At 44.2% G+C, this 141159-nt stretch overlaps 4 protein-coding genes and 5 long non-coding RNA genes across 13 annotated transcripts; 7 read left to right on the forward strand and 2 right to left on the reverse strand.

The window, feature by feature from the left end:
• Positions 1-2731: 2731 nt before the first annotated feature.
• SERPINE2 (serpin family E member 2) lies at positions 2732-20117 on the forward strand. 5 transcript variants are annotated; one of them, XM_035334628.1, is made up of 11 exons: positions 2732-2736; positions 8818-8824; positions 9719-9994; positions 11180-11299; positions 12460-12687; positions 13703-13897; positions 16379-16577; positions 16721-16821; positions 17832-17918; positions 18481-18564; positions 19433-20117. In XM_035334628.1, exons 3-11 carry the CDS (start codon positions 9739-9741, stop codon positions 19468-19470), a joined length of 1308 nt encoding a protein of 435 aa, XP_035190519.1. In that variant the 5' UTR covers positions 2732-2736; positions 8818-8824; positions 9719-9738; the 3' UTR covers positions 19471-20117. The 5 variants fall into 5 exon arrangements, with proteins under 5 accessions (XP_035190519.1, XP_035190520.1, XP_035190521.1 ...); XM_035334629.1 differs by lacking the exons at positions 2732-2736; positions 8818-8824 and adding an exon at positions 6836-6841; XM_035334630.1 differs by lacking the exons at positions 2732-2736; positions 8818-8824; positions 11180-11299 and adding an exon at positions 10697-10717.
• A 7326-nt stretch (positions 20118-27443) lies between these two features.
• On the forward strand, positions 27444-53820 carry WDFY1 (WD repeat and FYVE domain containing 1). Its single transcript, XM_035334295.1, has 12 exons — positions 27444-27633; positions 35072-35139; positions 36143-36216; positions 37407-37461; positions 38860-39010; positions 41523-41635; positions 44028-44154; positions 45671-45776; positions 48137-48238; positions 48944-49074; positions 50078-50186; positions 50893-53820. Exons 1-12 carry the CDS (start codon positions 27497-27499, stop codon positions 50950-50952), a joined length of 1233 nt encoding a protein of 410 aa, XP_035190186.1. The 5' UTR covers positions 27444-27496; the 3' UTR covers positions 50953-53820.
• Positions 29201-29638, reverse strand: LOC118171309. Its single transcript, XR_004753150.1, has 2 exons — positions 29503-29638; positions 29201-29393 (listed from the first exon to the last, which is right to left on the reverse strand). It is a non-coding gene; the product is annotated as an uncharacterized LOC118171309 (long non-coding RNA).
• An 818-nt stretch (positions 53821-54638) lies between the features above and the next one.
• On the forward strand, positions 54639-58592 carry LOC118171310. The gene is made up of 2 exons (XR_004753152.1): positions 54639-56701; positions 57993-58592. It is a non-coding gene; the product is annotated as an uncharacterized LOC118171310 (long non-coding RNA).
• Positions 58593-61667: 3075 nt separating this feature from the next.
• Positions 61668-79077, forward strand: AP1S3 (adaptor related protein complex 1 subunit sigma 3). Its single transcript, XM_035334296.1, has 5 exons — positions 61668-61766; positions 75143-75321; positions 76476-76584; positions 77529-77666; positions 78595-79077. The coding sequence occupies exons 1-5, from the start codon at positions 61764-61766 to the stop codon at positions 78628-78630; spliced, it is 465 nt and encodes a 154-aa protein (XP_035190187.1). The 5' UTR covers positions 61668-61763; the 3' UTR covers positions 78631-79077.
• Positions 62366-68765, forward strand: LOC118171308. The gene is made up of 2 exons (XR_004753149.1): positions 62366-62805; positions 62854-68765. It is a non-coding gene; the product is annotated as an uncharacterized LOC118171308 (long non-coding RNA).
• A 25870-nt stretch (positions 79078-104947) lies between the features above and the next one.
• On the forward strand, positions 104948-107268 carry LOC118171470. The gene is made up of 3 exons (XR_004753216.1): positions 104948-105221; positions 106193-106290; positions 106383-107268. It is a non-coding gene; the product is annotated as an uncharacterized LOC118171470 (long non-coding RNA).
• Positions 107269-112443: 5175 nt separating this feature from the next.
• On the reverse strand, positions 112444-117088 carry LOC118171471. The gene is made up of 3 exons (XR_004753217.1): positions 116926-117088; positions 116229-116232; positions 112444-112454 (listed from the first exon to the last, which is right to left on the reverse strand). It is a non-coding gene; the product is annotated as an uncharacterized LOC118171471 (long non-coding RNA).
• Positions 114269-120266, forward strand: SCG2 (secretogranin II). The gene is made up of 2 exons (XM_035334617.1): positions 114269-114396; positions 117900-120266. Exon 2 carries the CDS (start codon positions 117914-117916, stop codon positions 119795-119797), a length of 1884 nt encoding a protein of 627 aa, XP_035190508.1. The 5' UTR covers positions 114269-114396; positions 117900-117913; the 3' UTR covers positions 119798-120266.
• The last annotated feature ends 20893 nt before the right edge of the window (positions 120267-141159 follow it).

Raw genomic sequence — 141159 nt, forward strand, 5'->3', positions numbered from 1 at the left:
CCCAGCAAGTTCTGAACTGAAGACCCCAGCGCAAGGCTGTGCGTGTGCTGTGGCTGCAGCATGCAGGTACAAGCTGTCTGTTTGGGAGATACCTGCCAGTGGCACTGTCAGCTGGAGCTGTGAGTTATACAGGAGTCTCCAGAAGCGTTACTGGGATTTGTTGGTACATCTTAATGTCTTAGGTAGGCTGATGCGCAGATAATAAGAACTTACATTCATCAGCTATGTAGCTTTGACCAAGCTTTTTCTCTTTTTTCTCTTAAATGCTTTTCTTATTTAACAGCTTGAACTTTTAACACCTATTCCTGCAGAATGGCACGTTGTGCTGTTTATTGATGGTTCTCACTGGTCCTGAAACAGTTGTGTCATCTGATATGACCTGCAAGCTTCAGCTGGCCAAAGGTGGTGTTTTTGTATTTTTTTTATCTGTTTTTTAATAGGAGGCAGTTTTTTTTTTTATTGGCTCTGACATGTTAAAGGTACAAAACCAAGAGCAGAACTAACTTCTGCTTTATATCTTCCATTCAGTTTTCTTAAGGATGTGAAGTGAGGAGCTATCTAAGACTTCATATGTACAAGTTGGTGGCTTTGTCTTTTAGCTACATGTCTCTGTCTTGCAATAGACCTTCATGCTGGAGAAGTAGTTTGCATAGCTTTCTCTGCAGTGAAGCAAGCTCGAGGCCTCCAGCTGCTCTGGCAGCTCAGCTTAAGAGGCTGCTTGTCCTAGCTAATTGCCTACTTCCTCTGCTGAGGTTTGTCATCTGCGTTACAGAAATAGCGATGGGCTGCGTGGAGGCTTCACAGCTAGCACAGCTCACAGCCCAGCCTACAAACTCCGATCTGAACTGAATCAGATGGTTTAATATACTAGGTCATGATCTCTTCTTGCAAGACTCTGGTACATAGTTCATATTCAGTTCTTTTTTTTCCTATGGAAATTCAGGTCTTGCCTTTCCAGAAACCTGTGGTAAACCAGTGGGATTAATCAGGAATGAGGTCAGATTAATGAAAAGAGCATGTTTTCTCAAGCATAAGTCTTCTGAATAGCTTTTAATTCTCTTATTAACTGGTTAATGTCAGTCTTCTGGCAGATGACTGCGGAGGGCACAGCTGGGGCTCCCAGCACAGTGGCTCATTCCTGCCTCCTTACTCGATGTGACTCCTGCATCCCTACAGCACCGGTGGCTTCTGGCATTTGTAGCTGGCTGGTTCTCCTTCTAAAGCTGGGGGGGCAGAAAGATGATTATAAGTAAACCTATGTGCTGCAAAAAAATGCAAATATCCCTAATGTAACTAAGACTATGATAACTTTAAGCTAGCTTTGAAATGTCTGAGAAATGGCAAATAGAAACTAGTATCTGATGTTTCCGTGAGCTTAAGTCTGAGTCAGTGAAGCTGGCCTAGATTTAAGAAGATTTTAAGAGCTGGCTTTAATCTTGAATTTTAAGAGCTTTTATGCTTGGTTAAATGACATCTTTAGCATTATACTTATCTAATATTTCAGTTTGGAACAGGGTATCTAAATTAACTTGCAAATAGGAAGTTCTTGATCGTGACCATTGTACAATGTGATTAATAACTGAAAGGCTAGGCTCCTGTCACTCCCGTGTTACGACAACGAGCACTCTAAATGGTTAGAACAGTATTCCTGATCTCTCCAAGTATTTTGTTGGAAGTCTCAGGGCAGTATTCCCTAGACACAAATGCCTCACGTTTGAGGTCTTGGATATCGGCCTGCATAAGTACAAGATCTTTTAAAAGCTCTCATGATGAATAATGAACACTGGAGTTGTTCCAATTTACTTTTATGGTGAAATAAGTCTATCAAATACAAATGTGTAAGTTCATAAAACTGCTAAGAGTTACTGCCATTCTTCTACCTCTTGTAGGAGGAAAAATAATAGGTAGAAACCTGAATATTAATAACCATCTGTGGTGTGTGTTTTTTTTTTTTCTTTATTTTAAAGACCACTTGGAAGATTGAAAGCCTGTCTTTTTACCGTTTGGGCATCTCTGTTGTGCACATGCTTCAGCTAGATGTCACGTGGCTGATAGATCCTGCCATATCTATTAATTTTTAATTTATTTTCTTAATAAGTTGTGTTGTGAAGCTAGACTGAACTGTAGGTTGTAGAATGATAGATAGGAACTGGGCTTGGTAGCATGCTTTTTTAATTGGAAAAATATTTCTTCTGTAAACTAAACCTAAAACATGTCGAATCTGAAGGCAACTTCTTGTTTATTCTGGTATATAACAACTCTCGAGCCATGTCAAAGCTCTAATGAAGTTTTAGTGCGGCCGAGCACTTGTCACTGGCCAGCAGAAGAAAATTCTCCTTGGGGGAGAAGGAACAACTTTCCTTTTGCTCTGCAAATGGCGTGGAGGTGTGAGAGTCCTGATGTCAGAGGAGCCCTGTAGCAAGTGGAAATGAGTAAGGGTACTTGTCTCCCTTTCATGCTCTTTGAGGAAGAAAAGGAGGTCAAATACTCTAGCAGAGGCAGGGGTTAACATAAGGGTGGTGGTGAGGAAACAGAGTTGGTAAGACACCAGCCATTCTTAGTCCCACACCTTGAGGAGTTATTTCATAAATCTGTCCTTATATAGCCCATTATCAAAGAGTTAATATCCTGTACCTTATTAATGGGAACTTACAGTCCTGTAGGCTTGACTTTGCTTCTTAATGAGCCTCTGCTTGCAGAGCAAGTGTTATTAATGCAGTGAAAGTGGGAGCTGTGGTTCCACAAAGCTTTGTCTTCCACAGAAGCTCAAATGGGAACCTGGGTTTTGAACTTGTTGCTAAGTTTTAGGCAAATACTTAATTACTGAGCTGTCAGTGCCTCTAGAGGGATAAATCCAGAGCAGTAAGGTATAGTCGCACCGCCTTGTTGTGGAACAGTAGTGTGGTGCATCTTTTTTGGAAGACGGGTTCTGCAGCATTAGTCATGATGGGCTGGCTGTCCCATGCTGTTTCTTCATTATGGCAAAATAACTGGTAAAATAACCATGCAGCATAAAGAACTGAAGATCAGCAAAACAACTTATTTAATAAAGGGATGCCAGTAAATTAAAAACATAATTCTCCTTAATCCTACTGATACCGTAAGACTTGACGATGGACCATAGAGGTTGTGGAGATCCTACTTTAAGCACAGGAGTAAGTAACACATGGAAACCCTTAAGGGCTCCCGAGTCTCCCATAATGAGAGTGCAGGTGAAGCCTGACACCGGTGGTAGCACTGCAAGTTCCCCGAAGCACCTCTGCAAGCCGCCTGCCGTGTGGCACGAGCAAACTGTTTGCCTCGTGAAGAGGAGCGTAAGTTGGCTCTTTCAACTGTGCATGGGATGGAAGTAAAGGCAAACGCTACATAAATGCCTGTTTATGCTCCCAAGGTCGTGCAGTGTAGCTGCAGGCTGGTTCCAGCCGAATGGTGAAATCTAAAGCTGTCTCTTCAGTTGTGCCACGTGCAATGCGGGCTTTGTAAACCTCTGTGATGTAAATGCGGTCAGAAAATGAGCCTGGCGTATGGACTGCTGGAGACATTCTCCATGAGGCTGCAGAGAGCCTGAAGTAAAGCTTGTCTGTCTGTCCCTCGGGCTGAACTGAGACTCCCAACAAGTGGTGGTCAGGGCTCTTCGTAAAGAGCTGTTAAAATCTTTCTGCGCACGTGGGAACTCTGCTTGGACAAAGAGGTGGTTCCTATCTGGGGCCAGCCAGTTGTACAAGTTGGAGCTCCACTGGGAAATTCCCCCTTGGCAGGGGAGGCTGGTTGGATAAAGCTGGGAGGGAGCCATTCCAGATGGAGACAGTCCATCTTGAAACAAACACAAGCAGATGAATGAGCTGGGAGAACTAGAAATCGCAAAGAAAGGATTAAGCTTGGAAGAAGAGAGCCTCAGATCCAGTCCTGTGCTCCGTGCCTTTGTGCGAAGCTGACTGCGGTGCTGGAAGTCAGACCAGCATCTTAACGTGCAAAATGTCTTCTGAAATAAAAATCCTTCCAGCTTATCTCAGTGTACAAACCATGTTTATCATGGTTTTGACGTTAATTTACTCCTCTTCAGAACAATGCAAGTACTGAACTGTTTAAAAATGTTTAAAACTTAATCATCCTTTCTGTATGACGCTCTGCATGTATTAAACCTTTCAGGTGTTGAGTAACAGAAATCGGTTTTGTTGTGGTACTCCTCCCTGTGACCTGACATGCTGCTACACTGTGTTTTCATATAGCAGGTAGCACTGGAAAGAGTTCAGACAAAAGGAGAGAGCTAGTATTGAGGAATATCAGAAAACCTGGAGAAAGTCAACATTTCAGAGCTCTGGCTTGTCTTGTCTGGTGTGCTCTGTGGAAGACACACCACCACTCCTGAACCTGGACTTGCCCACATTCAGGGCGTGGATCCTGCTGCTCTGAGTCCAAAAGCACGTTGAGAAGTAGCTGAAGGCTTTGGAATATAAGAGGCTTAGGCAGAGGAGGAGTTGCAAACCTCCGTGAGGGGGAGAGGAAAAGCTCAGCAGCAGGCTTGAGTTTCTTAACATGTTGCCAAGAGTGCATCTTCTGAAAAAACAAGATCCAGCATGTGACCCTCCCACTGCAACCAGAGAGGTCTCATTGCTTTAGAGAAACAATTGCTGTGTGCTCAGCCAGCTCTTTAAAAGGCTGTTAACAAGTTTGGTTAAGTATTTATTCAGTCCTGCTGTAGAGAGTTGGTTAAATGCCTCAAGTGAAGCACTTTCTTTGAGCTTACATGTCAGTTGAAATAAGACTTTTTAAATTAGTAGCACAGATGGCACTGACAAGGAGACATCATCATCGCAGACTGAGATGCCCCCAAATATTTGGCCCAGGCAAAATTTCTCTGGGCACCCAGGGCCTGCTCTGAGCTATTTGGGACTTAATAAGTGAGACCTGCAGTGTTGCAAGACTCTGCTTTTCAGGTTTACTTTACCTTCAGCTGTTCTTGCTGCTGAAGTCCAGTGTCTAAACTTCCTTATGCCTGATAAGTCTTTAAAGAAACTGCAGAATCCATCTTGCAGCTGGAAAAGGGATCCTTGTGGGTTTTACCTTATTGCTGCTGAAGAGATGGTTCAAAATAAATGCTCTGAGATATCTCGCAGGATTCTAACATACTGTTGTACCTGGTGCGCTAGGTACAGATATGTAGAAATCTAAGGAAGTTCATTATTTCTTACTTAATTCAGGCTCTTTGGGGCAGGTCTTCTCCAGCTCAGGACTTGAGCTAAAAAATTCCAGATTTAAAACTTATTTTTCCCCCTCTAACCTTGAACCAAGCTAACTTCTGCTGTTCTTATTGGGAAAGAGTGCAACAGCCCAGTCTGGCTCTGAAGGTGAGGTCCTTCATAACCCGATTCCTTTCCTGCGGGACAGTCTCCGTGCTCAGTAGCCTTTCACGCCTGGGGCTGACGACAGCTCCTCCCCGCTCCATCAGATGTTTTCCTATACTCAGATCAAACAGCCAGTCTTGATGTGCCTCCGCTTTTGTACCAAGCGTTCTGCAGGTGCAGGCTGGAAGCACGGTGTCCTCTTTGACGCAAATGCTTCCATAATAACGTCAGCCAAAAACGTGAGCTATCTCTTACGTGGGTGACCTGAATAGGTGAGCATAGTGAGAGCTGAGTGCGCTGCCCAGTTTGTGTGAGGGTTACCGTGTGTGACACCGGCTGGAGGCTGAGGTCATTCGGAGATGGGTAGCCTGGAGACATTTCATCTGTCATGAAATAATGCAAAGCTGCCAGTGCAGGTGAGACGCGTCGTGGTGTTCCTCGTCCTTCCTGAGAGCTGTCTGCCTGACTGGAGCATTGGGCTAAAACGACGCAGCATCTGCCACCAGGCGTAGCGGTCAGATACAGGCAGCGATTCCCAGTTCAGCACGGTGAGTAGGGATCGGGATGGTGCTGCTTGGTAAGGCAGAGGGAGTGATGGAGTTCTTGCTGAGCTTGCCACAGACTAAGGATCTCTCGTACAGCTCAGTGCATGACATAGTCATCTGCTTTGTTTGGAAACCTTAGCATCAGGGTTAAGAACTGGCTCTGCATGAGGAACGAAACTTTATTCTCTAGGCTACATTTCGTTGGGTCAATGTCAGTATTTCTGTGCTCTTCCTTTGGAAGTGTAACCAGTGGGATGCTTTTCCTCTAAGTGCTCCATCTAAAAACTGGGTGGACTGCCTTGGAGAGGGATTTTTCTTGTAGTCCAGCATCTTTCAGCAGCTCGCATTCATGTCAATGAATGTCTGTACACTTTACTCCTAGCCTGTTAGTTTAGTTAAAAAAATAAAATACGCATTTATAAGGGTCACAGACAAAGAAATGACTACCGTATATTTCCGTTTGTCTTTCTGAAGCCTTAGGTTCAAATTTAACTATTGCTAAGTTTTTAGCTTCAGTTATGAAAGCTTGTTGAAAGCTTGTTGGTATTCTGTGTAGCAGGTCAACTGTTTCCCATCCTACACATCCTACATCCTTTTTAGATTATTTTTTCCTCCTTGCACTGTGATTAAGCTGTTTCTTTCAGGATATGCAAATGCACTTCTTGTTACTGAACTGCATAAAAGTTGCATATACTGAAATCCATGCTAGGAGCATTAATATATGAGTGCTGCTTCTGCTCAAAGATGAAATGAGCTCCTCAGCTAGCTCTTCAGGTGACACAGTGGGCATGGCAGGGCCAAGCTCAGTAACTATCTCTGAAAAGTGGTTTTACTTTTTTGCTGTGCTCAGAATACTGCAGACCCTGTTTTCATTTATTTAGTAGGTATCTGCTAGAGATTGTGCTCTGAAATCGAGACCAGCCCTTCCTAACGGCGTAGCAGGAGGGAGAGGTTGGGCACGTGTGGTGGTTTCTGGGGAAACCAGGCGCAGGAGGCCATCGTTTGTTCACTTGGAAAAATGAAAATAAAAATCCTGCAGCAGTGGCCTTGGGAGCAGGGTCATGTTACTCTGACAAAGCTCCCCACGTGTCGTGGGGAAATGCACGGCTGCTGGGAGCTGTCACCAGAGAAGTAAAAAAATAAATGTGGGACTCGATACATTGTGGTAGCTTAAAGGGAACAGAAAAATATCTGGCTTCAATTAGGCTTGTGCAGATGGAGAACATAAGTGACAATAAATCTAAATCATAGCTTTCTTAGTGTCATAGGCGTGTCACCCTTGTCTTTGCCCTGGTAATACGCTCTGGGCAATGTGAGGTGTCACAGGCAGGTATGCTCCACTGGGCCAGCTCCCTCCTGGTTCCCCCACTGGATCAGGTGGGGCTGCTGCTATCAAAGGCAAGCTCAAAAGCTCGGGTCGTGGGCTCTGAGGCACTGCTGGGGCTCCATCGCTGTGTGGGACAGGCAGCATTGCACCAGCATTAACTGCTTGATCGTGAGTACGTCTACTAAGAAGCGCTAGTACTCTGGTCTTGTTTGCTTTTGCCAAGTCCTACATAAAGGTAAAAGTCTGGCTAATACTGGAATCAAGATTTTTTTTGTAATGACCACTTGGGCTTTCTGATAGGTTTTGGTGGCTTGTTGGCCATCTCTTTTCTATCTTCTCTGAGTGACAAGCTCAGAGACGATGCTTCCCGCGAGGCAGCTCTGCCTGTGTGCAGCTGCTGCCTGGGAGAGGGTGGCAGCCTGCTCTCTAAGAACGAAACTGGAGATTTCACGTGGTTTGTATATATTCATGTCCAAGATCTCTCTTAAGATTTTTTTTTTTAAAATGCTTTTAAAGTACAAAGTCATTTTCCTGGTCAAGTTGTCAGTCCTGCCCATGCTGGGTTCCTACAGCAGCCAGCAGTGAGACCCATGCAGGTGGCTTTGGTGGGTGCAGGCTGCCCCTGGGCTTTCTTCCTGCACGTCTGATCGGCTGCTCAGGTCCAGTTTAGTTTTTGGAGTAGGATTGTGTGTCACCAGTTGGTGCTGGTATGGGGCTCCTTTGGAAGGAACTATTCTTCAGGGACTCTAAAAGTGCTCGGGGGACAGAAGAGGATTAGAAGACTGCTAGGGAAGGCCATTTAGTAGCAGGCAGGCTGATAACCTTTATAGGACAGGCTTTTAATTTCTGACATAACCTGGATTGGTCTGACAGGTGCCCTGCTAACGATGATACATCCCATTTATCAGCAGCTGGGCTGGGGGAGAGATGATGTGTCTCTGCTCCTTTGTGGTCAGCATTTGGTTCTTCTGTGCTGCAACAGCAAGCTGGAGGAGGCTCGTTGCGCCTCCTGAAATGGCAAAGAAAGTGGAAATGCTGCGTTTGTTGCTTTCAAGTCTTAGCACAGTCAAAGTACATGCTATTAAAAGATGATTAAATGAATCTATAGAAACACCAGCTGGCTTTCTGGTAACCAAGTGCTCCAGCGTGGTCTGAACTCGCAGCGTAGGTAGCTGTGCGATGGCAGAGCTCCTCGGTGCCTCGTGCCCTTTCTTGAGAGTGGGAGGCAGGCTGCTGAAACGGTGTCAGCTGAGATGCTCTCTGCTGAATAACGAGTCTCCATTGGCCTCCAGCTCCGGGATGGTTTAAGCCAGAAGAGTAAGTGCGTACTGATGATCAGAAGGCTCAAGTGGAGGAGAGGCCTATTTTTAGGTTTTGCATGTGGTATGCAAATGACTCTTTAATCAGCTGTATGCTTTCTGCAGCCTGTTTAGCCCTCTGTGAGCTGGGTTGCTCGTTGACTCATCGGTGTGTCTGGAAGACTAACACCAAGGTGCTCAGCTGAGGAACCGGCTCCCTTCTTGGTCTGAAAATGGAAGCCCACACTTGAATGGTGAAACCTTAAAGTCTTTGAAATGTAGCTGAACTTGTGAAGGATGAGCGGGGGGGTGCTGATTCCATGGAAAAGGTTATTGCATGGCTATTCCTTTAAGTACTTGTTTGCCCTAACAAAAAGGGATTGAATACGCGTCCACGAGGAGGAAATAGAGCCTAGTAGGTAAATATTACACAGTGTTCAGGATTTGGGCTTGGTTCTCTAATCAGATGCTGAGAGGTCCTGAACAAATTGTTGCTGCTGCTTGTGCCCCAGTTTCTATGGTGTCGTGGGGGTAACAGTGCTGACTTCTGGTAAACCTTGGGATCTGCAGGTGAAGAATGGCCCCACTTTGAACACAAACTTCCTTCTGCCCCCATGAGCTGCTTGATTTTCTTATGCAGATAAGTAAAGGCTAAAATCCAAACTGAACCTTGCGTTTTACAATCTGCATCTTCCTCCTGTTACCCATCATGACAAATGCTAATTGTGTAGCTAACTTTTGTTATTCTCGGCAGGTGTAAATTCCCACAACAGAAGGCCTGTTTGCATATGTACACGTGTGGCTTCTGTTAACTGCAGAAAATGATCTATGAAATGTTCTAGTGCATTGCGTCTTGATGGGCGAGGACCATACCACACTGCTCAGCACTGACTTATCCTCAAGCTCAGTTTATCTGCAACGTAAAACTGACAGAGCTTGGGAGGGGGGCGGCAGTGGGTGTCTCCCAGCCTGGTGGGTTTTGTCCTGCTGCATAGTCACTGATAGTGAGCTATTTGTGGTTGTCTCTGCTTCTGGAAGACCTAGAGCTGAAGTACTGCTGGCGCTAAAACGCAGGTGTGAGCCCTGCTGTGAGAGGGCTGAGTAGTGCATGGAGCCCATGCAAGGTAAATAAAAAGCTGAAATGATGAAAAAGGATGTACCCATGAAAGCTGACTTAACTTTTCCCCTCTTGTTTTCTTACAGGTTGTTTCAAACCAGGAATCATGAACTGGCACCTCCCACTTCTCTTTCTTCTTGGGACTTTAACATCTGTGTGTTCCCAGTTCAGCTTCTATCCTCTGGAGGAACTTAGCTCTGATGTTGGAATCCAGGTCTTCAATCAGATAGTGAAAGCTAAGCCTCAGGACAATGTAGTAGTTTCTCCTCATGGGATTGCATCTGTTCTGGGGGTGTTGCAGCTGGGCGCCGATGGCAAGACTAAGAAGCAGCTTACAACTATGATGAGATACAGTGTAAATGGTCAGTGATTCCTAAGGTTCTTTGGGTGTGGTTTGTGTTGTGGTGTTTTTTGCGTGTCAGAATCATGCTGTTTGGAGATAGTTTTCAAAGTCTGGGAAATTGCATCATAAATGAACTGTGTTGCTGAAGCAAGAAATGGACATGTTTGAAGTTAATTGGCAGCTCAAGTATGGACATCTACATGTACTTGAACTGGCTTATTAGCAGCTTTGTTAATGATTTCATGGCCCTGGCCAGAACTGCCCTCATCCTTGCAAAGGGGTCTCCCAGAACTCTGTGAATGGAGGTCCAGTGCCAGCCCTGTGCAGGAAGGCTGCACTACCCTATTTAGGCTGTACTAAACAACCCTGACTTCTGAGACAACAGGGCAATAGATGACTTCTCATTGTCATGCTAAAACCAATGCAAATTCTAACCATACCATTGATACTTTGACTTTATTCTTCAGCTTTGTTCACTCGTGGTTCTGCTGTCAGGATCCCTAAGTCTGTAGTTCTCATAATGCCTTCTTGAAACAGATGTTTCTGCATGCCTGTTCCTGACACTGCATGCATGTGTGTTTGTATTCCTCTGCCAATCTCTGCCCCTCTAGGGGGTGTAGGCTGAAGGTTCTTGCTGCTTTACTTTGCATGCTGAGTATTTTTGTGAGTATTTGCCAGCAAGACTTAACATCTTAGTGCCGGCATTCTGCCTTCCTTCCAGGCATAGGAAGTACTCCAAAAGGTAAGTGCATTTTAAAATCTTGAGCAGTATTGTTGTATAACATGTCTTGTCTTCATTTGCTTTGCTGTTTTGGTTTAAAGTACAGCAAATTGATTTGTCAGCTTAAGATCTAAATGTTGTAGAGTTCAAATCATGGGATAACCAACTTAAGGAACATTTGAATGCTCAAATTATAAGTACTCACACAAATTTTGAAGCATTATATGAACTAGTTTTATTTGGCTTGCACACTTCCTAATTCTCTCTGAGACAGAGGTTCTCAAACTTCTCCGAAGGTAGCCGGTACCTTGCTACAGATACTTGTTATGGGATGCTACCTGTCTCTTTGCACAGACTTCCTCTGCTCTTGTTCAAGATTGCCTTACAGTCTTACAGTCCTTTGGCAGATATGGCAACTGCTTTGGAAAGGTAATAGTTGGAAAGTATTTAATTTATATTTAGCTGTCTTTTAATGCAATTTAGCAGCTGGAAGCAAGGAGGAGAGCCAGCATCATGAGACCAGCCAGCTCTCCCCGGACCACCACCAAGTGCTCCGTGGACCGCCAGTGGTCCACAGAATACAGTTTGAGAACCTCTGTTATGGTATGTTCTCCAAAAGAATTTGCCCATAATATTGGAGAGTGAACATGTACAACTTCATACAAACGGTATTGCTAAAGCATTCATGATATAAACAGCAAAGCCATCTGAGGCTTTTTCTTACATGCAGCTAAGAGAATAACCCAACTAATTTATTCCCTTCATAGCTCTTCTCTTAAGTTTGTCTACACAGGGAAGTAGTCTGGAACTGTTCCTACCTCAGTTGTATTAGGAAACACAAGGAGCCCTTGAACTGCTGTAAAAACAGCCACCCAAGGATCCTATCCGATATAAAGGTTGATTATTTTGTTTCTTGACTGGCAATAGCTTCCCTGTGTAGACAAGTGCTTACTCATAAGCTATAACATCAGGGAGAACTGGGTATGATGAACATGACAGTTCTTCCGTGCTGCCATATGCATCCTCTCACATGCAGTGATGGAGCTAACAAGCACTCGGTATGAGCTGCTTTAAGATCCTAAAGGTCTTGACTGTAAACACTGGAACCTACGCCGCTTTTCTTTTTTCTCCTTTAAATGCAAGCTCATGTATTGAGGGATTAATGCTTGCTTGTAGCAAATGTAGTTTCCTTAAAGACTATGCCCTGGCCTAAGGCTTGACTTGTATCTTGTATAGAAATCCCTTATTCTCTAGTAAATGGAAGGGGAGGATGGTGAGAAAATAACTTCAGCTTTTTGCTCTGAGGTTTAAGACTACCTGCATAATTCTGTAATCATGTTGGCTCTGAGTGATCAGGCTGAGTTGTCAACTTCTGTCACTGTCACATAGCTGACAGGTTATATGGGTTTATACGCCGTGACTTACATTTTAGAATAGTCTCTTCTGTGGAAGAGTGGTTAGTAATTCCACACTAAGACTTGAATCCCAATATTTATCCTCAACATTGTCAATAGGATTTTGCGCAGACCACTAGGTGGGGAGCTGAAATCACAGTGAAAATAATGTATTTGCTGTAAAACAGTGGTCTTTTTCCAGATAAGACATCACATATATGTATTCTGGAAGCCCCCTCAGAATGTCTGCTTTGGTCTTTTTCTACACCAGCACTTAGTCTGAGCTTTCATGTCGTTAATAGTTGTATGTAAGGTAACTGTTTGTTTGTCATTTTATTCTAAATTAAACTTGCTGTTCTTTCCGACTAGGAGTTGGTAAAGCGTTAAAGAAGATAAACAGGCTCATAGTCTCAAAAAAGAATAAAGACATTGTTACAATTGCTAATGCAGTATTTGCAAAGAGTGGCTTTAAAATGGAAGTGCCTTTTGTTACAAGGAACAAAGAAGTGTTTCAGTGCAGTGTCAAGAGCGTGGACTTCGAGGACCCAAATGCAGCGTGTGATTCCATCAACCAGTGGGTGAAAAATGAAACAAGGGGTGAGTATTAGCGAGCGTTTTCTGTGCACGGCCTCTGAGACGTCTCAGTTGTGGTTGGAAATACTCAAGAAAGATAAGGGACAGTGAAAAAACCTCTGCCTTGCAGTTGAGTGCTGTCCTTAAGCTGTCATGTATAATGCTTTGAGCCTGAGGGCTAGTCATCTGCAGTCCCACTACTCTAGCAGATGTCTGCCTAGTGGCCTGTGTGCACATGAGTCCATCTGTCTGTGCCTTCAGGGAGCTTCTACTGCCTTCATTCAACCTGCAAGAAATTCAAGCAGTGTTCCCCTGGAGCTAGGTGTTGTCAGACATGCTTGCAAAGCAACTCATAGGCAGGTGACTCAGTAAATCAGACTTCTAAAAAGCTTTAGAGCAGTTCAGCCTTTTAGTTAGTACCCTAAATCTTTGCAAGGTGTGTGTCAGTGTTGTTTAGTAGAGTCATGGTTAGTAGAAGAGTTAATTAACACTGCCTTGACGGAACTCCTCATGGTTCAAGCTTGTTGCCATCTAGTTGTCAAGCTTAGATATGCTTTAGATGTCATGTTTTGCAATATAGGCTAGAACTACAGAACTAGAACCGTGTTTGGTATCTCGGAGTTAAGTTCATCGCCTCCTGGATGTGAGGAGTGTTGCTAATGATGTTGAACATGACATTTGCAGAGCAAGGCTGTCAAATTCTTTCTCTACCATGCCACCAGCTTTGCATAGCAGTGTTACAAGCAGTGTGTGAATGGGGGAAGTGCTTTCGCTCAAACTGTTACCAAGTTTACCTGCTTAGTTTAAATCTTAGTTATAACATCAGTCCATTGACTAGCTACATATGTTTGCTTTCTAAGTATCCCTTGCTTTTTGACAAAGAAAATAACAACCATTGGTTGCATGAATCTCAGATGTATTACGCAATGAACAGTTGGTGCATTCACAGATCAATTGCAGGAGTATGCGCTTCAGTTTCTTTATGAACAACTGACTAGTGTTAACACAGCGAGTACTCAGTCTTTCTTTATTTCCTTAGGTATGATCGATCAAGTTATAGCTCCAGACGATGTTGATGGTTTAACCAGACTGATTCTAGTAAATGCCGTGTATTTCAAGGGCTTATGGAAATCACGATTTCGACCTGAAAATACAAAGAAACGTCCATTTTATGGAGCTGATGGGAAGACCTACCAAGTTCCCATGCTGTCCCAGTTATCTATCTTTCGCTGTGGTAAGCTCAGTAACCCTCACTACCCACTACCCAGGAAGGGTTGTAAAGCTTTGCTCCTTGCCTTCAAACCAAAGAGTTTGCTGTATATGTGGTGTTTAATAGTATTGTTCGTTGTGGCTGATACTGGAAGCTTTGAGTTAGGAAAGCACCTTGTACTGGTGAGGTATAGAGGAAGTTGCTGTTAAAGGTACTTAACAGTTGCTTAAGGTCAAACACTCGAACAAAGTACTTGTCTTACCCTGTTGTCTTCAGAAAGAAAAACTGAAGTACTGAAATTGAGAACTTTGCATATTGCCTAAACCTTGCAGCAGGAAGATTTTTTTTTTTTTTTAAGGGATGAGAATGAAGGAGACCTGCCAACAGCAACAGAAACTTGAGGTTTATCTGGTGATGAGTGGTGTGTAAAAGATTAGGGTAGAATTAGCCTATATTTCACTGTGTAATAAAGAAATGGGGCTGGTACAGTCAACGGTTCTGGGGGAGCCAGCAGAGTACAGGGTTAGTGTGTTGACTGTATTGCTCAAGGTGTGAAGCTGCTTTTCAAATTCAAATTGAGTCACAAGAGAGAAGTAGCTCAGCAGGTTTGGCCTGACTTCTGAGATGCTCAGAGCTGACACATGCGGCTTGATACAGCTAACAGTGTACTTCATAGTTTCAGCTTTCTAAATGTGTGGGGATTTTTATTGGTCAGAAATTAAGGCTGTGATGAAAGAACATCTTCCATCGTGTCCTTCTCAGAAGAGAGCAGTGCTGTCTGGAACTTGCTTCCTTATGTGCTACTGATAGTATGAGGAATAGACCTGGAAATATAACTGTCGATAAATCCAAAAGAGCAGACAAAAAGGACCTACTGATATGCTTTCAAATACCTAATTTTACTGTCAGTAGTGCTCAGCTAATATTAGCAGATTTATGTTAATGTAAACAGCTGTAACTTCATCTTAAAACCACGCATGTATTAGAGAATGTCTAACTTAAGATAGCTGCTTCAAGTGTGATTTGGGGGAAATGGGGAAGCCTATTGTGTTGTATGCTGTATCTGTGGACTTTGGAGGAAGTTCATAACTAAGGACGGGCTTTAGCAAGCCTATCTTCAAAGTTTTTCATTATTCTCTTGATGCTGGTTTAAAAAAAAAATAAAAAAGCTTCATTACGTTGATATCAATTCAGATTAGAAATGTCACTAGGTTAGAAAAGAGCAGAAGTACTCCTTAGTTAAAACTTGTTTTAGGTTGGGCCTCTTTGGATATCCTAACAAAGGGCTTCTATCCTTTTGATCTTTAAGAGTTTAAAGATCCATTTTCAAATTTCATAGACAACCTAAGCATCGTTAGATCCCATCACTTGGTTACGAAAATGAAATCTCGTGTTTCATACGTCTCAGTGGTAAGGATTGCAGTATACAGCAGACTAGGAAACCAGTATTTCACTGTTGGAGAGGTTACCATTTGTCACTTCCTTGTAGTGACTTCTGCAACCATTATTTTGATTTGGAAGTTACGGTCTGAGTACCATAATAAAAGGAAATAAACTTGACACAATTCTTGCCTAATAAGTGCAATGCTACTAGTTTTCTAGCAATACAAATGCAGTCAAAGCATGGTCCTAGCAACAAGATTCATTTTCTAATGAAGACTTCAAATCTCGGTTTGGGCTGACAAGTGCAGGCTCACATGAAGAAAGGGGAAAGATAATAAAATCCTATTGCTATCCAAAAACTTTCCCAGAAACCCTGTCTGTAGTTCAAGTTTTCACTTGAAACTCCTGTAGAAAGCCACATGCCAAAAATCTCACAGCAACCAGAGGGAACTTGGAAATGAGGGTTGCTTAAACAGTCTTCCCAGCACTTGCTCTAACTCAGATGTTGCTATCTCATTCCTTCTCATCTACTTGGCTTTCTCTGTTACCTCAAAGTGGCTGTTCTCCACTACCTTGAAGGATCTCATTATGAAGCAGTCTTATTAAGCAAGTAAATCAAGTAAATGCAACTGACTACTTCAAACAGGAGCTATTTTAATCATTCTTGGAGGAAAAAGAGCTTGTGTAAAAGATCTCATCAATTTAGAAAGATAATGTGCTGCTTTTTTTGCTGTTTGCTTCTCAGTGCTCAGTCAAACCTGCTTGATCTCAGTTGCAGTAAATCCGAGCTGATTCATGGACCTGGTGACTTCTAGCATAGCTGGCTTTCCAGTCTGGGCTGATGAGGCTTGTCTGGGGGAAAAATATAAAACCCGAATAGGTATCATATGCTTCACAGTATCATCCCAATTGTGCTTTTTGTCAAGCTAGCATCTGTAGAGATGCCATGCCACTCCAGCAAGAGATGTGTAGCTGGGAGGTAGGCAGTCTGTGACTCTAGAATCAGTTTTAAGGTGTGGGGAAAAGCTTTCCTAGTAGACTCTTATAGCAGTAGGTATCTGAAGATAAAATAGAGATTTAAGGCTGTAGGAATTACGCCTTATTATCTCTGCTCTTTTTTAGGCACTACAAGTACTCCAAATGAGCTGTGGTATAATATAATTGAATTGCCGTACCATGGAGAAATGATAAGCATGTTAATTGCTCTGCCTACGGAAAGCACAACACCACTCTCTGCTATCATTCCCCACATCAGCACAAAGACAATAGGAAGCTGGATGACAACCATGGTAGCAAAAAGAGTGCAGGTTATTTTACCCAAGTAAGTACTAGTATCACCCATTTTTCCTTCAAGGAATGTTTAGGAGAAAGTATATGTATAACTCCTGATACAGGAGAAACATAGCACTTAGGGTAACTTTCCTGCATAATTCTGATATATTCTTTTTTCCTTATTCCAATTAGATTTACAGCAGTAGCAGAAACGGACTTAAAGGACCCTCTGAAAGCACTTGGTATTACAGATATGTTTGATGAATCAAAGGCAAATTTTGCAAAAATAACAAGTAAGTTATTTTTCTGAATCCATTGTGGTCTTTATTCATAGTTTCTGGCACTGAATGAAGTGCTGTTTTACCAGTGCAGTTGTCTGTTTTGTCTTGGGTAGGTGTTACCATGACACTGAAGCAAAGTTCTGTCTTGTACCCAGCCGAGCATGGCTTCTTGCTTCTATTGAATACTGCGTGTCTTTTCTTTTGCCTTGCATCACAGCAGTAAATCATGTTGGTGAGCTTTTCAAGTTAAGATTTGATCTTACAAATCAAGTCTCTTAAGCATTGCCTAAAATCATAGAAAGAGTTACAACAATACTTTAGACCCTAATTGAAGATGCAGCTGCATTAGTATTTAACTTTCCCTAAACTATGTATTTAATATTAATTTAAAACTTAATTTTTCATAAACTGTAGGAAAGGAATGGACTAAATGTCTAGCTTAAACAACTGGACCAAATGAGAGCTCCAAATACCTGTATCTGAAATACCAGTATCTGAAAACAGTGTGTAGACATTTTCAAGATCATGGCTTTAAAATGTCAGCTTATCTCTGTTTTCTGCTTCCATCAAACTTCTAAGCTTCTACAGAGATGTAACAAAAAAGTTTGCCTTCTGCTTGCTTACCTTAAGGAAAAACAAATTCCTGTTTTAATGAAAGCAAGGTGTCTTGCTAAGTGCTTTCTGCCTCTCAACACTGAGATAAATGTGAATGTAACTTAAATTCAGATAAAGAAATGACTGGGGGGAAAAACACTTTCTAACAGACCATAAAACAATAAAGACTAGTAAATGGGGAGGAGTGAGGATTGAGATAGCTTATTCTTTTTTTTTTTTGTAATTATAGACTTATTTTGTAATTATAGACTTAGAGACTGTATTCAGTAGTGTTCTTAAAAGCATTGAGATTTTAGCAGGATTATAGCACCTCTTGTTATTAGCTATGCTAGCATAGCTGCTAGCTACAAGATACTTCAGGATTTTACTGCTAGTTTTATTGGAAATACTGTTCTTGTTTTTTTCAGGAACAGAAGGTCTTCATGTATCTCATGTTCTGCAGAAAACAAAAATTGAAGTTAGTGAAGATGGAACCAAAGCTTCTGCAGCAACAAGTAAGCATCTCTACTGATAACTAGCAGACTGGAAAACTGCATTAAAAAGGCTATGCCACTAAGCAAAGATTGGAGACCATTGCAGGAAGTGCTCTTACTTAATAAAAAAACAAATCAGTTGATATTTAAGTAATTTCTTTGGAATATCAACTTGCTGATATTGATCAGAGCATTGGTGTCCTCTAGGAAGTATAAACAGGTTTACCTTTTTCTGGAGAAGTTCTTCAGGTAACATGTTGGTCACTGGTTAAAAAGTTCCTGGCTATCCAGGTGGCAAAGAGTAAGCTGCTATATCCTTTATAGATCCTTTGTGTATGATAACCCAAGACTTCCTTCCAGCCTTTTGTGGGCCTTGTTTTTTTTTTTTTTTTTTTTCCTATGCTTCCTGTAGGAATAAAATGTGACTTATGCTTCTTTAAATGTGCAAGCTGGTAGATTTTTAGCCATTTATCTCTGCCTGTATAAACTCCTAGTATATGCCAGGAAACTGCACTTTAATAGAAGATATGCTGTTTTATGTTACTTGCTTTGTCTAACTTCAAATCTTATCTCTTTTTGCAAGCTGCAATTTTAATAGCCAGGTCATCTCCTCCTTGGTTCATAGTAGACAGGCCATTTGTATTCTTCATCCGGCACAATCCTACAGGTAAGCAGTACTTGTGTGTATTTTTCCTTGAAAGTTAAATATGAGCTATGCAACAGACAAAAGAATTCCCAGCTGGGAAAAGTCTGGAGCTACTCAATAGCTGTTGCTTGTGGATGGGGTTGTGGGGGTGAGTGGTAATAAAAAAAAGAACTATTGGAAGTATAACTACTACAAGTATATTTTTGCCTTTAACAATAGATTATCTTTAGAATACATCTCAGCACAGGGAAAAGTATTGGCTACCAAGCTAACAAACTGATGTGGTAAGTTCATGGGTACAAAAGAACACAATCTTTAACGGTCCTAGTTCCCTGGTGTGGAGAGAAAATAGCTCTATTACTGATAGTGAATTAATGAATTGGGCCAAGCTTTCTGATGAACTGTAAAATTAGAGCAAGGACCAAGGATAAAAATGGGGACTTCAGGGCCCTGGGATGTTGGCCTGGCCTACCATCAACAGATGTGAGTGTCCAAGCATAAGTGGTTGTGGTGTTTTGCAGCATGAGTTGACTCTTAGAGCACAGCTGACCTGGTTACTTTCAGTAGCATGTGAACTTCTTGCAGTGCCATGTGGATGATAGATATGCTAGCTACTGGGCAACGAGGTACAGCTGCCAGCACTGGCAGCAGTCCCCAGCCCAAGGCACCGCAGAGCATCAGAAGAACCATGTGTCTAGAAATGTGAGCCAGCCACCTATCCAAACATATGCTTCTCTGCTGTCTACTCAGAGCTAACAAACTTGGGGGAAGATAGACAAGACTGTGATGAGGTGGCTCAACCATGTTCTGTGGAATCGTATGCTTTCATGGAAAAGTTTAACTGTGTTTACAGACTGTGGTAATCCTAGTTTTTGTTTCATTCCCTCAGGTACAATCTTGTTTATGGGACAAATAAACAAACCTTGAATGTGGAAAAGACTTTCTTCGAGAAGTAAACAGACTCATATGACACACCCATGTTCTGTTAAATATTTTGTACACTACTCTTTGACTTCACTCAAGAACTAGTTTTAACCACTGACTAGGTTTTGAAACAGGAGTCGATGTAGTTCTGGCTTTGTGGGGGAAAAATACAGATTGAAAACTACAGTATTTCTTCAAAATGTCTAAAAGATTCTCTAAACTACTGAATGGTTACCTATGCTAACAAACCTTTGAGCTTTTTCTGTATCTACTAAGAATTTTATGTATGGCTTTTGTGAAAGGATTTTAACAAAGAATGATAGGCGTTTCTATTAATGTTGGTTTCTTCTTGTGTGTGGAAAAGGTCTAATTTTGTAGATACCCCTATCAAGATTACTTTTGATTGTTGACTATCTTGATACCTGGGTATTCTTGGTAGAAATAGATTAAAAGTTCTAGCAGTTTTTATTTTATATAGTGCATGTATCACTGAGAGTTTTAAAACTAATGTGGTGTTAGATACACATCGCATTGTCCTGTCTTATTGTAATGTAAACTTGTCATTGCTAGTATACACTTTCTATTGGATTTAAATTTTATATTTGTTTTTGTACAAAGGAAAAAAAATAAAAATGCATTATGAACAGTCAGTGTTGTGGATTGTGGATGTGCTGAAAGGCATTTGGGTCCAGATTCCTCTGAAGCGCTTATTTGAAACTTCCTTGTGAACTGAAAGAAATACTGCCTTTGGGCTTGGTTTTCTGGTATCATTTTTTTATGGCCTGCTGTTGATTACTCTTTCTGCCTAAGTCATTCTTCTGTGGTTGAATTATTCACGGGTTCAGCGTCTGAAGAGCAAACTCCTTGTATTTACCAAGTCCAAGTTACTATTAAAACTGCCACATGAGGACACCTTACTGCTCTTTTGGGGCTTTTTCTCCTGCTTCCTATGAGGTAGGTTTTATGTACACTTGCATGCCTTCAGTGCTGTGCAAGATTTGCACGAGTGCAAAACTCTTCAAAAGAAGCAGTAAATTACTTTGGCTTGTCACAGATGGTTCTTTGTTTGAAAGCATGTTGTACTGCTGCTGTGGCAACCTAGGGATTTGGATGGAAAGGCAAATTATTGATATTAGCTGTTTCTCTTAAGGGCTCTTTCACAGTAAAAAGAAGCTGGCTGATGGTGGTCTGTGGGGAGAAATTCCTGCAGTGTTTTACAGGCTCAGCACTGGTTTAAGTAGATGACTGCTGTATATGTTTCCACTAGCTGGACGTCCAATGAGTCCATTGACCTTGACTGGTTAGGACATACAAGGTTAAATGAACAAGCTTCTAGCAGAAGATACCTGACTATGTTATGGATGGCCAGGGATAATCTGACACAAAAAGCAGGACGAGATCTCATAATATACTGCCATAGGAAAAGCACAGGTACCTACTTAAGAACAAGGGAGGAAGGAGTGAAAAAGCAGCTCTATAAAAAGAGTATCTGCTTCTAACTTTTTTTACTTAATTATGGCAAACATAAAAGAAATTTTACCTGCTAGCTGCTTTTGTATGGGATGTATTAGGTGACTATCAGACAATCCCCATAAGATAGGAAAGATAGGAGAAAGGTGTTGCTGTTGCATGTTTTCTTGTGGTGGCAATGCGTGCTCACAACTGTCTCCTGCACTCAGCTCCAAAGAGGTGGAAGGAAAAGCTAGTATGATCTAGTTGTCTTCCCATCTTGTTGAAGAGAAGGTGAACCATGCTGAAGATTCTGATGCTGAGTAGGAAAAATCTCCCAACTAGCCTAGCCATGCTTGCTTTCAATTCCTTGTAGTCCCATAGAGGTAAGGAGCAGAAGTAAAACCAAAACTTTAGTACTACATAATAGTGGCATTCTCATTGGTTTGTTTTATGTCTAGCTCCGGTGTGGAGTCTCCTGCAAAAAACTGAGAAAAATTGCCTCGAACTACATAGCTAAGACCAGGGATTCAAAAAGCATGATGTATGTCTTCCCAGAGTGAAGCCAGAATTCCCTGGTGTGCAATGTACCTTTTTAGCATTGTGGAGCAGTGGGCTTGTACTTCAGAATAGCAGAACTGCTGTTCTGGTATTGAAGTAAAATTCGGAGAGAATTTTCCAGTTGCTTCTATTTGATATTTCTGGTAAGAATTCAACTACTAAGGGGTTGGCAGTCAAACTGAACTCCCATAGTGCTTGAACACATCAGCAGTGTGTGTGTTCTGTGCAGCAAGCAGGCTTGGGATATACATTTGGGCAAGAAGAAAATGCAATGACTTAAGTTTTCAGATTTGCCTTAACACAGGTTCTCTGTAAGCAACTTTTGGTCCCTTCTATTAGTCTAGAAATATCTTGTAAAATGAGATGATTGCTTACAACACTGAACAGAGAATAGCTCACCATTTTCCTTTTTCTCACAATCAGGCCAAAACTGGACACTGAAGAATAAGTCCAACATGTCCAGTGTGAGCAGGCTTACTCAGCTTGATGGGACCGGGACTGCTTGTCTTGGCTGAGCTCTGAACAAACTGTCCCATGCACTCTGGAGCTTTAAGGTTCTGCATAACACGAGTGAAGTACGTCACAACTCAGAAAAAGGCTTTTTAGCTCTACTGTTACTGAAACTAGAGAATTTTATTATATATATATTTTTTTTCAGAGCTTGGAAAAAAGTGTACCTAAAGCAAGTTTGAACTAATACTCTGGCCTTTGCCTATAAAGTGGGCAAAGGAGATTAGGATGAGGGGAACTGGAAGAAAAGGCTGGGAAGGACAGTGTTAGTTCAGCTGCTAAAACCTTGCTTGTTAATGCTGTAAAAACTATCCATGCTCTTCAGTTGTGGGAGTTGATTCATATCAAATTTCCAGCCCTGCTTGACAGAGTAACTAGAGCCAAGCTTGATGTCTTAGTGTTGGGCATGTGCTGACTGTAGTTTTATTAACCCTTTCTGTAGGAATTAGCTTCTGAAAGGTTTTTAGCAATATGCCTTCAGTCTCAAGTGGCTAACTTTTTTTTTTTTTTCCTTTGTCTCCAGAAGTACTAAGTCTAATATGAATGCTAATGCTGCTTGGGTCTACTTCTGCCTATTCCTGCATTGTTTCCAACTGTTTCACAGCTGAACTTTGTCTTCAGTGAAAGGCTGGACACTTATGTCCCTGAGCCCCAGCAGCTCTGCACCCTGACTAAGAACAGGATCCATCTGCGAAGCACAGGCAGAGGGATGGGGTCAGCACTGCCTCTGGCTCCGTGATGGGCTGTGTTCAAGAGGAATCCTCAAGGAGGAGTGGAGGTGATGAGACTGAATGTGTAAAGCTCTTAACTTAATGATGTGCCTGTAGTTCAGGTAGGAATGTAACTTAATGGAAATAATTTTGGTCTTATTCTGTATCTGTTACTGGCTGCTCTCTTTAGGTATGCTTCCACTTCTCCACCTTTAAAAGTAGAGATAATGAATCCTTTGGAAACTTCTCTGAGACAGAAAGCCCAGAGAGACTTGGCATCTGACTATTCAGTAAGATGAGAATGAAGCACTGGGCATGGTGATAGAACATGGTTGTGGTCACAATTGTCTTAGCCTGGAGACCAAAAAGGGAGGAAGAGTTTGCTAAAATTCAACATGTCTCCTAAGCCACATCTGTAATGAAGAAAGTGGTTATTTATAAAGTAATTAAGACCCATCCCCCCCCCCCAAAAAAAAAAACAAAAAAAAAAAACAAAAAACAAAAAAAAACACCTCTGGATAGTAATCTGCTAAACTGTGTTTTGACATTATTTTCATAACTTCAGAGAGCTCTAAAAAGGCTAATTTTCTTTTGTACCTTCTAAATTTCATTTATGCTTTGTAGCTCTCAAATCTTGTGTCCTCGACAGAGTGGGGAGGGTGTTATAAAGGGATAACTGCCGCTCATCCTCTGGCATCACACTGAATTCCCTGCTGGAAGCACTTTTCTGACACCAACCTCTCCTTCATAACCATGTCTGCCTTGCCTCCCAGCTGGAGAGCAGGTTAATAAAGATGAAAAAAAAGACTCAAATACCTCTTTGTAAGTGAAGTTCTAAATACTCTCCCTTATGCTTCAAAGGAAAGGAATGCCCTTCAGCTTTAAGTCTAGTCCAATCAAGTTAAACTATGTATTTATTAGTAATGCTAGCAGAAAGTACTACCTGTACTAGTTAAAAACCTGTCTGGCAATACTGATTTATATTATTACTGGGGTGCCAGGAGGCTGTGATAGTCTTGTCTCTTCCTTAGTGTCATCCAGTATAAGCTACACTAAAAGCAGTAATGCAGTAAGTAAAGAACCTCTTCGGGAGGCTGGTACTAAAGATGACAGAACACAGATCTCTCTGCTTTGTTTGCTAGGCCTACTGCTGCAGCTAAATGGACACTAGTCACTTAACATGACAATTTTCTGTGGGTTTGTGACTAATGGTGCTTTTTGTGTGCTGCAGGGACGTGGACTCAGATTACAGTGGATGCTGTTAGCACTGTAACCATGAGCTATCTCAGTGCTACGCTGCTTTCAATCCTCTGTGCCCTTCAGATCATGCTGAAGCTTCTGTGGATGCTATTTTTACTTTCAAGGCCATGGTGGGGATAATTGTGACGGACTGTAAGATTGGACCCTTTCTGGGATGTATGTAATGTGCACAGATATTAACATGCTGACATGTCCGTTCCCATGTACCTTCAATATATGATTAGCCCTGAGCCAGGGTTTACCTTCCCTGGGCTTTTCCTGGCTACTAATTTTATGGCATCTCTTGAATATTTAATCTGGGCTCCTCATGCACTAAGATCTCTATAATTAAGTGCACCAGCTCTTGAAAAGTGCCTGTGCAATAGGGTGGGTGAGTCAGACGGCCTTGCTTTGGGGTACTGTGAGTGTCAGTTAATTACAATGGCCGTGGGCCACTTTGCCTGAGACCAAAGGGCTGGGTATGCCCCCTTGGCTCACGGCGAGCACTTGATTCACTGCCAGCATAACTTGGGCTGGCTGGTTCTGGCTATGAGCAGGTGCTGGAGAGTGGGGAAAGGCAGCGCTGCCCTGCAAGCTGAGGAGGAGGGAGGCTGCCAGAGCCCAGCAGTGCCCTCCCATCCCTGCTGGGTTCCTCAGTGCCAGGCCTGGGCAGGCCGTGCTGCACCCCGGGCAGCCGCTCCGCAGGGCAGCGTGGTGGCAGTACCCTCTCGTGGCCAGACTCGAGCACAATTGCATTTCTCGCCATTTATTAAAGGCTTTGTACCTCGCAACATGTATCAGACCCTGTGGGGCACGGGGAAATGTGTCCCTACCTGAGGGCACATGGCTGGCACCCGGCAGGGCTGTGGTGCCTTGGGGCATCCCTTTGCCTCCCTGCCGCCGTCCCGCTGACAGCTGCCCATCAGATAACCGTGTCTGACTTAACTTGGAAAGCTGTGGTGTGGTGGTAACCAGGATGGCGGCCCTTTGCCTCCTGAGGGGGCAGGGAAGTAAGGTCTTCTCCCCACAACACAGGCCTGTATGGAGAATTTGCCGCTGAAGAATGGTGTTGGGTAAGTTGTGAGCCTGCTCAAGGCAAAGGAGATGAAACGTGCTGTACTGTGCTCCTCTGGGGAGAGAGAAGCAGGAGGAGGAGGGAGGGGCAACACAGGTAAGGAGCAGTGAAAACATGTTTCTGCTCAGGGAATGTTTTTTATTGAAAAAAAAAACCAACAACCAGCTTTTGCTTGATTTCTGTTGTGGGAGAAGAGCTGATGTATGATCTAGCCTAAGAAACAGATCTTCACACCACCTTTCAAAGTGTTGTGAGCACACAGATGGGAACTGTTTCTCCAGTGCAAGGTGCCATGGCACTCGTGGCACTGTTTACCTGGAACAATATGCCTTAACTAGACTCACCATCATGGGAGATTTGTGGAGCACAGCAGGGTGGAGAGGGAGGGGAGAAAATGTCAGTACTGTGTTTTGTGCCTATATCAGAAGCAGCAGGAGGCAAGCTGGAGAAAGGAAGGAGAAGAAATGGTTTAGCCAGAAGAGCCACTGGGGTGTGATTCTGGAGAAGAACAATGTAAGGCACTTTCATACTCCTGCTCTCATGAAGGAGTTCAGAAGGAGATGGAAGGGCTGGTAGAAGGAAAATCTGGCAACAATCTGATCAGTCTTTATTAAAAGGGCTGAGGAGGGAAATAGTAGCTACATAGGCCAGAGGGGATCTCTTTTCTGGTAAGTAAGGAATATTAAAAAAAGGAAGATAAAGCTCCTAACCACTAGTCATCATAAGAAGTCTTAGGATAGTTGTTTCTGGAAACGTGGCCCTGGGGATGTGCCATACTGCACAGCTGCAAGTTCATACAGGTCCTTACTATGGAAGTCTGTATGAGGAAAGTGCAGCTTCCCATCTTTTCTCTGGGGAAAGAACCAACGTTCTGTTTTCTGACATTTGGCATATGCTGAAGAGATCAGGCTTAAAAAGCAAGCTAAGGAGGTTGGATTTAAAGAGAATAGTAACAGGTATGTATGAGTCTGGGGCAAAAAGAGCACTGGGCACGAAGGTGCTTTCTGGTGGTTGCTTGGATAGTGAGAGAATTATTGTTTCTGATTTGTATATGTTCACTGGGCTGAACACTGTACCACTGTTCGCAAGCACAGGGAGACCATGCACAGTGAAGATGTTTGAGGCCTGAAATATCATGAAGGGTTGAATCAAGTAAATGACTGCAGCTGTTCTTGCACAAAATGTGTATGTGGGCATCCAGCATCCCCAAGGGCAGCTCTAGTGTCTGATGGATCTTAGCTTCTGGGACAGGTGTCGAGTGGTAAAGCACAGTGAGAAAACCCAAAGTTCCCTGGAGGTGCAGCAAGCATCAGGTCTCTGGACATGGAGGCTGGGATCCTCAAAAGATGTGGATATCTTAACTCCCCACGGTTCAAAGGGGATTTGGGCACCCACGTCCCTTTGAGGCTCTGGGCTGGGCTCTCTGGGTTGCTTTGCTCCAAGGGTCACCTCTTCCTAAAAATATCTCCTTCTTCCAGATGTCCTCCTGTGACCTCTCCTTCTGAAGCCTCATAAAAGACTGAGCATTGCCAGCCCCTTGTTAAAGGACCTTATCTCACCACCACCTCTTGTAGCTGAGCCTCTCCAGAGCCTTGCTGTGGCAGACAAGAGGTAGTGCAGGACCCAGACACAGCCAGGCTGCTTGGTTTGATTGCAGAACAGGTGGAGAGAGAGGCACAAACTGGGAGATGGAAAAATATAACGAGGAACCCACCTCACTGTCTGCAGGCAGCTGGTGGGAGCTGGAGGGCCTGAGCTCGCCTTGTCTTACAGCTCACTGCTTTGGGCACAGTGCTGTTGGGGAATTCCTGGGCTGAAATAGATTAGCCAAAATAGTAAGGATTTTTGTGTAAGCTTGGCGTTTGTGCTGGTTTTATCTGGACACTGTTGTTCAAGTATTTAGTTTCTGGGCCTGGCACCAGGCCCTACATCTCTGTCTTGGGCTAAGTTTGGGTGGGCAGCCCTGGCCAGTCCCCAGGAAGAAGAGCTTTGGTTCCTGACTGGGCTTAAGGGTTTGAGCACCAGTGGGTAGATTATCACAGTAATTGGCATAACTAAAAAATAAAGCGAGGAGGATTACTGCTGCTGCTTGACCAAATATGTGGAGAATGCCTTCATGGCTAATGCACCTAGTAAAACCAGCACCCTTTGGCTGCTTAAGAACGTGAAAGACAAGGGCTTATAGCTGGGCATGGGCTATAAGGCTAGGTACACCCCTTCCCCTGCCCACGCGTCCTTCCCCGGCCCTGCGGCCCCGGCAGCACACCCTCCTGCTGCAGCCTTGCCAGGGCAGCGGGGCTGAGCGCCGCCATCACGGCACCCCCGCGCCGCTCCCGCTCTTCGGCGAAATACGGCCCCCGCGCGGCCGCTGCGGGACGCGCCGGGGCTGCCGGCGGCCGCTCTCCTCTAGAGAATACGGCCGGGCGGGGCGGCGCCGCGCCGCTCCTCGCAGCGTTACGGCGGCGGCGGGCCGGGCCGCGGCAAGATGGCGGCCGAGATCCACTCGCGGCCGCAGAGCAGCCGGCCCGTGCTGCTCAGCAAGGTGGAGGGGCACCAGGACGCCGTGAGCGCCGCGCTCCTCATCCCCAAGGAGGACGGGGTCATCACGGCCAGCGAGGACAGGTCTGCGGCCGGGGCTGGGGCTGGGGCAGGGGCCGGGCCGCTCGTCCCCGCCCGAGGCCCGCAGCCCCCCGGGAGGTGGCGGGGAGGGGGCCGGCTCCTGCCCCTGACGGGGGGCCGCGCACCGCCGGGATCTGCTGCAGGGTTGTGCCTGCGGGATTAAACTCCGTAGCGTGAAAGGGTTAGGTATCCGGAAGGGGTGTGTGGTGGTTGCGAACAGAACCAAAAACTCAGGCGTGTTTTTTTGCCCTGCCTTCAGCTGCGCTGGCTGAATCTCCTCCAGGCCAGTTTCTGATTTCCCCGTCCTTCAGGAGCAGCTCCCCAAACTGCTTCAGTCGCAGCAACCCCGCTCCCATGGCCGGAGCGGAAGGTCTGCAGCCTGCTTCCTTCTGGCTGCACTAACTCAGGGAGTGAGTTGGCAGATCCGCGGGGCAGAGGAGGTGATGAGCTGTGAGGACCGTGCTTCCTGGCTGCGTGGAAAAACCATCCTGAGAGCCTGATTCCGGCCCTCAGCGCCGGCCCGCCTAGCTGTTGTGGTGTGTTCTGCGTGCTGGTAATGTCGTTAGGTGGTTATTCAGGACGAATGAAAGTGGAAATGAGGAAGCAGGTAGCAGCGAGGACTGTGGCATAGAAGGGTGAGTGGTTAGCACGGGAGTGGTGACAGCTGGAATTTCCCACATGCCACGGGGGAAGTGTCTTGGAACTGTGAAGAGGGGTAGGAGAAGCTGCTTGAGAGCTCCTGTCCTAAAACTGTGGCACTGTTTGAAAGGAGCACAGGAAAGTGCATTCTTTGACAAGTAACTCAGTGGTTGGATCCTTTTACTATTTTAATATCTGAATTTGCATTATTTTTGCATGAAGTCTCATTTGAAAAGCCTGACCCTGCGAGAACCAGTAGCCTTTGAGGGCTGAAGTTCAGCAGAGTTGTGGTTGCACCTGAACTGGTAAAATATAGCATTTATCGTTAGGTCAAAAAGAGCAAACAGGCCAGCTAGCAGCAGCACTTGCTGACTTTATAACCTTGCTGTTAGCCAGGGCATCCGGGCTTTGCGTGGGAGTGGGGCAGGTTAAGTGCACGCTTGCCCTGGTATAAGTGAAGCTCACCAGATGTTGTTAGTCTATCAGTAGCTGGTATTAAAGCAACCAAGTCTGTATAGGGCATATAGTATGATGCTCGCTCCTATATGGATAAGGTAGAAACAATCAAACTGATGATGCTTCTCAGTGACCTGGCAACGTGTATTTGCTATTAAAAATACGAAGGTACAGTTGTGTTATTCAAGCTGATTATCAGAACTTCTGAGAAACCAGGAAGTTCTGGTCTATCTCCTCTTCAGTGGAGAGGTGCTGAGAACTTACTTTTCATTGGCATGCTAGGAATTACTTGCTTTTAAGTGCCAGTTGAATTTTCTAGAAAACAAGCAGTAGAAGTAGTTGAATTTGGCAGAAGGAAGACTTAAGTAGTTTCTGCTTTTGGTTCCTATTTAGTGTATGTGGTAAATAAAATGTAAACACAGTTCTTGAAGTGGTAAAGTGGCTAATTGGATTTCTTCCCCGGGCTTTTTTTTTCTTCTGGAAGATTAGCGTGCTTAATTCTTAAACGAGTTATCAGTTATTGGGAGTAAAGTTCATCACTGAATCCCGAAAGCCTGGAGTACAAATGCTGTAAGTTTGGGATAAATCAAGCCAAAGATGTCCTTATGTTGTTTAAAGGCTATTTGAAAATATTTTTCTGAAGTACTTGAAGAGTCAGGCTTCTCTTCCTGAGGATTATTTTCTGCAGATTGGCTGCCTGTTGTAATGGGCACTTTCAAAGAAGTGTTCTTAAGTGGTAACTGTAGGACCTGAGCAAATATTAACTGGTTGTACCACCAGCCTCTGGTATGTGAGAGGTATCTTGGTTGTCTTTCCCAGGTGTCTAGGGTGCTGGAAGCATTTGGCACAGCGTTAACAGGGTCTGAGTATTAAAGGCATCCGTGCTTATCAGACTGTACGATTGCATGTTGAGGTATTAAATATTGTCATGGCCTTAAACTGCAGCGCATCGCCCTGTGTGATGTGCATACAAAAGGTGGGTATTTAAGGGAAACTTCCTGAATTCCATGATTCCAGAGACCACAGGGAGCAGCACATGCCTCCTTAGTTTGATCCTGCAACTTAGTAGGACTTCTTAGGGTTCAAAATGCACTGCCTTGTAAAGAGGTAAACAGCTTTCTGCACTGCACTAATCCCTGTGTAAAATCAGCAGGATTTAAACCTTGACCCTTTGAACTGGCAGTCCACATGGCTCCTTGTTGAGCCGTGGCAGTAACTGCACCGAGCTCGCAGCAAGCGGTGACACCTGCATGTGCTAGGTGTGTTCCTGCTTTGGCTGTAAGACGGTCTTGGTCTCTTCCCTCCCCGTTGAAGGAACTTTCTGTCGCATGTGTTGGCAGGTTTGGGCTGGGGCTGAGCAACTTTTTCATTATTCATGCCGTAGGTGCAGTTGTCCTGTTTGTTATCTTGTACTGTGCAGAGTGAAGTTGGCTTTTTGGGTGGCGGTGTGCCTTGAGTCTTAGCGCGGTTGTGTGGAGTTTCTGATGTGCTTCCCGAGGGAGAAACAGCAATTGCTAAAGAGTTCATATCTGAATTGAACCTGAACAGAAATCCGTGGTGCAGGCTTGCAGAGCCCTGTAGCAGACAATGCCAGTATTTAACCTTCAAGGTCTAACGTTGAAGGTTAGCAGTCTGCACGCCTAGATTGTGTTGATGGGAGCTGAGAATACAGCTGCATCTTTATCTGGGCACGTTTTGGTGTCAGATACCGAGCAGTGCAAGGGGAGCAGGGGCTGTTGTCTGTCTTTGGCGTGTGTTAATTTCCAAGAGTAGCTTTGGACTCTGGAGGCTAAATGCTTGAAGCATGCCTTAGTATAGGAGTTTACTGGGATCTTTAGGTTTCCAGACATTGTTGCAATGTATTGCCTCTAATCTGAGGTACTCCCACAGTACATCAAAGCCTACTCACCCACATATCCTTCACCTACAGTTGAACGTATTATCAAACTTTCTGCTCTCTTGTGTGTTCCATAAAAATGGGGCGTAGGTGTTAATACTGCATAACAGATTATGCTGCTAGCAGCAAGCAAATACAGAGTTCAGGAAGCAAAAGAGTTGCTATGTACAACCCCTTTGAGCAGCATGCTAAAAGAGTGGGGCCAGAGTATGTTTGATTAAATCTTAATAAGCTAAGGCTGGCAAGTGTTTCATAATAACCAGTGAGAAGAATGTGTTTACAAGTTAGTAGCGAGGAAAACACTGGTGTGCAAACATCCTCCGGGAATGTTGTGGATTATCATGTTGGTAGAAAAGCTGGAGTTCTTTCTCCGTTGATATTTTCTGCAGTAAGAAGTATTGGTTCTGTTATTATTTTTTGAGGATCCAAAAGATGCTATAGCAGATCTGTGGATACTAATAAAAATCTGGCTTTCTAAAACAGGATTTGAAGCTGAAGGGAAGGCAGGAGTATCTCATTTTTCAGTAGGAAACTTGCTGTCTATGAACTTTTCTCTGAAGGTACCTGGTGAGGACAGTGATCTCGGTGCGTGTGCAGGCATTGTGTCCTCCCCAGCTCCTGGGCAGTGCTTGGAGCAGCTTGAGGTGCATCCCTCGAGCCGGGTGGCCAGCTCTGGGCCGGGGCTGGCTGCGCACACACCTGAGGTAGGATGGCGTGGGCTGCACGTGTCCGCGGCACAGTTGAGTCTCTGGGCTTAGCCTTAAGAGCCTTGTTCTCAGCAAACAGCTAAGGCAAGGTGCGTGCTTCCCAGCCATAGCTGGGGATGCTGAAAGGTGATACACTGGTGTACAAGACCAGGCGTGGCAAGATGAAGGCAGGTGTTTGCAGCAGCCTGGCAGGATCTCCAGAGTCGCTAGCATACCTGCGTGTGGGTGCTCTGTGACTGTCAGCACCTGCTGTTGCATTGAACCTCTGCTTAAATTGCAGCAGTGTTTTTTCTGGTTAAGGAAGTTAAATGTTGGTCAAAACTAATGCTTTAGTGAGCAGAAATGGACAAAGAGCATGATTTGCAAGCAGTGTCCTTGAATTTGCATTGCACTATGGTTAAATCAGATTGCTAATGCTGTTTTGGGAACAGAGTCAATAGCAGTCTACATACTTCTACTTTATTTTGACTGCCAGGGAAATGCAGGCTTGTGTTCCTCCTGGGAAAACAACTGGGAGTGATTGATTTCAGGTAGGAAAGCAGTTGTGGAGTGAAGGTGCTAGGAAGATAGGGCTAGTGTAGCTCCATAGTACTTGTGTATCTGTACTGGAACAAGTTTGGATTTGCCTGCTAATCTTTCATCACTTCTCCCTCCCTGATGTATGTGTTTGGCTTTTAGAGGGCAGCTTATGCTGCCTGAGCCTCAGATACTGTTGGTTTGCTGAAGGATTTTCTCCCCTCTCAGCCCCACAGTTTTTTCTCTATTACTGACAGGTGCTTATTTGTACTGCCCATGAAACACCAGTTGGGAAACAATGAAAATCCTTGGAAGCTGGTAAGGGCCACATTCAGTATTGCTTCAAGATGTTATTGTGTGTGTTTTATATTACCTTAAAACAAACACACAAAACCCCACTTGAATTACTCTGCTATGAATGTGCATCCTCTCCAGCCACCATCAACTTCTGCTTCATTGATCAGTGTTAGGGGAGTTTGCAGGCCTGTTTTTTTTTTTTTTTCTTCCTGCCACTCTCAAACATCTGAGTCTTTTGCAATTTAAAAGGTATGTTTCTATCTCTGAGTAATCCTTAATGGCTTTTGACACTTTCACATCCATGCCGAGACTGCTTTCAACCAAACCTGTTTCTTTCTCTAGGAATGTGTAAGGAAAGCTGAGAGGTAGCCAGCTCTCTGCTGGTATTGAGCACAGAGCTCATTCATTAAATAAAAACCAAGTTCTGAGAAGTGCTGAAGACTTGGTTTGATTTTGATTTGGTGGTTCTCATAATAAAACACCTTCATGGTAGAAGGAGTCTGTGGAAGTAGCATTACCGGAGGACTCTTTGTTCTTTAAGCTGGAACTGCTATTTCACAAATTAATTTTCCAAGCAAAAGGAGATGCACCACAGCTACAGATCTGCAGGAGAAAAAATTGAGGAGGAGAAGTGGGGTCTTGACACAGGCCAATAGTCAGCCGCTATGAAGCAATCTCTTCAAAGTTTGCTCAGAGCTTTATATAATTAGATATGAAGCTGTCTAACGGCTTATCTTTGTGAGCATGAGGTTAGGAAAGTGTTAGGAAATCTTATTTAAACCAAAATAAGGAGCTTTCAGAAGTTAATTTTGCAAGCTTTTGCAGCTCTTTACTTAGACTGTCAACTCTAGTGGCTGTTGTTAATGATGACTGCACAAATTATACTTCCCAGAAATGATTTGTTTAGAAAAGCACATTGTTTCCTTCATATTAATTCCTAGCCCAGTGTAATCAACCGAAATGCTGGGAGGAAAGAAAGCTTACTTTGGGAAAATCAGCAATGCATTATGTCGCTTGCTATGGCAACTCCTAGTCTGTTTACAGCAAAAAGAATTACATGATTTTGGCTAGAAGTGAAAGAGTTGAATTAGCAGGGGTGGAAGCTGCTGTCTGAAATGTTGAGGACAGCCTGAGTGTAATGAATCTGCTTTAAAAACAGACTAAAAAGCAGTTAAAAATCAACAGGTGCTAATCCCTACCACCACTGGCATTTGTATCATGAGGATGACTTGGAAGCACCATCCTTACTTTTCTCATCTTAGTACGAGATGGCAGCTGAAGTGTTAGCTTTTTGACCATGAGGCAGGGTAGGCACTGTAGTAAGGAGGAAGTAATGGTTTTTAAGAGGCAGCCGTAATGCAAAATATTTAATGGGCTGGAGTCATGTACATTGACACTGATCTGGTGGAAAAGTGACTTGATTCAACAGCTGGAAATCTTGATTATTTTGGGGCAGTGTGTACTCAGCTGCATTGACTTCAACTTTCAGAAGAGGAAAGTAGTACATTAAAGTTGGGTATTGTCTGCTTTATTTTTTTTAACGGTCTTTTAAAGAAAAGATGATTTACAAAATTAGAGTGTTACCTTTGTGTCTTCAACCTGTTCTGAAAAATTCTGGTCCTGATAGGAGATACCTGTTGTCTTCTGTGCTCTTTTTGTTAAGCACTTAATAGTGATCTGGTGTGGTTTAGCAAATCCATCCCTAGGTTTGATGTTAGTTACTTTTGAATTCTAGCCTTTTTATTAGTTTAAAAGTAAATAGAGCAACTCACCTCCACGAAGTCTCTTGAAAGCGTTTCCAGGTACACGTATTTACAGATCACTTAGTTTTCCATTTAGGAATGAGGAAGTTGAATTTAAACAGTAATAAAGAAAGCAATCAAAGGTTTGGAGAGGAAGTTTCAAGTTGAGTTAACCTTAACACTGTCTACGTGTGTGTTCTTAATTTCTTGATGTATGTTCCTTTCAAACCTGTCTGTTGTAGGAACGTGTTGAATTGATGATACCTTTCTGCAAGAGGCTCTTGTATCCTTCCTCTCAGTCTGGCAGTGCTATAATACTAAATGCTCTCGCAATAGTTTTTCCTTTCTATCTGTGGCCTGGTACGGGAAGGGTGCAAACTAAGAACAGTTCATAGGGAGCCTTCGCATGCTGTTCAAGTCTACAGTAAGAGTTCTTTCAATTCCCACTTGACCGACTAATCAAGCCTGCTCATACTTAGGTTAGAGGAACAGTGCAACAGAACAGTACTAATAAGGATGCTTGTCCTTAGCATTCGTATGTGAGGAAGTAGAGGCAAGGCTTAGAAGAAGTGATACGAAACCAGATCTGCTGTTCTCTTTACGTCACTTTTTGGAAATTAAGATGACAGTCAAGTGCTGGAGTGATGTGCTGGCCTAGAGGATGAGGTGCTTCTGTTCCTAATATTTGGTATTTGGCTTGCTGAAGGAGGAGTTGCAAAGAGAAGCTGTAAAAATTTGGAAGCTCAGACTTCTGTAATGGACTGTTTTGAGATTTATTTAAAAATGATATCAAATACCAACTGTAAAGCAAGCTGTGGTTTGCTCTGCCAAAGCATGAAAGTGTCTGCAGCTTGAGTTCAACTTAAATCAGCAAGAACTTCAAAGGAATTAAAAGCATAGCAATTTCTGAGGTGAACTGAAATTGTATTTCTATTTCATGCTTAGTGAAAGTCAAAGTATAAATAGTTCTGAAGGAAGCTCTTCAGAATCCAGGATGGCTATTCTCTGTGCTGTTCATCTGGTTGTGCCAGAGTACTGTTACTCCTCTGATGTTGCTACTGTAGCTATTATGTTGGAGTAGCACAAAAGCTAAGAGGAATGAAGCTGATATTTAAGTAATAAACTGGTTCAGATGCAAGGAGGGATGTACTTACAACTGTCTTCTCCCCACTCTTCTCACAATGCAGAACCATCCGGGTATGGCTGAAGAGAGACAGTGGACAATACTGGCCCAGCATCTATCACACCATGTCATGTAAGTAAAATGCTGGAGGTGGTAAGTGATGGCCAAGTGCAGCATGGTCTCGTACCCATGCTGCGTGGGAATACCTCGTTCCCCTTTCCTCTGCCACTGCATTCACCTGGTAACCTTGAATTTTGGGAACTTTTTTGCAGCACTAGCTCAGACTTTAGTTTGAAACTAGGTGTGTAGCGGATGAGATCTAAGGCAGCATTCTGTTAAGAGCCAGATCCTTCACCAGGTAAAGAGCTGTGTGGATCTGCTGCTGAAGATGTCTCCAATGTTGGTATATAACTCATCAACTGAATAGGTAAACTTTTCAAACCATTAGCTGAAAGTCCAGACATAAGAATATTCTCTGCTCCCTGAGGTATGTATGTATTATTATTCTTTTTTAAACGTCTAGATTACTGAGAAAGCAGTACCGAGTAGCAGCTTCAGTTCTGCATGGATCTTGTGTCAGTATTAAGCATCACCTAGCATGGGTGCTTTGCTATAATTTGTTTTATGTAGAGTTGCTGCCTTGAGACATACCATCTATATGAAAAGAGGGCATACAATGGCAAAGTAAAGCAGCAGCAAAACGAAGGATGGTCTTTGGAATGGCAGTTTCTGAAGTAATTTGCCTTTTCAACTTCAGACTGATCTGAGTAGCCTAGGATCTAGATGCCAACTGTATTGTTTTTTTTTTTTTGTATCCTAATAGTTGGTCTGAATTGCAGCAGTTTTTCCATTTGTCAGTTTTCAAAACAGACTATTCAGAGTGTGCTCTAAAAAGGCTTTTACAAAATAAAGTATGTCTGTAGTGGTTCAAAGGGATGGGCTTGTCCTTCTGCAGCATGATCACTGTAGTATCTAGACTGTCCTTCCTGTGGTTTTAAATCTCTAAAAACACTTAAGGCCACATTTTCTGAGGGTGTTGGAAAGGAAGGTATTGGTTTAAAACATTGTATTATTTTAATCCTTGTAATTTGCAAGTTAAGCAACTTCAGTGGTCTTGTTTATTTTTTTTCGACAGCTCCATGTTCAGCCATGGCTTATCATCATGAGAGCAGGAGAATCTTTGTAGGCCAGGATAACGGAGCTATCATGGTAAGGTGCTGTGACTTTTCTTTAGAATGAGGATTAGAATTGCTTAGATTGCCCACAACCACCAAGTGCTGCTGGCAGCTGTTAACTTGCTCTCTTTTCCTTCTTTCTGGAATGCAGTTACTACTAAGTAGCTGAACTCCTTGGCAATTCACCTGAGATGCATATTGGAGGACTGCAAAGAAGGATTCTTCTGGCCAGATGTGAGCCAGCTAACCTCAAGAAATCTTTTAGGCAATAATGTAGCAGCGGGCCCAAATTATGACACTTTGTAGGGAATTATATTGATGAGTACACTAAGCTGAGTGGAGTGCCATGCTGCTGCACTAACAGGGTTTGTGAACTGCAGCTAGCTTGCATCTGGCCAGAAGTATGGATCTGCCTGTATCTAGCCATGCACATCTCTGGATTTTTTTGCTGCAGACCTTTTTATCATGTGGAAATTTCAACAGTAGCTCTAAAATTGCAAGAGGCAAGCTTGGTTTTTAGACGTTACCTCTGTTGCATGCACAGAGAAATGTATTCCCATCTCTTCTTTCAGGGAAGTCTTCTTTCTGTTTTGCTATACTCTTGTTGTAGTTTCTCTTCCTCTCCTGGAGAGTGGATGCTTATGGTGGAACAGAAAGCGTGTTTGTATTCTTCCCTTCTTGGCAAAGGAGAGGAATCCTGTGACTATCAGATGTTTTAATTGATTAATTTCTCTATGAAAATAAAGTCAAAACAACTTGTCTATAAGGAGAGGGGATACTAAATGAACATCAGGAATACAAGTAGTTAACTGTCAGTAAACTGAGACTTTAAGATTTCAGTAAGTCTAATGGATAAACAGAGAATACTCTCACTTAAATCTGTCTCTTCATTACGAAGTCTCAGATCCTTATATCCAAAATGCTGCAAGATGGAGTTCTGTTTGTTCCTGCTGGGGACAAATAAGGTCTCATCTCTTATAGTATCTATTCAGAAAACTTGGTTCTGGCAGCATACTCCACACTGAAAATGCAGTGCCTTATAATAACCATAATTTGCAGTCATAATATCAGAGTGCTGTGCTTCCAGCCTGACAAACTGTTAGATTTTAGTAAGGATATATTGCTGCTATGTAAACTGTTCTGTGCGGTTATTGCTCTTCTTTGTGTGTCACTCTTGCTTATGTCACTGCAGTATTGTTTCTAACAGTTCCACTTTGGTTTTAGGAGTTTCATATTTCAGAGGACTTCAATAAGATGAACTTCGTGAAGACCTATCCAGGTGAACTGTTAACCAGTGTCTGCACTAATATTTGTGTGAAGGGGAGGGTTCTGAAATGCCTGGGGAACAGGGCAGTGTCACAGATTAACCAAGTCCAAATGTGCTTTAAATCTGACTAACCTTCCAGTGTCACTTAGTTGGGAATTAGATATTAGATATGGCTATTCAGCCATAAGATAAATGCTCTGTTATTGAGTAATCATCAGTCAGCTGAGTCTGAGTTGCAGTCATTATCATTACACACACAGACTAATGATGCATTGAATTTAATGAGCCAGAACTAGTGAGTTCAGATTTTGCTCTTCAAATAGCATAGCTATACTGCGTCAATGTGTAGGGAAGGAGCTTTCTAAAGGTGTGTCTTGATAGGTGCAAGTTCTATTCATGCTTTCTGTAATCCACGGGCTAGATTACTTCTAGCTAAAGATGAGAGTCCCTGCCTTCTCTGTCATTTGGGAGAGCAGTAGGGATGAAAAGGACCATATTTCTCTGGTACACGGGGAACAGGGATTATTCTAGTATTTATGGAGATGTTATTTTCAGCATTTGTGCATCCTTAAAAGAAATACAAAGCAAGCTTGCTGGTTAAAAATGGAATAATAATGTGGAAGTCCTGAAGGAGACTCTTAAGGGCTACAGATTATGTAGCAGAACAAAGTACAGTTTGTCCTAGGGCGCCCTAACACTGATAGAAGCAATGTTCTTGCTTATAAGAAAAAAGCCTTGTTCTTAAAAACAACAAGTCTCCCTTTATCCTAAGGTAGATGACAGCTCATTCAAGAGAAATAATTCCATCTTCTGGGGCAGGGGGAAGTTCTTTCTAAAGCTCTTCTAATTTCTTGCTTAGTGCCAGCTTTTAGAAAAATCTGGTGGGATTTGGTGGTTGTCATGGGTACTGGTTTGAATGTTATGGACTAGATAGGCTTTCAGGTGCTTAAAAGAGTGAATCTCAGTATAGCTCCCCTGGGATCAGGAAAGAGGCACTTAAAGCAATTAAGCTTTTTAGATTTGTTACATTCCCCCCAAAGTCCTGACTTCCTAACTAGGGGAAGCTGAGAGATTACGTGCTTCTTTACCGGAATATCTTTGGTATCGGGGCTGAACTCAACTTCTCTCTCTGTGGGAGAAAGGCTTAAGTCAGCTGACTGATGTGTTTGGTTCACTTAAGCTATTCAGCAGGCATATACCAAACAGAACAATGTTAGCCTTTTAATTTAGAGAACAATGATAGCCTTTTAATTTACTTGCCTAGAGGCAAGTACAATATGATGGTAAAAACATCTTCCTGGAGCATTGCTTAGATAGCATCTTCAACCCATGTATCTCTGAACTAGAACACAAGAACACATTGCATCAATTTCTAGGAAAAACTAACCAGAATCTTTTCTCTTCCCACAGCTCATCAGAATCGAGTATCTGCTATTATTTTCTGCCTGACATCAGAGTGGGTTATCAGCACTGGTCATGACAAGTGTGTCAGCTGGATGTGTACCAGGAGTGGGAGTATGCTGGGGAGACATTATTTTACCTCTTGGGCTTCATGTCTACAGTATCCTTCGAAAACAATTGCTGCCTAGAAACTGGAAGTTTTGTTCCTTTAGCTCAACTTGTTCCTTCTTTTTAATCTAAAAAGCTAGAGTTAAAATCTCTTGCAAGCCTGCAAACTTTAATTTTGATGAGATGTTAAATACTTCTGCTTCTGTTAGCTTTTGTTAGATTGTAGAGGGGAAATTGTGACCTTGAGTTATAGGTCTTAAGGTGTTGCTAGTTCCTAGTTTTGAGATCTGAGTCTGCATCTTGTCAAATCACTTCATTTAACAGATGCCAGAGTACATTGGAGTCCTACCTTTAAGCTACAGGGTACATCAAAACTTAATTCATTACTAGTACTAATTTGTCTGTGCGCTTTGCTTTCCTGCAAATTGCTTTTAACTGCAGCATTTGTGGCTTAAGAACTCCCATTGTCTCTTCAGCTGTAAGTATTTCAGGGTATTCTTTACCCTGTGTAAAAGACGAACCCAGTAGCTAAAACTGTAGTTCGTATGTCAAAGCTTCTGAACATGACTTAAATCCCTTAAATCCTAATACTGTTTTTTTTTTTTTTTATCAGTTGTTAAGTAGCAGTTTAGATGTGACCCTACGGTGATTGGAGGTGCTGGCTCGGTGTACGAGGATTAATGACAGTAACATTGTAGAACTGGCGTGGTTCAAAATCTGAAAGGTCAACTACATCTCTTTAAGAAAGAAAGACCGCTCTAGAATTACTATATGCCTGTGGAGTGCTGAGGAACTAGGAGGAAAGCTAACTGCTTGGTTGCCAGCAGCCTCTAGCATTCTGAGCTCTCATCTGTGTAGACCCTGCCTTATTGACTGAAGAGGTGACAGGATTGTGTTGTGGTACTGTTGCCCATTGCTGCTGTCCTTGTTCTAGAGCTAAGGGGTTCTGTGTCCTGCAAGCGTTACACACACAGCTCACTGTGCTGAGTGTAGCACAGAACCGGGTGCTGGCGTGTGTGTTATGAGACTCACAGAACAGTCTGATGCTTCTAAGAGTCACGGAATGCCACGGGTATTGTAGTATTTACAATAGTGTTAGCTAGAACGGTTTATTATGAAAATGGAGAAAAGAATCAAGATCAAAGTAAATTTCCACTGAAGACCATGACATTTGAAAATACATTGCAATTGGTTGTGCCTTTGAGTTGTTTGGAAGAACTAGCTTTCTGGTGTGTGGGCACTAGGTGCTTGGTGTCTCTTATCAGGAGGTCCCATAGGACTTATGTTAATGATCCTGTGTGTAAGTTTCTGAAAAACACATTGTCTTTGCTGGATTAGCAGGCACAATGCTAGCATGAACTTTCAAGATGAAGAAAGGATCACGTGTTCAGGGACTTAATGGATTTGTTGAAAGTGAATTGTTTATCTCAAGATTCTGAATGCTTAAGAGATTTCAGAATGTCATCAGATGGCACAATGTCTGCTTTTTCACTTATGGTAGGATTTTTGGCACACTGACTTCTTAAAATTAGTCTTTCCTGTTGTGCTGCTTGTGGTTTTTGTGTGGCTCCAGAAAGACAGGTGAGTTAATACACAACTGGGATATGTGGTGTCAGTTATGTGTTTTTTTTTTCCTTAGTTCTTGGTTACTTCCTGAATAACATAAGCCATCTAGAAGTAGCAATTGATCTGGTTTCATCCAGCTTGCTATCCTTTAGTTTTTGGAGACAGTAGTCACCTAGTAACAAGAACGGAATATCAGAAACCACTGTGGTGTATATTGCATTTGTGAAAGGTGACATCTTAATAGATCCTGTGTTAGGATGCATTGTGGCTTTTATGACAGTGTTCCATGGAAGAACTCTTTCTGAAATACGTGATATCTCCAAATACTTTGACAGTCTTTGATAGTGTGCTCAAGGACCTCCATCAGGAAACCTGAAAGTGGAGACGAGAGAAGATTAATGAAAGAGACCATTTCATTTGCTAGAACAGTGGGAGTATACTTCTACTTGTAAGGTAAACTGGCCATGGAGGGTTGATATCGTTGAGTTTAGTTTTCCTATCCTGGGGGTACCAACCATTGTAACGTGCTAGGAAACAGAGTTTATAGGAGCAGGTATTTGGTCTAAGTCTGAACAGCACCCAATGTCCAGTGAAGTGTTACTGATGGTAGGTCTGCATTACAAGTAGCCTGACGAGTTCCGGCATCTCTTGTAGAAGATCTTGTGTTCTATAAGTATCTGCAGGGAATGATCTAAATCTATTTAGCCTGCCTTAAACTAGGGAATGGATTATCTCATGGCTTCTTCAGTGGCTTTTGTCTCTTGTTTTCCATACTGTCTTAATTCCACATGTAGGGAAGGGTGAGGAAAAGAGAGGAATGAAAAGGATTGAACTATTACAGTGTCCAGCCGGGTTAGATGTAGTTATATAAAACTTACCTGGCATACTAACATGCTCTTTTCTTATTTATTTTGGCTTTGCAGCTGACATCTACACTCTGTTTCAATCCCTTAAAACATTTTTAAGAACAAATGAATGTTCTCTTGACTGATGATCAGATATGACTATGAAACTCGTTATGCATTTGTTGGTGATTATTCTGGACAGATCACTCTTCTGAAGCTTGAGCAGAACACGTGCTCGATTATCACAACGCTCAAAGGCCACGAAGGTAAAGTAACTCTCTTAATTCCACTTGACCCAGGTTATAATACCTCCATGTGTATCAGAATGGGACATCCACATCTTAAGGCTAGATACTGAATAAGCAACTAGTGCGACATAGTAGTTACAAAAGCTTTTCAAAGCTACAAATACTATTGACTATTTCTTAAGGAACAGATGCATCCCTCCTGTATGCAAATCTCAGTCCTATATACACTGACAAGTATTTTTATTGTAGGTGAGAAATAAAGTTAAGACACAGGCATTCAGTTAAGCACAAGTCATCCACTAGATGGCCACCTTTAAAAACTTTAGTTTCCTTAACACTGAAAAGAAAGGACGAGAATGTGTTGTTTTCTCTTCCCTTCCTCCCTCCCCACTCCCTCGGAGATCTTCTAGTATTCAAATAGCTTGAGCAAGCCCAAATCTAGATTCTAAAAAGCCACTTAATTCTTCCCAACGAGGACTCTCCTGTTTTGATCGGTCTATCACGAGACCCTAGTTCATGTTTTCCTGTGTTTAGTGGAAGCTAAGCTATACGCAAGAAATCTAGAGAGCCTTCTAGAATCAAATGTCTATTTGAAAACAAATGTCTCACGCTGTGTATCGTAGCTGAAGCCCTTATATCAGATGAAGAACCAAGTAGTCTGTAACGTGTTAGAGCTACTGTCTTCAGTAACAAGTAAGGAACAATGCAAATTACAGGAGAATGTATAATTCAATAATATGCTGAGAGAAATAAGACTTAACTCTTCTCATGCAGTTCTAGCAACTTTCAGCTGACTAGTTTGCATCTGGGTAGGGCTGAGTTACTTGGTCATGAGACTCTGGTCCATTGGAAGAGGCTGCCTTTTCTAACAGCTGTAAGCACAGAGTAGACTTTGTAAGCTGGGTAGGCTCCTTTGCAGATGACTGTAAAATGACAAAGCTCACTTTGAATAGGAAAGGCAAATTGAAATTTTCCAATGACAAATGCATCATCTGCTTTCAAGCAGAATTCCAGATTGCTTCAGTTAAGTGCAAAATAATTATCCTGGCCCTGCTTTACCTCTGCGTTTTGCAACAGTCTGTATTTCAATGCAAAGCCTAGATAGATGGTATTGTTAGTCTGAAAGCAGCATTTCTGGACGTGGCATTACATACAGTACGTGTTTTATCTGCTGAGTTGCAGCGAGCTTCCAAGCGCCTACTTCAGCACACTGTCTGCATAGCAGACAACTTTGGCTTTTTTTCCTTGAGGCAAAACAGATTGTGTAGCCTTTTTCCCTCCCGAGTATCTGCATGATATTCCCAAGGTAACTCTAAACCTAAGCAGTAGCTAGTTCTGAGTGTGGTTGTGTGCGCTAGACTTAAAATCTGAGTTCAGCTTGTTTTCCTTTCTAGTTCTAGCCTTAACTGTGGCTTCATAAGCAAGCAGTTTAAATGCCTTTGCAGTTTAAATGGCTTTAGAACTTGTCGCTCAACAGTCATCTTCCCGAATTTTCCACACTTAATAGCCTGCTCTGTGTAATGCTGAAATAATATTTAAACTGCTTTTTATGGAGCAGATGGCCACTGTTCTCAGACAACTGTTCCCAAATGGGTCAGTCTGAAAACAATATAGTGCTAAAGGAGGCAAGTCGAATCTCTCGCTGGAGAGAGCTGGAAGGGACTGATTTGGGCTGTAATTATCACTCATCCTGCTTTCAGACTAAAAAGGCTCTTGATGACAATTGAGCAATGGAAGGATTTTTAAAGGGAAGGTATCTGTAAGGGGAAAAAATGTTCCTGCAATCACAAAACTATAGGTGGCACGAGTGGCAAAGTTACTTCTTCTGTTTCCTGTCTGTGTTACCATGCATATGGGATCTAGTTTAAGACTCCTACTGTAAGATGGCTAAATTATTTGACTATTGAGTGGCATAGCCAGGTTGGGCCTTTTGAAATCTCATCTCGTAATTTAGTATGTAGTATCCAAATTGGCTAACAGACTCCCAGTGAAAGTCACTCTGCTTCTTTTTCATGCTATTTTAATGTTAAAAATAGTTGTATAAGGGGCTTGGTTTACCTGGAAATACCGTGCTCTGTCCAGTAACCACTGACCAAGCAACTTACTATATTGTGTATGCTAGTCTCTGCTTGGCAAGCTTTAATGATTCTACTTTCCAAAGGTCACCTAGCAGCCTGCCAGCTCTTAAAACCAAGCACAGAAATACAAGGGACAGAAAACTGCTAAATCAAACTTTTGGAATTATGCTTTATTTCTTTCTTCATGGGGGTGTTTTTGTTCTGTTATCAGTGCTTTTTGCCTCTGTAACAGAGCTAGCATTTGTCACTGCAGTAAGGAAGCATGTCAAGTTTCACTGTAATAGCCCGGGGAGTGACCCCTTTAGACCTAACTGCAGAATGTTCTTTCCTAGGAAGCATTACTTCCCTGTGGTGGGATCCTGTTCAGCGACTGCTCTTCTCAGGTGCCTCTGATCACAGCATTATCATGTGGGATATTGGTGGAAGGAAGGGGCGAACGTTGCTGCTCCAGGGCCATCAGTATGTAATGGTGTCTTGTCTTTCCTGCATATTCTGTAATGAGCACAGAGTCCTAGGAAGACCACATAGCGTGGCGAGATATTTGAATCTTTGTGAATAATGAAGAAGAAAGCTTTTTTTTCAGAACTGAAGACTTCTGAGGGGGGAGAAGGGTAGTTAGTAATTGGAAAGCATTACTGATGAAGCTTTTTTGGTTATGTTTGTTGGATTATGATAACATAACATAAAAGTAGATTATAGAAAGAGATGGATAAAAGACCTAGATTGTCTTACTTGACCTTTTGTGTAAAAGTTGCATGCTTCTGTATTGTGTAAACGCTTCACTGAGTTGCTTGTGAGGACCTGTGAGGTGATGAACTAATTGGCTAAATTACTGATGGGTCACTGGACTTCAGAAAAGCATGTCACATCTCTGCTGTTCTCTGGATTATGTAGTTAGTTGTCTGTATTTAATCAGGTTTGTATTTTTAGAGAGACAACACTACCTAGCTGCCTCTCATAGGGCCTCTCTAGGGCCTTAATTCAGTCTGACAGGCAGATCACCACTGAAGCTATATTCTCCTTAGAAATGCAGTGGTGGTAGAGATCTTCTTTATGTTCAAAGATGTATTTGTATAGTATATTCTCCTCTTGTCTAATTCGTAGATGCCTCCATCCACCTTTGATCAAGACTCAGCCATAGTTCTAGAACTCCTGTTAAATCTTGAGGATTTAGTTTTATGGCTAAAGAACTAAAAATAGAATATCGGTTATAAAAGAGTAACTGACATCAGCAACTGGAGGACTTTATACTGCTGTTACTGCTGTATCATGTGAAGACTTAAAACACTGTTAGTTTCTCTTCAAACATCACATTTAGCATCAAACTTCATACTGAATGGGAAAGTAAGTTCTGAGAAGCAGAAAGGCTTTTCTACTTCAACTTAGATGTTGCAAAGCAGTTTAATATTGTTGAGATCCTTTGTTTAGTTTCTTGGAGTTGACTTTCACTTTGCCATGACTCTGTTTAGAATTAAACTTACTGGTGAAAGCATGCTTTCATTTGCAGCTACAGACTTACTGTGATTTATTAGCAAAAGTGGAAATTCCATCTGCTTTCTATATGTATCTTGAGATAAATATTTCTTTTTATTTTTCCAGTTGTCTCTGTTCTGATAAGTGGCTCTCCTTGCCAACAGAGAAGAGTATTTGCATTCACACTCTGAGCCAGATTACATTCAGCTCACTGCCAGTGCTTTTCACCAGCAAATATTAACATGGAGCTGTACCTCTGGTATTCAGGTCAAGCCTTAGAATTTGACGAATTCTAGTCAACGTTCTGGTGCAAGGGTAGGGCTTACGTGGCAGCATCTCTTCACTCATCTTCGTAGCTTTATGTAGGCTTAACAAAATGTTTGAAAATCAGTTTCAGAAATCGGTTTTAGCATTCCAGGTAGAATAGGATAAATCAGGGTTTTCTGGGAAACTAAGCTTTGTTTAAATGACTGTGGGTAAATAGCATATGCTTTGTTTGCAGTGACAAGGTGCAGGCTATCTGCTACATCCAGCTGACACGGCAGCTAGTATCTTGTTCAGCTGATGGAGGAATTGCTGTTTGGAACATGGATATCAGCAGGGAAGAGGTAAGATCATGTTCTAGGTCAAAGATAGATTTTTATTTTTCCTCTTTGGAGGCTGACATGGCTTTACTTGGTCTGTTCCACAGGCTGTTTTTCCTCATGTTGCCTGGAACTTTAAGGCTGAATGATACCTTTAAAATCTGCTCTGTTCTGTTGGCTGTCCATGCTGCATTGTAGTAGGTAGATCTTGGGGACACGAGAGGTTCAGGACAGGCTCGGCACTACTTAGCTGCTTATCTCAGTGAGACGACAAGTTCAGTCTGGAATGCCTACAGCCCTTGCTGCTGGAACACTCTGATGTAGGCAAGCCTTTGCAGTAAAGAAATGAATGGACAGTGCTTCAAAAGTCTTGAAATAAGTTCTCAACTCATGTCAAAGCATAAAAAGAAGTGATGCTGTTTTCAAGATGCATTTCAAAATGTAGAGATTCAGTCCTCAGTCAGCTTTTTTTTTAAAGACCCCAAAACACACCAACTGAGCCTGCCATGCATGTTCTCTCTGCATCAATTCCTATCCACTACAGGAGCTGAAAAGATGTGTGTTAGCACTGTGTTTGGTTAAACCGTAATTATAAGGGTTAATGGTGGTTGCCCCCGTAAAGCTGTATTTAAAATTCAACCTTCCCTTAATTGCTTTGTCTTCACTACACCTATTTAGATGAAGAACTATTCTGACCTATATTGAAGTGTCACCTTGAACACATTGAATGCTGTATGTGATGCTCCTATTGCTTTTAGCATGAAGGTCTATCTCTTTAAAACTTCCAGAATGAGTGACTTCAGGAATCTTCGTGTCAGCAAGCCATCGGCTTATAGTACAATTGGGAAAACAAGATGTGGCCACTTCTATCTCTCCTGGATCTGCATGCAAGAATTAGTAGATGATTTTAATGCAATTAAAATAACGCAGTTAACTTAGTGCCGCTGTGGTGTCTCAGAACTTGGAAAAACATAACTGAACAGGCTGCCTTTGAAGGACTAATGAGTCACGCTAGGGGTATCTTCAAATATGCACTAAGGCACGTTAGATTATAAAATAGATTTTTTGAGTAGAAGGAACAGTAACTCCACTGACAGATGTACTACTGATCTTGGACAACTCTAACTGTACATTAGTAATACTGCTGGTAGTGTTGTGCTGGGATTTATTTCCTGTTTAATGCCTGAAAAAAAAAAAAAAGAATAGGAAGAGAGCCTCCTGCCCTTCTGTTAGGGAGAGCCAGATAGTCAAATTGGTGTGTTCTCAAAAATGCTATTAAGTGGAAACAGCTATTGTAAAGTAACAGAAGCAACATGGAACTTCTCGCTTGCTGGAGAGTCAATTGTTCTCTGTTCTCCTCCATCATCCCTGCCTCCCGTGCTGGACTTTGCTATCACCATTTACATTTTTTTCCACTAGCCTGGGGGAAGGAAGGGTATGAAATCAAGGCTGAAGGTCTATGAACTAGTCCCCTGGCATTAACAAGTGTTTCTGGTGAGATGGTAAACTGACAATACTATTGTTTTAGTACTGCCAACAATGGATGTAAGTGAAATGAGGAGAAACACTCCTTTGTTGTTCCAGCTTTCTTGTGTCAGGTTGTAGGGAGAGTCCCTCATCAGATGAGTAGTTGCATGAAATACACATGTTCTAATTCAAGCCTGTGTACTAAAAAATTCTCGACTCTTTCTGTCCTTTAAAAGGATGCTCACTTAAAATATCCCAAATGTATTGAAATGTGTGAAATCTTTAACTATTTTCATTTGGCATAGTCCATTTATGGCAAGAAAAATACGTGGCTGGGAGAAGGAATGCTTAATGAAGATGTGGACAGGATGGAAAATGCAGATAATTTCTTAATTATTTAAATTGTAATCCTGGGGAAACAGAAAAAATCATTACTTCCAGAATTTACTTCTGGACTCCCCCTTAGAGGGGCATGACTGCCTTGTAGCTTCTACACCTTGTATTACACTAGCCCTTAGAAATCATCTAGGAAGCCAGAGCTGCAATACTTGAATGCTTGCAGCAAGTTTAATACCTTAGATGTTTTAATTAGTTTTCTTATTAAGGCAGTAACATCACGTATTGCCATAGGCTTTAAAAGTATAGGAGGTGTAGTTCTTGGTAACAAGTCAGTGTAGTTTTGATGGTGGTGTTTTTTTTTTTTCGGTGTTGTTGTTTTGTTTGTTTTTGTATTAAACTTCCTACGTACTGTACCCTAGGCAATCTATCCCTTTTTTAATATCCAGAGCTGAGACAGGGCCCTTCTCCAAGGGAAACTTTGCTCTGGGTTCTTGAAACAAACTTTCTTGGCTGGCTTGTGAGGGGGAGGAAAAAAAAATAATACAAACTAATTACTTGCGTCTCTTGCTGTTTTTTAGGCTCCTCAGTGGCTAGAAAGTGATTCCTGTCAGAAGTGTGAACAACCTTTCTTCTGGAATATAAAGCAAATGTGGGACACAAAGACGTTAGGCTTGAGACAGGTGAGCTTCCTGGTTTGAGTGCATAGCTGTATTTCATCACTTAAGCAAAAAGCAAACAGAAAAGTGCTAATGTTGTTAGATCTTGTATTTTTGCTGCTTTGAAGCAAGGGTTTATAGAGAGGTCGCAGCTTCTAGGCAGGGCTAAGAAGTTTCCAAATTCTATGGAAAGTTTTGCATAAACTTGTAATACTGGGCAAAGAAGGCTGTGCTAGAAACCATCTGTTGGATTTCCAAGTGTTTCTATGTGCTGGAACTGTGGACAGCTAATCCTTAAGCTTTGTGTGAAGAGGTACACAATGAGCAAATTGTAACTGAGCAAATTGTAGTTCAGTGAACCAGTGGTGGCCCTTCTCTTACCAGGTTACAGCGTGAAAACTTTCCAAATAGATTTCTATTTAGATAGACTAGACAGGCATGAAGGCCGTGTTTTTGGCTGTCTTGGACTCCTTTCCTTGGTTGATTGTCCAACCCTTTTTTCCCCTGCTCCAAGGAGCTTGTGAAAGGAGAAGGGAACGAGCAGGCGGGATACAGAAGTAAACCCATCAGTGGCAAGACTGTTTAGACCTCCAGAATCCTTGGTCTTCACTTGAAGCAACAGGAGACTTCCTTACATGTTGCTGTTGTTTCACAAACACTTGGTAGAATAGTCAAGTGGTACAATGTAGTGATTTTTGTGGCTTACTGATTTTTTTCTCTTCCCTGAAGCATCACTGCAGAAAATGTGGGCAAGCGGTGTGTGGCAAGTGCAGTACCAAACGCTCAAGTTACCCAATCATGGGATTTGAGTTCCAGGTCCGTGTCTGTGATTCCTGTTTTGAGTCAATCAAGGATGAAGAGTGAGTATTAAGGAGTAATAAATGAAGTAATGCTGCTGGGATGCAGAAACATCTGTGCTTACTCCACATATACACTTAATGCTGTGCAAATGTGCCAAGCTGACTCTATTAATAGGCCACCTCTGCTTTGGGCACTCAAAGCAGTAATAATGGTAGAAATATCTCAACTGGCTCTGCAAGTGAATTTGGATCAGATACGGGTTTACAACTCTTTTATCTATTTTTTTTCTTCTCTATGAGCCCAGATCTAGGGTTGTAATAAATTCATCTCAAGTTTTTTGTTTAGGTAAAGCTATTGATTGTACTTAAAATTGCTAAACAGGTGGCTGGCAATGCATCACAGCTACCAGGCTGCATGTATGTTAGTTTATGTATCCTTATTGTGAATTGTTCCTATAGCAGTGTTTATCAACAGCCCAACGTTATTTTTCCATGCAAGCAAATTGGGTTAGACTTAATTTGCTGTCTTGTTAAACTCTTCTCGGCTATGAGGGAGCACTCTTTTTATCTTTATACCAACAGCACTTCACTGTTCAGTGTTTTGTCACCTTGGAAATGTGGAGTGCTAAAGGACCAGAGTAATCGGATACGTGAGGGTGGTTTTTTTTTTGTGTGTGGTTTTGTTGTTATTTGCTTTTATTTTTGAAAGGAAGGTGCTGTGCCCTACTTGTCTCACTGTGGCCAGCAGGTAAAAATGTAGCCTAACTTGACTTTGTAATAAGAAATACAATTATTTACTTATACTATGTCCCACTGCTGCTGTAACATTTTTAACATGCAGGGGAAGACCAGGAATTGTCACACCTGTATAACTACACAAGCAATGCCTTAGCATGATTTGCTGGTTTAATTCTGTCCCGCTTATTATGGCACTGCAGTTCTCAGGACTGATTTATTAGTATTTGAGCAGCTTAATTTTCTTGCGAATTCATTCTACACTGCTATAATGGTGCCATCGAGCTTTGTCTAATGGCTGGCCCTCGTTTGACCTGTTCTCTTGCAGCCGTACTTCCTTGGCAACCTTTCATGAAGGAAAACACAACATTTCACACATGTCCATGGACATCTCCAGAGGGCTAATGGTCACCTGTGGAAGCGATCGGATTGTGAAGGTATTCATGCACCTCTTTTCTCTATTTATTAGAGATATTTAATAGAGAACTGCTGTTTGTGTATACTTTTTTTTTCTGACAACTGTTGCTATAAATCTAACTGTTGTGGGCAGCAAGAATCATACTTGTTGCAGACTGTACTTTCTGCAGCTGAGTGAGGAGATGACCTGTAAGTCCACAGTATGGAGTCTAGCTGTCAGAAATGGTTACTGTTGGTGTCTTCTGGAAACAAAGCAGGCATCAGTACTGGCAGATTCTGCTAGTGGCCTTAAAGATGTGGACATGATGAAATGTGCAGTGTCTGAGCTTCTTGGAGCATTTGCCACTAAAAGCCCTGGTTATGAGGCAATGACATGGAAATCAGTCTTATTTCCAATCTTGCTGAGTTTAAGCCATACATCCTCCATGCGTGCCAGAACTGAGACTGTTCTGGGCTGTTCCTGTTGTTATCTAAGCATGTTTATAACAAACTGCATAGTGCTTTTTAGACCAGCCCTGTGAGAACTGTTAACAAATGCCCCTGAGCCCTAAGTTTGGCTGTTGGTTTGTAAGGCTGGTATACCTATTTGTTGTAATCGAGTCTAGTTTAAAGAAGTTTTGTTACCTGATGTACAGGGAGATTTTTGTTTACTTTTATGCCTCTTATAGAAATACCTCTGAGATCATACATTGTTACTATATAATTCTCCACAATACTTTCTTCCAGATCTGGGACATGACGCCAGTAGTTGGTTGCAGCCTTGCAACTGGCTTCTCTTCACGTTGATCTAATACCTGACAGGTTTATGCACCTTATGTACAGCAATATGCACCGAATGAATGGAATCCTTCTTAAGAATATTACCGCAAACACTGGTTGCTTGATTCTTCTCCTGATGCTGTTCCAGGATGGACAGTCACCTTTGTAGAGCAAACCTTTTCTGTTGGGCTCACCAGGAATTTCCTTGGTGCGGAAGTGCGGCCTCTCGGACTAACGTAACATGGCTTACCTGCAATATGACGCCTTGATGAAAGGACCTGTTGTTTCTCGGTTTACATGTAGTGTTAACAATGTGCTATCTCTGCTGATATATCTTGTACAGATACTGTGTAGCGTAAACATTATCAGAGTAAAATGAGCATAGTACATTTGATTTGTGCAAGTAGTAAAGTAACTTATTCTCTCTTCCAAAAAGCAGTTCTGTAGAAATACTTTTGAGCAGTCACCGTCTAAACTGCCTCCAAAAGGTATGTTGGTTATTCCTATGGAAGGAGGAAATACTTCAAAGTGGCAGGTAGCTTATTTCAGGTGAGATAGTAAGAGAACCTTTAATCATACAAGATTTCCTTTATTGGCTTTCTTGTAGTGTTTGTCTTCAAATTCAGTCACTAGTGAAGTCACTTTTGTGGGACAACTGTTCAGGTAGTTGGTGAGTCTTCAAACACTTCAAGGCTCTTAAGTAGAGTTCTAGCATAGCTAACAAACTTCTGTAGGTCTTACTAAAATATACAGCCCTGCTACTCTAAAGACAGGCCATAGGTGTGAGCCATGTGCTTTGACAACTCTGTAATGCAGTTAGAACGGGAAGCTAAGCAAATCTACCTTGTTAAATGGTATGGCTAAGAAAAAATGGCCAGCTAAAACTTAGAGACTTTTTTCCTGTGGAAAGGCTGATGTTTGTTTAATGGTAGGGAGCCTGTCTCTGCTAAAATGCAGCATAAATTTAAATACTGCCTTGTTGCTTAAAAACTGATAAATACTGAGAGTTTCTGAAGCAATAACTACCAAGGTACAGAACAGCTGCTTTTTTTTTTTTTTTTTTCCCTGCCCCTAGGTCTGTTAATCTTGAGACTTATATTGATCCTTCCCTATTTCAAAGCTGAGAAGTATGAAGAAGAGCTGGGAGGCTTTTACGACTGCAGTTGGCACATACTGGAAATAACTAATTAGATTGGCAATAAATTGGTCTATCATTCATATGAGTATCCCGCATTTGAATCCGGTAAAGAGAGCTTTGAAAGCTAAGGTAATATGTCAGAGCTTAAGCTTGGAGCTATTTAGATTTCTCTGAAAACAGGTGCATATGCGTGAGGACAAAAACTGGGGGTAGGTCAGCTGGCCCAGAGTTAGGTGCTGTTTTGCAACTGTCAAAGGTAATAGGTTATTTCTGGCAGAGGACTGAAGGGTTAGACTGTCTTTATTGCAGCAATGATCAAGTGGTGCTATGAGTGTTAGCGAATTCAAGTCCTAGTTGTCTAACTTGACACTAATAATCTGCATTGGACCATGCTGTAGGCTAAAATATATAAAGATCGTGGTGTATTTAATAAACCATTATTCACTTCTATTTTAAGCCAAAAAGCTGATAGTCTCCAAAGGGGCATTAGAATCTCGAATATGTTAGTTACTGTTATTTTGGATCTGACATTGTCTGCCTTTCTGTGGCCCTTCCCCAGAAGTTTTGCTAGGAGTCTTTTGACCTGCTAGCCATGTTGGGCCGGTGAAAAATAATCAAATCCCTCTTTTGTGGGAATCCCAAAACTTGTCTTGCCTTCAGTTCAGGATTTAGCACTTGTCAGTCTGATTTAATTCATCCTTTGATACATGCTGTATAGCTACTTTTTTTTGTGTGTGTGAAGGTTTATTTCTAAGTTATTGAGAGAAAATCAGCTTGTACTGGAAAAAAATCACAGCTTTCTGCTCTGAAGGCTTTCGGTCTTGTAAATCAAGAAAGAAACTGAGTGTTTGAAGGGGGTAAACAAGCCCTGATAATGCTCTGCATTTGCCTTCAGACTTCTTCCTATGTGGTTTTGGAAGAGAACAGAAGTCTTCCTCCTAACAGCACATAAGGCAGAACAGGAGTTCCGTAGCTAGAGCCATTTAAGATACTGCTGTGCTGTAAGGAGGATCTAGGGTTGTGTCTTAAGCTGTGAGAGTAATGTCGATGTGGGATGAACAGCATTTTTTTCCAAACCAGGCATTCTGAAACTCTTACACCAATGATACTGAGGTGTAATTCGTTTGCAGCTGATACTCCTGAACTTCAGCTTTTTTAGTTCTGTTTAGTCCATGTGCCCCTGATCAGCATGCAGCTCCCCCCCTCCTTGTGAATACTTCCTCTGCTTCTTGACAACCACTTATTTTACATTAAGGTTTTGACACTAGAAAATATATTCTCTACTGCTTATTGTTAAACCTAAGGAATCTATTTTCTATAATTGATATACTTATAGATAGTGTCAGTTCAGATTATAGCAAGACAATTATGGCTGCTAATTCGTTAGTCATGTAAGTATACTCTTGGTGTTGAATGAGTAATGCTTACAAACCACTAAAGAGACAGTGTTTTTGTTTATGAACAACTATCTCAAAGGCACATACTCTCATGAAACTGAACATATTTCAGCTATGTCAGCTTAAGTGTGCAATTACTGAGAAGGCTTGATTTGAAGCATTACTAATCTTGCTTGTATAACCTCTTTCGCTGGGGCAGGGAACGGGAGCAACGGGTACTAGTATGTGCTACGTCTTTACTAGTTGTATTTCTGTACCCTGCATAATTAAGCAATGCTAGATAAATCTGTCCCTGGCTCCTTCTTGTCTGTTTTTTAAAACTTTGATTACATGTACAATAAAATATTTCTTGATATTCAATTAGTCTATTTGGATGATCCATCTTTTCTTAAATTCTCTGAATGAACGACTCCCATTCTGTGCTCTGGTTCCTTCAGACAGCCCATGTCCAAATTCTAGGTTGCAGGGATGGCTTGTCAGATGTGTTGTGTTGGAGCTGAATGAGCCACAGCACTGGGCCTAAAGGCCTGTGGTGAAACGTGAGCTGAGACAACTGCTGCATTGTCCTAACTGGGGATGTACAGGTGTGCTCCCTATCCTGTGTCCTGCTTGCCAGCTCATACAGACCTCTTTTCAGGTTCATCTAGTTCTTCTTCAGAGGTATGCAAAGCTTCTTGCAACATAGAGTATCAGAGGATCAGCCCCCCTTCCCTGGGATGCCTTGGGTCTCTCTGAGGTATTACGGAAATTCCAGTCTCTGTTGGATGGGATGAGTGGAGTCTACAATAAGATATACACAGAGGAGACAAACTGTAGCCACAGGAGGTGGTTGCCCTTGTTTTGTGATACTTTCTCATGGAGGAAAGATGAGGACAAGCAGGGAATATATCCTTCACAGTTGCTTACAGCCTTGTTGAGATGCAGCACTGGTTGTTTTGTAACGCTTGGAATGCCTGAGTGCTGGACTGTTAAAATGTAACATAGCTCAATGCTCCCCAGGGTATTTAGAAACTATAGAAGGAATCTGAAAGGGTTTCACAAACTCTTTCCACTGCTGAAAGGTAGTTGAGTAGCTTATGCAGTATAATACTATATTTTTTTAATGAGACATCTCATTTTGATCAGCTTCAACTTCTCACGTTTCCCAAAGCAGGATGCCCTGTTCTGTAGTTGCAACAAAAACTTGACCAAAACCAATCAAGCTCTTAATGATCTGTAGTCGGGAAAGCTTGTTCAGAGAGCTCTGCAGACCCTCATACAGCATGTTGTAAATAAGCTATCTGAACTCTGGATTGAGTATGAAAATGTTTGAGAACTGCACAAGGGTACTTGTGGTGAAAATGCAAAAATACATGCACTGCTTTCATAAATGAGAATGTGGAGCTGACCGCTTTGCTCATTGCTTATGCAGTTTACAACAACATAAGCTTCAGATCAGCTGTGTGGCAAGTCTTCAGCAATGAGGTTTGTGGTGTGGTGTTGACTTTTATGCAATGGGCAGATTTAGAACAAGCTGGATTCAGGAAATACCTTTTTTTTTTTTTTATGGTTATCAGATTTACTACTGCATCCTTTAGAAGGAAAGCTCTCTAAGGTGTTTTTGTCTGAATAGACTTAAGTCCTTAGTTCTGAATGACTGTGCTAACTGAAACACCACGATCAAACTCTTGAGGAAATAATGAACTTCTGCCAGCTTAGCTTTTTTTAATTATTATTATTGTCATCAACTAAGTATCTTTCGGTGGGTTGAAACTTGACCTTTTGAAGCTTTATCTGCTCCTTGTGGGTTTAAGGGGAAAGGCAGTTGTATGATGTATCCAGAACAGCAAGCCTTCTTAATGAACTCTGAAGCAGCTGCAACCAAGTGATCGTGCAGTTTTTGCCCCTTTGGAGAAAGCAAGGGGATGGTCTCGAGGTATCTGTGCAGGCTACTAACCTATAAATATGTAGAAGCTAATAGTTGAACAGATTGCAAGACAGTGTTACTGTTTTTATTGTTTATGCAACGAAAGAAAGTATTAAAATGATATCAGTAATAAACTAAGTCTATACAAGTTATTTTTCCTCATTTAAATATAAAATATCCAATAATGAACTGAAACATGAGGTCGTTAGAAACTTTGCTTTCTGCTTCCATATCATGAGCCTTTTTACCCCCAGTATGAGGGCAGCTCAGAGTTGCCATAACTGATTGATCTCTAATGCGCTTGTGTACCCAGGGTCTCTTACTGTTTTTTCTATATAATCTGCCCCTGCATAGAGGAGACAAACCAGATTCTTTGGTATATTCTTGATGTGACTATACCAGTGTGAGTGGATTGGCTGGCTTGTCTGCAGAATATTTGGAATATTCATTCTTGAGTTGCTTTTTGTCACACGGATTGTATGGGTTGCCTTATATCTAGCTGTTATAACTGAATTATGAAGTACGTCCTGTTAATTTTGTCTGGAAAGGCACTGGTATGCTAAGAATCATGCTTTCTGTGAGATGCCAAGAGGCTTGGGTATCTTTTAGCACTTTTCCAAACGCCGAAGTCCAAAACTAAGATGAATTAATATAGAAATACAGGTTTACTGTAGGATTTTCCATCTGTGTTTCTATATGAGGTGTTTCCATTCTTCCTCTGAAATGCTTTATATCACACTGTTTCTTAGGAAACTGAACAAATGTTTTGGAGGTGCATGCTTTCCTCCCCTTCACTTGTTTCTGGGGGAAGACAGACCAGGGTTAAACTCGCTCTTAACATTGCTACTCTATGGCTGTCTGTCAAGTAAAGAAGACTCCATGAGCCTCACACATCTATCCTGATCTTTCTTTTCTGAAGCCTCTTTTCTGTATGGTTTTAGCTACTCTTAAGATCTATATGCATGTATCTGTCAGAACTCTTACAAATGTTCACAAACTGAAGTGCATCCTCTGTGTTGCTGATCAGGAGTGGGTGCTGCTTGCCCATGTTCCTTGATGTAGCTGCTGCTAAGCCACAGCTCTTTTTCTGTTCTAGTCACTGTCCTTTGCCTGTTCTCTGTTCTCATTGCATTTCTTCTTCTTTCTCTCTTAGTTTGTGGCTCCTTCTCCAGGTTTCCTCTGCAGCAGCATGTCTGTGTTGGAGTTTGGCTCCTTGAGATGGGTGATAAGAGCTCCTGAAGCACGACCAAACTGCTTGCCTGAGCCTTCTGATCTGTAAGAGTGAGCTGGCCTTGCAGTGGCTGTTAAGGAAGACTGAGGCAGCAGACGTGGAAGGTGAGTCTTTAGGAACCGACCTGTTATCTCATCCTCAGGCACAAGGCTCCATCCCATTCAGTAACCACAGCAATGTTGCCATCCTTGCTCTTCTGTTTGCTACAGCCCTTGCAGTTTGGACAAGCATACTGTAAAAAAACATTACCTCTCGCCACCCTGACTGTGCGGGGTCCCACCAAAGTGGTGGACACCAGACCTTTTAATCCTGGTGATCAGCAGGGAAGATCTGGGACCCATAGTACGGTCAGTAGTACTTACTGGGCTTGGAGAATGTCAGGGTGTTTTCTGTAGGGATAGAGAAATGTTGCAGATGTCTGAATGGTATTTGTGGGTTGTTCAGTTTAAAACTTGATCTCTTAGGCATAATGTAATCAGGGGAAAAAGGCTGTAAATTGTGTTCACTGTGGCCCATTTATAAATAAGTGCTGGGAATATAAGCATGCTTATAGGAGCGAGGGATGTTTTAACCCTCCTTCTGCTACAGAACAGTAATTCTCTAGTTTTGCTGTGGAGCATGGCAAGTGAGCCCTCTGCTGTTGCAGAGCATGGCCTGAGTATCCCTAAATTATACATTTTGGGGTTGGGAGGGGAAAAACATGAAAGAAACTGAAGGGAGGTGTAGAGGGCAAAGAACTGAATGGCCATGCGGTTAAAGCATGTAAGGGTACTCTGGCTGTTGAGTAAAGGGGTGTAAGGAAGGAGACTGGATCCAACAGCTGATGTTGCAGCTGAACACAAGAGGGCTACAATAACACATTTTCTCTTGACAGGAGATTTCTGGATGCAGCTTTATTAATGCCTATTTACCTTGTGGCCTGCTCTTAGTGTTATACAGCTGGGAAAAGGAATAAAATGCTACTTAACACCCTTTAAGTCCTTGAGTACACCTATCGCTTCAGTGTAGGCTGTAACAATTTGAGACTGCTATTTTTAAAACTTTCCTAGTACCTTAAACTGCTTAAATGTTGGGACTATTTACTGAACGTGCTGTTGCTGCTCGTAAGGTACCAAAATCTGTGGCACAGATAAATCATTCTGTAGGTTCTCTAAGGGTATGAATACTTTTTCTGCACTCAAATTGTGGAGAATCCAGATCTTATGAGCAAAAGAGTACATATGAAAGAAAGCAGGGGGAGAGTTGTCTGGAAAAGTACAAACCCCTGCCTAGTAACACAAGGAAGTGTTAGATTGCTGCTTTATTGATCCAAAGTGCAATTAAAAGCTACCTCCTGCCGCTGAATTTAGATTGGGCTTTTAATTTTTTTCTTTTACCTATGGATCTCCCATCAAGTGGAAAAAACCTTCCCAGCAGGTCTCCCATTAAGTCACCAAGTTCAGCAGCATGAACTCCCTGTTTGACAAAGGGCTGCTCACCTGGGATAGTCTGTGGTTCTGCGTGCCTAAGAGAAGCTCAGTTTAGGTGCTGAAAAATGAGGCGGAGGAGTATGCTGGCTAGAGTCAGGGTAAATGGTGAGTGTTCTGCTTCGTTTGTTGTGGTACTTGACGTCAGTGAAGAGGCTTCTCTGCAATAAAAGGGCGTGTGGTTTTGGTTTCTGTAAAAGGAAATGAGGCAGTTGTTTAGAAACGAGAACTTTGTTTTCTTCCTTATATAAAGTATGTTGCAGGCTTAGGACTTCATCAGTCCAGAGCATCTGACTTTTAGCAATGGCTCCTTTTCAAATAAATAATGTCAAAACTCACCAAAGCTTACAGCTAGGATCTAGAGAAGGCTTTATCAGCAGCTCAATGCACACAAGACTGACTGAAGCCACAGTAACACTTGATTTGAAAATTGTCTGCTTCTGAATGTGATAGGCTGCTGGAAGAGTGGAATATAAACTAAGGGAATGCAGCATCCAGCAGCAGTAAAAACAACAACAACAACAAAAACCTTCTCGCCTTCATTTAAAGCCTTGTCAAAGGGCCCTCGGGAAAGGAATTTTCCTCCAGGCAGTGACAGAAGCAAAAGGAGAAGGGCCACAAAGTGGTCTTGCAGCCTATTCTGAGTTAGAGGAATAACTCCCGTTGCTTTGTGAGCTTTTGTGTTCAGCTGAATTAACTGGACCTAAGGGAAGAACCCAAAGGAGTCCATGGTATGGCATTTTTCTGGCTTAAGGACACCCCCACCAGTGCAGCTGGCATAACCCCGTGCCACAGCTGCCTCCCCCGCTCCCAGTGCTGTGCAACACTGATAACCATCAGCAGTTGCTGCTTGGGAAGTCTGAGCTATCTTCATCACAAAGTTACCCAGGCACACTGTGCCCGGTGGTGGGGAAGCAAGGGAGGGGGAGAATTCCAACTCTATCACTTCTAGTTAGTCAGTCATTAAGTACAGCCTGGCTTTCTGCTCTGGAAAGCATCTAATTTAGGTGTGATCCTATATCTGCAGTCCTGCTTCTGTAGGGCAGCAAAATTCGTCCCTCTGCTAAGCTGCAAGGTTGGCCATAATGTGTTGAAGTTGGCCGCTGCCTTTAATGTGCACCGTAAGCATGGTGCGTTCCTGCTGCTGCTTGTTTTCTGAGGTACTTGGAAAACACAAAAGCAGCAGACTGGTTCTCCTGAGTTCGTGGGTCTACTTAGGTTAGGTCTTTGCATGGAAAAGTAAGATCGTTGGGAAAGGATTAGGCTGGGAAAAAAGTATTGTCTGTTACTGGAGTAAGTTACATCGCTGAGAAGGATGTAGGCTGCTGAAGAGAGTTGTTTTCCTGAAACTTTTTTTTTCTGGGGCGTGGGGAGCGAGTTGGGATGATGTGTTCAGCCTTTACTTTCTAATTAATGTTGGAGATGAAAATGTTGATACCTGCAACTCCAGTACAACTGCACTGTGGTGTCCGCATTCTTGCATGTTAGGCAAATCCAGTCCAATTGCACATACCTGGCATACCAGCTGGCTTCCCGAGTTCCACGGTGGTGTCTGTGGACATTCCCTACTCAGCAGCAGCGAGGAACATCTGGGTTTTGACCGCAGAGCCAGCTCTGTTGTTCTGCATAAGCCACAGCAGGTGGGACTGGGGACTGAATGGGACAGGAGCATGATTCTGCAGTTGGGAAACCAAATGCGGACCTCCTGGGGAAGGCAGTATGCCCGTTGTTCGGCATGGCAGCTTTTGTAGCCTATTTACTCATTCCAGCTACCTTTCAGAGCATCTAGGAATGGGGTTTGGTCTCCTTTGTCAGATGCTGACAGCAGTAAGTGTGTTTGGCAGACTTAGTGATGGTGTCCTGGCAAAATCAGCATGGCCAGCATGGCACAGTGTGTACTGCACCACAGCAGTGCTGTGAAAGGCGAGCATTTTTATGCGGTCTGTAGATAGCGCTGCTTTATAGGCCCAGGGCGTGTTCTCAGGAAGTGACAGAAGCCAGAGGCAAGCACACAAATGAGGTATCAGCGGGGTCTGCAGGGAGCTGGGACTTGTGCTTCTCGTGTTGTGCAATCCAGAAATGAAACCAGAGGGGTCATCAGCCAGCAGCAGTACAGCACAGCACTCATCGTGCTGTGGGGTTAGAAAACAGAAACGAGAAGTGAGCGAACAGAAAGGGAGGTTTCTGTGAATGTGTCTAGACCAAATCATAGTTTATGGGGGGCAGAGGTCATGTATGCTGAGGGAACTGTGCAAAATGCCTCCACACCTTTAAAAGAGCATAAGGATCATATCCCTGCATGTACATCTGTACTGATGTGTATTCTTTACGGTTAAGAGGGCTGCATGGGTGATGTAGGCATAGATACACATGTAGGCATAGGCCTAGAATGCCTCAGTGATGATGTCGTCTTACTTGTAGAATCAGGTTGTGGGTGTTTTTTTTTTGTTTGTTTGTTTTTGTTTTGTTTTGTTTGTTTTGTTTTTTTTTGTTTTTCAACATTCCCAGCCCTCAATTTCAGAAGCTCAGTTCTTTTCTCTTTTTCCTTTAGAAAGCATGAGTTCTTCAGTTTTTGCAGGGAGAAAACTTGGAAAAAATCTGGCCCTTCAATGGAGTAGGATGCCATCCCTTGTCTCTGAGTTTCTGAGTGGATTTCACTGCAGCTGCTGTCTCTGATGTGAGCACGCTATTGCTTTTGTCCAAGGGATACGCCCCCTTCGCTGAAGCCAGAGGCTCAGAAAGAGATTCCCCCAGTGACAGCCATTGACACCACAGTGTCCCCTGGAGTGCCTGAGCTCCTTCAGATTTCCCTTCCTTGCTGACTCGGATGCATCCAGTGCTGCATGCAGGAGCTGGGCATATCCTGACTCCAGACCCACCACATGTGGTGAGATGCATATGGTGCACGAGGGGAGCATCTCTCTTTTGGACTGGAAACTCACTGTGGGAGTTGAACATCCTGACTCTTCCCATTTTGTTTCTAACTCTTGCCATTTTATGTTTTTCTGGTAGTTTGTGTCTGGATCAGGTTTGTCATAAGATCTTGCGAAGCCTCAGGCCTGGATTTAGAGCGTCTGATCCAGATGCTGAGTCTGTGGAAGCTGCATGTTCTTTTGGCACCCGCTGCTTACCAGCAAATCCCTGCCAGAGGTTACGGGGATTCGCTGATCGGCTGGCAGAGCTACTCGCATCTCGCTCCCTCACCCAGCTCAGCCACAAAGAGCAGGTTAGCAAAGCCCGGCCATTTACGGTATTTAAGCAGAGTCTCGCTTCGGTGGGGATGGCCGCAGAACAGCGATGCCAGTAGCTCCACCGGTGCCTCGCAAGGTGTGAGCGCCGGCTGCCGGCGCCGTGCGGCCGGGACGGGAGGCGCGCTGTGCCGACACCCCGCTCTGGCTGCGGTGCGAGGCTCCCCAGCACCTGGGCTCAGCCCTGTGCAGGCCGGGGCCGCCTGCGGGCAGCGGCGCAGCCACCCCGGGCGGGACGCGGGGAGCGGCCCGGCCCTGCCGGCCCTCGGGGCTCGGTGGCCGGGCTCCCTCCCCGGGGCGGCGGCAGGTGCGGGGAGGAGGCGCCGGGGAGTTGCCTTTCGGGGCATTGTGGGAAGGCGCGATGCGGCCGGGGCCTCCTCACCTGGCGGGCGGGAGGCAGCCGGCAGCCAGCCGGGCCGGGCCGGCTCCCAGCCTGCGGCCGCCGCCACACCATGGTAAGTGCCGGGTGGGCCCCGCGCTGCCCCGAGATGGCGGCGGTGCCCCGGGGATGGGGGCGGGGGGGAGCGCCCCTCCACGGGAGGGCTCCCGGAGCGGCCTGGGGCGGGCCCCGGGGAGCCGGCTGCGGGTTGACCTGGCCGCCGTTCCCCCGGAGCAAACGGCGGAGCTCGGGGGGAGGTCGGCGGGGGTGCGGTGAGGTGAGGGGGACGGGGCACGGAGAGAAAGGCAGCGCAACCCCTCTCCTCTGTGTTCTCGGTCGCGGAGAAAAGAAACTTTTCCTTCCTGAGAAATCCCTCTGCTGGAATGAATGGCCCGAGCTGCGTTTCAGCAGAGGTGCAATGCACGGAGGGCTGTCCCAGCTGTTCCAACAGGTGGGAGCCCTGTTCCCAAGGGAGCTCGGGCAAGGTCTGCGCCTTTTTGGAGGAAATGAACATTGGATTCTTTTTATTTCCTCCTATCTGACCCTTGGGGTGAGCTTTGGTCATGCTGACAGACTTTGGTAGCCAACCAGGAAAACAAGGCTGCTCTAGAGAGAGTTGATTAAGGCTTCCTGTAACCCGAGGAGCTGAGCTTCAAGTCAGCACCGTGCCTGGAGGAGTATCGAGTTTGCTTTCACATGGGATTTTGTCTTCTGGCTGGGCAGTGCCTGAGCATTGCAATTTCAGGCAGGGGGTTTTGTTGCGTCAGGAGCACGGGGAAGAGCCTTTTCCCCATGCACGTTCCCTGGTGTCTGGTGAGCAGAGGGCTCATGCGGAGCCTTGCCCCAACCCAGGGGCCTCTGCTCAGCTGCCTCGTCTCCCGAGAGCTGTAGGAGCTTAGTCGGGAATAGCTCTGCCTTTCTGCCAAGCTTGGCTGAAGTTTGTTTCATCGGGTTCAGAAAGAAAGTGATGGGTGCTCGTGTATGCGGTTTGGTAGAGTCTAAGCTAAAAAACTACCCACTCAAGTAGGGTTTTGTTCACGGCAAAATGATGAATAGGCAATAGTAATAACCTGTGTGATAGGGACTGTATGGGCCTGGGTCTGCTCCTACGGTGTGTGTTGGCAGCTGGTCTACCTGCCCAACCCAGACCTTCGGCTGGGTAGAGGTGGCAGTAGCTGCTTGTTGGAGCTTTTACAGCATTGGATAGGGGCAGCAGTCCTCCAGGTTAAAGGGATCCTGCGAGGGAAGCCCTTCAGCTCTTCAGCCCTGTGCTTGCAGAGTCTGGTGGCTGTTTGCTGGGATCAGAAAAGGTTGCCGTGGTTATTCTCTTTTGTTAAATGCGATGACCGACATCCCCAGAATAATGGCTAGATTTTCCCCAAGGAAGACTGTGGGCTCTCGAGCAGTAAGATGGTCAGTGATGCCTTGTAATTGAGAAAGCATCTCGCTGTTTGATAATTCAGGCTTAGGGCAGGTTCTGCAAGCATGCCCCAGGCTCCTGTCTTGCCCAGTTTGCCTATTGTGTGCATCTGTAATATCAGTTACCAGCAGTGCAACTGCACAGGAGTCTCTGCTGGGGGTTGAATTTTGATGTTTGGCTGTGTCCCCAGAGGTGGAGCTGAGCTGTTTCTTTTCAGTGGTTTGGTCAGAACACACCTCATATTTGTTGTCTGGTGTATTTAGAAAAATGTACCCTGTCATTACGTTAGCATGTAGAATATGTGCAGTAACAAATTTACAGATGGCAATGCAGTCTCCACAGCTTAAGTCCTCATACATATATTCAACCTTTCTGGCTACACCCTGAGACAGCCCCATATACTAATTTCCCTCATGTAAAGCTTATGTAAATAACTGGAGTTCCTATTTTGCCCTTGAAGGTCAGTAAATATGGGAGGTGATTTCAGGGAAGCTGAGCTCAGAACTCTGCCTCGGTGCACGCACTTCACAGATGCCAGTTCTTAAAGCACTCACGGTGGTCCCAGGGGAGCAGTGCTTACAGTAGCACTGCTTATTAGCAGAATTGTCTGCTGTATCAATTATATTTTTTTTAAATGTGTGTGTTGTTTTTCCTTTTCTGAGGCATCGCTATGATAATGCTTGCTGGCACTATAACATCAAGCAGTGCTGTCAGCCTTACCCTGTTCTCCTATTGTAGAACCAGTGCTGATGAAAGGGTGCTTTTGTCAGGGTACTCTTTCACTTAAAATTCCTCTGTCTGTCATCCAGGCTCTGTGAAGGGTTGTTGCACTGGGTTACCGGTCAAGAATTAAGGGTTATTGGGTTACAAACCAAGAATAAGCCTTATTCAGGCTCACAACTGAAGAACCTCCAGCAGGTCATTGAAACTCGTTAGATCGGTTCCTCCTGTTTGCTATGAGGCAGTTGTGCTAGCCACCACTATCACATGGTCTGAGACTTGAATGGCAGGTAATGGTACCACGTCTCAGCAGGAGGGTGGTTTCAATTGTTGGCTCTGTTGCAGATCTCCAGGCAAGTTTCAGGAAAGTATCTGTTTAGCAAAGTTTACTTCGCATCCTGCTGAGAATGACCAATTTACTGCTCAGCTGCTGCCTTGTGACGGGTCAGACAAAGGCTTCTTAGAAAAAAAGACCAAATTCTCCTCCCTGACGTGTATTGTTAACGTTTCTTGAAGGACTGCTTTCTCAATGGATAAGAAAGTGAAAGAGCAGGGACTGAGCAGAGAGGAGAAAAATATTTCCCCAAGGACAAATGTTGCTGTAGTCTTTCATGTCCAAAAGTGTTGCAACACCTCGATCCTACTGCCACCTGACCATTATCAGTATAATCTCGATGAGAGTACATGGTTCTGCTTGCATAGCTTTGAGTTGTTGCCTGCATCGCAAAAGGCCCTGCTTCCCTCCTGCCTGTGCTGCTCATCAGTACAGTGAGAAAAATCAGTTCTTGTAGATGTGATCTGAAGCCCTGGAGAAAGATCAAAAGAATCCCCCTGAGAACGGGGGGCTCCACAAACATGCTTGGCCTGAATAGAAAAGGAGCTGGCGAGCAGTGTTTCCATTTAGCCAGACATTTGATACCCATCGCTGATCGAGAAGCTTGGGTGGAAATGTTAGTTGAGGTGGCTGCAGGTGCTGACACCTGCCTGGCGTTTGTAAATGAACTCTCAGCTCTTCTGAATATTGACTTTCCCAACAGTCTCAGTGCCCTTAACTGCTAAAATAAACACGGATCTGTAAAAGATGTTTTCAGTGTTTTGCAGAACTTCCTATCTGCAGTTTGAAGAAGAACGTGCTCTAAACTTTGCCTGCCTTTTTCCACTCTGATACAGCAGCGTATTGGCCTGGCGGAGATGAACTTTGCCTTTAGGAATTTAACTAGGAAGGGCAGGAAGGACAGCAGATAAGAACAGATGAGAGGAGAGAAAATCACAAGTAAATGAATCCAGTTGGTTGAGGCAGTGTCATACACGGTGGGGAGGTGAGGGGGGAGTACCTGTGATACTTCATTGTTTCCAATGTAGCGAACTGTTTGTTTGGGATCTGATAGTAGTAATGGAATGGCATTGCTTTGAGAAGATCCCGAGGTGTTTCAGCTTGGGAAGGTGACTGTAGGGGAAATTATATAAATGTGTGAAATTATGAATGCTGGAAGAATGCTTCCTAACAAGAAGTGTCAGAGTACAACCTGTGACGTTTATAGGCACTAAATGTAAAGAAAACTAAAGAGAATATTTTTTCATACAGCATAGCTGAAAGATTTCTCATCTACTGCCAAGGGTGCCGTGGGTGTCTTATTAGGCAGTTCACAGAGGATTAGTCCACAGGTACGTTGTCTGGATCCAGTTTCTGTCCCTAAGTCCTTCATGCTGTGATTCCTGGAGACTGAGGAGTACCAGCAGAATGATTTTATGCATGCCCTCCTTCTTACAGTCTGCCCTCGTGGAAACCGCTCAGATCAGAGTGGTACACGGGGAATACATCATTTGGTGTTCAGTTATCGTTTAGCTGGACTTGTGAATACCATTTTGTGGGATTTGCTAGGAAAAATGTTTTTTAGGGTTCTCTTCAGGAAGTCTGCAGTCTCTGGCTGCTGACGTGATCCTCCTCCAGCTTTGGATGTTCTCTCCTGAATACTTACTATCGTTACTAGAGACTGCCTGGACTCCTTGGCTGTGCAGTGATTGTGATTCACACTTGACGCTCTCTGGGTAATACGCTCAGTGTGTGGAGCATGTCAAAATGTTTGCCTTTTTGCAGCTTTTCCTTTAATAGATTACCTTTCTTTTAATACAAAATCCTATGCTTTATTAAGCGTCGTGTAGACCTTCTGAAGGTCACCAGTTGTATGCAGAAGCAGCAGAGGGACGGAACGATGGAGGCACTGAGGAAACCAGCGGGCCAAGGAGGGCTGATAGAGCTGCTTCTGCCGCAGTACCGCCAGGATTTATGCTTTGGCATTTGGCATATGCAGCAGGCATTTATGTGAGCCAGTTGTAGTCTTTCCAGTGACGCCTAAATTAAATACTGCTGCTGTAAAAAGAATCCTTTTTGTTACCTATGCACAGCTACTAATTGCCATTCCTTCCCATTCATTTCCCTGCTGTCCTATTTCTCCAGGCTGTCATCTGCATTCGCTTGGCTGCTTTGGGTGTGTGCTTTCTTGAGCAGCCCTGGGCTTTGGCATTTTTGCAGAGGCTCTGGTTCAGAGAGGTATAAGATCCCATCGTATACAAATGGTGTTTCATTTGTGAGTAGGAATGTAGCATGCAGTGCAGGAGGAACAGAAACTAAAATTAACATTTGTGTTTGAAGGCAAGCTTTTCTGGCCAGACACGTCTTCCTGGCCTAATATGTCCTGGATTCGTGGTTCTCAGTATCACAGACGTAACCTCAGGTGCTCGGTGCACCAGTCTCTTTTCTCCTCTAACTTGCTGAATTTGTGTAAGACGTCTGTCTGCTATCTTCTTTTCAGGCACGAGAAGAAAAGATAACGTTAAAAGCCCTCCTCAGCAGCCAGTAAATGTCTGTGGTTGCCTTGCTGCTTGCAGGCAGTTTTGCTCAGAGGCTTGCAGCTGCAGACAGCTAGTCAGCCAGTGCAGGGATTCCCGCATGACCATCACCCTCCGCTTAGTCCCCTGAGGTGATAGACATAAAGCACAAGGAAATAAGAAATGGAATAATTTTTATTTGATGAAAATGCAGAAGCTTACCACGTTGTGCCTTTGTCTCTCCCAGCACATGAAGTGTTCAGTGTGTCTGGTTGTCTGCCCACAGATCTAGAAAAGTCGTGGGAATGTCTGAATGACCTACAACAAAACAAAATGCTCGCACCTCACAACCACCAGGCTCAGAAACATAAGTCAGGTTCCTCAAGTAAGGCATGTTCTACTTGATACCTCTTTCTCCATTTGGCATTTCCCAAGAACTAAGCCACTTACCAGCTCCTGCTACACCAGGAGGGAATATAGAGGCCGGTATAGCAAATGACCTGAACAGAGAAAAGCTAGTCCTGCAGCGGGGTCTGAGCCTGGAGACTCAGATGCAATCCCTTGCTTTCCAAGGTGCTTCTGAGGTTTGCCTTAGCTCCTGCTCGGGTAACAAAGGAGAGCGTGCTGCAGATGGACAGTGAACATGAGGGGACGTTGAAAAGCAACCTGTTATTTTTGAATCTTAACTTAATTGCCTGCATCTGTGTGTATTTCAGCTGCGAAATAAGGCTTTAGCAGATCGTCTCTTCAGAGCTGCCGTAGCTTTGGATCCTGTGAAGAGTGAGCGCATGAGCTGAGGGCAGTGGTGGGATGGGACCTCAGGCATGTCCTTTCCTCCAGGTCTCAGAACAAGACCTGGATGAATAGCAGAATTAATTTTTCATCCAGAAACTTGCACTCGAACAATTTTTTCATTCTGGAGGCAAAATCTGGGACCAACATAAAAGTATTCGGTGAGATCCTGTGCTCTGGCTCTTCCTTCCATAAACAGTAGTTGTTTCTTCCATTTTTCATGTTCGGGTTACTAAATCCATGTCTTTTTTTAACCCTAATAAAAGGTGCCATTTTTAAAATGGAAAACTGAGAATGTCTCCATTGAAAATGTCTAAACGAAGTGCTTCAGTGTTTCCGGAAAATGACTTTGATGCTTTTTCAAATCACTCAAGAAATGATCCAAACTCATGCTGTCTTCAGTCCCTCCAGGGCTCATTTTCCCAGTGAGTGGCTCTGTTGACGTGATGTACAGGAACTGGTGGAGTCGGTGTGAGGCTGCTGCAAGACCTGTGGTGTTCTCACCCTGCGGGGCACTGGTGTCCCCAGGCTGCAGCGCTGTCCCTCTGCTGACTGAGGAGCCAGGGGAATGCTGTCTGCCTTGCTGTGTCCCCTGCCCCAGGGCAAAGCCTTCTACCTTTGTACCTGAGAGGTCAGAGGCAAGGGAAGGACACCGCAGTACCACGCATAGCAGGGTTCTGCAAATAACTGATAAGGCAAAGTGGAAATGAGAGTAAAAGTGACTGCACCTTTTGCCAGAGTCCATTGGACTAGCTTTTAGCTCTGATTCTTCACAGACCCTTCTGGGACCAGACTGGCTTATGACTGTAAAATAGTCTGAGGCTTAGGTGAATCACAGGCAGTTCAGCTTCTTGTAATAAAAGGGTTTTAACACACACAGACAAACCTCAGACAGCCTTGGCACTTCCCCTGCTTTCTGGTGAGTCAGTTCATTGGGGCAGCGCTCTCAGCAGTTTGCTCAGCCTCCTGCCTCATCTCCTCCTCCTTAGAGCTGCCTAACCGAGATTTGCTACCCCCAGCAATGTATAAACAAACAAAGATAGGTCTGAGGCCCCGGCAGAAGAGATGCGATTACACAGTTAATAATTGTTCTAAATGTTTTCAAATGGCGCTGCTCTCTGCGGGGTCAGCCAGCCAACATCCCTGCAGGTGCCGAGGCTGGAGGTGCGAGCACCAGCTCCAGTGGTTGTGGTGTGGTCACCGTTCTGCGCTCTCACATTGCAGCGTTTGAGGCAGGTTTTATGCACGCTTCTTGCATTGATTTGTTCTTGCTTATTGCCTGGAAAAGAGTAATTCCTCTTGCAGGAATAAAAACAAAGTTACAAGTTAAGAAAAATGAGAGTAATTATCTTCTGCATCTACATCCTGGAGGTTTTCAGGTCTTGTGCTGCCTCTCCTCTCCGGAGTGGTGCCAGGAACCCGACCTTACTGCTGGTGGGACACTGGCAGCTGCAAGGAGGAGGCAGGAGGCTGCCCGTGTTGCGGGGAGGAGGTTATGGAAGGAATGCTGCTTTGTGAGGAAGGAGCCAAGGTCAGGAGGACTGCGCATAGAGCCATAAGCAGGAGTGGGAGGGAGCCTGCTGTGGGGGCGAGTGCAGGCAGTGATGTGTCAGCTCCTGCGGAAGGACGAGGGATGCACAGCTGCCCTGAGTGCTGCTTTCCCAGCCATAGGTAGGGTCAGAAGTGTTTTTGGCTCAGAAGTTCAGCTCAGCTATACCATTTCAGTTATGGGCTTGCTTAACTCAGGTAAGGCTATCGGGAAAGCTGTTGGCTGGATCAGTACTGCATGGGGTACGGATCCTTCAAACGCTAGCGTGCCGGTCAATTTAAACTCTTAGTTCAGTAATAAAATAAGGATGAGTTCTGCATCATGAAGAGAATAAAATCAATGTGTAACTATAGTCACATGTGCCTGTAATGATCTGGCACAGGTTTTATTGCACGGACTTTGGATGCATTGTTTAGGGGAAATTGTTCAGAAATGTTCCTAATGGAGATTAAGCTGGAAGGAGCTCTGTGCCAGTTGGACAACAGTACGCTACTTTGGCATTCTTGTGGTGCTGTTTTTTCACTTTTTTTTTTCCTTGCTTGCTTACATCAGAGAGACTGTGTTTTAAATCTTAAAGCTAGGAATCTGCAGCATTCAATAAACCTGTCAGCTTCTGTGATGCTGTGAATGAAACTTCCAGTAACAGTAAACAAATGAGGAAATTAACATTTTTAATAAGGTAGCCTGTTCCCAGGGTTTTACACTGTTGCTCTAAAAATCCCTGAGCCCCCAGTATATATATATTAAAGGTCAATAGCCAAGATGGTGACTTTGTGCAGCTGAAGAATACCAACATACTTATACTTGTGTGTTACTCTTCTGCCTCTCCCTGGTGTGTCTAGGATGTTAATACGTCAGGTGAGTAGTTGTCCATACAGTACGTCTTTCTCGCTTTACCTAATAGCCTGGCTTTCCAATCCATGGATGTGCTCCCAGTGGCTGTGTGTTTTTCAGTTATTCATCCTTTTTTAAAAGAAACATTTTAATGACAGTAGGCTTTGTTCATTTTCAGGTGTGTTGTAAAAATAAGTTCATGTAAAAGAATTCAGGACAGCCATTTATGTTGAGGAAGACGTTTTTTCATATCAGAGGTAGGAATGGCAAATCATAGAAGACAAGCAGAATACGAACTCAGCTAGACTAAAGCAATACAAGGTGATCAAGCAGGCTTCAAGGGAGTCCGAATAAGTTAAAAGACAACTTTGTGATGAAAAGCTGCTTTCTCTCAACCAGGTAGAGCCAGTCAGTCTGACTTTCCCAAGGCTTCTGTCAGCAGTGGTTGTCATGTCAGCAGCCAAAGGTGTGGCTTTTTTCACCCCATTCCCCTTTTTATGTGGTCCATGACTTTTTCTTAACATGTCATAGTGCCTCAGCTGGCAACAGCAGGCTTAAACTTTGTAAACTTTAAAATTTGTAAATAGAACTCAAGAGTTTCTGAGTTCTGCCAAGCTGTGTGTTTTAGGATAGTAATTCCTAATTTGCAGTGATTAGTTACTTGTTCAGGAACCTTTCTGTTTGATAGAGGTGACTTTGATTAGGGAGAGCTCTTAACTGAATTTGGAAAGGTGACAGCTGAAGCACAATCTAAAAACCTCGCTGCTTGAGAGGCAGAGCTGCCTCCCCGAGCAAATCCTTGCCAAAACTGAGAACCCACGAGAGAGAAGCCTGGCTTCATTTTGTGGCCTTCCAACAGCTCTCTTCTCTCAGCCCTCTCCTCTCCTTTCCTGCCTTCCCTCCCCACTTGCAGTTCTTCCAGGTGCTACAGAACAGTTTTGAAACCTGTTGGAAAATGCTCTATAGGTGGACTTAGGGAGGCAGAGAACATTGCTAGGGCGGTTTCTTCTCGCAGTGGGGTGAATTAGATCCTCGCAGCATTGACCCCTGGAGTTCACCTTGCAGAAAGAAACACAGCAACTTTTAAATGCTAATATTGTGGGACAGCAACCTGGAAGAATGATGCTGGGAGTCAGGAAAACCTGCACTGTCTTCCCGTGCAGTCTTCTTCATTTGATATCCTTACTGATGGTTTGTTCTGTGTGTAATGCCGTGTAGCCTGGACTCCTGTAGAGAGCCTTACTAAACGCTGCGGTGCACGTTAAGACCTCTGTAAAAGCTACCAGGGATCCACGTTTGCAGCCAGTGAGCTGGGTGTGAAGTGTTCAGCTGGCTTAGGATGTAAGCCTTCTGAGTTTAGCATTTTTGATGTCTCCTCTATTTACTGTGAAATTACTCTGTCAGAAGCCTACCATTCGATTTTCCTGTAGCCCTGGAACTAAGGGTACAGTTTGTCATCCTGGCTAGTTCTGTAGATCTCAATAAAGCAGAAGGCCTGTAATTTTCTGACCTGTTGTATGAAGTATAGCTACAGCTGGTTGAGAAAAGGGGACAGAGTTCAGGCTTAGAAATCTGGTTTGAATTCTTGATTTCCAAGAAATCCGTTTCTTCAACTCGAAAATAACGTCCTATGACTACAGAATGCAGTCTTTAGGCTACTTACAGACATTATGGAGATAATTTGGCACCATGCAGTAGGTGGCTGGGTCTGATTCAGTAAAACAAGCAAATAAAATTACACTCAACTCTCAGACTGAAGCGTCTCCTACAGACTCCACATGCGAAGACAGCTGATGCTGTGATAGGAACTGCACTTCTCATCCTGACCCGCTCTAGCCTGGACCTAAAAATCCTCTCCAGTGTCACTTCTGGGTCTGCTGGTTGTTAGTCACAGCCAGCACACCCTGGAGATGTGCAGAAGGAAACCAAGCACTCTGCTTCAGAGGCGTTTGGTTCAACGCAAGTCGTTTGTCTTTGCTTTACTCTGGAACTGGAACTTTTAAGGATCAGAAGAATTGCAGGATAATCTACCTCGATTTCTAGCTTGGCTGCTGAAAGCCAACCCTAAATTCCTTAATCAACGTCTTGTTAGTGGCACTGTAGAAAACGAAGTATGTTTCTGCAGTCAAGGAGTGAGGAACAGATGAGCTGTTAGATTGGTGTTTATGCAGTATTTCAACATTTCCAGGTTTGTTGATGCATCAAAATCTTTCCAGTGAGCTGTGATCAGCAGAGCTATGAGAGTGGAAAATGGGTTGTATCATGTCAAGGTGGCTGGGCAGAGCAGAGCTGAACTGAATCAAGTGGCAATAGCAACGTGGCAATTTGATGTTCACACTTAGAGGAATTAAGGCATTTAGCCTCATGAGAAAGTAATTTTGTTTATCTCCTAGAGAGTTCTCCAGTCTGAATGGAGTTTAGAAGGTAAAAAAAAAAAAGGGGGGGGGGTGAGGGGGGGAGGCAGAATTGTCAAAAGGGGGAGAAAAAATATTTTTTTCCCCTACGTATCTGCCACTTGAGAGTACACTGGTTTGGTGCTGACTGTAAAACTGGAGATGGTCTACAGTAGAGGCTCTTATCTGTTTTCCAGCTGTAAATATTTCCATAACAGTAAAATCGATTTACGAGGTATGCAGCTCTATTTTGCATATGAAATAGAGTATGTGTGGAAGACCCACAAGACAGGATTTCTGCAGCCAGTATGAATCCTGATGCGTTTAAGAGTGTCCGTAGGTAGCTTCTAATTGCAAAGAATGTTAACTTCACTCAAGAAGGTGTTGCTAACACATCAGCTGCATCTTTACAAGAAACAGTGGAGTTTTCAAAGCAATTCTGAATGGAGAGCAGCTCACTTTCCTATGGGTGAAACATGACATGCTGAAGTATGCTAATCAGTAGAAAATGGCAATACTATCCACAGAATTCCCTAGTTTATTGATATATAGCCTTTTAAAGACACAGGGTTGCTCTCCTGGAGATAAATTTATTGCTTACAGATACTCAGGTTTAAGGTCCATGAGGTCCAACAGCTGAACCTAAACTTGAGTACCCTTTCTTTATCTTTGCCTGTCAAAGCACTGCAAGCCAAGATGTCTTCCTGAGGGTGTAAGAAACTTGTCTCAAACAGCATGATCTTGCTATGCTGACATGCTCTCAGCTTTTGCTGGGGATCCATTGACTAATTCCCAGCATTTTCAATCAAATCTGATCATCCTCTCCTATCTGCCTCAATGTAGTTTTAGAAATATGTTTATCAAATAGCTGCTGGCTGTGCCTGATTGCTTTTAAATGGACACCTGTGGACCTGCTGCTTTTATCTTCAGAACCTCTGCTCTGCTTCTCAAAATGCACTCCTCTTCACAAAGGCTCTGGAGTTAATGGTGCTGTGCAGCAAGCAAGAGAGTCTTTTGTTCATCCAGCTCGTCTCAGTGGACAAAGTGTATGGACTGTCCCTTCATCTACCTCGAGGGGGTAACCCTGACAGCTGGAATATTACCATGTCAAAAACCAGCTGGTAATATCCACAAAGAAAGGCAAGAACATGGTGCTTTGATCTTCGCTGTAATTAGGCCATGTGTACTGCCAGCAGCATAATTATTTTTATTTAGCAAACTCATCTGGAGAGTATTACAGTGCTCAACACAAGGCAGCTACAAAATCCTTGTAGTTCTATCAAACACATTAGTCTAATGATAGCGAGAGCCATATTTGCAGCGGCTGATTCTGCCACAGGCAGATATGAATAAAACAATCCAGCCTTCCTTAAAACGATCCCGTATTGGAAGTCTTTCCCAATATAGTCAGAACGCTTATCTCCAGGTTACTCAACAACTCCGTGACCTAATAACTAAAGAATGCTTCTGAATTATGAATATTAGCGTTTTCTGTAAAATCCAGTTATTTTTTTCTTATTTGAAGTAGAAATCTCTCAAGTGCACTTCTCTGCTGGGACTTGATAGTAATCGTGAACCTTAACTTCAGTCTTTACTGGGGAGATGGAATGATGGAGGAATTATAGGCACAACTAGCTGGAATAGAAAACGAGGGAGAAGGGACTAGGGTGTAGATTGAGAAGTTGTAGGGAAGAGTTTGGTCGGCTAATGGAAATGTGGTCATGGTGAGGGACCTGCCAGCCCTGGTCTCTCTTCTGCTGGGAGCTTGCAAGGATCACAAGTAAGTGAGGACAAGGAGGCTCCTGTGCTGTTCCCTAGAACATTGCCTCCGAGCCTTGGTGCTGTTGAGAGAAGCCATGGGGATGCCTGTCAAAAAGCAGAGCAGGTCACAATGTCCTCAGCCATTGAACGTATCTCTTGCCCCTTGAGGTTTTTTCATGTAGCAGAGGACATCTCATTGAGATGAATGTCATCCTCAAATAGATCTCCTGCATTCTTAAAGCCATTTCTGTGCTGCGGGTAGATGACTTACTAGACCCCTTAAAGGCTCAGTATAGTCAGTTACTTTCATCTCCCTGTAGAAGTACTTGTGTAAGTGGGCATTGACACTTCTCGCCCAAAGGCCTGCTGGCATTTAAAAGCCAGTGCTTCTGTATTCTAATAAGACTGCTAATTCTAAACATGAAAAAAATCATGGCACATCCATGTAAAATTATGACTGGCTTTGAAACTGAAATTTTAGAACAGTACATCTCGTGCTTCTTTAATGTAACGTCCTAGGTCTCTGAGGTCTGTCCTTTGTTGTCACACTCGTCTGTGTTTCATAAATTCTTTAGTAAAAGTAGTTGAGCTCCCTTTCCAAAGCAGTTGGCTTCTTCCTTCTGCTCCTTACAGCCTCTTCTAGGGGCATACTGCTTAGTGTGTAACCGCAAGTAGTGCAATGCCAGAGCTGTTGGTGATGACGAGCTCTATCTCAATATTCATGTTCTCATCTTGTGCCACGCTGTGCATCTGTGACTTCCCCAGCCCCTCTGTGTTGTGTACCTTTAGTCCCTTTGCTAACGTGTCTGGTCTTCCTGGAGGAGGGACTGGGGCTCTCTTCTCGCCACAGCAAAGGGGTGATGCTCTTCCAGTTCCCCAGGGAAGCAGCAGAATAGAAAGCAAAGCCACCGGTTGCCCGAGGTAAGGAAGTGCGGGTGGGAGAGGATAGGGAGGGGACATCTGCTAGGGAAGGAAGCAGGAGGGGAAGCATCCCAGCTTCCATGCTCAGCCTCCCCCGGACCTCCCGTCAGAGTCAGAGGTACCTTTGCTGAGGTCTGAGCTGTCCTGTGGCAGGCACAGAAATGCCTTCCTGCCACTGCCCGGGGCAGAGCTGGCTGTGCCCAGTGCTAACCTTGTTGCTTTGTTTTCTCTAGATACACTTCATACTGCTGTTCAGTCGACAGGGGAAATTAAGGCTTCAGAAATGGTATACGACACTACCTGACAAAGAGAAGAAAAAGATCGTTCGAGAAATTGTTCAGATTATTTTGGCTCGCCATCAAAAAACAAGTAGTTTTGTTGACTGGAAAGACCTCAAGCTTGTTTACAAAAGGTGTGAGTAATTTTATGAGAACATGTAATTACTAATCATATAAATAACATGCTAGAAGTGGAAAAATAAAGGTTCACTTTAGCACTTGGGTTTGTTTTTACAGTAAGATATTGGGAACCTGCCATCATGAATCTAACAGCACAATGACCCTGGATAAATTGGCAGGGTAAATTATGGAGTAAAAAAGTATTTGTACAATCTATCAAATGAAAAAAAAAATGGAGTAATGTAGTATTTGTGGTTGAAATTCTATTAGAAGGCTTAGGCTCCTGATTCTTCAGGATGGTCTACTGAGAAGTGTGGGCTTCATCAGACTCTGAGAAAGGCTGCAAGAAAGGTTCCGAGGCTCTTCCAACATTTTAACAATTTCTGTCTTTGAAAAACTTGTTGTTTGGAAAGTGTTAATTCCCATTTCATTTTTTTCAAACAAATAATTTGCACAAGGCTTAGCAATAGCTAACTTCTAATTCTTGTGAAGGGACTTGTAGTAAACAGAAGTAGGTTTGGGATACAGCACATTATAGAAATAAGTGACGTCTTCCATTAAGCAAAAATTGCTTTCCTTGCTGTGAAGTGATGGATGTAAACATCTGATCACGTGCTGTGATAAGCTGGGGCTCTGGCCATGGCACCACAGAGCTGAGGTAGATCGTTACTCCCATCTTGGAACAATTTAAACAATGTTTTGGTGCAAGTAAATTGTGAAGATTGACTGGGAGTAGTAGTTTCATGTTTTCTGGCCACATTCAAAACACCATCAGTCATTTGGCAGCCAGCAGGCTTACTGAGATGTAACACTGTCCACCTTTATTTTTATATTTTACATATTTTATTTTATATTTTTATTTTGTTAAGAAAGAGCAGTAACTGCAGCAGGCGCGGGAAATGGTTAAAGTACTGCTGACTTACTGTTTGTTTTGTTGAGACCAGTGTTGGAGACCAGTGCCAGGGGCTAGAGTTTGCTTTTCTAACTAAATGAATAATTTGTTTAAATTACCGGATCTTATTCAGTGCTTTCTAGGACACCATGAGAATGAAAGAAGATTATTTTAGAGACAAGATAGATGTTAAATATCACTTGTGTAGCTTCTAAGAGCCTTTGCTCTTAGAGTGTCCAGCTGTTCACTCTCCTGTTTTTGCCTTTATTTTCCTAGGTATGCTAGTTTGTATTTCTGTTGTGCAATAGAAGACCAGGATAATGAGCTCCTGACACTAGAGGTCGTTCATCGATACGTAGAGCTTCTGGACAGATACTTTGGAAACGTAGGTTCCACTCTCTACCACGAACTGCATTGCTGGTTGGCTGATAAACAGATACCTGTTGCTGTTTTGCTTTGTGTTTCCATCTACACTAATTGCCCCTTAGTCTCTGTCAGTCCAAAGGGAAATTCATTATTAGAATATTTTATAAAATAGTTCTGAAAATGTCATAAGGTCAAGTTTATATTCTAACTTCTAAATAAAAATAATATTGATGTTTTCTCTGGGAATAGAATTTAAGGGAAAAGCTTGAGAAATATTTTTTTAAAATGACAATGCTGGGTAACAGTATTTTAATTCTCCCTCCTGACATCTTCAGCTATAAAAACAGCAAATAGATTTTCATAATATTGTATAACAAGAGCACATAAAGATGAGAAAAAGTTTTTTGTTTTTTTTTTTTTCTTTTCCAAAGAAAAGACCCGAGAAAGGTTCAAATTAGTCTGATCTAGTGGGTGGCACATGATTTATTTTTTTAATTGTTCTCACTACTTTAGTTCATCTCTTATCTAAATCACCGTGCCATGACTCACGTCTGTAGTGCCTCAAAACAAAAAAACAGTTAGTGACTGTGAGGTCACTAGGACAGGGAATTTGTCTTGCTCTGGGAAACTGTGTGTGAATATATGTAACCCATATTGCATAGCTTGTATAAGACCTACTATAACATTAGTAGGCTAGGAAGTCAGCTTTGTTGACTGAAACCCAGAACAAGGGTAGTGTATTTTATAAAATATAGTAAGTAGAATATCTTTGCTATAAGTCTAGGCTATATACATGAAGAGAATATGTGCCGAAGAAGCTGCAATATTGCCTAAAATGCACCTGGCTACCTGCCATGAGAGTGCATATACTGAATACATCTGATCATTTGAAAAACTTCTAGTCCAATGCGGTTCATAATGCTGTAAAGTGATTTAAATGTGGGATTTTTTTTTTCCTGCCAGGTGTGTGAGCTGGATATTATCTTTAATTTTGAAAAAGCTTATTTTATTCTTGATGAGTTTATAATTGGTGGAGAAGTACAAGATACTTCAAAGAGGTCTGCAGTGAAAGCCATAGAAGACTCTGACATGTTGCAGGAGGTAAGGCCGAGGAAGACTAAAGGCAAACACCTCATCTTCCTTGTTTGACAGGAGCTTAAAATATAGCTTAGCACTTCTGGTACTTAACTGTCCGAGTGTGGTTTAAGTTCAGTTTTAGTAAGTGCAACAACAATACAATTAAAGGAGCAGTTACATAAGCTTTCAATTCAATCCTCTTGCATCTTGCAAAATCATCTGGAAGCTCTTTATACACTGCCTTTGCTTTCTTGCAGTTTAAATGCTATAGTTTCTTGGATGCTATATTAAGAAACAGGTTAAGATATATCTAAGATATTAAATGTATGTACATTATCTAAGATAACATTTTATGTATACATAAATATAGAGAAATCTATTGTTTCATTAATACATTGGAAACAATGACCTACAATGAACATTTAAAATTGGAAAGAGTATGTACTAGAAAACTCCCATTTTTATTCTTAAACACCCGTGTGGTTTTTCTACGAGACTCAGATATGTAACTTTTATTCAAAATCCCTCAGGGAATTTCTTCTGTAACTCATAGCGTTGAGCCAGCAATGGCAAATGCAGTTGAATGTGATAGATTGACTTCAGTTTTCTGGGTACTGAAGGATCCATCCTAATATAGAAGGAAATAGCATGATGGTAGGTCTAGTTAGGGACACACTATGGAGTTGCCCAGTTTTTCAAACTGGGCTGGTGTTAGCATATGAAACCAGGCCAGCTTTGTACAAAGGTCAGCTAGACCTTTGAAGATCAGATTCTAAAAGGCTGTTAAGGTTTTAAGAGTAGAATTATTTCTACATTAATCTGATCTAATTCCGTGCAAAAGTACTACATACATATATATACATATATATAATAGGACAAGAAGGTTTGGTTCAAAGATTCTATATTACTCTGCTGCTTCATAATGCATCAATTTTTTTCTTTTTTTCTCCAGACAGTGGAAGAGTACATGAACAAGCCTGCATTTTGACGTTAAAACTACCTGGAAAGAGAACTGCTATGTACACCTGTAAAATGCACTAGCTGAAATTGCTTCCCAATGTGCCAGATCCTCAGAGAAATACCAAAAAGCTGTAACTAAAGGGGTTTGTTTGTATAATGATCAAGATGAAGGTCAGCTGATGTAACACAGGGTTTAACAATTCTGTGTTTGGATTACTCTGCATGTGAGTTTCTGAGAATTGTTTTTACCCTTGATCTAGTTTCTCTCCTTGCTGGACTGAACAGTTGTTTTGTATCATGTTTTTTAGCTATGGGTTTTGTCATCATAAAATGTTAGTCTGGCAGTACATGGAAGAGGTATATTTACTGGTTTTGGTCCACCGCTGACCACGTGACTCTACTTTTGTACGAATGTCCATTACTTTGAATGTAATGATTTTTCTGCTCTAATAATAATTTTTTTCTTAAAGCCAAATTGTTGTGGGCCCTGATTTAACAAGCTTGTTTTGAAAAGATTAACTACTCTCCTGAAGAAGAAATGTACTTCTCTTTGGCCCAGCCACTTTCAGTTGTAGTGTCTTCCTTCTCTTTTCTGCTCTACTCTGCTAGTAAGAGTTTTCCAACCACTATTAGAGCACAGGCTACACTTCCATTTCATCTAGAAGACTGTTCTGAATTGAAGCAGACTTCTCCCAGGTTTCCCAAATCCTTTTTGCTTCTGCATGTGGATGGTCTGTCTGTCTTCCTAGATCTCCTGGACCTGGAGAAAAGCTATACAGCCTTCGGAAACATACAGCTCAAGAGCAGGGGATATTCTGAAGAGGAGAAAATAGTCTTTGGGATTTTAGGGTGAAGACGTTGTATATCTTTTGACTCTGTATTCTCCGATGACCATCTTTCTTAGGAGGATTTTCCATTCCCCGATTCACATATCTATTAGGATGAGGTAGGCTAGCTTTCTGATAGTTGAAATGCTCTGTTTTTCTAAAGGCTGGACAATTTAATTAACTTTTTATAACTTCACAAGCTCCACAAATGGAAAAAGGGTAGAATAGAGAGGGGAAGAATTGGTTGGGCTGTGCATCCTATGATGTGTTACAAGACATAGGAGTTATAAAACATTGTACTTGTATATGTGGGGAATCAGGTGTGTTAGCTCACCTATCTTTCTGTTAGTGTAACTTGAACTCAGTAAGCTGATTGAACTGGCTTCCTCGGATAGATTATTTTCTTTAACAGACTTCAAAGCTGAGAGAAATTCTCTTTATCTTATCCTGTTACTTGTAGCTAGATATTTTGTCTCTGTCAAGTAATGAAATTACCTTATACAAAACTTAGGTAAGTTATCAGACAGATATGCCAGAATGATCCGAGCATTGGTTTGCAGTTCCCTTCAACGTTTATTTTCTTTGATTTCTGGGATGTACAGGCAGTATTTTCCTTCAGCGATTTTTCTAATCTTTAAATGTCCTGCATCTAATTTTTTCATTGCTCCTTCCTTCCCAGTCTGTTTGTATGTTCCTGAGGGAGGTTTTTTCTCTTTTTTTGGTGGGTGGAAGCACTTTGACACAACACGATAACTTTGCTAATTGTCAACCCACTTTTCTGCCTGTGTTATCTAGTCTGTTAGTAAAACTGTGGCAAGCTGGTTTGTAGCGTCATGCTGCTCTTTTTATAATTACTTTATCCATCTGTTTTCTCTGTATTGATGTCAAAGGCATACTTTCAGCATTGAAAAAATAGGGAAATTGCTGAAGGGCTTTTAATAGCTCTGAAGACATTCAATTTAATAGTAGATTAATGAAATTGTAGGAGTTGTATGTTATTTTCTCCTGGTTTAAAATGAAGTTATTTAGAGTGTTTAATTGATTAAGAAGCCACTTCAGAATGTGCAAAGAGGCTCTTTCCAAGTCTACCTCTTTACTTTCATAAGTGACTTCTCTTCAAGAAAATCACTGATAGTCACTTATTTTTACTCTTCTTTTGAGCCATGCTGTGATTCTGACTGTTATAACTTATGTTTCTTGAGCTGTGGAGTATATCAAAATAGGAGTTCCAAAAAAGAAGATTTCTTGGTATGAATATCTTAAGCCTTGGTTTTGGTCATTTTAAGAGCTGTAGGATTTCTTCATCTCTCATTTCACGTGATGAAAAATACCTTATGGGGAAAAATAGATTATGGGTACTTATGACAGCCATATCAATATAGTATCTGAAATAAATAGCATTGCCAAACTGATGTACCCTGAGTCAGCTTGAGAACTGTGAAAGAAATAGTATGGTTTCCTTACCTTAGTGGAAATGGCCATTGCTTGCTATGCCGATCGCCGTTGTTGGCTGCAAAGTTGGGTAGAGAGGGTATGTGTTAATTGCTCTAAGAAACATCTACAGATTCCTGTTTCTTTTGCCTGTAGATGGGTTACAGGAAGTGAGCAGATGAGATTACTTGATGTGACTTCTTTGAAGTGTCTGTCTATATAATGTACTTACGAGCAGATTGGTCTAGAAACATAAAAGTTGTTTTCTACAACCTTCGGTGAGAAAAGGGAACACTTAGGTAAGTGGTGTTATAATGGCATTCAGCTCGACCCAGCTCTTAGTATGTTGCTTCTTCAAAGAGAAAAAGCTCAGATGAAGCCCAGTTATTGTCAGGTTGCCTGTAGGTCACTGTGTCAAAACATCTGTGTTTCCATCTTCGTGGAAGTCCATTGCCATCAACAGGACTGTACGCAGACGAGTGCACTCTGGAGTATCGTTCGTCAGAAGATTTATGTCTCTCTTGATATCTTAGGATTTTCTTAAAGGAGACCATTAATGCATACACTCACAAATCTCTTTGAAGCATTGCCCATTTCATCTGCTACTGATGTTTCTCTTTCCAGTCTGATTATCCTAGGAAATGCTCATTGTAGAGCTTTCTGAGTTTATTTAATATATTTTTTTTTTTTAAAAAAAAAAAGGTTCCTTAACAGTTTTCCCAGTTTCACGAACATTTTTTTGCAGCTGTCTAAACTCTCACCTTGCTGACAAGCTTCAAGCACCAATGTCCTAGTTTGTAAATTGCATTTACTAGAATTACCATTAATCATGGTCATGTTGCTAGCGTAGATTCGCCTCCTTGCTTTTGCCAACTGCATTTCACAAAAAGTTTTTGATTTCCTTATTAACATCCCTGCCTGGAGGATTGTTGCTGTGATCTTACTGCTTACCAGTTGTGACAGGAGTGGTTCGCTGTTGTACAACTAATTGCAACTCATGAGGTGTGACATCTTTGAACATATCCTGGCAATTAAAGACAGACACACACACATTAGACTGGGATAAAAATAAGTGTAGTAATGTCAGAACAATATTTAAAAGTGTGACAAATCATCATGAGAGAGAAGCAAGAGTGGCAGGATCTCACATGATTCGGGAACTCTTACCATTTATGTTTCTTTTTTCGTTACACATTTCTAATTGCTGTGGCTGACTGAAAGGCATCGACTAGTGCAAATAACTCGAGGGCAACTGGCATTTTGGTTACATCTGATTAGCCTTTGTTTAACAAAAAGCCATTGAAAGTGAATCTTCAATACCCTCGCCCTTGCACCTCCTACAAAAAGAGAAGCTATGTTTTCAGAAAGCCGTGTGGGAAACTTCCTGTAAAGTTTAGATAGATTTCTGTGTCTGCACTTATGTTGGCAGACTAGTGCTGTACTTACGAAAGGATGATTAACTATTTTTTTTGTTTACTTTACATTCTTTCCAATAGATAACACGCTTGTTTGTTGTTTTTATCCTCTGCTTAGCGCTGTGCCTGCATTTGAGCAATACGGCGTGTAGTAATGGTACATCAGGGGTCAGGAGGGGTTGGTTTATAAGGAAAGATTAGAGGAGTTTAACAGTGTGAGCAAGGCTTTCAAAGATACCCAGGGACATTAAATCAGCAGTCCCCTCAAAATAACAAGACTCAATGCAGGTCATAAAGAGAGAAAACTCCTACCTATGCTTGTTAACAATGTTCTACTCCACTGAAAAGGTGGTAGAAATACTTTTGTTAGCACAGCTTCTGTGTGAGGGGGATGCTGCTCTCACCCTGAATAAAATGTCTATAACCAGAGGTCTCAGTTGTGCAGTTAATCCCTGCGGTGGGATTATTGTTCATTAACGTTATGAGCATGGACTCTGCATCATTATCTTACATAAAATGTTTTTGTTTTAAATAGCCACCAAGAACTTGTGAGCTCAGGCCAGGTAAAAGCATCCTTCAGGAGGATTTGACGACATTCTTATGGAATTCAATAGAGGGCATGTTCCTTTGCAAGGTCATAGTGGAAATAAAATACAGTTGTTGATTAAAATATCTATTAGGTTTCTTCAAGAAGTTTTTTTTTGATGAAGATAGCAGGTGTAGGTTGGAGCGGAGTAGTGAATGCTTAGCATTTATAGCAGGAACAAAGGGCTGTGCTGCAGGAGACTTAATATTTGCTGTCATGGAAACCTGTTGCCTTGGAACATGACTAATGAGACCCAGGTTAAGGGAAAGGAAGAAGTTATTCTTGAAATTGTTCTTCAGCAAACCCTAAAGAAGACCAGCAGTATACATTACCATAACTTACAGTTATTTCAAGTTCCATTGGGTGATCCACTTAACCTTGTCTTTTTATTTATTTAACAGCTCTTGTAACCAAATGTTCTAATACAAAGAGCGATAGAAAATAGTTTGAAGCTAACCCCTAGACCATCTAGAAATAAATATCGTCTTATTTGCATGCTTCTTTCCCAGTATGCTATGGTGGATGTCCAGCTTTTGTGGAAAGGACATGATGAGCACAAAGCTGTGACTGGTCTGGAATGCTCCAGTCTGCCGGGCAACGCCCCGCAATTCAGACTGGCTGAGGGTATTTGCCTTTGGTCGTAGCTGTTCATTTTAAAGGACAGCCCAGGTACGTGAGGGAGGGAACGCTTCTGTGGACATATCCCCATGGAGAAATCTGTAGGGTGGGAAACACACAAAAGGTACCTTAAAGTTTACTTTGCTCTTCTGTCAACTCCTTTTGAAATTCTGCTGAGAATTCTCTCTTCCAGAGCTTCTTGCTCCAAAACCAGTGTGTATCATTACCCAGCATCCTAATGGAGAGCAGAAGCATGCTAAGGTCTTCTGAGTACTGACGTTTTTCTTCCTGCAAAGGTGAATTTTGTGTCTGACTGTGAGACCTAGTTGTGAAAAACAATGCAGGGTTTGGAATCCCTAGGCACATACAGTGACAAATCCATTATGGCTTGCTGCGGATTTCAGCTGCTCTCTGGCCCAGAATCTCGTGTGGATAAATGTCAGCAGCCTTGTAAGCCTTGCTGCAGTGTGGAAATCACGCTTCAGGGTCCTTCTGGAAGCTAACAGTGAGAAGCCAGCCCTAGCCGAGTGGAGCCGATAATAACAAATCAGAGAGGACCATCTTTAAAGAAGTTTCAGGTGAAATAGTTTGTTCTTTTTATTTCTCAGTGGGCTCAGGATGTGCATTATGCTGGATAGCTGTACTGAAAGAACAATCTGACAAAGTGGCAAGAAAGGAATATTCTGGGGAGAACAAAGAAGGGACTGGCTGGGCTGTAAGCTGACAGCTGCATTTGGAGTGAAAGGATTTTTTCTGGTGTCTATTGTCAGGGACAAGGTGGTCCTTGTTCTCAGAACCTGGCTTGGGTAATCAGTTCTTGTTTGGCAAGACTTAACACCAAGTGTTATCTTGGGTATGACAAGAATGTTTTGCTGGCAAAAAAAAAAAAAAAAAAAAGATACTGCAGAGGGCAATGGAATATAAATTATTTTTAAATGCAGTAATCAAATGTTGGTTCCTTCTGACATCCCGATTGGGAAACCCCAACATTTAACGTGACAGTTTAGTCTGAAACACTGATGAAAACAGGGTGTCCAAAATGTTATATAGGAATGTGTACTCTAACATTCATGTTTAAATCTGGAATAAAAGTGGCAAGACTAGGACCTTGAGATCATCTTGTTCATCCTTCAGTCTCAGGCAGGATCAGCTGGACTTAAACTGTATCTGAGTGATATTTCTTTAACTTCCCAGCCTGCCTGTGGTGGACATCCCAAGATGTTCTTGGACAGTCCGCCTGGACACTGAATGCTCTGTCAGTGGGAACTCTTCCCAACGCCTGCTCCAGCTTCCCTTCCTGAGACACGAGCCCAGAGCTCCTTGTGGTATCGCGTACAGACAGAGGAATCCCTGTATGGCATTTCTCCATGCAGCAGGCTTTTAAAGGAAGGTTTTGCTGTCTGCAGCTTCCAGGTAACATTGAGGGAGCAATGACACATGTGGATAGTTCTGCCTTCGGGATGGGGCGCAGGTGCTTTTATCCTCAGTTCCAATGTGTGAACTGCGTTCAGTTGTGGCTTATTGGTAGATAATTCAAATGGAATCCACACTCATGAAAACCAGAAATAGCAATGCCATCCTTTATCTCTTATTTTTCACATTCTGTAACTGCTCATGACAATTATGAATGAGGCCTGGATCCAACAAAGTACTTTGGTGTCTCCTGTGTTAACCGGCATGTAGGGCAGCTCATCCTGCCTTAATGGGACTACCTGCAGTTCTGAAGTGTACATGAATCCACCTGTGCTGCTGGCTCAGCACTGCGGAAGCAGCAATATCTAGGAGGATGTAGAAAAGGAGAATTCCCTTCAATCAACTCGGGGGTCATGCTTTAAAATAAAATAAAAATACAGTTCGCATTCTAGCAGGTGATGGCTGCAGGCAGGAGGTTTCTGCACGTCGTTTCCCGGCTGGAAAGCAGCAAATGAGCTCACTTCTTACAGGCAGGGCTTCTGCAGGGAGAGGAAGGTTAAAGTATGAAACTGGATATGTTTGGAAACCAAGACAAACAGAGACGTGAGGCATGGTGAGCAAAGCATGGACAGGCTTCACTGGTTTTGCTCAAGTGAGTGTTGTGTCAGTGACAGAGCTGGCAGTTTTTAGAAGTCAGGGTGTATTCAGGTACTGCTAAAGCTGGTTTTGTGCACAGCTGGCAGGGGAACAAAAGAGTTGTGGAGCTGCAACTTAAGCACCTATTGCTGTACCCACGTATTGCCCGGTTCATTACCGAAGGGGCGATGCACTGCCACGCCTGGCTCCTCGGCCAGGTTGGTGGGTTCAGAGGCAAGGCCAGGGTGTCGGTGGTGGGCTCCAGCTCTGCCACAGCAGGGCTGGCCCTGACGGGACATTAGTCCAATGTGCTGTGGCCTCTGCAGCATCAGGGAGGGCTGGGCATGCAGCTCAGGTGTGAGGTTTAATACGATGTGTCCATGGTCTGTGTAGGACTCAGCCTCCAAAAATATATATTGACTTAAACCACGTTTACTCTAAGTTGTTAGTGCTTCACTGCGTGGGAAGGGCTCTTCATGCTATTTCTGCACAGGATGCTCCCCACACACTTTCATTACCACTTCTTTACAAACCTTTTTTCTCCAACCTCTTCTTTCTTCCCTTTTCCTGCCGTGTGATTTTCCCAGCTCCCCGTCATCTCCCATTTTTTCCTTTCTCAACACGTTTCTGGGTTAACTTTAGAAAGAGGGAATGAAAGGGATGAAGCAGAACATGGGGCCCAGAAGCCAGGTGCTGCTCGGTTCTGCCTGCACCTTTTCAACATTTTCCTTTCTCCCCACTTCTGGGTTCGTTTCTGTGCCGAATTAAATTATTTTAGAAAGCTGTGTTTGAGGGATACCCACGTTTCTGTACAGACTTCCCCATTTCTCATTCCGAAGTAATTACACCGCCGGGCCTGGCCTGGGTGCGTTTAGCAGTGCGGCGAGGCGTTGCGTGGTGCGGTGGGGTAAGGTGGCAGCTGGGTGCTTTCCTGATCTGAAACGTGCACAGGAGCCCGAGCACGGAGCCAGGTAAGGAGCGCGGGTGGGAGCACGGTGGAGCAACGTTTCCCAGCCCTGGCACCATGTCAGCCTTCTGTGTGCTTTACCTCCTAACCGAGTACCTTTTGGGAAGAGACAGAGCAAGCACCAGCGTTTCTGCTCCTGGCAGCATGCTGGGGGAGCTGGTGCGGTGCTGGCGGTGAGTGATGCTGCCCTGCGGGCAGCCGGGAGCAGAGCTAGAGATACCGGCTGCATCGCCCCACACTGCCGGTCTGTCTGGGACACGGGGCATGGGATCAGCTTTGGGGTGCAGAGCTGGCTGAGAAAATATCACAGATGTTCGCAGTTAATCCCACGGAGGAGCTCTCTCTCAAATGACCGTGCTTGCTCCCCTCTCCATGGCTTTGCGGATTTTTGGAGGCCGTTGTCGTTGCGATGGAGGGACTTGCTGTCTGGAGTCAAAATCTGAATTTTAACTGCAGAGAAACAGCCCCGTTCTAGATTACTTACTTGGCTTCGAACTCCTGTGGCACTAGGCCCAGGTTTCTTCACAAAGACAGGGAACAATGCCTGCATTCATGTGCAGGTGTTTTTGTGTGCATGTTTCAGTGCAACCTTACCGAAGGCACAGGAAGCTAAATTTTGCAGCGCTTGTTGATGTTTCCCAGCACATCTGTTTGGGCACCCTTATCAGGTACTGCTGGGAGGTGTTACCTGGGCAGCTTCCAGAAGTGCTGAACGGGAACGTCGCGTCGTGTAGGCACCTCGGGAAGGTACGGGGGGGCCCTGCAGGAGGGTGCGGAGAGCCGCGATGCGGTGCACGCCTCCCTGCTGGGCCCCGCTGGGGACAGTGCACGACCAGGCCTTACCAAAAGGCCTAACGCTGTTGTGTTTTGTTTGGAGTCGGTACCTAACGAACCATCCTGCACGAGGAAGTATGCTTTATGAGCAGGCTGTATTTAATAGAAAAGTTTACGGCTGGCAGGAGCAGTCTGTGTAAGCACGGTGTATCTCTTCAGGCAAGGCAGCTGAGCTGACCCCTGGCCAATGTGTGTTTGGGAGGAAGTTCAGGCTGTTATGTTGATACCTTTTTTTATCTTTTTAATGAAACCTCCTTCCTGCCATTTCAGAGGAGTGGAGGGTTTGACGTCATGTGCTGATGAGTCACTGCTTTTAACAGGCCAGCAAGCAGGGATTGAGAGCGCTGTCTGGAGCAGCTGCTCTGTTAATCATTCACAAAAAGCCCAGAGAAAGCTCAGGGGGAATGCTTGTGAATAATTAAATTTCTGTTTTCATTATGAAGCTCAGTTGACTTACCTGGATCTGCCAGAATCCAGGTAGTGGGGAGTGAGGGAGGAGGACAGTGATCTCATTGATTTATTGGTACCCCTGTAAATAGCACTTGGGTAGTCATCCGTGTCAGTCAGGCATATACATGATTTAACAGATTCATGCAAAGCTTGTGTAATACAGCTCTAATCACCAACTGTGTCTTGCTTGCTGCAACCTCTTTGACCATATCTGTGTTTTCTAGAGGAGAGTTCTTGTGGAAGCAAATGCCCTTGACAGGCAAGACATGTATTTTACCGAAAGGCTGAAGATCTGCTGTATCTTGGAGCCTAACACCATCCACCATGCATTCCCAAAGGAAGCAGAGCTGTCCAGGTTTGTTCAGTGATGCTCCTCCTGCTCAGAAACGCCTTTCTTCCAGGGGTGGTTCAGGAGGTGGCACTCCGCCGTTTTGAGTTAATGCTGATTCAGCACCCTGGTAAGCTGTGTTGCACACATCATTGTTGTGAGGAGCTTTGAACTCCAGTTGCCAAAATGCAATCATAGCATCACAGAATCATTAAGGTTGGAAAAGACCTCCCAGAAATGATCAACGAGTTCCTTGGATTCTGCTTTGGAAGAGCAGGACTGTTATTACAGCCAAGGTCCAGGCTGGATAAATTCCTACACAGTGAATTATTCACTCTTCAGCTCTTCTCAGTTGTTAACGTGTCCTAGGCAAGAGCTGCTGCCTTTTACCCACAGGCAGAATTAGATGGGCAATTTTATTCCCAAAGCAATCCCATCACCTAAGTGCAGTTGAAGCTGTCCTAAAACCAGAAACATGCCACTTGTCTTTGGCAGAGCGTTGGATTAATTCACTTACACGGCTGGACTGCCGGGGCAGTTACGGGAGTGGGGCTGCTTACAGATGTTTACTTCAATCACCCCTAAGGGTGTGAGTGGGAATTTATTGCTCTGGCTGATGTAGGAAGAATGGGGGGAAAAAATAAAACCAACACACTATGAAACCATTTTGAGTCTGAAAAACCTTTCTGTCTTCAGGCAGTGTTTTCACGGATTTATGATATTGATGTGGAGGCAGATGCTTGTTAGCTACAGCCAATGGAACAGCAAACTTGTAAATAATTTTGTAAATACTAAAAAAGAAATACTTTTCTATTTTTCAACACTAGCCAATTCATCGTGCATTTACTTTCTTGAATTGATCAGTAGAAAAGTATAACTGGTCATATCTACTTCTCCATACCCACGCCAGCTCCAAACCTTAAAGCTTCTTACCACAGTGAAACGCACTTATTCAATGGGCTGTACTGTTGATAGACAAAAAAAAAATGTTGCTAGATGAAACCAGATAGTATCACTGTGCGAGAGAATTGTCCTAGAAATGCAACAGCTGGTGCTGTGCCAGCTCTGTAAGGAGTTGTTTCCAGAACCCCGTCTCGTTCTGCAGACACGCCGCCCGGCCGGGGCCCTCTCAGGAGAGCAGGCATCTGCTTCCCCACGGCAGGAGGGGAGGGCGGCTTCTGGGACATGTATGTAGGGGGCACAGTGATGGCCCAACAGTTACATGAACTCTTACAGGGCACAGTGAGAGGTTTCCTTGGCATAGGTTGAAAGGTGGGTAAATGGGAAGCTCAGCTTTAACTCTTCTGAAAGGCAGCAGAAGAAATAAATGATAGAGGAGCAGTGGCAAGGCTCGTCTGCAAACCTGGTTGAGAATAAACATCCCAGGGAAGTTGCCGAGCCATGGTGAAGAGATCTGTGTTGGTGGAGAGAGCAGGAGGGCCATGCTGAGGTGTTCAGAGGGCTGCCCTGGTTCTTTAGCAAGAGGAACAGCAGTGAGCCTGACAAATAGTAGGTGTTGGTACCAGGGTAGCTGTTGTGTCCATGTGATGAGTTTGGGATTGTTAAGGTTTGTGTGCTGTCCATCAGAGGCGGTGGGTGTCTCTGGATCGTCACACAACACAGGAGACGAGCTATTGGAGAGCCTGTCACGTATGGGCAGAAACGGACCCAAGTGGGGGAGCAGGATGGTGCCTTTCAGAAGGGCGACCTGGTGTCTGCCGGGCAAACGGGAAGGAGGACTTGGGACTTCACAGCAGAGCAGGCACTGAAGAAATTCAAAGTGAGTGGGCTGTACCTCGCTTTTTGGATCATGGCCATGTGGTAGTGCGTGGTGCTTTCTATGCAAACCTCTGGAAGGTGTGATCAGAAGGAAGTGGGGTTTGCATTTATTTTGGCAGCAGTAGAGCTCGATATGCAAATATTGGGAGCAAGAGGTTCTGTATACCCCTGTCCCAAGCAATCAGAGATCTTGAACCAGTTCTCTCTGTCCTGTAGAGCCATAGCCTGAGACAAAGCATGCTCAGGGATGGCTCATTTTTATCTTTGGCCCCGTGGCACATCCCTGCTGGAGTTCTTCTTGCTTGACTTCTGCCTTATGAGCCTGTGAAATTCCTATTTTCAAGTTTCTACTCATTCTAAGTTCTGGAAAAACTTAAATAATGAAGGCTGTGATTCTAATAAATTAATGTAATTATATCTAGCTTTATGAATAACTGAAGATATCACGAGATGTGAATTCTTAGCATCACAAGGCAGTGAGCCTGGGACGTGGGATAGAGCCCAGCTTGAGTATTGTGGCTTAGGGTGCTTATTTACGCTTGCAGGGGAAAACATATCAGCAAATCAAATCTTGCTGCTTGCCGATGGAACAGGTTTTGTACAGCATACGATAATAATGAAAGTCATCTTTCAGAGCAAAGTTGGCATTGAAATGCTGGGGAATACTGAAAATAGAAGAAATCAAACAGGAACTTATGAAGCATGTGAATAAAACAGAATGATAGGAAAAAAAAATCAGCTGAAATCTAAAAAGAACACTTTCGGAGGCCTCATGTCAAATGTCACGAGGCGGTTGATTGTACAAAACATGCTTTTGATTTGCTCATAAAAAAGGGTCCTACTGAAGAGTTATTGTTCCCTGAGAAATCAGATGCGCTGGGTAGTCAAATAGTGTGTTAATAAATAAGAGTAGCTTGGTAAAGATATAGAAGCAAGAAAGCAATAAAGTCTGAAGAGGTTATTAAATGCCACCCAGAGAAATTGCCCGTGTGAGGTACATTACAAACTGAGCAGCAAGAAATCTTCCGAGGCACCAAAGCCTAAGGCTGTTTGCAACCCTGAGCTCCCGGGAGCTTCTGATTGTCTCCTGGAGGCCTCTCTGTGCAGGGATGGCATCTGAAGGCCTTTGCTCTGGCATTTCCAAGGCTGCAGCTTTCTCTGTGGGAAGGACGGGCAGGTTTGAAACCAAGCTTGAAATTTTTCCATATTCTGCAGCCCCATTTTTCTCTCCTAGTTGCAAAGCGAGTATGGTTTCTTTTAAAAACAAGCGATTCAGCCAGCCATTTAATCGTTTAATCCCTGGCTCTCTGTACCAGAAAAAAAAAAGAAAAAAAAAGTTTGTCTAGAAAAATAATAACTGGAAAAAGATTAACAGGAGAGTCCAAAGCCATCTGTGGTTCAGCGATGGGCTCTCACCAGTCTAGGTCGGCAGTGACCACAAACTGCCCAGGGTTTAAGCAGACGTGTGAGGCTGACGGCGCCGCCGCCTGCGCGCGGTCCTGCCGGTAACGCCGAGGGCGGTGCTGGCTCCTCGCCGCCCTGCTCCATCATTGCAGCGTGAGCCCGCCTGCTGTGGTCCTCCTTACTGATCAAAGCGTGGTGCGGCAGGAAGAAGCACAACCAGTCAAATAATCAGATTTCTTCCCTCCCTTTTGGCCTCTTGATTTTTGCTCAGGGGGGTTTGTCGAGACTCCTTGAACCTCCTGGCTCTCCGAGGCTGCAGTCAATGCCTTACAAAGCGAGCCAACAGGGAGTTCTTGTAATGCTGTAGCCTATGATGTTATATTTGTCATTATTAATTATTGACGGAGTACTCAAAGATCAGAGTGTGACATTTCTATTCTTTCATAAGAAATGAGTAGTTCCTAAAGTTAAATTAAACAAGTTTAGAACTTAGAAGAGATGCTTGTTCTCCCGTGCCTGAGGATAGGTGTGCTTTCTCCTAAGGTCAGGGATGAGTTTCTCCTCCAGCTCCCATCCCCGGTCTGACACCACAAGATGTGCAGGAGCTGTATGCCACGTGTCAGCCAGGACATTGGGCTGCGCCGACACATCAGCCGTAAGCTGGCCTCACAGGCAAGGTACCAAAGGCAAAATTTTGAGCAATTCTGACTTTGGTGCAGTCACCACCTCAACTTTGTTTCCCAAAAGGGGCTCCGGGCCATCCTCAGAACCGGTGGTGGCTTGAGTCCCATCTCGGTGCTCGTGAAGGTGGGGACGCCCTGTTGCAGAGCACGGGCTGGGGCGCCAGGGGCTCGTGTACGCGGTGCTGGCAGAGGCAGGGCTGGTGTCTGCGGCCAGGGGAGGCTGTTCCAAGGGGTGGTGGTGTGGGCCCGGGTCCTGCTCTGAGCCTTGTACCAGGAATCTCTTGAATATAGAGGATGCCTCCAGCATTTATCTAACGAGACTAAAATTAGCTTTTCTCGAGCACCCCCTGCTTTGGCAGCCTGATCGTTGCATGCCTCAAGCCCCGTTTCTCCGTGCTTTGTTGCAGGATCTCTGTGTGTGCCCATGAAGCTGTTCTGCATTTTGAGAGTATGGCAAAGTGTCTCCAAGGAGAGGCAAGGACGTGTCTCTCCTTTAGATCCGAACCGCCTGGAAAACAAGGTCAACTTGGCTGTTTTTAGAACAGATGGCTTTTTTCCATATAGTGGCATTTCCCTGGCTAAATGGAGTCTGACTCTGGCTATACATAAATATCAAACGCAGCTATATGTGGATTTATAAGCATACTAGCAAATTACAAGGTTAGGAGAATTTAGAGCTGCAGAAAAAAAAAAAGTCTTTTTTTTTTTTATTTTTTTTTAAATTCAGTCAGCACTTTAAGTTACGAGTTTCCTTTATTTTCAGTAGGCATCTTTTAAATTAAGCTAACGTGGCAGGTGACAGGTTATCCCAGTCTGTCCAGGGAGAGGACTTCAGTGGGAGATGGCTGGAAGCAACTGCGCAAGAAGATCTTGATATATTCTGAGCCATCTTCCCCAGCAGACACAGGCTTTGTTGGAGTCTACGGCAATGTGAGCTAAAGCAGATCTAATCTGGATACGACAAGAGAATGACTGTGGAGCATGGATAATGAGGCTAGAAAGGATACAGGTGGATTAACTGGACACAAAGATTAGCTTACTGTTCCTGAGTAACTACATGCTCTTGTCAGTTTTGCCGTTTATTTTTTTATTTTTTATCTTTAAAATAGCCTTGGTTATGATGTCTTTAATGGCTGTAATAGGAAATGATGGTGGCCCCAATTCTTATCTCTCTGTATTACAATGTGCCTGGGGAGAAGTAGGGAGTGACCTACATCCCTTAAGCAGAAGTTTATATGAGATTTCCTGTGTTTCTCAGGATGTCTGCATAGTTTTCCAGGTCCCAAAGAAATAATTCAGATTGCATTAATTAATGATTTCGAATAGTATTGTGTAGGAGAGAGGGGGACAATTTGACCATCAGAGACCCATTCCAGCTCTATTTCTTTCATTTCTCAGAAGGAAAGTGGGTTGCATGATCTGGGAATGACTGATACAGGGTATTTACCCTTCTGATAATGGAGAGAAACTGTAGCCTTGGCACGCTGCAGGGAGCCCTGCCTCTCCAAGGATGGAGTTCAGAGCTCTCCCCTCCAGCTTTATTTCATTAGCTCCTTTCAGGGAATGCAGCAGAAGTATAATCCAATCACTTGGGCGTTGGGAGGAACTGGCTCGGAGTAGGACACTCCGGCTCAGTAATGAGAGATGCTGCTCCGTGAGTCATTTCCTGCAGCCCTCACTGAGTCATTGTCCGCGTTCGTGGCTCACAACTGCGTGAAAAAGTCTGAATGGATTCCTGGGTACGAGGTGTTTTATCTAACTTTAGGTGTGGAAGGAGGGACTTAACCTTTTTCAGTATTAAAGTCATCCCCTTGTAAGAAATCTAGATTTTTCTCTCTTGAGATGAAAAGTAATTTGTCAGAGTAAATGCCACTATTCTGACCAGAATGGCTCACTTGGTTAAAGCCCTTCAGCCGGGGAGCAGATACCAGAATAAGCATTACCAGACCAAAGTGAAGCTAGAGGCATCATTCATTTTTCAATAACTTTAGGATAGCCAACCCCCCAAAGTTGTATATTTTCATTTGTTTTCTTGTGATTTGGTTGCCTAATGCCATCATTATGTAGTGATGTGATATTGATGCAGTATTCCTTCACTCAAACCCTGTATTATGCCAGGACGTCCAAAAGAGGGCTCCCAGCTTGTTGGAGCAACCTCCACAAAGGCAAACGTTACACACAGACCTGCTTTTATGCAGGCATCTTTCCTGCTTCCAAGTGACAGTGGTCAAGGCAAGTCATGAGAGTTGCTGGAGCACCCCATGTCCTTGGTGGCATTCTCAAACCCATCTGCTAGGCTTTCTTTTCAAAGTTTTTGTTTGTTTGTTTGTTTGTTTTTACTTTGTTGAGATCCGGTGAATGTTCGGAGTGACCAGAGATCACCACTCCAGGTTAATGTGGCCAGTTCTGTCAGCCAAGTGGACAAAACAAAAAAAAGGAATAAAAAGAAATTGCGAGGAAAGAGATGAAGCCATGAGGACTTGTGATAAATGACTGACCCAGAGGCTGCTTTGAGCCCGCTCATCCCACAGCTCTTGCATGGTGAATTCAGTCAATGCTCCAAGTGGGGTCAATTTCCCCACCGGGCAAATTTCCTGGGCTAGATCTTGGGCTACTCAGGATCTAGTCCTGCATTGCAGCGACTGGTGTCGTGGCAGAAAGCAAGGAGAAGGACCCAGCGCAGAGCTGGCGGCTTCACAGCCCTGTGCTGCTGGTGCTCAGGTCTGACCTCCTGCACAGCTGTGGCCAACAGTAACAGCAGCCAGGAGCTCGGTAAGTTGACACATCCCCCTGTAATAAACATACAGACCAGAGTATTTAATACTATAAGTAGGCCCATTATGTGAGACAGCTAAGAAATTAGGGGAAAACAAAGCAAAACCTGGCTCCATAAAATCTGATTAGTAGTTTTAGCTGGAAAGCGCTGGCAACACAAAGATTTTGTTTTTGTTGTTTCTTGGAGGTTGGCTGACACTAAGTGACTGACGCTGAGCAAGGACTGACGTATGTGCCAGTTTTACATGTGTTCTGGCTGAAACGATCTTGGTTTTCCTGTGTGAGTTTAAAGGTTTCCAAGTCTTTGCAGAGGCAAGTCTCTGAAACTTAACTTTCAAAGGAACTGTTTGGAGATTAATTTCCCCAGAGCTCACGTTGTTTGGATTTGCTCATTATAGGATGGATCCTTCTCCCCCAGTCCAGGCGTTTATGAAATACGTACTGTCAGATAACCAAAAATAGCTGAGATTGGTTCGTGTGCTGCCAGCCACCAGTGCTGCTGGCTGACGCAGTCCCGGTGTAGGTGGGCTGGCATTCCAGCGCTGCTGCCTGGAGCTGTCTGCGCCCCCTTAAGGCTCCCCTTCCCCTCCAGGAATGAGAAGGGACCAGCCCCAAAGTCTGAACCTGGCTTCTGAATTTCTGCACTCTTCTAAGTTTGCTTTTATTGGTTGTATTTGAGACACCTTACTGAAGTGACTTAGCAGTGAGACACTGAACGTTGCTGAATATTGGGGCTTCTTCCTACGTGTTTGTTTCTTTTCTTTTGAGCTATGCTTCAGTTAGTCCTATTTTTCATCATGTAACTCCTATTACAATACATCAATACACTGTATGCTTGGGAACAGAAAATTATAAGTATCAAAGCAATTTGAAAACTAAAGGCTTTGAGGAGCTAACCCTAAGCTTGTGGGCAGCCTGGAGGGCTGCTGTTGCTGCAGACAAGTTTTCAGACAACTCTGGGTAAGATGCAGAGAGGTTGCATCATTGGCACAGCTCTGGCTGGCAAAACATGCCGTAAGAGCAGAATCCTGTTGCTTAGCGACTTGTGTGAGAGATTAACCCTTTCCTTGGGCTGCACAATATTTGCACAGAAGCCCTCTTAAGGCATCTTTGTGGACAATGATTGAATAGGGAGAAACTACTCTGATATCTTTACCTACTAGCTGTTATTGATCATTAATGTTAAATGAAGGACTGTCTTTAAGTTGCCATTAGTTACTGAAACAGATCGCTTAATGAAAAGTCATCCACCTGTGGTATGACGTGCAATTATTGCAAAGGTAGGATCATATAGTTACAGCAAAGGTGAAGCAAAAAGTTATTAAAATAATTTGAGTTGATGGTGTTTAACAGTACGGTCAATATTTTTCATATGAACTCAAATATCTCTAAAACTTATGGTTGATGGCAAGACTGATAATGTGTATTGACACTGCTCCTGCACAGGAAGCCTCGAAGCAGAGACTGGTAGCAACAGTAGTTAGGGAAGTTCCTCACCTCTCATTTCCTTCCAGTGCAATAGGGAGATTCTGAAGGCCATTTCAATTTGAAAACACTCCTTTTAATTAAAAATTGAACTAATCACTGAGGCTGATGGGCTGCAAATTTTCAATTTTCTTCTTTGAAGGGTGCCTGGAATCCAGCAAGAATTGATAAGCAGGGATGTGTGGGTGTGGTGGTTGCGTTTCGTTCTGTCTGATGCCACCTTTCTGCAGACACTACAGTGCGGTAATTTTCTGTCTATCTGGTGTTGCTAATTTGTTCCAGCACTTAAGTAGATATCTTTTTCAAATATAATCACTTGGTGCGGTATTCATCTCATTCACCTTGAGCTGTGTTAAAAATCAGGTGCGGAGTCTAGACAGCGACAGTTGGAGTGTGCGGAGCAGTCCTGATGGGTGATTCATTACATCTCTTTTAAACACTTCTCTGGGTGGGCTGCACTGCCCTTGCCTGCCCCCCTTTGAAAGCAGTCTAGAAAGTTGGGTGAGAGGAATCCAAGCCTCTGATTTTAGCAGTGACTTGTATTGCATTATTTGTATTGCACTATTTCCACTAAGATGAATTTCTGGTGCTCAGTATGCTGCTTAATAAAGGCGAAAGAAAAACAGGGTTTTCAACTGCAGCTGTGGAAAAAACTCACATGGGAACAGAGGTTAAGGCATAGATGAAGGATTTTAAATTGAAATGGTCTCTCTTTGTGAAATTAGTTAGTAATAAAGTTGAGAATTGCCCTGAAGCGAGAAACACTGAGTTTCACCTCTCTCCCCCTTGTAGTTTTGCAGCAGTAGCAATTAATTTCTGTAACTATTGACCCCCAATTATGGTGGCTCCAGAGTAGATTGGTACTGTTGGCTGCTGCGAACAGCTGCTGCATACACATTGCACGTACACGTGACCGATGGACTTTGCACATCATCATCCCAAGCACCTTTGTGCATTTGCTTCCATTAATAGAGAAAATTATTTTAGCTAGAAATAACGTGTATTTGGTAGTGTTCAGATTGCACGTTTCTCTTGTTGGCTGGTGGGTTAACTGTGACCTTCACAGCGAGGTAGGATCAATCCAGATGACAAATTGCTGTGAATGCAGCCTTTCTTGTTGCATATCTGAATGCAGTCCCCGTGTTCCTTAATCTGTCCTTGTTCAGCATGATTATGTACGGTCCTATCAGACAAATACAGAAACTGCTGGAGATCTTGTTTCACAGATGTGTTTGCCTGATGCATTTAAGGCTTTCAGCTCCAGAGAGCAGCCAGTGCGATAAACAAGCTGACTGCAGGCCACGTGGTGTTTTGCACTACTGCTTTTCCTATGAATCTCCATGCCATCGCAGGATCCCGAGGGAGATTAGCACCGTAAGAGAGGCACAAACTAATGCAGATAGCTCTGAGTTGTTAGACAGATTGTTTACTGCTGTTTTGAACATGCTTTCTTAACTCACCAACAGCAAAAAGAAACTTTTGCCTCTGATCTCTGAGCTGTTTTCTTTTAGCTGCTGTTAGGAGATGTAGCTTGCAAATTGGGATGTTTTGGCATTTCACTAGAATGGATGGATTCAGCTTGTCTGAAATACAATTTCTATTGGAGCCTATCAAGAGGAAATACCCATTTATCTTCCCTTCGTGCTGGCTGCTGTGTCACGCACTGAGGACAGCATGTTTTATTAGCCCAGCCTTGTACCATTCCTCGCATGAGTCAGTCATGCGAGTTGCGGTGGCTTGGTTATGAGCAAGCAATCCTCTGCTTGTGCATGCAGTTTCATTTCTGCCCAGAGAACAACCTGGGAAAACGTAAAATAAATGTCCATGTGCAAAGAAGTCCAGCAATGCACTTTGTGTTGCGAAGGAGAGACAAGAAGTAAGATACGGTTCCTGGGGATTGGGGAGGGAAAGGCTGATGCCCAGGCTCTCTGGCGAGCCATAGTGAGGGAGGACAACAGCTGCCCCTCTGCTGCTCTCTCTGCCTGCTCACTGGGGCTGGAAGTCGGTCAGTGGCACTGCTCCATGCTGATGGGCACGCTGGGAGGCAGCAGGTGCTCGGACCACAAGCTTTTCCTCAGCTACAGTCTCAGCCTGTGTGTCCTCTGACGTGTTGTTGTAGGGGGAATTTTCATAAAGTTGAGACCCTGGGACTTAATAATATGCTTTGAAGGGAAACATACCTAAGAGAGGATTTTTGTGGTCGCTAGGGCCAAGGCAAAGTAATATGTATGGATGAGTCTTGTTGCCACTGGGGAAATAGCTAGGATTTTTTTATAGCTGATTCAGATTTTGTGGGTAGCTGAAGGCCTCCATTTCCAAGGAGCTGTGTAGGTTTTGTCTCTGTGGGACAGTCTGCGCTTCTGAGAGGTTGCCAAGTCCTTTGATGCCGAAACATTGCAGCGAAAGGTGCGCCCTGGGAGTCAGGTAGGGTTCGAGGTGAAGGGGCTGGGATGCTGCTTTGGGGGCTGTGGGCCTGGGGCCTGTGTGGAGCCACAGCTGTTTGCTGCCTGCTGTCCTCTCCTCTCCCACACCGTGCAGCAGGGCTGTGGGGGAGAGAAAGCTCATGTACCCCACTGATGTGTGAGGGAACATAAGTGCCTGAGATGCCCGATCCATCCCTGTAGGCCCCAGGACCTGAGTCAGCTCCGGTTCAGCATCCACAGAGCTGTGTTAGCCCCATGCTGGATCTGCTCCTTGGCAAACACACAGCTGCACCTGCCTTCAGCCAAATGAATTGTCAATAAAAACCCAGCACATCGAATTCTAGTCATGAGAACGGTGAACTAAAAGGCAACCACTCAAGAAATTCTGGATTTATTATTCTTTTTTACTTGTTGCTGGTTAGTATTTAGTTATCCCTTGCCAGGCTTGAGCACGCTCGCAAACACAAAAGGTGAGGCAGGCAGAAAGGAGAGGATGATCTCATTTTAATCTCCTTTAATTAGTGCAGAAGATAGCCTGTCGCCAACGTCTGGGGGGGAAAGGCTGCCCACTGAAGCGTTCGCAGGGATGCACTAACATGTGAGTGCAGGTGGAGCTGTTCCTTTCAGTGCTGTCAACAGCGAGCCCTGGGGAGTTTGCTCTTTCAAACCAGATGACAGCCAGTGACAGACTTCTTAATATTTGTTACAGTTTTGATGCTTTTTAACTGTAGGGCGCATCAGAAGAAAAAGATTCGCTGTTCTGAATAGCTGAACCTGGCCTTTTTGTTCCCAACATTTTAGCTTAAAGGGATAGCTGTTAAATGTAAAACCTGTGATATGAGATTTATTTAAAATTGAAACAGCTATATTTTGAATTTGTCATGTTTCAGAGCTAGAATCAACCTTAATGCCATGATGCTGCAGAACACAGTGATTTTTGCAGATAACTTCTGTACAAAACTCAGAAAGCGTAACTGTCTCCAGGCACAGTATGGAGGGGCTATTCTGCCACATTTCTCAATTTTTACGCTTTATTTTCAGCAGTCTTCCACCTTGTGAGTTGTTTTCCCTCCCACCTTTCAGAACCTAATGAAAATTTTATGCCATTTTTTGATAGTAAACGGGCCTCCCGGTTTTCAGTGCTTAACCCTGTGATGGGCAGGGAAACTTAACTCTTGTGCAGAGAAGGGAACCAGGCACGGAGCGGCCTAGTGATCCGCAGAAGTCCCTTCGGGAAATACACGGCAGACACGGGGCAGACATGTTCTTGGTTGCTGATCCGCGTGGCAGCCCTGCTCTCCCGCTTGCTGCTTGGACTCGACTGTTTGTTGTCCCTCGTGTTGAACGAGGACTCTTGCTAGGAATGAGCCCTACGCCCAAACAAAAGACAACAAACACTAGAAAGAGAAAAAAACCACGACTTAGGACAGATGTGCCTCCAGATACAGTGCCACGGTTACAGGGTGCTGTCTTTTCCACCGGGCTAGAGATGTCCCTGGGTGCCCAGGCAGGCTCTGCAGCCAGCAGGGCGACCTCCTGACAGGCCGCTGCTGCGCACTCCCAGCCTGGTGCCTCGCCATCACTTCACTTCAGAAATAGAAAAATGGTTGTTGCGTCTGGAAATCTTCATCAGCTGTTTTATTTTCAGTGATTGGGTAAACATATTGCTGTATTTTTTGTTATGGAGGAGAACCTGCTTTCTGTCTTCGGTCTTCCTCTTGTGGACTGTCAAGTGTTAGCAGGGACCAAACAAAAGCAACTCCTAACAGTATTTCTTTCTGCTGGGATGGAAATAACAGGAAAATGATGGTCATAGGTGTTCAAGACTGTCTGTTGGACCTTACATTACAGATGTAGTACACAGCCAAAAAGGTTATAATCGCTACTTAGCTTGTTCAAAGTTTGAGACTCTGGGCCAGGAGATGAGTGAGTGTTGATGGAGAAGAACTCTTTTTTTTTTTTTTTTTTTCTTTTTGGTTTTAATTAACTAAAGAGCAATTGCTATTTGTTCTAGCTAGTATTTCAAGGTGTTCTGGACCTATAAACTTTAATGGTATTGCAATGCAGTGGCTGAAGACAGTGATTTGCAACCATTACTCAGAGAATTAGGAACTTCTTAAGAATGCTGAAGTTGATTTTTTTTGATTCTGTGTAAACCTTTTTCTATCAATAGATAGAAAAAGGTTTTATTGAGAAGTAGAAGGTTGTTATTGAGAAACAGAAGAAGCCCAATAAATATATGACTGAAAGTTTAATCTGATAGCAGGAAAAGATGGTAATTGAAAGCAAGTGTCTCCCAGTTACAGTCAGTCAGTGCACTTCCAGCGACCACCTAGCTCAGCCTGATGAGCATTGCTGTTAGTTTTGAAGTGGTTTTGCCCCTCTGTCCCACCCGAACATTTAAATTTTCCTGTCCTGTTTATAGCAGCATGAAATAGCAAAGTGTGTACCTTAGGACATTGCACGGAGCTTCATGTCCTGGGATCCTGGCTATAGGTCACAGCCTGGAGCACCGACAGCTCCCAGTCAGGAGGCAGTGCCAGGTCAGACACAACTGGCTGGGTTATTTGTAGCAAACAACTGATTTAGTTTCTTTCCCTCAGTCCCTGAATGATCTACTGTGAGGTTTTGACTGCTGGAGATCTGCGTGTGTGAAATGAGAATGACTGTTTTATGCAAATGGGTTTCATGCTCTGGATTGCCTATAAGCGATTGAGGGAAATTATTTCTCATTATTTGCTATTTCAGCTGAATGACAGGCCTTGCAAGCCACAGGGCGTTGAGTCTGATCCCTGACTGAATAGCTCCCAAATGCACGTGGAGCATCCAGTGCTCCATGCATGCATGTTGCCCACACAAACCCTCACGAAAACACATTTCCCATGCTCTCCTTTTTGTACTTTGTTCTCGTCAGTGTTTGTTTATCGCTGGCAAGGAACAGGAGTGCTGCCCAACCTGCACGGCAGCACATTGTTTGTCTTCAACGCGCTCTGAGTACTTTCCAGCAGCATCTCCTTGATGGCAAACACGGACCCGTCGGCGCGGTAAGGTGGGGCCAGCCTTGGCGTGGTGCTTGGTGAGGGACATGGCACGGGCACTGGTATGCGCCAGGAGGTGTCCCTGGTCCTGCTGTCAGCAGTGGTATGGCCACACGAAGTGAGGCTCTGCCTGTGCCCAGGAAGCAATCAGCTTTCGTTGTGTTGTTTATATGCGTCTTCAGCAAGGCGTTGTGCAAGGGAAGGCCGCATCATTTGTGACAGTTGTAGCTTTAAATATGAAATGATTAATATTTCATGATTATTTTTCTGTAAGGCATGATTCTGTGGAGAATGCATCAGTCTGACTCGCTGTAGAGAACGATCCTGCCTTGCTTAGCTTTCTAAATGTAGTCAGGCACTGCATGCTAATATATTAAATGAGACCTATCTGGCTGTCTGACTAATGCTCTGCTGCCAATACGTCAGTACAAAAGTGAGCACTTAAGTTTTGGAAACTTCTGTTTCATTCTCCAGTCTCCCAGGTTAGCTGTTTCTCACTCTCCCTCTGTGTTGTGCACCTTTGATCTAGGTTTTACAAAAGGAATAATGCAAGGCAGTTCTATGAGGTCATGAATGTTAACCGATTCCATCAATTGCAACATCTTTGATTCTGCTGAAAGTTGTTCCTTTTTTTTTTTTTTTTTTTTTTTTTCTTATTTATTTTTCCTTTCCTTGAGTCATGAGCAAACCTCCTTAAAATATTCTGGACAGCTTTAAAGAAGGGCTTAGCCATAATGTAGCGGGGTGCTGTTAAGTGCCATAAATCGAGACGAAAGAAACTGAGGGACAGATTCCTACTTAGGTGTATGGGTTCCATTCATTAATCTGAATTCAGTCAGACCAGAAGAAAACGAGACTAAAAGATGATGTATGTTCCCTCAGACTATTATAATGGCTTAATCCTTGTGCAAACAGCAATACTGGAATATAAATAATTCACAGCAGATTCTTCTGGTCCCAATCAGGGTTCCATTCTGTTAGACACCGTAGAGAATACTACAAAAACAGGATGAAGGAGAGCTAAGACTGCAGAGAAAACACGTTAGGAAGTGTCATCATTAAGGTGGTCTGTGAAATGTTAAGTTTACTTTCCCTTCTACTCCCATGCATGTGCTACACTTGTTCTTGATCACATTCATGTCTACCAGCTCAATCTATACAATGGAGTGGACATACTTATTATAACCAAGCAAAACAAAGACTTTGGATTCTTTCTAGGATGCTATTTAAAAGCTGGAATTTGTTTTATAACCCAGCTGTTCCAGGTCTACAAGGGCTGTCTATAGACTCTATGTAAGGCAGAAAGGAGTGTGTAGGAATACAAGACAGTTCTGCATTCATACGATGCTTGGAAGTAAGTTTTGCAGAGAAATAGTTTGCCACACTTAAAACTCTTTGAGACCTGATTGTGATGCAGTGTCATCCAAGAACTTTTATTTTCAGTATCCAAGGATTCAGGGATTTAGAAAATTTCATAGCTGGATTTGCTTTTATTTTCTGTCTAAAAAAAATAAAAATAAAAATAACCCCTTTGAGGTATGTTTTTTTTTTCCTTCTTTCTGTAGATGTGGGCATATACTGTGTTTATTCAATGTTCAATCTTCACAGGCTAGTGCGGCTGATATGTCAAGCAAGACTTGCTCAGCATTATTAAAATTCATATTGCTTTATGAATTCAAGATTTTCATCAGCACAATGCAAACTATGAATGCAACAGATACTCAGTAGGTCACAGCAGTCTTCAGATAATAAGCAATATTGCCACGGGAAGATACTGTATTTATCAGTGGATTGTAGGCACCGTCATAGATGGTGATCTTTGTGGCAATCAAATTTGCATGCTTGCTTTACAAATTGAGTGCCTGAAAGTCGTTGTCTGGTTTCTTTGTTTTTCTTTGGGATTTTTTCCCTTAAAGAGTCATTCTTGTTAAGAGCAGTGATTGAACTTGGTTTTAATAATTATAAAAGGGAGGTTTTGTTCTGTCTGATAGCACTGGCACAGAAAAGCCTCTGCAGTTCTTTTTGGTTTCCAAGTTAACGCTGTCTCGATGCTGCTGACTATCAATGCAGTCTCTTAGCCATGGCTGTCTAAGCAGCTGTGAAAAATAAACTTAGAATTAAGAATTTTCAATAATAATTAGAAATTATGGCTGAAGGTTCTCATTCACCAAACACTGACTGCTTCTCAAAACACTTAGGCATGTATTTAATTTTGTGCATATTCTGAATGAGTTTGGTCTTAATATAACTGAAGCATGTATTTTCAATTCTCTTGTTTTACTGCTTTTTTAAAGCAAATAAATAGCTATGATTCAGATACGTGCTTGATGGATAAAAATCAGGGAACATAACTGCAGTTGTGTGCCTGAATTTAATCTTAGGAGCAGGTTCTGTACTTCTGCTTCCCTACAGGTTAATTGTGCTGGGATTTGCTCTGTTATGCTTCTCACTTTGACTGATATTTCCTAGGATTTCTCTTTCATTGTAAGCCTCATTTCATACATTTAATATCACTGTTCATCAGCCTAATTACCCCTTGGTCCCACCTCTTTGGCACAGACCCTGGAAGTGAGACTCATGATTCCTGCCTCAGCTGCCGGCCCATCTGCTTTTTCCAGTTCAGAGGCTCTGGACGTGGTCTCCAGAGGAGCATCTGTCTTCTCAGCTGCCTGGGCTCAGGTACTGCAGCTCTATTGCTGAGAACTGAAACGTTTTGTTCTCTTCCTGGTTTCTACTCCATCTCCTCATGTTATTGTTCTTCCTTCCCATTTCTTCCTGTCTTGTAAAAAAAAAAAAAAAAATTACCTCTGTTCTACTACGACCACTACTACTGCTATTACTACCACTAGCAGTAATAATAATACAGCAGGATTTGATGCCCTTCACAATGCTTAGCAGTGGGAAAGGAAATCCTTCCAAAATTTCTCATGGAGAACTGTGCACAGGTCTGAATCTGTACCCACCAACTGCTGCTGCCTCCTCCAGAGCAGAGTCTGGGGGAATGAGAAAAAGCACGTTCATGTGCCTGGGTAAAAACACCCAGTGGAGGCTTATACCAAGAGTCGGTGAGCTGGGACAGCTTCTGCAGCCCTGGTCTGAGAGAGGAGCCTAGCAGCAGTGTAATGCTGCATGGAGCATGATGCACTTCCACTGCAACATGGAACAGCCCATCGGGAGAAGCTGAAGAAGATACGACTTCCACAGACATCTGTGGCGATGGCTTCCTGATTACAAGCGACACCAACCCAGAAGGTTGTCATTTTGTTTGGTTGTTGTTGAATGTAAAATATCCTGAAACAGTTATGTAAAACTGAGTACCTCATCAATATTACATCTGCAACAGATGATGAAAACCTCCCTGCATGGACAATAATCCATTTAGTTCATCCCGCAAGATCTCCAGTGCCAGATGCAGTATCTGGCCTTTTGATTCAGCTTTGAGATTCACTAGTGGAAAACCACAGGCAGCCAAACGAATCCCTGTTGACTACATATCTACGCAGGAGCATACGCAAGCCACGCTCTAGGTAAGGCTGACAGTAATTCATTGTGGTGCTTTGCGACCTGACTTTAAAAAGCTGCAATGAATTGCTTTTGCCTTGAATTACAAACAATTTATTTGGGGGCAAACCAGGCCACTTCCATGGGATCCAGCATCATGCCGAATGTGGTAGATAAATGACAGGATGCCTGCCGTGTTTTGGGAGATGACCACTGAGTCCTTGGGGGAGGCAGCTCACATTTGTGAGCAGCTCCTGCTGGTGGGAGGACCCCAGGTGATGGCCCTGCAGCAGCAGAACTGCTCCACAATCACGTTAAGAGCTACAAGTCTGGTGGAAAACGTATCGTGTGCTGAGCCGGACCCTCCCCCACCACGTTGCATTGCACAGAAGAGATCACTGAAAACTGGGTTGGTTTTAGGCATGGGCAAACTAGGCAAATTCCTAGGGTGGTGAAATAGAAGAGGTAGAAGAATTGCAGCATTACCTGCAGAAAGGGAGAGGGCTTGACTCTTGTGAGCAGCTCTGGCTCTGCCCCTACATGGTGTCCCTACATCTGGGAAGCTTGCTTGGTCTCAAAGCTGTAGGATGGGGAATGAGCACTGGGGAAGCTACAGCCACCATCATATAAATCAATGCTGCTACTGGCAGGCAAAGGCAAAATAACATTACCTTAGTTATCACTATGCTCATTTGATGTATGTGGCAGCAAAAGTCAGTTTGCCCCAATCAGCTGTGTGAATGTGGGGGCTTTGTCAGTGTAAAGCAGTCTCAGCTGGAGTTCTTGCAAATGGGAGCCAAAAACTCAGTCCCACCCTGCTACAAAAGAGCATTTCCTGGAGCCAAAGCCATGCTGGCAGATTCTGGCTGAAGAAACAGCAGTAAACAGCATCTATGGAGTTTATGGTTGGCTTTTAAATGTATCTGGCAGCAAATTTCCGGAGTGAGGATGCTGCAGATTTGGGGTGAGATGCAATAACGTGTCTGTTTAATTTCAGATATGAACCTTACTGGATCTGAATTATTAGCCCAGCATTGAAACAGCTATTTTCATGACAAGCCTTCTGTCGCCTGCAGGGATCCCTGGATACAAACGGTTTGTTTTGAGTACATTTCATTCAATTGGAAAAATAGCTTATGTTTAATATTTCATAAAAGAGGCTGTGTGTTTTATCTCTGCTAGTACAGGATCTATGCTGTCCATCTTCCATGTGTACCCATTCTTTTATGCAACTCTTCTGTTCTGAGGCAAGAAAAAATTTCTTACATCACACAGGGCTATCTTATGCTCAAACTAGGAGCGCTCAGCAAGTCTCTCGTAATCAAAAGCCATTTGCACTGATCTTCAGACAAGACAGTGGGCGGGCTGCTTTCTCAGGGGGGTATTTGTCCCTTCCTGAACTGATTTGCTGTGGTATCCTTTTCCTACCTGAATTGTAACAAGCTCTGAGATACCAATGCTGAGGGAAGCATGGCAGTCCCTCCACCCACTGCCCCTCTTTAAGGCCTTGCAAGGAAAACCTGCTTCATCTTCCTGCCCTCCCTGGGGCTCCCCATGGGACTCTTGCCCAGGCCAGAGCAGCTTTCCCATCCTGTGATGTTATCTCAGTGGCAGCCTGGTGCTGGGAAGGGCACGCTGCTTCTCTGCCACTTACCAGCCTTGTGTAGCACACAGAGAGTATTTGCCTTAGCGGAAAATTGTGGCATTTCCTCCTAATTATATGGGTTTTACTTGCCAGTCAAGGCTCTGATAGCTGAGAGAGAGAAGCAAGGCTGCTATCTAAAACCACGCAGAGGTCCAAGACAAATGTTCTTCGCAGCTTGCAGAGGTGTTGCTAGGTGTCATTTAGTTTTCAGCCTCTCGGGGGGAATGAGGGCACTGCTTACTTTTTTGTATTTGCTGGAGAAGGGAGCAACCTGCCTAGCACCTTTTCCCTGCTCCATGAGAGCCGTTCAGGACCAAGCGGTCATAAAAGCACTTTCCAGATGTTAATATGGGGAGAGGGAGTCTCAGAGAAAAATGTTTCTGGTTTACGTCCAGAGATGGATGCTGTATGTTCCTGGTTGTGATATATATATATATATATATATAAAGTAGTTGTTTCTGAGGCATCGTGGGATGCTTTGTGCCCAGCTCTACGCACCATGCTGGGGGAGAACAGGAGCCCGCATGCACGTACAGGAGGTGACAGCGGTGCTTTATTTCTGTGCCGTTCAGAATGAGCTTCCTGCACACCTGGCTGGTGGCATTAAACCCTCATGGTCCAGGGAACTGCAGGGTGACAAATTTGCCATGCTGAAGTTCCACCCCGAGCCTGGCCAGGCATGGGGAGGCTGTTGCGAGGCTGGGGGAAATGCTTACCTCCCTACCTCTTCTGCTTTCTGCACTGAGGTTCAGGCCTTGCTTGATCCTCCTGCCACTGTCCCAGGGAAGCTGCCGTGAAGCCGGCCAGCTCTCCCAGGCTGTATAGCCTGAAAGGCAACATCAGAATGGGTCAATCGTGAAAATGCAAGCTCTCAACTTTAATGCCGATGTGGCAAATGTTACTAGCTATAACCACATGGGACAATATGAATTTGTGCTCTCCTTCAGGCTTATTTTGTATTAACCTTTAAACTTTAAATAAATGGACACAATGTGAGGCATTTCTGCCTTGTCCACAGGAGCTAATTTGGTGGTTCCAGATCTGTTTGCTCTCTTCTTGGTAAAAGTTTTATTTGGGGAGAAATTCTACACCGCTGGCTCTGTGCTGTGCTTTGCAGTCAGTCTCATTTTTTTTTTTTTTCTATTTTTATCCTATTCGTGACCAAATGCTAAATTTGGTTTTGACCCAGCTCTTTATAAATTACTGTAGCAATAGGGCTGGAACCTATGAAGTTACATACTAGGCAATGAAGGGCAAGCCATGACCACAAAAAATGCTGTAATGGCACCGGTGAAGGTAATGATGCTAGCAAAGACAATGCAAGAGAAAATGGTGATAACTTTTTATGACAAGGAAGCAGAGCATGGCTTATTGCCCTTGTAGCTTTGGCAGATAGATCTTCGCATGCTGTGTAGCTGAAGCACCCGTTGTCCTAATGGCTTGGGAAGAGCATTTGCCCCCTTTAAGCGAGCAGGAGTGTGATTTTGTGCTTTGAGAATGGCTGGAGCCTTAACAAATTAATAAGAAAAGGAGTGTTAATTAATAGGTGGCAATTTTGCTACTCTAACCCCTATCCTGTGTTGTCAGGCAAGTGAGCTGGTAGCAAAGCAGAGGTTTTTTGCCAGAGAGAGGGGGATCCAAAATCACTGAACTTTTCTGTGTTTGTGAGTAATAAATATGAAAATTAATGAGGCTTTGATGTAATTTTGGACTTGGTGCTTAGGGATGTGGTTTAGTGGGTGATATTGGTGGTAGGGGGATGGTTGGACCAGACGATCTTGGAGGGCTTTTCCAACCCTAATGATTGATTCTATGATTCTAATTAAGGGATAGAAATGACTTTGCCCCAAGATCATGAGGTTTCTGCAAAGCAGAATTGCAGGAATAAATTCAGGAAAGGACTAAATAATGTAACTAATCCTGTGTCCAACAGTGAAATCACTTCTACCCATTTATTTAAAACAGCATCACATAAACGTGTGAACATACCACTCTTGTGGTAGCATCATTCCCTCCCACATAAAACCTTTGTGCTCTCGTGAAAGCGTCACTGCAGGTCGCTTCTGGAGGATGCAAACTGCGGAAACGCCACGTTCCACTCACAGAAAGCCCCCGTGAGCTGGGACGGGTTTGTCCCCTGGGCCCTGGGATGCCCCTCGGGGCCTGCAGGCTGCCACTTGTCCCTTCTCCCACCTAAATATGCCAGCCTTGGCCTGCTCTCTGCTCTTGTGCCAGGCTAGCTCTGTCTGTGAGGGTTATGCCCTGTCTAGAAAAGCATGAATTAAATCCACAGCTTATTTACAAACCAAGAGCTCTGACCAGCTTCTCCTGCCTCCCCCACAGCCCTGCTGTCAGGGCAGAACACAAGCACAGCTCCTTTCCATTTACTTTTTGTTTTGGAGGGAGAGCCAGTGTCCAGTGCTCCCGCAGTCGCCAGGCCCTGCTTGGGGATGGGGAAAGGGAGCAAGACCTGCACAGAGCCCTGGCTCCCATCCAGGGCTGGTGTCTGACGGAGTGACTACAGCAGAAGGAAGGGCTTAGGAGAGAGAGTCTTATGGGAAAATGATGCAAAGGGAAAGACAAAGAAGTACGTAGCACAGGAAAGAGAGAATAAAAGAAGGACAGTAAAGTGTTCTGGGCCCTTCCCCCTTGAGATAGCAGCAGGGAGCGGTGCAGTTCCTTGAAAAGAGGCGACCTGGCTGAAAGTGGTCACCCTTTTTTTCTGAGTCAGTTTTGGCCAAGGGCACGTGGCTGGGATGGAGCACGGCCGTGTTGTGCTGCTGGCAGGACGGGCGATGCCTCACCAGGGCGCCGCTTCCCCGCGCGCCCCGCTGCTTCTGGTCTGCAAGGGACAGAGAGCCTGGCCACACTAATTAAAACTCCTTTCTCAGTGCTCCTTGGCAAGGTGCAAAGAAATCCTCTTTTCATCCTTAATGACTAAAAATAAATCCTATTTTGGGTTTAAGAAGGAGCCGCATGACTGAAATGAGCCGTTCGGTTTCATTCATGTTTGCTGTCTATTAATCTGTTCTCTTCACCCTCAGCAGGGTATGACTCAGAGCTTCTCATTGTCTTCCTCCCTAAACTATATGTGTTTTGACTTTAAATTCTGCCGTCTGACGCACAGCAGTGCTGAAATCATGACAGTTTGATCCAGCCAGCTCCCCGGAGACTCTTGATCTTTACTGCCTGGTAAACGTAACACCCCTCACCGCTATGCAAAGCAGATATTGATATTTTTACACCAAATGTTGGTAAGCAGATGTCACAGGCTAGTGAAGATCTTTGAAACTCCACAGGAGGAAATATGCGTGTATGTACGTGGGGGAGGCCTGGAGATAAAAATACTTTGGTGGTTATGGGAGAAGACATATATTCCTTAATCTGTTGTTTTGCTATTCTTGTTCGTGGTGAACAAAGTGGAGGCTGCCCTGGAACAAGTACAACAGTAAATTCATTCTCTGTTGATTCATCTGCTGCTTTTACACCCTCCTGCCAGCCGTGGCTTCTTGCCTCCTGTCCTGTCGGAGGCAATGGCTGACCCCAGCTCCCCTGTCTTTGCAGGGACCTGGGGCCCGGTGTGGCAGGACATCAGAGGCTGGGTCACGGCAGCAGGCTCCAGGCTGCCCAGGAGCAGGGGAGGACCCAGTACCGTGCTGAATGGGGCCCAGCAGGAGACACAGGGCACTGGCCGTGCCTGGAGCATGCCATGGATGTACCTTGGGCATGGCTGTGGGACCTGTGCGGCCTCCATGCTCCTCTTTTTGTTCCTTTATTTTATTTAAGGGCAGGCAGTATGAAATCCTGAACATGTTAATTTTTGGGTGAAAGGCAAAGTTTATTTTCTTCTTGTTGTCCTTAGCAAAATCCATTCTTGCAGCATCCCTACGGAGGACGCAGCACCACTTCAGGGAGGCGTGTTGGTCAGGCTCACTCTGGGCCTACAAAACCTTGCTGCGGCGTGGAGTAACGCCCAGCGGCCTGCAGCCACCACGGACCCCTGCCTTGGCACTCGTGCTGTTAAAGAACTGTGTGTGCAAGCCACAAAGTCCCCGGTTTCCTTACGTTACATTTTCCCTGCTCCTTACAGCTATGGTAATGGAATTTGAACCATTTATTGTGTACTAAGTCTAGGGAGGCCAAAAATATTTGCATACAAATATGTTTGATTTCCCAAGAATGCAAAATGAGCACAAAATAACAAATATAGTGTTGGGCCAAAGCAGAGGTCAAGTATTTTAAAATCAAAATCATTTAAATTCATCTATATCTGTGATGACAGGTGAACTTTTTTTCTGATGAAAGCAAACCTCCCCCTTCTCATTACATACAGAATAAATGCAGATACTCAAGTCAGATGAGGAATGAATTCTAAATGTGACAATGGCACTTACTCTGTAAGAAATGACATGTCTGTAATGAATTGTAAATTATTTTTAGTTGCCCCTGGAAACGGAGGGAGGGGGAAGAACCATCAATATTGACACAACCCCGCTTTATTTTTAAGCAGCACTGATCTTTTGGTGACACCAATTAGATGAGGAGAGAGATAGAACTGAAGTGAAGGGTACAGCCTGCAGACTATTTTGAGTTTTAGACAACAGAGGCACAGGAGCCAAACAAATGTGCTGCCTGCTGCCGTGTGTTACTTTTGTGTGGCCGTAATCATCGAGATTGCTGCTTCGTGCTCATGCGAGCTGGGGCAGGAGGCAGGTCTCACGGGGACCCCATGGTCCATGGGTGGTGGTGGCAGCCACCATCACCCCCCCCAGCGTGATACCAAGCCCTACCTCAGGCCTTGCTACCTCCCAGGCCTGCTCCTGACGCTGCTCTTCCAAGTGGTCTGGCTTTTCTCTCTCCACTGACTTCAGTGATGAACTCGATGGGTGTGACAAACCACCGTGGGCTCAGTTGTCTTGCCTCTGTTTGCTGCAGTGAAGTTCCCTCGCCTCCCCGAAGCTTTGCTTACTCTTAAGTTAACGTCCAAGTTGCAGGTTTGATTCGCTTCTTGCCTCTCACAATGCATAACTGTGTAGGGCAGAGCATGAGACAGGGCAAGCCGTTCAGAGAAAATGTCACATTTACTGCTGTTCTGTTCCCAGCATACACAAGAGGATGCAATATGGTCAAAATGCATTCAGAAAAACAAGGTTACCATCCTCCTATGGTTAAGCAGTTGATATTGAGCTAGTTCTAATGCAATTATCTAAATTTCAGAGATGCTGTGCTGTGATCCTACTCTTGTATAAAATGCCATGGAACTTCTAATGACAGCACAGATCAAATTTTGTTTCATGACTCATTCCAAAGAAAAGAGTGCAACACACACACACAGAGTACATTAATTAAGGGCCTCCTTACAGGACCATGTGAATACAATCATTAGCACAAAGTCCATGCAAAACAAATATTTTGATGTGGAGTAAAATTGACAGCTCAGTTGTGGCTAGCCTTCTGTGAATTTTATCCACTGAACCCAAAATAGCCACAGCAGAGCACCAAGCCAAGTGTCTGACTTTGCATGCTGTGAATCTCAAGTGAGAGGCTAAGGAACAGAGGAAAGCATCGTGCTGATGTGCCAATTAATCTGAGGTGTCTGAAATACGCACTGATGCTGAGGATCAGGGATAGGTGGATGGGGGCAGTAGGATGACTTCATGTGAAAGAATTTGCTAGACAAATGTTGGGTGTTTGGTCGTTGAATGCCCAAGAAAGAGCCTGTCGGAAGAACATGCAAAGGTACCACAAAATTATTGGAAAACTGAACTTTTTTTTCTATTTTTTTTGTTTTGATCATGGTGACTATTTTCACAACGGACTAAGGTGTGCTAGCTGTAGCTGTGTCTAACCACACATTTTGTGGGCATTTGGAGCCCTGCTGACAGGACTCGTGCTCAGCAGGACCATTTCCAGGTGGTCAGGTAGTGCATAGCTCATGTGGACCCTGTTCTCTGCCTACTGTGGCTGATGTCCCTCTGTTTCCATCTTCAAGGATGCCACCATGAGTCCTAGCAGAACTTCTGGTTTAACTCATTTCTTTCTGGGTCCAGCCATCAAAGCAGGCATTCCGGATCGTGCCTGGGTCCTGAACAAAGCTGCTGCTGCTGCTGTTTCAGCACTGACAGTGATGGGTCCTATAGTTTACTGATAACCCCATATGAGGTGAAATGAGAGGCTTCCTGATCTCCATTTCAGCACCAATGAATGCAGCAAGTACAGTCCTTTTGTCTGTGCTCATGGCTGCAATAATTTCTGCCTTGCTATTCTTATGACAATTTAATTTTGTAACATTTATTGGCTTGGAAGGTATATTCATCCTATTCATCCTTTATTTATTTATTTATTTATTTATTTTTATCTTGTGCTGTAAAAGGTCAAAATTGTCAGGAAAGATTTATTTTGGGGGAAAAGGAGTCCTTATTTAAAAGCCAAAGTAAAAGAACCTTTCTGGAAGAGAAGTGAAGCAGAAGGAGCGAGCTAAAACCCAGACATGCTTCCTGACTGATGGCAGAGTGGTATTTCCTCGCCCTCCTGATCTGCATGCCCATGTGCTGCCCTTTTGGCACTGTAGGTGCCAAAAACACGCTTACAGCCGAGGGGTGCTGCTGGCACGGCCGGGCCGTGGTGCAGTGCCTGGGTGCCCCTCCTGTGCCCGTGCCTGCCCCGGGGAGGAGCGGGGGTGCCCCTCTGCACCAGCAATGAGGTTCCTTGTGCCTTGTCCCTCCCTGACATGCTTCAGTCGCTCCGTCTGAAAGCTGCCATTCCCCCTCTGCACCCAGCCCTTGCCTGGTCTGGAGCTCTTGGGCCTGTGGTGCTGGATGGGGAGGGCACGGACGCCCCGAATTGTCCCTGCACTGTGGCAGAGCTGTCACTGTGTGACAAGGGCTCACCCACTGGTCACCCAATGGCTCACCCAAGGCCTCACCCAACAACATCTCACCCAACGGCCACCCAAGGCCTCACCCAACAGCCCACCCAGTGCCATGACGCGACTCCCGCCGCACGCAGCCACTAAAAGGCCACCCTGTGCCACGCGGAGGCCGGGCGCCAGGTGAGCGCGGGGCTGCCCCACACGCACTGACCCCACAGACCCCTGGCTGCCCCTTTCGCCCCGCTGTGCCCAAGGGGTCTCAGCAGCGCGTTGTGCCCATCGTGCCCCCGCTGCCGCATCCTCCCCTGCTTGCTGGAGCCGGGAAGCCAAAGGCGCTGCCTGCCCCCAGTACACAGCTTCCTTTTTTCCTCCTATTTTTTTAACCCCCGTTTTCCTTTTTCCTTTTTTTCATTTTTTTTTGACTTCTTGACTTTTTTCTTCCATTTCCCCGCCCCTTCTTTTATTTTCCCCTATATTTTCCTTCTTTCCCCTCCCCCCCTTTATGCCGCTACCCCCCGTCCTTAACGCCCCCCATCCCACCGTTGGGGGGGGGGGGGGGGGTGTCCCCTGCTCGGCGGGGGGCGGGGCCCCGCGGGGGGCGGGGCCCGGCGCGGTGACGTCAGCGGCAGGGCGGTATAAGCGGGCGCTGTCCGGGTGCTGAAGGCAGCGGCAGCGGCGCGGCCAGGTGGGGGCTGCGGCGGGGGGCGCCGGGGGGCGGCCGGGGCTGGCAGCGCCCCTGCCTCGCTCCTCGGGCACCGCTGGGGTGGGAGCCGGGGAGAAACGAGGGGAAAGAGGGGCCGAGAGGAGCAGGAGGGGCGGCGGGGAGTTGGCGGGGTGTTGGCCGATGCGTGCGCGCTCGGCGATGCGCGTGGGTCGGGGGACGCGGACCCCTTCGTCGGTCTGTTGGGTGCTGTGGAGCCGTTCCTGGGTGCATCGCTCAGCCTGTGAGGGGTTATCAAAGCTTTCCTGGGTGCGTTCGGTGGTTTGGTGGGCGTTGCGTTGCCGGCTGATGCTGCGGAGCGTGCTGCCGCTGCTCGTGGCCGCGTTGAGTCGCGCCGGCTTGGGCTGCGCCTAAGTGCAGGATGCCAGGGTTCCTTGGAGGCGAACGCAGTCTGATTAGCCCTGCGTGTCCACAGACACAAAGTGGCATTGTGTTTGTTCAGAACTGCTGGCGGTCTGTTTGCTTTTCCCCTCCTCCTCCTCACCCCGTTCTGATCTTGTTCGTGTTTGGAGTCCCTTGCGCAGCACAAAGGGTTAGGTAGGCTTTCATAACAGCAACTGTGCTGCAGTCACGCTACTTATTGCAAAAGTAAACGGGAGGAAGACTGCACGATGTATTTCCTTATTTTTGTGGAAAACTGCTGTTGGATCCCCTCTCAGACTCTTAAGGAGTCATCTGTAGGCAAGCTTATGAGTTTTCATAGCAAATTTTCACTGGAAACGTTACGTCCACATCAAAATAGACTGCTGAGAGAGAGAGAGAAAGAGAGAGGGAGAAAATTACTGCTACCATGGAAACATCCCAGTACGGAGATTTATTGTTTTGTCTTTTTTTCAGGGAACTTCTGTCAGTCTGCATTGCCTTTGTGCATGTTAAATTGTGAAGTCAATCCCTTCATTTTATAAATAGAAACTTGTATATTTTTGTTGGCCAAAAATGATCTTACTGTCTGTTAAGTTCTAGTAGAGGAGAAAAAAAAATGCACTCCCCTTCCAGGCTAGCTTCACGATTATACAAATGTAGATAAAACAACCATTTCAGCATATTGTCCTTTGAGAGGTACAAAAGAGAATATTTTATTATAGATGCTAAAGATAGGTAGTCTAAAACGTCCTCTGTTTTCTCAAAAAAATGTGAATTTACGTCTGAGAGACTGGGGAGAGGAGTCCCCTCACCCTGAATAAGGCAGTATATTTAATGACAAGGTTTTATGACCTGGACTCAAACTTTTGAAATAAATCATTTCCAGCTCCATTTGACAAAGGCTTTTGAGAATTGTCTACCAATAAATTAGAGTTGAAAATCGATCTAGAGACCAATGTACTGCAAATGTCTAGAGAGGAACCACTAAGCTGTTAGTCCTGCAAAGGAAATATTCCATCAGGCAGCATCCTTATGGAGCACTAAACAAAACTTTGCGGGGCTACACGCATTTTGGTATTAATCGAATGACGCTGACTCTTACAAAGGATATAACAATACATAATTGTGTGCTGTAGAGGAGGCTGAGTTCCTGGTCTCTGTTAGTGGGATGTGCCTGGCAGATAATTATGGAACAACTCTCCCTTCCCCCTTTCTCAAAAACAACAGAGTTTCTCCTCTTATCAAACTAATTCTATTAATAACCAGTTTCTCTGCTACAAAAATCTTAATTCCATTTATTTGCTGCAATAGGTAGCAAAGTTTTGCTTTTTTTTTTTTTTCTGCCTCTAGATATATACATTTTTATATAGGACTAGTGCCTTTTCTGAGATAGAAAATGAAGGGATGCGTTGGCTTTGTTTTAGGGCAAACACAGACCTAGAGGGGGGGGAGCTTCTAATCAGCTGTTCTGAAGTAATGCTTTCTGAAATCAATTCCCAAATGTACGCAGACCTGAATATTCAAAAATGTCTGGGGAAATTGTTTTCTGTTATGGCTGTTAGCTTGTTCAGGCATATGGAGGTGAAAAAGCGACTCTCAGCTAATACTCTTTTAATTATTATGTCACATTACGTTAGGAACAAAAACAGCGGAAAAATGCACAATTGAGCTGAAATGAGCATACTGATGCTCACTTTCTACGTACAGCAGTGGGCAAACAGCAGTATACGTAGCTCTGTCAGCCTGTCATGAATCACCAACTTCTCGACAGGATGGTTTTACCAAGCCAAAAACAAAGGAGCCAAACCAGGTCAATTAAGCAAAGTGGTTTCTATCTTTACCGTTTCTTTCTCTTTATTGTACTTTATTCATTAATGTAAATGGATCAGAAAATAGACTAATCTGTCTCACGGCCCCAGGATATGAGCTCCCGAGCATCTCCTAGGAAATAAGTGACTGCAATTTTTCACTTCACACAGTGGCGGGTGCTCGGCTCGCTGCAGGACTGGGCTTGTGCAGCTGTATCCTCATTCGCAGCAGTGCTGTCATTTTGTTAATTCAGTCTCATGCATATTTTTCCCACTTATGTTCCTTTAAACAGTTTATTATTGGCTGGCTTAAACTGGACACATGGGTTTCTTCTGATATATTCTAACTGAATTTATCTCATTTATACCAATAGTCAAGCTTCTGCTTGTCCGGGGACCTGATTCAATTTCTGCTGAAGTGAAAGAATGAATGAAATCACCACTCAGAATCTATTTACTTGAGCCTATTTCCAAAACTGTCTTGGAAAATATCAGTAAAATAATTGTATTGTACCTGTATGATAAATTGTAATTTGTCCTTCATATAGGATATTACTGCTCATGGGGAAATGCATCACTCCCAGAGCCCCTTGACTAAAATTCAGCTGCAATACATTTTTTTTTAATTATTATTATTATTATTATTTTTATGAAATAGCCAAAAAGGAAGTAATAACACTAACGGTAATGACTGAAATAAACCTGCAAGTCATTTTATATGTCATGTTCTCCACTTCATTACATTAATTTTACTGCAGTCTAGCACCATTCAGAGGTATTACCCTGACAGTAAATGAAATGCCCCATGGAACAATCTCACAAAATAATACCGTATGCAGTTTTAATATTAATATCTTGAGCTGCATTTAAATATATTGACATACTGTCTTTACCATTTGAAGCCTTCGTTTTAATAATCCAAGTGACATCTGGAATCCTCTAGTGGTATTTCTTTACCTATATAGGATTTTTAATTTTTACTTTGGCACTGCCATTGGAAAACTGATGTTCATAAAGTGAATTGAGCATAAAGATAAGACATTTCTAGCTTTGCAAACCAATCTTTTCCACTAAACTGAGGAGACAGAGGAAAGTTCAGAAAATCTCAAAATAATTTTCCATTAAAATATCTTCCATATATGAGCTCTATTAATATTTCATGAAGAATAAAAACATGTAGTACTAATATTCTTCACAATGAGTTCCTGTTTAAAATAACAATCTCTTTTTTACCTCTCAGTTTGCTAAGTTTGTCTCCATATATTAACTATCTCTTTTTTTTCTTCTTATTTCAAGGAAATATACTAAATATGGCAGAAACTAAAACCTTCCAGCTTGGAGCAGCCTGCGCTGTCACCTTTTTCTTTGCCCTAATCTGTTGGGTTGATGCAGCTTCCTTCCAGCAGTATCAGCTGCTTCAGAAGGACCCAGACTATGTAATGAAAAACTTACAAAGGTTCCCAAATCCTGATATGATCAAAGCTTTGGAATACATAGAAGATCTTCGCAAGCAAACTAACAAGGGAGAAAGCAGCCCTGATTACAACTCCTATCAAAGTGTCCCATACATCCTGCAACAGAAAGAAAGCAAAGATCAGGTTCACCTACCAGAAAATGTGAGGGATTCTTTGACTGAAGATGAGTCTCAGTGGGTTAAGGTTATGTTGGAAGCCTTGCGACAAGCTGAGAGGGAGTCAAAAGTTGCCCCAAAGGAGAATAAACCTTATGGTCTGAGTGCCGATAATAGTTTTCCAGCTGGAGTAACAGATGATTACGAGGCTTACAAGTGGCCTGAGAGGTGGCAAAAATATCTCAAAATGCCTATTGGCCTCTACGAAGACAGTTCAAGAGACAGTCCTTTCAAGCGTACTAATGAAATAGTGGAAGAGCAATACACACCCCAAAGTCTTGCTACACTGGAGTCAGTGTTTCAGGAGTTGGGGAAGATGGCAGGACCTAGTAATCACAAGAAAGAGAGGCTGGATGAGGACCAGAAATTGTATGCAGATGATGAAGATGATGTGTATAAAGTGAATAACATTGCCTATGAAGATGTGGTTGGAGGAGAAGATTGGAATCCCATAGAGGAAAAAGTGGAAAGCCAAACCCAGGAAGAGATAAAAGACAGCAAAGAGGAAATTGATAAACATGAAGAGGAGATTGATGATGAAATGAAGAGATCAGGGAAACTCAGCTTCCCTGAGGACGAAATGAGAAGAGAGAATAAAGATCAAATGTCAGAGGATGTTTCAAAGTTAATGAATTATTACCTGAAGAGGCTGGTGGGCAGTGCTGGAAATAGGAAATTAAGGACTGGAGGAGAACTTGAGGAGAAAAGAGCAACCACATTTTTGGATAAGCAACTTGATCCTCAGTCTATAGCTCAGTTAATAGAAATCTCAAGGAATTTACAAGTTCCTCCTGAGGATTTGATAGACATGTTGAAAGCTGGGGAAAAAAAGCAGCTTCAGAGTGAAAGGTTGGAAGCTGAGCAGGAAGCAGAGTTCCCAGAAGACCTTGATGAGATCGCTGAAGCTAATCTAGGACAGAGTGACATATTTAAAAGTAATGTAAACTCTAAAAATGGGTACATGAAGCAGCCTCTTAATGCGATTCCCGAAAACTTACCTGAAGACCTCAATATTGAAGACATAGTCAGTCTTCTGGGAACTGACAATTTAGGTAACCAGAATCCCTCCTACTTACTAAATCATCTAAATCAAGAAAATGATTTGCCAAGACTGCCTTACATTCCCAGAAGATTGAAAGGACGCCCATTTCCTAAAGCTGCATGGATTAATGACTTGGAAAGGCGACAAATGGAGTATGAGAAACTGAATGAGAAGGATGAAGAGCTGGCTGATTACTTGGCAAAGATGCTGGCAAAATATCCTGAAGTTATCAATACGAACCAGATGAAGAGAGTTCCCGTTCCAGCTTCTGAAAGCGACCTGCAGGAAGACGACCGGCTAGAGCAGGCCATCAGAGAGCACCTAGGCCAGGTGGGACCACAGGAGGCCGCCAAGCTGGCATCGCTCAGCAAAAGGCTCTCCATGACAGGGGACACCGATGACACGCAAAACAGGCAGTATCTGGATGAGGATATGCTAGCAAAGGTGCTAGAGTATCTAAAACAGGAGAAATCAGAGCTTGAAAGAGATCACATTACTAAACGGGCAATGGAAAACATGTAATTGTTCCCCAAATATGATTTCTCTCCCCGATGTGTTGACTTCTATCCCAATTCAGTTGTGATTTACTCCCACTCCCACTAAACAACTTACGGTAGACTACTTACCATTGAACAGTCTGCATATCTTTCTCAGAGCTGTTATCTTGTTTATTGATATACTTATCTATGTTATAAATGATGGGGCAAATAACAAATTGCTTCAAGTGTTTTAAGAAACAATCTAATGAAATCAAGTAAAACTATAACATGTAAACAATTGACCTTTGCATTGTTAATAAAACATGATAAATGAAAAGTGACAATTATCATTTGAAATTTTTAAGATTAATTGGATTATTTTGTTACTGTCTGTAGTGTTTTTTGTGGAGTATTGAATAAAAAAAATAAAGCATTATATATATAGTTTTATTTACAAGGCTTTTTTCTATTCAGTGTTTTATTGTTGATGAATAAATTATTTCTGGACAATAGACTGTGTTTCTTTCTGGCACTTGATAAAGTCATAATAATTAGAAATCAAAACATAGTTTTACTTCTACGGACAATTTTTGAGGCCTATTATTTTACTGTGAATTAATTTGGTTGAATAATTATGTTTTTCTATACTGTAATACCACCGACTGGCATTATCATCAAGGGTACTGAATACCTGAAGAGCTTGCTGAGGTCAACCAGGGCAGTAACTGCATTAGATTTTTTGAAAATTGGTCCCCCAAATTACTAATGATTTTGTATCTCTTGGGGTGGGGGTGTATGGGGGGGGGGGGGAGATAATTATCTGTCTAACTAAGACAGACTCTATTGTGAAGCCCTAAAAATATAAAATAGAACCTTCATATCTGAGCAGGACATGGGAGGTTCTGCAGATGGGGTCCTTGCCACCTTTAAGGATGGCCACCATGCAGAAAGAAACAAGCCCCAAGGGAAGCAGAGAACTAAGGCTGTTGGTAACATCACTTTCTTGTCTAACAAAATGGTTGCTAAATATACTCAGAAGCATTCACAAAACTTTTATTATTCACTACATTACGTGATATTCTGGACACATGAAAGGTCTCTTGAGCGCCTGTTAAGACCTGTAGTGGATGTTCTGGAAAAGCTACAGCTCTTTTCCAGAACTAAATGTGCTTGTGTAACTCTGTGAGTCATACATGTTTTTCACTGGGGTATCTCAGCCATAAGCATTTCCAGGATTATAGTTTAAAAGTGGTTCTCCCTGCGGTATTCTTCAGCATCTCATCTCTGCTAAGTGGGGTGGGGATGATTTTTGGCGAGGTAATGTCTAATGAAGCAAAGTACAAAGGCTGCAGAAATAACACTTCATTTCCAGTGTCACCATTACCCGGAGCAATTGCAGATGATAGGAGTTCAGTCAGAGCTCTTGCTTTGGGCCACATTAAAATTTTTCTCTTCCCCCTTACTTGAATGAGTCAAAACATTAAGTATAGAGTTGAAAACATGCAAGAGTTAATTTTGCATCTGTACTTTAAGGAGGGACAAACCTGTTGCCATTCCAGCAGTACTTGCTTGTGACACTGGCAATGTGGAATCACTGTATTTTACTCAAAACAAAAATGTGCTTTAAAAAATATACATGTATCACTTTGCTTCTTAATGTTGTAATTCTGCTTGATCCCAAGACTGCTCAGGGCAGGGCTGGGCAAACCCCTCGGTGGGGACGGACGCCTTGCTGAAGCCTGGGCTGTGCTGGGGCAGGACCACACAGCAGGAGGCAGAGCTGCAGGAGGTTGTGCATGGATTTGGCACTCAGAGCCTCAGCTGGAGGCATACAGGGGTTACAGGGGTGCTGTTCAACACAAGTGACGAGCACCACCGGGACACCAGGCTAAACGATTACAAATGTCTTCAGCAGGGCTTGGTCAAAGTTCAGCAAGGATAACAGTAACCTCGACCATGGTTCTTGTGTAGGTCCTCATGCCTAAACTAGATAAAAGTTCATCCTTTTATTTTTTCTTTTCTTTTTTTTTTTTTTTTTCTACAGTTTGAAAATCAAAAGTACTTTTTTTTTTCTTTATTTTGCTGCCTTCATTTCTTTCCATGGTGACATACAAGGGTGGTTTTAAAAAGGAGCATCTCCACCCGCACCAGTGGCAGCTGAAGCGAGCCCCGAGGAGCAGCACCCAGCGCTGTACAAGTTGCTATGGCAGCCCAGCAGCGCTCAGGCCGAGCATCACACCGAGAACACAGTCATAAAACTGCTCTGCAGTCTCAACCTTTGTTTCTGCTTTGTGCTAAGATGGCACTCAGCCTCCGCCACAGCCCTGCCGGCCCCACCACGGGCAGTGCCCAGCCTCGGAGCACCGCTCTCCCTGGTGCCCCTGCCTGCAGCACTGCAGGGCTCCTAACACCAGGGAAGCTCCGAAGAGCCCAGTGTCTTCCTGAGGGACTTGGCTCAGAGTGCGTGATGTTTTCTTCAAGTAGAGAATAAAGCCAGCAGGCTGTAGGGTTCATGGTTTATGTTCCTGTTTGTTGGTTTGTTTTTAAAGTCGATGTTTGAATTTGTGTCAGAACTATGATGTTTGACACCAGACGTTAACTTAGCATTATTCCTACTGCTTAGCTATCTCCCTGTCTTGGAAAGACTTATTCCAGAGAAGAGATGAGGCTCACGGGTCCCATCTCAGCCTGGCCATACCAGGCAATGATGTACCTCCAGCTACAAGGTGTGCGGAGGACCCAGACAAGATGCCACATGAAGGAAACATGGTCGAGCCTGGCTGATGGTAGCTCTAAGCCCATCAGCCTCATTTCCCTTCTATCACAGCTCATAGCACTCCCTTCCCCTGGGCTCCCCAAAGCCCCAGCAGTTGTTTGGCACAAGTGCTGCCTCCTGGCTCCTATTCAAAGAGAGCACAGTGAAAAATGTGGATACAAGATTGATTTGGGGTCTAAGGAAGTTGAAGTTGAAGTACCAAGCTCCAGAAAAGCCAAGCTTCGGCATAAGGAACCGCACCAGTTTATCAGAACATCTCACGTACAAAGTGTGCAAGCCATTAGAGGCTTTGTTGTCTGTGGTCTGTCTTCATAAAAAGGGAAGAGTTGTTGAACTTGAAGTAAGTCACTTTATGCAATACAAGTACATGGAGGTTTCAAGCTGATTTTAAGTTGAGAAGCAACATTAATATCCTTTCCTCTTATTATGGACGCAAAAAATAGATAGTTAATCTCATTGTCAAGTTCTTTATTTATTAAAAAAAGGAATATCCAACTCCTTTTTTAAATGAAATGAGCAAATATCATATAGGCAGCACCCTCTTGGTAGCTGCAGCTGTCTCTTGGTACCTAACCGAAGCTCCTGCAGACGAGCAGCTAGCTATACCCGGCTTTGCGAGGCATCACAACCCAAACGCACACCGTCCGATGCGAGCTGCTCCGTTAGGCCAGCGCAGAGCCGCCCCCTGCAGAGCCACGCTGCGGTGCCCAACTGCTCCAGCGCCCGCAGCCGCTGGGCTTGGCTTTGCTGCGCTCTTTTGTTTTCCTTATGAGTGTAGTGGGACTAAGCCGTGCTGTTAGTAATGCGTACAGACTGCATAATGCACAGCAGACACACCGCCAAGTTATAGACCTATCGGTACAATTACGTACAAAATAAAGTGACCACCCTGCCAGCTTTACTCAGCCGAAGGAAGGAGTAGAGCTTTAATTCCCCTTTTGTGCTACAATTTCACAGCACCCTGGATGCAGTTGGTTTGCGCACTCTGTTTTTCAGTGGCTTTTGTCTAGAAGATAAAAACCTTTCTGCTCGGATCTTATTCTTAAAGGCTGCAGTAACTTTCATAGTGTTCTCACGATTCAGCTCCTCTCCAACAAGCAGATAGAACAGAAATTCTGTATTTGGTCTGAATCTAGCAAGCTGCTCAACACATTTCTGAAGACCTGAGGGAATTCTCCTTTGTACATACACCAGAATTCACTGTATTAGTATCCATGAGACTTAATACCGTTTTTTCCCCACTAATTCACACGTTACTTCAAGTGTTTTGTTTATATCTGCTTCTTGATGGCTCCATTATTTTGTCAGCTGGGGGCGATGAAATGACAACATTCGTTGATTCAAAAATTAATGTAACCACATTACCTCATTTGAAGAAATTAGATTGTTGCAATTATTTTTTAAAGGGTATTTCTACATTGCAGTGAAGGGGGTTTGACTCGCATACACTATGGCAGTTGTTATTGTTTCTCAAACACTTTACAACATCTCTTGTTTTGCTCCCAAAATGACATGAGGCATCTATGACTTTCTTTACACACCGGTGGGTGAAGCAAGGCTGGGACACAGGCATCCTGAGCAGAGCTTTAATTCCGGACTTTACTTTGGTATTTTAGCTATTGCCAGCTGATGAGAAGCCCAGTGTTTCGAACCCTGCTTCTCCTGCTAAACCCTACCCGGCACTGCTGTGGGCAGCAGACACGATGAGCACCACGTGGGGACGGCATTCCCTGGAGCACCCTCAGCTCCCCCCAGGACACACACCACTGATCCGTGCCTATCTGCTAAATGATGTATAAATCCAGGCAGGCACAGCCGGGTGCCAGCTGTACTTTGCATTTGTTCAGCTTCCCCGGTGCCTCCGCAGAGGGCTCTCCGAGCCGCGAGGACTCCGGCTAGCAGCGGCAGGCAGGTGCAGGGTCTCTAGTGCATGAAGTGGGAAGGAGAAGCCCTGAATCAGAGCTGATTATCTGAACAGCCACGCTATTCCTGACTTTTGGATCATTTGAAAACATTTGAGATCGTTAATAATTCATTTGCAGATGTTGCAGAGCTCTAAATGTGACTGATTAAATGCACTTGACGTTTCTCTTGAGAGAGGCTGTTATTCCAGGAAACCACTCACTCTCTGCAAATGTCTTGGAATTAGCGTACTCAAAATTATGGGCTCACTTACAATGTTTTCCCCTTGCAAAGGAAGAAAAGCAACCTCTGCTTTGAAATGTAAGGTACTCTGGTGAATGCCTGTATTGCAGGGGTTTGAAATCCATACCAGCCATTCAGCAGAACTACTGAGCAATGGCCAGTGGTCAGGTGCAGAGAGCTCTGCCTTCCTCTGCTGAGATGTGCTGCGGACACTGAGCTCTGCAAGCCCACCTCAACGGAGAAGAGCTGGAAAATTGTTGTTTGGCAACACCCCATCTCTTACAGTTACAGCTCTGTGATGCCCTTCCCCAAACCTCCCTGGTATCTGCCTAAACACAGAGCCCCTCGCTCCATCCCGGCAGAAGAGGCAGCCTCAGCGGGGTGCTGCACAGCTGAGGCTGGTGGGTCAGATGAGCAGGAGCCAGGAGAAGTAATGAGCTTGATGCCCCCTTTGCGGCTCCCTGACCATGTCACCAAAGCTGGCCCAGCAGGTTTGTTTTGCTTTGTGCTTAAGCTGGAATTAACCTCGCTGGGTGTAGCTGTGGGATGTTCCATTTAAGTGGGAGCAGAGCATTTATGCCAATCTGGCTATGTGTATTTAAAGAGGGTGGCCCCAGCAGGGCAGTCTGCGGAGCCTGCAGAGCAGCAGGCATCCCACCCACGGGAGGCAGTGGGACTGATCCCTGCCACAGCCTCGGCTGGGGTCACCTGGGTGAATCCTCTGTGGGTTGTTTTCCTCCTGCCCCAAGCAGATGCCGGCACCAAGCCGGGCACCGCAGCACAGGGCAGGGCAGGCACACTGCGCCTGCTGGGTCCGTCCTCCAGGTGCAGCACATTGCAGCTACTCCCTCCGTGGTCGTTTCTCTTTGTCTATGAAAACCCTTTCCAAAATTGTGATTCCCTTATGTGCGTCTGTTTCCAGCTCAAAAGACAGATTCCATTTAGGTTGACACTGTAAATCCATCGCCCCTAAATTCAAAAGGAAGCCTCCTGTGCATGCTTTTCTCTCTCTCTCCTCTTTGACCCAAGGGAGGGCATTGTGCTGTTTGGAGGCACAACGCTCACTTCTGCAAGGAACCTGTTTTCTGCTGCGGCTGTGTGTTTTGCCACCTGCTAGTAAATGTCAGAGCAGAGAAACAAACCACTTACATGCTACCAGTACTTGTGCTCCCACACGGGGGATGTAAGAGCCAGGCCAGGAACACCACGTACAGACACTGCAAGGATGAAAATAAAGATAAATCATTAGAGGGCATAAAACCAACGTGCCTCACTTGTCATTTACGTGACATAACAAGGGGAGATGTGTTAAAGCCCTGTAAGTGGGTTTTGGGACGCAAACACAGCCTGACAGGAAAACTGTTTTCCACAAAGTTATATTCACTCAGGGCCAACATACAATCAATTGATTTTCTTCCCGCAAAAGAAGTGCAAAAAAGCAGGAGCTTCACACCAGTGACCAGTGACTAGCACATAGAAGGTGAATAAGAAAAAAAAAATAAAAAAAATAAACTGAAAATTTTACTCTGTATGTAAGCCTGGAAATGCCATCATATTCCACAGTTAACGTAGACAACAGAAATGTTGGTGCTGTATGAACTCATAAGTCCTTTAATCTTACACAAGGCGCTGGACTTTCCTATAGAAGCAGTGGCCAGGTTGGACTTTGCTTACACATATTTTTTGGCTCTCTAATTTCTGTTTGAAGGCTGTCAGCCCCCACTCTCTCCTCGCTGGGTGCTGGGAAGCACAGACCGAAGCTGGTGCCACCACAGCCAGCACCACCCTCAGGGATGGACAATGCGTGGAGGCCACTCTGGTGTCACAGGGCTCTGCCTGGTGCACTCCTGAGCCTCCCCCTGCAATGAAGGGGTTGTTTTGTTCCGTGGCCTTCTTTAGCTACTGGAAAGAAGGCCGGGGCAGGACTCAGAGCACAGCCTCCACCTCTGGCAATCACCACACGTGGGGAGCCACCAAGCCAGGCTGGGTTTCCTCAGCGTTGCTTTGGCCGTGAAGTCCTTTGAGACCACCCTGATGTGCGCCCTGCGGAGCCGATCCCTGCTTGACACACAGATGGCCACGTCAGGCTCCAGATCTCTCGGCTCCACACTAAGCCGCTGTTCGTAGCACCCCCTCAGCCCTCCCGGTCTCCTTCCCAACCTGGCTGCAGGAGTAGCCCCCCAAACACAAAACTGTTCAAGTACAGGAGCATATCCATCAGCACGACTACATGCTGTTATTGGGGTGTGTGTGTGTGGATATCATCCTCAAGGCAAGAGCAGAGGGAGGTAAGTAGTTTGAACATTAAAAATATGCTAAGATAAATTGTAGCACGTGAATCAAGTCCCTGAGGAACAGTATTTTGACAGCAGTCTTCCAAGAAAATTCTGAAGTGCAATCAATGTAATCAATACTCTACTCAGACACCTTTGCCCATCCATCCAATCTGCATCGACTGCTGCAAAATCAGATTAGCCTTATTTTATTAACCCAGCTCAAGGCAACATTTACATTTTTAACCTAATGCAGTGTGCTCACTGAAATGCTCTCCTAAGACAGGTGACGAACGATGCTGCGGAGGCCTCCCATCCCTGTCACCTGGCTACCGCCACCTGCCATGGAGAAAATAAGTGGTAATTGGCAGCCTGGCCATGTGTCAGAGTGATGGAGATGTTTGAGGAGACTGGACAGGTGACTCCCTGCAGATCAGCAAGAGCAGAATGTCCACTGCCAGGCCTGAGGACTCCTGTGCAGCATTAGGCACCGCGAGGCCTTGTGTCTTTGAGCTGACACCTCAGTGGGTTCTTTCTTGGCTAACTTGTTTGCTAATCAGGTCGCACAATTTCCCTTTTCTGCCATTTTCCTTCCTTCTGGCTCAGCTCAGTGCATGATTCAGTAAGCTGGATTAATCATCTTCATAACAAATTCTGAGTCTGCTGCACTGCCGAAAAACTTCTTGCTGACCAGCTCCTGCAGCTAAAGCATCCAGAATGGGGAAAAATAAATAAAATAAAATAAAATAAAACAAGTCTTTAGATTGTGGGTATTTTTAGAATTAATTCCCATGCTACAGCACCTTTCTGAAGAAGCAGACAAAAGCAGCAGAGGACTGTTTTATAAATATATAAAAGATGTGGCCTTCTAAAAAGACATCCTTCACAAAGCATGCAGAATAGATAGATAGAGCAGAATTTAGCTATTATACACCAAGACTGTTGGCACATTTGCCTTACCCCTAAGGAAATGACATTGCCTTGTAGCTCACCTTTTACAGTACATGCTTTTCTGCCTGTGCAATTCATTATTCAGTAGTCGATCTCCTAAGCAGTCTAAGGCTGATGTCCCTAGGAAATGAGTTTTTTAATATTCTTCTTGATGAACATGTGTTTCGTGGCACCTGAAAATAGATGTGCTATTTTTCTAGGCCCGTTGCATATTTTACCTATGGAGCCATACATTTTAGTGGATGCATTTTGCTATGTGTTAAGTTGGAAAACCAATTTAAGCAGTCATTTGACTGACAAGATGATTATTTGTCCTCCTACATACCCTCCAAGTACAAAGTCGGATTTATAGCTTGCTACTTTACATCGTTCAAAGACAAGGAACAGGGAACACATCGCCTTATCAGTTCTTGGTAGGTGAGCACAGGAACAGCAGTGCACCTCATAACGAAGGCTGTCGGGATGTACGGAACAGCAGCTCCCACAGTTAAGCTGTTGGTGGGTTAAACCTGTTCAACCTTCATGGATGAAGAGCGAGCTGTGCAGGGACCTGTTCTGCCACCACATCTGATGTGGGCAGCGGGACCAGCAGTGGGGTCTTTTCTCCCTTTTCAGGAACCTGCAGTCTGCTTTATTCAAAAGAGTTTCATTTTTGAGGAAAATAATATTTTTTCAAGAAAAGAGAAGATCACCCACTTCTTTTAGCCCAGAAAGCAGAAAACAATCTCATTTCTAGGTGTTTCTGTAGCCGACAGCATCTGTAACAGGGTTTCTGCCTTTCTTCGTGCAGGAGAATTACTGAAGAATTAAATATAATGCAAACATACTGAGACAGCACTACAGTTCAATGCAAACTATTCTACATTAAAAATCAAGCATTCTCATCACTAGAAAAGCACAATGAATCCTATCACGTCTGGCAGGGATCAAGAGCATGTTGCAGCATGCAACAGCCGCAGGCTGGTCCCCAGAACGACCCACTTGTCTTCCTCCACCTGTGATTTGAAATTCAGAATGATTTTCAATTTAGTAATGCTGGCAGAGCAGTTCAGCTGACTTTTAAAGTTCATTTCCAGAATACAGGCCAATTTAGCAAGTAATTTACTGAGAGCGTTCTCCTGATTGCAGTCTGTTTTTCTGTCCATTTCTGAGAGCATGAAGAGAGCAGCAAGGCGGAGAGCAGCACCAGTCACCCCAGGCAATACCCTCTAAGCATGAGATGTGACTCTAAGTGGACATATTAAAGCATTGAGATGCTGATTATCTACTTCACATTAATGAAAATTATTATTTTCATTTGCAGGGTGATTCTTCCCCAGACCTGCAACTGCTGTCGCTCTGATGCTAGCACCAAGTCATGAGACATGAATCACGGTGCCGGAGAACTGCTCCCACAAAGAATTCCATGCTCTCAAGTCCCATCTGACGTTACAGTGCTCATAGGAGACCGATGACTGCACATATCTGTCAGATGGAGCAATGCATGAGGGACTTCTTGGTGAACATCTGCACATCTCTTCACGGCCAGCTGCCTGCAGCATGAGCCAAGGTTCCCCAAGGTCCATCTCTCCCCGGGGAGCACTGGCTCCTCTCCCCTGCTATTTATTGGGCACCTCACAAGTCATTTTCTGAGTGGGGTTCAGAGCATTAGCTGTTACAGGGAAAATATTTTGATTTTATTACATTCTGGTCTTACTCTTTGCAGAGCTGTAGCAAAGTTTGTTATCAGTTGCCTAAACATGCTCTGCTAATAAGTGCATAGAAATAAATTTATGGTGAAAAATCTGATCTCACTGAGCTTGGTAGAAGTCCACCACAACCAGCATCTCCCAGACTTTGTTCTAATCTTCAGAGTCCATGTCTGTGACATAGGGCCTGTCCTTAAAGAAAGCTCTGCAAGTTCCCTCCTGTTTCTAATGCGTCTTTTTAATTTTGTGTTAAAATCTGCCTTAGCTGGGCACTAAGCTCCTAAGCCTTTCCACAGTTCCTAGAAAATATTTTATTATGTTCCTATGCTTAAAATAGGAAAAATGCTCAAGATTTTGGTGAAAACAACGTAGCTGTAAGAGGATGCTTATAGCTACCATGTGGGAGTTTGGTGACACAGCCCCAGGACCAGCTCTGTGCCTGGAGGCAGGGAGGTGCGTCTAAAGGGGGGTTATTAGAAAAGAACAGAACCCAAAGCACCCAGCATAAGTGAGAGCTGCATTCACATCCAGAGACCCAAGGCAGCTGCTTCGACCTCCTGTTGCTCTCCAGGGCACGCACAGGCACAGACCAGTGCCCCACCAGCCCCAAGAGGACGCCGGCTCCCGTTGGCGGCAGCAGCAGCCTCTGCACCATTGCTCATTCACATGGGCACATGCAGAACGAGCAAGTGACTTAGGAGAGATGGCAGTGTAAACTGTTATTCATTTTCCATTCCTGTTATCATCATTCATCTGTTTTGCTGCCTGTCTGCTGCCTCCCAGGCCTGATCTCCAGAGAGATTTTCTGCTGGGGTGATTTCTTTTCTGCAGGACTATCTGCCTTTCTCGGGTTGACTGTGCAAGTGGAAATGAAATTCTGCTGAAACACATTCATTAAAAGAAGATTAGTGAGATTAGCTGAGCTGTAACTGTGTTGTGCCTTCCCTGTGTGCCCGAATGCAAAGAATCACTCTGCAAATGACAGAGCGAGGGGCTCGTGGGTCTCCGGGAGCTCGGCCTGCTGGGGCCCTGTCGGACAGCTATTTACCAGCAAACAGATGTGGTGCCATCTTCTACAGGTTTCTGTTGCCATACACTCACTTGCACACAGAAAAAAAAGGATTTTTGTGGCAGGTAAGAGGCCTCCAACATGCACGGCACCGAGCTGCGGGCACCCTACCCCCGGGGCACTGCTTTGCCCAGGGAAGGAGGGCTGGGGCCTGCTGCTGCCCCTGCGGGCCCGAGGCAGACAGGGGGGAGCTGTGCTTCGCAGCTTGCACCCCAGTGGATGAGAAGCAAAATCCCAGCTCCTGGGCACACGTGCTGTGTTTCTTCTCTACCTAGCTGGTGCTGTTGCTGCCTGAACCGTTCCCTGCAGGTAGTCTCTGGTGCAAGTTGACCCTGTGCTTCACGCTCCCCGAGCTCTCCAGAGCACCCCAGGTTTCTGGGGCTGCCTCAGCGTCTCGCAGCCATCAGGCGATGGGTTTCCCACCTCAGGCTCCACACAGACTGTGGTACTCAGCTGTGTGTTCACTGCCACCTGCCTGGCCACCACGGCACTGCCCGCCTTGTCCCTTGCACCCAGGTGGAGGAGGAATGGCAGTGAGCAGTGAGCAGCAGGGAAGAGGCAGACCGGGAGCTGCTGCCCTTCCTGTCTCAAAGCACATGTGCAATCCACGACATTCAATAGCAGCAAACACAAAGCTAGTGTAAGGAAGGCTCACCAGTGCCTCGGGCTGCCACCAGCACCTCAGAAACCCATGTGTGGGGTGCCGGACCCTGGGGCACCCTGCGTGCTCCAGAGCCAGAGACTGTGCCTGCAGGGACATGAGCGGGCCACCAAAGGGCCTTGCAGGAGGCATTTGTGTCCCTTGCTCTCATCTGGATGTGTTCAGCTTCAGCCAGCTCTCTAGGAGACTGCAAACAAGGGGTCACAAGAGCTCTGCTGTTTTGGCTGCATATCTGGAGAAAGTGAGCCTTTGTGGGGCTTGGAGGAAGGTTATCAGGCATTTAGGAACGAGAAAGAATCAGGGATGTTAAAACACTTAGGAGAGTATTTAGGAAATATGTTTCATTACAGTATATGCAAACTCCATTTGCAGCTTGAGCACACAAGAGTCTTTACAAGGGGAATTTACTGCTGGAGATAATGAGCCCGTTTTCACCAACATGTAAATCTGCCCGCTGCTTGCAGGGGCTGGTGAACAATCAGAGCTCAGATCATCGCTACTGAGTGCTTTGCTAACAGTGTAAACAGCAATACCATTTGGAATTTTGTTTAACAGAGGGTGGAGATTTAAGTCACTTTTACAATATCATCTAATGCGGAGTAAGGCTCTGCAGATCATACATCACTATTCTGGCAACAGTCTGTAATGTCTTTAAGCTACATCTTTAAATTATGAATAATACCTATTAAAAAATCATAACTCTTATTTGTGGTAAGCATCTCTGAGCAATCAGAATAATCAGAGCTTATTTCACAAATGCAGTATCTGTCCACATCCCGTGGTACAGTTTGTAGGATCGGCACACCCATTACAACAGTTCACTGCACCTCTTAAAACCAACAGGCTGAAAAGTGCTTCCCAGCAATGATCTTCCTGCTTAGGAAGCAAGTTAAGTTCCTTCCAAGCCTACAACTGAGCATCTGAGAGCATGAGAAAAGAGGGGGATGCAAATGTTAAGAAAGTCCTCTGTAAATTTGAGAAAATGATTTTATCTAGGCAAAGATGGGCTTATTTTGGCTCAGGTAGCTTACTTTCAGTTAACATGAGATGAGCGTGATGTCTCCTTTCTGTCCCCGTAGTCACCAGGAAGCTCTAGGTGAGGTCTGAGCTGCATCCACCATACGGTGAGACCCTTTTTAGTGACATCCTGGAGGACATCAAGCTTCTAAACCCTAAAGTGCAATCCAGAAACCCACCCTCTGGAAACACAGAAATCTAGCCATGGGCCTCAGCTTGCTTCACGCACACAGGCTGGTAAGCTTTGAACCAAATATCCACCATCACCGCCTGCGTGAGAAGCCCCCCTAGGTGGGTGAGCTTCCTCAGCCAGTGCCACCAGTCCCTGGGTGCTGTGGGGCAGGGACACCTGGCATAGTGGGGCAGGACCACGTCACAGCCACGGTGGTACCCATCACAGAGGGCTCTTGGGGTCTTGCTCCCCAAATCTGCCTCCAACTGCTGGCCCTGAGGGGCTGGAGGGCAGACACGGCCACGACCCCAGCGTTTTTCCGACACACCAACTGAAGGCAGCAGCTGGCCTTAATGCAGGCTTTTCCTCTTACCACTTTTCTTCTAATCAGCTGCATAAAGGCCAACCACGACCCGCGCACCACAGAGCAGGATGGAAAAGCTGAGCTGAACTGCCAAGTTGCAACCAATTTAACCTCAGTAGTTTCGTTTTCTGGCTGCCTCAGAAAGAGTGTATGTATATAAATAAAGGAGCAAAGTGAAGACCATTAGCAGAAACAGACTTTATGAGATTTCACACACCTTTATCAGGGATCCGTGCTGCACTCGATGTGGGTGCTGCAGATGGCAGTCCGAATCGTACGGGCCTGGCTCCTGCCTGCAAGGGCTGTCCAGCTGTGAGAAAGCTGGCTTTGAAAGCTGCACCCAGACCTGCCCATCTTCCATGTGCACCAATGTCCGATAGCATAACAACAGACTGAGGGGTTTGGCATACTGATGCCAGTGAGGCACACCGCGTTTTCCAAGGCTGTAGCACTGGAGGCTCCCTCCTGCTCTGAGCCCACTCCCCAGGCAGCCATTTCATGTAATCCTGTCCACAATGCAGCCAACCACCAGGTAGTCCTTGCGATGAGCTGTGAGGACAGGAGACCAGCCTCTGATGGGCCACAGGGCTCCTCCAGAGCAGGACTGAACCCCAGGCAAATGGCCTGCTCACCACCTGGAGAGCCAAGTGTCCTTTGTTCTCTGTTATCTGGTCCCAGGAACCTGCCACTGCTTTCTCATGAGCAGGAGCTCCATTCCTCCCAGAACACATTAACCTGGAACAAGGTTAAAACACTTTCTTGAGAAGGTGTTCAGTCCTGTGAAGGTGTGGGAGTTCCAGAGCCTAGTTAGCGGCCTCCTGCAGCGAGCCCTAGGCTGGCATGCCCAAAGGCATTGCTGCTGGTACCACTGGTACCTCAAAGCACTAGGACAAGACGTAAGTGCCTCTGGGTTTCTGCAGCACACAGAAGATAGACCAGTTACACTGTGGGACTACTCTAGGCTGCTGAAGGAGGTGCTCCTTGGGCATCAGTCTTAGGTATCAGTAGGTCTTAGTAACGCAATAATTTTTGGATGTCTCTCGTGTTGATGGCCAGTCTCCCTTTCTGGCAGCTCATTTTTCCCCTGAAGAAGCCAGCTGTTGATATCAGGCTCATCTGTTTGGAACATTAACTCTCTGTAATTCTCACTTTCTTGGTGGGCCTTTGCCATAGAAACCTGCCGTAGCAACAGGGAGGCAGAGCAAGAGCAGCTCAAGCCAGAGGCATTAATGAGGCAGCCCCAGCTGCTCTGCCCGCAGCATCAGCTCATGCCCTGCCTCCCTACTTTCCTTTATTTATTTATTTATTTATTTTTTCCAGCAGGGCATCACTAATAGATGAGCATTTCTAGCTGTAAGAAAAAATCTCAAATAATTTTCTTCAGACAGGATCTTCTGTGAAGCTGTTTTATTCGTGATTGCAATGGCGGTGTCCTGTCAATCAGGAGCGCATTTTAGTAAACAAACCATAACCTTTTATTCCCTATTACCCGACGCCTGAGCACCTCCCGTTTCCTCATTGGCTGAGCACTACAGGTTCACAAACCACTCAATGCTCCTCTATACCATATACGTACAATTTTTCATTTTTATCAACCCTTTAATTTTTCCTTTCTTATGTTTTGAGAACTTGTGATCTTTGTTTTACTGTTCTCACACTGCTCGTCCTGTTTTTCTCAAGTTTCTGCCTTATTTTGGAACAGTGAGGCCTTCCACTGACCACTTATCTACTTAGCATTTCTCCTTCCTATGACTACACAACTACCTTGGAATACAGAAAAGTAATTCTCTACTGCAGAAACACAACTTTGTTTCTCACAATTCCACCCTCTTCTTTTCTTACTCCTATTGTTGTTTTTGCACCTCTTCACACACCGCACTCTTGTGTTTTTCCAACATTAAGGTGCACTATTCTTCTTCGGATGTCGCGGGGGATGACAGATATACAATGCCATTATTGTTACGATACCAACAAATAGTTGTTTGAGCCAATTCTATTCAGGTAACCACAAAGTTAGTTTCTCCCAAATATTTCTAAATACCCAGGAACAGCCATCCTGTCATCTTGAGCTACTCTATGTAGGATCTTATTTTTTTTTTCCCCAAATATTTTTGAGATCAGTCAAATTCATCCCATTTGATCTACATATATACAGCAACTAGTAATAATTACAGTGCACGCTCCTCCTTAAGAGATTATTAATAAATCTAATACTATTCAATTCTAGAGTACTGTTTTTGCAAACTTATCGAACTTATTTTCTTTCTTCAATTATAGCTGAGATATTCACAATAGCATTTTTTAGTTCACACACCATTCATTCCCCCCCCCCCCCCCCCCCGGTTTACTAATTTTTCAAGTATCTACGTAAAGCAGAATTAATTTTCATTTTGGAAGTAGTAAATCTCAATGATGTCAGTTGGATATTAGAAAACAGATATTTAGAAAATAGATTAAATATTATTAATATTTATTAAGTTAATAAATATTAATAAAATATGAATAATAGATAATAGATTATAGATGATATTAATAATATATAATAGATAAGAAAGAGCAGTCAGGCGTTGGGACAGGTTGCCCAGGGAGGTGGTGGAGTCACCGTCCCTGGTGGTGTTCAAGGAAAGGTTGGACGGGGTGCCTGGGAACATGGGTTATTGGGTGACATTGGTGGTAGGGGGGTGGTGGGACCAGATGATCTTGGAGGTGTTTTCCGACCTTAATGTTTCTGTGATTCTATGTTACACTGCTGAGAGGCTAGAGCCTGAGCGGGATAACGCTGTGTGGAACACAGGAGGTGCAGGGCAGTCCCTCTGGTCAAGGGGCTGCCTTTCTCTCAGGCAAGCCAAATGGCCCTGGGCAGCCAGCCCCAGAAAAGGGGCCCTCAGCCCCCCTCAACCCTCCTTCTGCCACATGAGGGCATCTTCCAGGCTGCTCCCAACACAGCTGCCTTGGGCCACGCGCGGGCCACTTCGTCACAGAGGCTTGCTGAGGTCACAATGGCCACCACTGCCTCGTGGGCCCTAAAAAACAGGCCCCCCTGCCGCTGGCCCGCCACTCGCTGAGCCACTAGGAGACTAGAGGCAGCAAGGTGAGAAGCGGCTCTGCCTGGTTTGTGAGGACAGCCATGCCACCCAGAGCAGCAGCAAGAAGGAAGGCAGCTGGCAAGGAAACGTGTCACGGGCAGAGAGAGAGTGCCAGCAGCACCAGGTACAGCAGTGCTCGAGGGACATCTGGTGCTCAGCCCACAGACACAGACCAGCAATATCATTGGCACCGCAGGCGTGAACATCAGTGGCATGGGACCTCAGGGTGGAACAGGTCGACCCCCTGGTGCGGCACTCTGGCCAGAAAACATGCCGAGTTGAAGGCATCCTGTTCGGGCAGTCTCGGGCAAAGACTGGCTCATCCTCCTGCCCAACACCGTGGAGCCCATGGAGCTGGATCCACCAGAAGAGGAGGCAATGGAAGTGGATCCACCACAGCCAGAATGGACCTGGGACTACCCTGGCACGTCTTCACTCTGTGCCATCAGGAAGCACAAACTGCAGCACAGGAGTGCCCGGCCAGCTCCCTACTCGTGGCTCAGGCCCCATCCCAAGCATTAGTTTGGAGCCCCCAGATCTCATGGACATCCCGCAGGCTTGCCTGCAAGATGTTCTGGCAATAAACAACTCTTGCCAGTTGTCAGGGGTTGTGTGAGTGCTTCTTTCCCATCCCAGCCCTCGTGCGACAGGTGGCATCCCTTCTGCACAGAGCCCCGAGGAAGAGCACAAGAGTGGACACAGCTCCCTTCGGGCTGCCGGAGGAGTCCCCGAGGGCCACCACGCACCTTTAACACTTGTGAAAATAGACTGAGGGGTGAAAATGGCAGTGTGTAAGTGATTATAGGTGGCCAATTTCTTATATTAGGAGTGAGTTTCTACATCTGAGTAATGGGAAACGACACACATGGGGAAGGCTGAGGTGCTCAGCAACATCTTTGCCTGCGCCTGCACTGGTAGATGGGCTTACCAAGTCTGTCATTTCCCTGAACCCCTAGATGGAGGCTGGGGGATCAAAGTCCCACCTGCTGTAAGTGAAGAGCAGGTTCGACACCACCTGATGAACCTAAACATGTACAGGTCTATGGGACCTGGTGACATGAATCCCAGGGTTCTGAGGGAACTGGCTGATGGAGTTGCCAAGCCTCTCTCCATCATAGTTGAAAAGTCCTGGCATTGGGCGATGTCCCCAGGTATGAGTCCACCCTTTCTCAATCGTTCTTATTGTTGTCTCAGTAGTCAGGAGCACTTGGAACAGTCCATCCCACTCAGGCTAGAGTTTCAATTATCTCCATGTTCACATCAGATCTCAATCTCCTGCTCGGAATGGGTGGATCAGGACTTCCAAGGGTGGGGTTTGAGATAACAGTCCACAGGTTGTGAGAGATGACAAAGAGGACGACAGCCTGAGTATATAGTTCTTAAGAAAAGCATCTTTTGTCTCAAAAAACTGAGGTAATCCATTCCCTTTGCCCATGTACAGCAATCCAAATAATATTTCATATGGTGAAACTCCCATATCTTTTCTTGGTGCAGTTTGAATTCAGAGAAGTGCCAAAGGTAAGCACTTCGTTTGGGGAAGCAGAGTTTCAATTGCTTCTTTACTGTCTGATCCGCTCCATCCTTCCAGAAGAGGAAGGATGCCAAGGAGTGTGAAATTTCCACTTAATTCTTAGAGTCCACGTTAGCCCTTGCAATATTTCTGCATAAAGTGATTTCTTTGATCAGAGTCAATATTTTCAACAATTCCATACCTGGGAGATATTTGTTCTAGAATTACTTTAGTTACAATGTTCGCAGTAGCAGATACTGAAGAGAAAGCTTCCACCCACCCTGACAAATGATTGACCAAGACTAGTAAGTATTTAAATCTACCTACTCTAAGGAGTTCTGTAAAATCTTGTACAGTCTAGTTCTGTAAAGTTCCTGTACATTTTGGAAGTGCTGAATTCCTGGTTCTCGCCCCCCTTGGTCTGACTGCAGATAATTTTCCTGTTTACCTTTAGACATACTACACCACTCCTGCACACTTGTTCAGCCAGCATATATATATTCCTACACATACATATTTCCATAGCACAGTGTCACACGTTGCTTGAATTCCCCAATGACCCTCTTGATGTAAAACAGTTAATATTTGCCTCATTAGCACTTTATTCAGCATTTCTCCCCCATCAGGGAGTATCTGTTTACCTTTGGACTTTGTGACTCCTAATTCCTTAAAAACCTCTTATTTATAACAGCAATCTCTCCTCCTCCTTCCACTCCGGATAATCCTATTAGAAGTGGCCGGCCTGGCCACACTTAAAACATCTTCTCAGAGCCTGTCTCTGCTAGGTTTTAGGCCGCAACACAGGTAGCTTTCCCTGTCTGCCATTCCTCCGTCTCTCTTCCTCTCCTTTCCATTCTGGGCCCTCTGTCTCCCCCTCTGCCTCACTGCCCAGTTCGCTGTGTATACCGTTTGTTTTGCTCTCTGCTTTTCCTTCTCATCCCCCCGCCTGGCACACACCTTCATACTGCCGGCACTGTTCACTCCATCCTCCCACTTTCTGGAGATTTTCTGTATATCTGGCCAGGTTTTAATCACAAAATGAACTTTCAAGAGCCCTTGGGCTACTGGGTCCTCAGGATTCATCCCCGAATACTTTCTAATTCTGACCCCGAGTCTCTCACAGGATTTCTAAGTTGTGGGTTGTTATTATCGCAGTTAGATAAGCAGATATTTCTGCTCTATCGGAATTACTCTTGGTCTGGGGGGTGGGGGGTGTTAGTTCTTTCCCATTCTTGTATAGCTGCCTGGCAAATCATTCCCCTCCTAAACATTCTTCTCCAGGGAATAACATACTCAGGATTGACATCTCCCCCCCTCGAATACAAATTAGGCCTTAGAAACAGATTTGACTGTTCTGCTGGGCCCTCAATTAAAGACTTCATTTCCTTCTTAAAGCTCCTAACCTCTCTGCTGGTGAGGGGGAAGTGGCACTGGCCCCGTGCCAGCCCTGCATGGCCCCAAGGCCCACCGGGGCCCCCACCCCGGGGACTGCTTGGCACCCCTTTGAAACAGCCCTTCAATGTCAGTGCAGGTGGCCTGGCTTACCAATGCAACATGCCCAAGGGAAATTCTTGCAGCTGTAGTGCCCCAGCACGCCCAGGGTGATTTCTGGTGTTTGTTACCATGGGCACAACATGGGCGCTGGAGGAGCCGAGAGGAAAGGATGGGATCTGAAGCATCTCAGCATGGGCTCTGGAGTTGCTCTGCACAAGCGAGAGAGAAACAAGAAGATTGACTCAAGACCCTGAAAACAGCCCCATGAGCTTTGTGGGGAAAGAACACTGTGACCAAATCATGTCTGAGCAGCCTGAGCCCAGAGCCAAGCCAAAGCCATGCTCTCCTTGCAGAGCCTGCTCGTGTCCTACCCGCTTGGAGTTCTGGTCTCCTGACAAGACATCTCGGCAGCTGCGTCCCCTCTGGAGAGCCAGCAGGACGACCCGCACATCCCGGCACTGGGATGGGCACATGCTGCCATCGCCGGCCTGAGCATCCTGTGTCTTTCCACTCTGACTCATCCCATCACAAACACACCTTGCACGCTGCTGCCAGCCTCACACCATGACTCAGACGTGAACCTACACCTCCGTGCCTTTAAATCCTTCCCTGCCAGGTCTTTCATTATCTGCTCTGCTGCCTCTGGGATCATCGTCCAGAGGAAGAGCCCCGGTGGCCTGCATCTCCAAATGCCTCTCCTCTGCTCACCTGTCAGCATCAGGGCATCATTAACTGCTAGCATCTGACCTGAATTTACAAACCTGGCTTGTAGGGAATAGGGAACAACCACCTCACCCAGCCTGTCCAGAATCTGCAGAATTTTTGTTATATATATAAACACAATTGGCCAAGAAAATACTTCCCTGGTTTTGTTTATTTGCTAGTTTGCTGTTTCAGTTTTACATTTTAATGTTTTCTAACTTTTGCCCAGTGATGAACATTTCTGCTCCAAGATGAGCAAGCATTTGTTTTAACGTTCTGACTGAAACTCGGCCCTGAGAGGGCTCGAAGTAAAGCACACTCATTCAACACCCAATCGAAGAACCACAGGCTTGACTAAATGATTCATTCCTTATGTTTGATCTTCAATACATTTGGAAACTTGGTTTTATAAAAGGCTGCAATTTATGAAGTCTGTTTTCTTCTAATATAAAGACATGAATCTGCATTTTTAGATGAATATTTACTGAATGAAGTTTGTTTGATCCTAATAAAAAGACACGAATCTGCATTTTTATGTGAATACTTACTGAATTAAATAAAGGAATCAGCTTTTACTGTACACAGAATATTCTCACACAGATCTATGAGTAACTGCACATAACAAAGTTCACAGAAGAATCAAACATGCTAAAGGTTAACCTGTAATGTATCTTTTACCATCAGAAAGAGAAAATTTCAACCTTTAGCATATTCTGGACATGAAGTTGAAAGTGACTATTTGTGCCTAAGAAACAGGCCATAAGGATGTGAGAAACAAAGATGGTCCTGCCTGAAGAAAAATACTGAGGTTTTTCTCACAAGGATAAGATGCACAAGCCTGCAAGAGGATGTGGCCATGAGCCTCTGTGTTTTAATCAGTTGCTAGTCAGGTAATCCAACTGAGCAGTTTGCTTTGGAAATTTAAAAAAAAACCCCCCCAATCCCCCCCAAATGAAGCTGATCTATTAAGTGCACTGGGGAGAACCTACTTTTTATTTGTACATATATTTCCCCCAGAAGCTCTAATAAAGACAGGAAAAACTTCAAAAGTCACCCAACTCCAAACTGCTCCTAAAGAGCTGAGATTTCAGAGTGGCTCTTCTGCAGCCTCCCCTGAGCACTGAGGAAGCGAAGATGCCCTCAGCACCTACCCACTGGCCCTCAGCAAGGCTACAGATGGAGAATCTTTCTGGCTAGCTGGGAGGCTTGATGGAAGGTGAAGGTAAAACCTGATGAGCACTTCAAAGTTGAGTATGACTTCAAAGAGCCCTGCTGGGGGACCTGCACCTGCAGCTTTTCAGGCTTTGGCGCAGTTTGACTGTTTATCATTAAACCATTCATTCAGCCAGCCCTGTACGATAAGTCCTTTAATGGATCTTAGGCTGAAAAAGATTCAGCCTGCAGACATCAAAAGTAAAACTGTAATCTATCTTTCTTAAAGGAAGCTTTGATATACCTTAAAATGCTATATTTTCGGAGGTGGTTTATTATCCAGCC

Source organism: Oxyura jamaicensis, chromosome 9 (genome assembly GCF_011077185.1).
Source record: "Oxyura jamaicensis isolate SHBP4307 breed ruddy duck chromosome 9, BPBGC_Ojam_1.0, whole genome shotgun sequence".
NCBI classification, from domain to species: Eukaryota; Metazoa; Chordata; class Aves; order Anseriformes; family Anatidae; genus Oxyura; species Oxyura jamaicensis.

Bases quoted from the DNA above. Each gene is read 5' to 3' on its own strand.
- SCG2 (XM_035334617.1), top strand. From the start codon at position 117,914: ATGGCAGAAACTAAAACCTTCCAGCTTGGAGCAGCCTGCGCTGTCACC.
- WDFY1 (XM_035334295.1), top strand. From the start codon at position 27,497: ATGGCGGCCGAGATCCACTCGCGGCCGCAGAGCAGCCGGCCCGTGCTG. The intron at 41,636-44,027 runs GTAAAGTAACTC...GTTCTTTCCTAG, and splicing joins AACGCTCAAAGGCCACGAAG to GAAGCATTACTTCCCTGTGG. The intron at 48,239-48,943 runs GTGAGCTTCCTG...TCTTCCCTGAAG, and splicing joins AGACGTTAGGCTTGAGACAG to CATCACTGCAGAAAATGTGG.
- AP1S3 (XM_035334296.1), top strand. The intron at 76,585-77,528 runs GTAGGTTCCACT...TTTTCCTGCCAG, and splicing joins TGGACAGATACTTTGGAAAC to GTGTGTGAGCTGGATATTAT. The intron at 77,667-78,594 runs GTAAGGCCGAGG...TTTTTTCTCCAG, and splicing joins ACTCTGACATGTTGCAGGAG to ACAGTGGAAGAGTACATGAA.
- SERPINE2 (XM_035334628.1), top strand. From the start codon at position 9,739: ATGAACTGGCACCTCCCACTTCTCTTTCTTCTTGGGACTTTAACATCT. The intron at 11,300-12,459 runs GTATGTTCTCCA...CTTTCCGACTAG, and splicing joins GTTTGAGAACCTCTGTTATG to GAGTTGGTAAAGCGTTAAAG. The intron at 12,688-13,702 runs GTGAGTATTAGC...TTATTTCCTTAG, and splicing joins GGTGAAAAATGAAACAAGGG to GTATGATCGATCAAGTTATA.